General features: G+C 44.8%; 1 long non-coding RNA gene across 1 annotated transcript; it reads left to right on the top strand.

Annotated features, from left to right (window-relative positions):
- Positions 1–632: 632 nt before the first annotated feature.
- LOC138273190 (uncharacterized) lies at positions 633–76,801 on the top strand. The gene is made up of 4 exons (XR_011200277.1): positions 633–650; positions 6,175–6,318; positions 16,003–16,081; positions 75,510–76,801. It is a non-coding gene; the product is annotated as an uncharacterized lncRNA (long non-coding RNA).
- The last annotated feature ends 45,095 nt before the right edge of the window (positions 76,802–121,896 follow it).

The raw sequence follows: 121,896 nt of genomic DNA, 5'->3' as shown, positions 1-121,896 counted from the left end.
TTATGTGCCCAAATATTTCTCCATAATAACCAAGGAACAATGGTCCATTGTTAGGAGCCGACATCAAAATATGTTAGTATAATATGTTTATTAATAAGACATAATTTAGAAAATAACAGAATCAAAAATAAAAGCCACCAGGGAAAGCAAGCATTTTCAGTACTCAGAAAACGTAACACATTATAAAATATAAATGTATCCTAATAAACTGCTGCAAGTTTGGCCCGTGGAGTCATAAATATAGTTATTTAAGGGGTCCATAAAAGAAGTCAACGGCGTTTCGGGCATTAAGGATGTGGCGTGGTCATCATCAGGACTCTGGTTAGGAAACAAACCGGGAGCATGCTAGAAAGAGTAAAAGAAGGAAAATGAAGCTCTGTAAAGATAATTTAATCAAGCCTTAAGTGAATTCCACGCCGTGGTTCACTCACATAATGTCAGGGTTATCACCGAAGATAAAGAAGGTTATCTAACTAGAAATTCTATGACAGGACTGGAGGCGAGGAAACAAAAAAACAGTAAACTACAAATCCCATGGGTCACGCTCCCATGGCAACCACAGTCCAATCAACTCCGTCTTCGACTCCAAGTATAAGAATCCCCTGTCACCTCCGTACTTCCTCTTCCTTCACTGCTCAGGCTTCAGATAAGTCGGTCTTTTGTCGCTTTTCTGTCTCTTGAATTGTACTAATTTTCTGGTAGCTTTGTGTCCGGAGTTTCATTATACTACGTACTGGTGTGTGTTTGTCTCCAGGGAGCCGTTGTCAGGGACGCGCTACACGCAGCTATCTGCTTTTTCAGCGTGAGCAGATTCAGCTGATGGTAGCGCGTCTGCTCCTCTAGAGGGCGCTCTTTCGCGCCGCTCTGTTCTAACAGCGCGTCTATTCCACCACTTTGAGTACTGAGTACTTGAGTGTTGGAAAGGTGCGCGTTAGTTTTTTTTTGGCTGATTTAACCCCTTCAACCCCCACAGTACACCTTTTTTGGCAGGTCAGACTCCGCGCTGCGGTAAGAGATTATTCCACAGTTCAGACTTGTACGCGTGATCCAGGTGAGCCCTATTTTTTGCAACAGACCCGTGGGGAGGCTGCCTATTATATCAGTAGGGCGTTGTCTGTTGCGGAGTCCTCTGTTTTTTTCCACAATGCAGTCCACTCCGGAAAAGGAATTATTTTCCACCATGTCTCCTGGGGATGGCCCTTCCCAACGCACTCTACCCCTTGGGGTGCACATTTTGTTGTCCCAGGTGATTGCCCAGGCCCTTGCCCCCATTGAGGAGAGTGTGGCGCAACTGGAAGAGAAAGTTCCTAAGGGGACTGGTATAGGTGGAGTGACGGGAGATCGGCCTACTTCCAAGTTGGTAGCACCTCCCAAGAAATGGAGCATGCGCGACACGGGGCACCTGGACTGCTTCCAGCATCTCGAGGAGGTTTGCTCCATGAGTGCGTGCGCGCCTAAGCAACTACCCTGCCGGTCAGGATTACTACCCGGTTTGACAGGTGACGTGGTGCACCACTTATTTGACCCTGATAGTGGGTCACATAAGCAAGTGGTGGAGGATTCGGAAGGGGACACTTCCTCTGTGGAGGAGCAAGACTCTGGTCGCCCTTGGCGAAGGGGGGCCAGTGTGCCAGATCTGCTGGAGACTGAGGATTCCGGCTCCGAGATGTTCGAACGCGAGGGCATTTACCACCCTTGGTCCTCCGAATGGAGACCAGAGCAAAAGGTGGCTGATTATGTAGCCAGTAAGATTAGGCAGCCTCTGGACAAAGAGGTCAGAGCCCGTCTTAAGGCGGAATGCCCGCGCCCTACCTTACCGGATAAGGTAGCTGCTACTCCAGACTTGGATCCGAAGCTCTGCACTTTTTTCACTAAATACACTAAGGACCCTAAGAAGGGCATTGACTGGTCCTGGATGCCTTGCCAGGACAAGCTCCTTGATGTGTTAGGACCCCTAACACAAATTGTACAGTTGGCTGAGCACGCCAGGCACACGGACACTCCTCTGCCCACAGATATTTTGGCCGGGTGGGCCCAGAGGGCCATTTGCTTTTTGGGCAATGCCAATTCGGCTGAAAGACGACGATCTTTACTCTTAAAGATTGACCCCAAGTTGGGGGAGTTGCCCGATTCGGAGGCGGGGCGATCACCCAGGGCAACTTATTTGGTGACCCTTTTGTTAAAGAATTGGGCCAATTCGTCACTACCTTTTCGGCGTTAGATAAAGCCCAATCTTCTATCAAAAAGATTTTTCCGGGCAAGGTTTTTGCAAGGGCTGGAAGAGGTAGGGGTTGCTCCTCCGGCCGCCTCTCCCAGCAAGACCCCATCTCAAACTATGGATTCAGGAACAACGGCTGGCGGGATGGTTGCCAAGGTGCTTTCTTCCCCAATCGGGGCAGAGGGTGGTCTAGATCCAACAGGAACGCCCACAGAGGGGCGAACGTCCCAGGAGGCCCTTCAGGTAATGCTTATGCTTTCTTCCCCTCAGGTTATAGGAGGGAGACTTCGGTTTTTCAGGCACAATTGGGCATGAATCACTTCAGACTCTTGGATGTTGCAAACCGTACCAAGGTTCCACATAGAATTCTGGGGAACACCAACCCAGGAAAGTACACGGAGACCCCTGACTTTTTCAGCATCGGAGTCCGCTCCCATTGATGCAGAGGTGCACGACCTTCTTCGGAAGAGGGCCATCTGTCGGTCTGTCCTTCATACCAGGGGTTTCCTAAGCAATCTCTTTCTAGTCCAGAAGAAGGACAAAGTCATCAACCTCAGGGAATTCAACACGTGGGTGGTCTACAGGCACTTCATGATGGAAGGTATTCATATGCTCAGAGACCTTCTTCTTCAGGGCGATTGGATGATCCGTCTGGACCTCAAGGATGCTTACTTGACGGTCCTGATAGTTTTCCCCCATCGCAGATTTCTTCAATTCGCGTGGAGGGGCCAGGCATCCCTCCTGTTCAGTCTCTCCTCAGCACCATAGTGTTTTACCAAACTACTCAAACCAGTGGTGGAATACCTGCGGTCTCGGGGGATTCGTTTAATAATTTACCTGGATGACATCCTGCTCATGGATCAATCTCAGTCACAACTCTTATCCAACGCGAGCATGACTATTGCACTTCTGCAGGATCTGGGGTTTGTGATAAACCGTCAGAAATCAGAACTTCTCCCCGCGCAAGCGATGATCTTTCTGGATTTTCTCATACATTCCCAGTCAACCTCTCTCAGCCTCCCACACTCGAAGATCTCCAAGATCAAGAAGGAACTGCTGAGGGTTCTAAGGTGCAACAAGATCTCTCTCAGGCAGCTAGCCCGAGTAGTGGGTCTTCTCTCTTCCTCGATCCAGGCCATTTTTCCAGGACCTCTTCATTACCGAGCGCTGCAACATTTGAAGGCACATCATCTCCGTCGGGGTCTCACCTACTCCCAACTCATCTCCCTTACTCAGGAGGCAAAAATGGAGCTCCATTGGTGGTTGAAACACATGGAGCCGTGGAATGGCAGGGCTATCTTCGGTGCCTCGCCAGACCTTGTTATAGAGTCGGACACCAGTTGTCAAGGTTGGGGAGCCCATTGCGGAGATGTCTCCTTCGGGGACGTTGGACTCTGCAGGAGCTCAACCTGCACATCAATTGCCTAGAGCTCCTGGTGGGTTCGTTTGCGATTCACTCTTTAACTCAGGACAGGGTTTCTTGCGTCATTCTTCTGAGGATCGACAATGTATTGGCGGTACAGTACATAAATCACCTAGGGAGCACACATTCGAAGGCCCTCACGGAATTGGCGAAAGAGTTTTGGCATTTTTGCCTTCAGCATCAGATCAGGTGATGGCGGAGTATATTCCGGGTTCTCAGAATGTTCTAGCGGACTGGAATTCCAGCTTTCTGGGAGATTCCAGCAACTGGCAAACTGGACGGAGCTGTTTTTCAGGCGCTGATGGAACATTGGGGTCCGTGTTCAGTGGACCTCCTCGCGTCCAGGTGGAACGCCCAGTTACCGACGTACTTCAGTTGGCACCCTGATCCGGGTGCAACAGCAGTGGATGCGTTCCTGCAGGACTGGGGGACCCATTTGGGGTACGCATTTCCCCCGTTTCTTCTAATCCCGAGGGTCTCGGCCCAGGTACGTCGTCGTAGAGCTATGGTGGTTCTGATAACCCCACTTTGAAGATCACAGGTGTGGTTCCCATCTCTACTGGAACTCTCTTACGAGTTACCGATCCCCCTTCCAATTGATCCAGTGATTCTCAGGGATCCTACAGGACCGTTTCACTCATTGGCCCTTCGGGGTCAACTCGCACTGGTAGCTTGGAATATTTCCGGGCTCATTGGGAGGAAGGCTGACTTTCACAGGAGGCTGAAAGATTCATCAGACGGGCCTGGGCTCTGGGAACTTGTAAGCATTACAAGTCCGCATGGCATCGATGGGCTCGTTGGTGTTTGGGAAAACATATTGATCCCATGGAGCCCAGATTACTGATATCATAAATTTCCTCGCCGAGTTAGTGGAAACAGGCTTGTCTTATTGTTCCATAAATTCCTTTAGAGCAGCCATTTCTGCTGGTCATCCCCCTCTTCCCAATCGTCCTGTGGGGGAACATCATTGGGTGTACAAGCTACTTAAGGGCATAAGCAATTCCAGACCTTCAGAACCTAGGTACTCTGAGTTATGGGATGTCAACCAGGTCCTCCACTTATTTTCTTTCTGGCAGGATAACCAGTATCTTTCTAGGAAAGAACTGTCAGCTAAACTAGCTATTCTCTGTGCATCATTTCCTGCAAGAGGGTGTCGGATGACAGAGCACTAGATGTCTCAGCAAGGGTTTTTTCACCGGAGGAGGTTACCTTCACGGTATCCAGAAGAACTAAGGGGGTCCAATGACCGCGGGGACCATTACAACTTTCCCGCTGGGCCGGCGGGCGATCTTCAAAAGATCGCTCGCCGGCCCAGCGGGAAAGCCCCTGCAAAGAGGAAGCCGGCTCCGAATGGAGCCGGCGGATTTGCAGGGGTGCGACGGGTGCAGTGGCACCCGTCGCGATTTTCAGTGTCTGCAAAGCAGACACTGAAAATCATTATGGGGCCCTGTTAGGGGGCCCCTGCACTGCCCATGCCAGTGGCATGGGCAGTGCAGGGGCCCCCAGGGGCCCCACGACACCCGTTCCCGCCAGCCTCTTCCTGGCGGTGTACACCGCCAGGAACAGGCTGGCGGGAAGGGGGTCGGAATCCCCATGGCGGCGCTGCATGCAGCGCCGCCATGGAGGATTCCCCCAGCCGGGGGAAATCCGACGGGAAACCGCCGGACCCGGCTGGGCGACCGCGGCTTCATAGCCACGGTCGGAATACCTGATGTAGCACCGCCAGCCTGTTGGCGGTGCTACATCCGACCTCCACCCTGGCTGTCTATGACCGCCAGGGTCGTAATGAGGCCCTAAGTGTAATACCATGTCGGTAACCTATCCAGTTTTTCCTCAGGCACCAAAGCTTTGTGTGGTAAGATGCCTTAAAACCTATGAGGAGGTAACAGCTGAGTTGCGGCCTCCTGGAGAACGCCAATTGTTGATCTCAATAAAGAAACCATTTAAGGCAGTCTCCTCCCCGTCCATAGCTAGATAGGTCAAATAGATCTTGGCAGAGGCAGGTATCAATGTACGAGTATTTGGGGCGCATTCGACTAGGGGTGCCATGGCTTCAAAGGCTTTTCATCTAGGTGGCCGCTTAGAAGACATCATGAATGCCGTGGATTGGTCATCCGTATCGACTTTTAAAAGGTTCTATTTCAAACCTATTCATGAAGCAGCCTCATTGGTGGTAAGTAAACTTTGAACAACCATAATCCTTGCCTCCAGTCCTGTCATAGAATGAGAAATTTCCTAGCTATTGAGAAGGAAAGTTTCAATTCTATTAAAGACACGGAGGTGAGGATTATCCCTCCCGACACAAGGAATGTGTCTCCCTACAGGGAGCTGTATTGATTTCTCAGTTTCTGGTAATATATTTATGTGCATATAGTGTTATGGGAGTGTTCAATATTTATTCCAATTATGTGTTCATGCCTTGTATGTTTAGAGGATTTGGAAAATTTGTTATACTATCCAGTGTTGATTTATTGCTTGTGTTCAGTTTTTGGTTTTGTTGCTTCATTGGTTGAATATAATATTGTTCTTGTAGGTTCAGAGGTGACAACTACCTGAGAATGATGGTTTCCCTTTGCAGCGAAGTTGAGCAAGTTCAGAGGCTACGGGGGATTCTTATACTCGGAGTCGAAGACGGAGTTGATTGGACTGTGGCTGCCATGGGAGCGTGACCCATGGGGTATGTAGTTTGCTGTTTTTTCCTTTTAAACTTTGAACTTGCTGTAATAATAAAAAGTGAAGAAAGTTGAGCATAATCCTTGCCTCCGTGTCCTTAATAGAATTAAACTTTCCTTCTCAATAGCTAGGAAATTTCTCATTTTTGGACCAAGCAGTGCTGTAGTAACAAGAAAGCACAGTAATTATTGATTTACTGATGATAAGGACTTACGTGGCTGTTTAATTGCTGGGAATAACTGTTCAAGTCTGTGAAGGGCACCCACTGGTTGCAGGGGCGGGCCATGATACGCTGAATGCAGGGCGTCTATGGCGACTGATAAACTACCCATTTAGTGAAGGGTACATGTCGGTAAAAGGAGAGGGAATAGGCCAAGGGTCACGATTACTTGCAAGGTTAATACTTTGCTGGTGAAAAAATGGGTTTTAGAAAAGATTTCACAATTATTGAAGGCATCCTGGATGGATGGAAGATGCTGGGGCACATGGCCGGACAACCTTTGGGCAATCCACAATGGGAAGTGCACCGCATAGGTAACGCCAGATGCTAAATGTCATAAAAAAAGAAGGCAGTAACCTAGAAACAGAACTGCATGCATGCATGTTGGCTGGAAGCAAGGAAGCATCCATCTTGAGTTAGGCAGATGGACTACAACAGGCAACGAGACAGGGACAGCGAAAAAAGCTTATACGGAGAAACAGATATTGGAACGTGCCCATCATCTTGGGGATCTTGGAAGCATTCACTATTCAGACTCGTAATAAATTAGAAAAATGATTGAAGACAGGATAAGGTGATCAGTGTCACGGAATGGGAAGACCAGAATCAAAAATAACACATCTGTGCTGTGTGATCAAACAAAAACCTTTTTTGAACCCCTTCGCTTCCAGGCTGTTTCCCCCTTATTTTGGCTATTTGGGGCAGTTCGCGCTTAGGCCCTCATAACGTTTCGTCCACATAAGCTACCCATGCCAAATTTGCGTCCTTTTTTTCCAGAATCCTAGGGATTCTAGAGGTACCCAGACTTTGTGGGTTTTTGGGAAGGAGACCAAGAAAATAGTCAAAACACAGCGAAATTTAGTTTTTTTTTTTTTAAATCGGAAAAATGGGCTGCAGAAGACCGCTTGTTGTTTTTTCACTGAAAATTGCATCAACAAAGGGTTTGCAGTGCTAAAATCATCTTCCGAGCTTTCATGAACAGGCAGACTTGAATCATATAACCCAATTTTTCAACACATACCCCATTTTTACCATTTTTTGTGCTTTCAGGCACCTTACAGTTAGTTACAGAAATGGCTGTGAAATCAATGCTGGATCCCAGAAAGCAAAAAAAAATTGAAAAGTAGACAAAATTCTGAATTCAGCAAGGGTTAATTTGTATAGATCCTACAAGGTTTTCCTACAGAAAACAGCAGCTGAAATAAAAAAATATTGATATTGAGGTGAAAAAAACAGCAATTTTTCTCCACGTTTTACTCTGTAACTTTTTCCTGAAATTTCAGAATTTTGAAAGCAATATACCGTTACGTCTGCTGGACTCTTCTGGTTGTGGGGATATATAGTGCTTGTAGGTTCATCAAGAACCCTAGGTACCCAGAGCCAATAAATGATCTGCACCTTGCAATGGGTTTTCATTCTGTACCGTGTATACAGCCATTCATTTGCTGAAATATAAAGAGTGAAAAATAGGTATCAAGAAAACCTTTGTATTTCCGAAATGAGCACAAGTTAAGGTGTTGAGAAGTAGTGTTTAATTGCGCATCTGTGAATTCCGGGGTGCCCATACTAGCATGTCAATTACAGTGCATTTCTCAAATAGATGTCTTAATTACACAATGTCTTACATTTGGAAGGAAAAAGTTTAGAGAAAGACAAGGGGCAATAACACATGTGCGGCTCTTATGTGTTCACCCAAGTCTCCCGATAAAAATGGTACCTCACTTGCGTGATTAGGCCTAATGCTCACAACAGGAATCGCAACATGGACACATCACATTTTTACATTGAAATCTGACATGTTTTTTGCAAAGTCCATAGCTGTAGATTCTGGCCTCTAGCTCAGCCGGCACCTAAGAAACCTACCAAACCTTTGCATTTTTGAAAACTAGACACCTAAGGGAATCTAGGATAGGGTGACTTGTGGGGCTCTCACCAGGTTCTGTTACACAGAATCCTTTGCAAACCTCAAAATTGGCCAGAAAAACACTTTTTCCTCACATTTTGGTGACAGAAAGTTCTGGAGTCTGAGAGGAGCCACAAATTTCCTTCCACCCAGTGTTCTCCCAAGTCTCCTGATAAAAATGGTACCTCACTTGTGTGGGTGGCCCAGGTGTCTGCTACAGAAAAAGGCCAAAAACCTGTAGAGATTGAGGGGATAGCACAGCAAGTTGATAAGCACAAATTTTTCTTTTATACATCTTTAGGCTGACTCTGCTTTGGGGACCCACACAAGTGAGATATCATTTTACTTGGGAGACTGAGGGGAATGCTGGGTGGTAGGAAATTTGTGATGGAGCGGTGATCCTACAATGAAAATGAGGAAAATATGCTTTTTTTAAGCAAATTTGGGGACTTACAGAGGAGAATGGGTAAGAAAATGTTGGGGGATCCGCGCAAGCCACACCTCCTTGGACTTCTTGGGGTGTCTAGTTTTCAAAAATGTCTGGGTTTGGTAGGTTTCCCTAGATGAAGGCCACACCTGGGACCAAAACATAGGTGCCCTCCCCCAAACACAGGTAGTTTTGTCATAGATCATTTTGATGTGTCCACGTACTGCTGTGATTTTCCAAACACTAAAATTGTGAAAAGAAACACACTTAGTTTATGTTAAAAAGACCCCTCACCCACCAACCAAGTTGGTGGCATGCTTCATCATTGGGGTCCCACCCGAGACACCTAGCGTGCCACGACTGTGCTGCGACGCCTGATTACAGCGGAGCAGGTTTTGTCATTTTTACCACACATACTGGTTGGATTTGGCATGAGGGTGAGTGATGGTTCAGTAGATCACATTTTATTAACAAGAGATTTCACAAAAGTGAAATGCACTGTTAATAACTGAATGGCCAAAAAACTGAACCAATGAATCAGAGCTCGTGAGCTGTAAAGCTGCGTCAAGGCACCAACTGCTTTACAGTCCATTCACAAACCTTTCATACATGACATGCACAAGACCATTCACGCCGCCAGCCGCGGGCCCAGCACATTACAGCACTTGCATCAACAGACAGCACCATTCAAGGGCCCATCACTTTCATACGCCCACATGCCTGAAACAGCAATCACACCAGCTGATGGGAGTGTGTGCACTGGCGTTTCGCTGCCACTGCCAGCCAAGCACCACCAACGCACACCGCCAGCCAAGCGCCACCCCAAGCGCCACCTCACACACACTGCCAGACAAGCACCAGTCCTTGCACACCACCATCACTTTTTTGTTGTTTTTAAACAACAAAGAAACCACTAATTTTAAATAAGTATGAAACTACAAAAACAAAAGTTCTAACTGAATACATGACAGTGATGCCAACCGTGAAACTGAACATATGAAAATATAAAACAGTAGTTTACGCTCACGGTACTTCCCAATAATTCTTCTGTGTGTGGTAGCTCCTGAAACAGCCTCCCACACACAGCCCAGGCTTTCAAGGACAATCAGGGGAGTACACCTTAGTCTCATTCCTGATACCTCTTCGAGCATAGACTCTACATCTCTTAGCAGGAAAGTATTTTTTGGCTCTGGGAGGAATGTGCTCAGCAAAGTGATGATCTTTCAATCTAGCCACATCCTCCACCACTGCTTCTCTAGGAACTCTGTCATTTTCCAGCACAACAAGGCTCACTATGATAGACTCCTGAAATTTCACAAATGTCATCCTTGACTCTGGAGAACTATCCGTTAACACAACAAAAGCATTAAAAGTTGCCAAGTGGGACAGGTGAACCGCTAATTTCTTATACCAAACATAAGCCTTACAAGCAGCAGTGTAAGGTTCCAACCTCTGATCTACTCTATCAACACCACCCATGTGCTTATTGCAGTCTAAAATGCACACAGGTGTGCGCACCTCAGCAACTTGATCCCAAATAGCCACAGGGTGAAGTACTCTCATCATGTATGGTAGTTAGCATGTACACATCCGTCCTGTCTACAAATGTCAGAGCTAGCAGCTCATCATTCTGCAAGGCACTGCACTGGCCCTTCTCAATTTTTTTACAGACAAGCTCTCTTGGAGAGCCTTTCTGATTAGAGTGGATTGTGCCACAAGCAACAGTGTCTACTCTGAACCATTCCTTGAATAACTGAACTCCAGTGTAGAAGTTATCTACATATAAATGATGACCTTTGTTAAACAGTCGTGTACCAAGTTCCCACACAATTTTCTCACTAACTCCAAAAGTGGGCGGACAACCAGGGGGTTCAATATTGGAATCCCTACCAGTGTAGACCCGGAAATTATAAACATATCCTGTAGAACTTTCAGACAGCATATACAATTTAATTCCATACCGTGCCCTCTTGCTAGGAATGTACTGCCTAAAAACCAAATGACCCTTGAACAGGACCAAAGACTCATCTACAGATATTTCTTTGCTGGAACATAGATCTCTGATAACCGATCTACCAGATGATCAAGGATAGGTCTAATCTTAAAAAGATGGTCAGAATCAGGGTGATCTTGTGGCAAGGCTAAAGCATCATCTACAAAATGCAAGATCCGAAGAAGAAGCTCATACCGGTTACAACTCATGATTGCAGAAATATAGCAGTTGCCATCAAGGGACTAGTAGACCAATATGAAGGCAGTGATGTCTTCCTTATCAGTCCCATCAAAAAAGTTAAACCCAAGAACTTTTTCAACTCTTCTAGATTTGTGGGAATCCACCGGCTAACTCGAGTGTGGCCGAAGTCTGGCAGTGTTGTCCCTCAAATACTGCTCTGCATACAAATTAGTCTGTTCAACAATCTCTTCCAAAAAGACATTGTCCATAAACAACTCAAAGAAGTTGACAGGCAAAAAGTTTTCCGTATTTACTCTACACCCTGGGAAAACAGTAATGGCAGGCAACTGTGGCTGCTCCATGTTCAGTGCAACCCACGTGTCAGGTCTTCCAGTGGGAAGACTTTCAGCCGCTGGCTGCTGCACCATTGGCACATCAGTGTCCTCCTCTGAAACAGGCACTTCATCAGGGGAAACAACCTGAACAACTACGTTGGAACTACTACTTGCCTTAACAACGAATCCTGAAGAACTACTAGGTCTTAACAACGAAGTTCAGAACAACTACTGCCTTAACGACGATTTTGCCTTAACAACTAATGCCAGAACAACGAAATTTAAGGTAAGTGCTTTTTTTAATTATGAATTTTGAGGTAACTTTTGTGTTTTGTTATTTATTTGTTTAGAGTTTAATTATTATGTGTTGAATTTTATATACATGTATTTTTAATATTTGTATTATTGGATATGTTGTGTTTATTTATGTTTGTGTTTGTATATATTAATTTATATATGTGTAAATATAGTCTTTTTATGTATATATGTTTTTAGATATATATTTTTATATATATTTTTATATATTTATATATATGGGTAGTTATACTGAAGTTTTTATTTTAAAATGTTTTGTTTTTGTCTAGTTTTTTGGAGTTATGTAGCGCAATTATGAATTTGAATGTTTGAGTATTTAAAAAAAAAATTGTTAGGTTTTAGGTAATAATGTATATACTTGGGTATTTTTTAAAATGTATTTAAATTATTCTGTGGGTTTAGGGGTGGTATATGTGGAATGGAGGGGTTATGAGTAGGGTTGGGTATTATTACTCAGGTATTAAAATTAGAATTTGTGTATTTTTTTTGTTATGGGGTGGCATGCTGTGGGTTAAGGGATGGCATATGTGGGATGTAGGGGTTATGTGTGGGGAAGTGTATTAGTAATTGGGTATTAATTTATGTACTTGGGTATTTTTGTGTGAAATCTGGGTGGGTCAGTGTATTAATACTTGGGTATTTTATTAGGACTTTGAGTATATTTTTTATATTTTTTAAGGATATGCTTGTGGGTGTCATGGGTGGGGAAGTGTATTAATACTCAGGTATTAATTTATATACTTGTTTTTTAAAAATTTGGGAATTTATGTTGTGAATTTAGAGGTGGAATATATGGGATGTAGGGGTTACGGGTGGGGAAGTGTATTAGTAATAGGGTATTCCTTTATATAATTGGGTATTTGTTTTGTGTGAAATATGGGTGGGGGAGTGTATTAATACTTTGGAGTATTTTTTTACTTATTTTTTTAGGGTATGCTGTGGATTGAGGGATGGAATGCATGGGTTGTGGATGTTATGGGTGGGGAAGTGTATTAATACTCAAGTATTAATTTATATACTTTTTTAAAATTTGGGAATTTATGTTGTGGATTTAGAGGTGGGATATATGGGATGTAGGGTTTATGGGTGGGGAAGTGTATTAGTAATTGGGTATTAATTTATATACTTGGGTATTTTTTTATATTGTGAAATATGGGTGGTGGACTGTATTAATACTTGGGTATTTTATTAGGAATTTGAGTATTTTTTAATGTTTTTTAAGGATATGTTGTGTATTAAGGGATGGAATGTATGGGTTGTGGTTGTTCTGGGTGGGGAAGTGCATTAATACTCAGGTATTAATACATATAATTGTTTTTATAAAGTTTTGGACTTTATGTTGTGGATTTAGGGGTGGGATATATGGGATGTAGGGGTTATGGGTGGGGAATTGTTTTAGTAATTGGGTATTAATTTTTATACTTGGGTATTTTTTTGTTTGTGAAATCTGGGTGGGACAGTGTATTAATATTTGGGTATTTTATTAGGACTTTAAGTATATTTTTTTATATTTTTTTAAGGATATGCTGTGGATTAAGGGATGGAATGTATGGATTGTGTATGTTATGGGTGGGGAAGTGTATTAATACTTAGGTATTAATTTATACACTTATTTTTTTATCATTTTGGAATTTATGTTGTGGATTTAGGGGTGGGATATCTGGCATGTGGGGGTTATGGATGGGGGAGTGTATTAGTACCCAGGTATTAATTTATACTGTGGGATAATTTTTTATTTGTAATTTCTATTATTTATGTTCGTAAGGGGTAGGATATATGGGATGCAGCTTTTACGGGTGGTGAAGTGTATTAGTATTTAGGTATTAATTTATGCTGCTGGTTAATTTTTAATTTGTTTTTTGGAAAATTAATTGTGGGATAAGGGATGGGATAAATGAGATGGCGGGGTTATGGGTGGGATAGCTTATCAATACTTGTTTTTTTAAATAATTTGGTAAATTGTTATTAAATATTTAAAAATATTGTATGCGGTAATGTATGGGATAAAATGCTTGTAAGGGTTCTGGCTTGGAAAGTTTACTAATACTGAGGTATTAATTTGTAGAATTGAGATTTTTTTTGTGTGGAAAACTTGCTGTGGACTTAGGTGTGGGATATATGGGATACAGGGGTTATGGGTGGTTACGTCTATTAATACTGAAGTATTAATTGATATAGTTGAGTAATTTTTTTATATATTTTTAATTATATGCTGTAGGATGAGGGATGGGATATATGGGATGTAGGGGTTATGGGTGGGGAAGTGTATTAGTACTTTGGGTATTAGTTGGTACACTTGGGCAATATTTTTAAAAAAATAAGCTGTGGGATAATAGATGGGGTATATGGGATGTAGGTGTTATGGGTGGAAAGTATATTAATACTCGGGTATTTTTTTATACACTTGGGTAATTTTTAAATTATTTAAAAAAAAAATGTGTGATAAGGGATGGGATAGATTGAATTGGGGGGTTATGGGTGGTGAAGTGTTTTAGTACTTGGGTCATAATTTGTAGAATTGGGTTATTTTGTAATTTTTATACAAAACTGTTGTGGTATAATGGATGGGATATTTGGGATATAGGGGTTATGGGTGGGAAGTATATTAATACTCAGGTATTATTTAATGTATTTGGGTAAATTTTTTTAATTTATTTTTTAAAAGTATGAGTAGAATTCAGGGTGGGATATAGGGGATGTAGGGGTTATGGGTGGGGAAGTGTTTTTATAATCGGGTATTTTTTTATACCTTTGTGTATTTTTTATATTGATGTAAAAAAATGTTTTACGGATGGGATTTTGTTTATTGGTGGATAATGATTTGGTAATTTATTGATACTGATTTTTGTTTTAGTATAGGTGATTTTATTATATTTTTAGTTTTTTTTAGTTTTTTTTAATTGTTTTTTTATTTTATGCTGTTAAAGATATATAGATTTTTTTGTTTGAAAATAGTTATGTTTTAAAATTTATATTTGAATGTTTAATATAATAGTATTTAGTAGAGTAGAATTTTGATTATAAATATGTAAAAGTTTATTATTGAAAATATTTTTTATTTTTGATTTATTGTAATTTGTTTGTGTCATTTTTAAAAATTGATAAAATATTTATTTTAATTTATTTTGAAAATGTGAATATTTTTTTATGGTGTGATAAAATTAATATGATTTAAAAAAATACTATTTTTGGATGTATAATTTTGTATATATATTAAATTGAATTAATATTATTTTATTTAAATTTATTATTTAACTAAAAATGTTTAGAAAATACATACATATTTTTATTTTTTATTTGTTTAGGTGTTAGAATTTTTTCATCCACAATAATATACTTTTTTATGCAAATATAATTTTTAAACAATAAAAACATATATATTTTTTTTAAATAATTTTTTATTCTCAACATAATAAAGTTTAAAAAATGCCAAAAAAACATTGTATTTATTATTTAGTATTTACAGATTTTTTGAAATTTTTTACAAATTTTTTTACATTTATTTTTTGTGGTATTTTCTTCTTTTCCCTATTATAGTCTATGAGTGAAATAGTCCATTTTCTATTTTTAGTGCTCTTCCATGTTTACGTTGTTTGACGTCTTCTGTTTTCAGTCGGAGGAGTGTCGCCGTCAAGTTAGGATGGAAGTGGAGACCTTGTTCGGGTAAGTGGGATTATAATTTTTTTAACAGTATGGTTTAGGGTATTTTTATTACAGAAATAGTTGTCGGAGGTAGTTATAAGGTAGGTAGTAGATTTTCGATGATTGGAATGCTTTTTATGTTAAATTTTTGTTTCCGTACAGTTTTGTCTACGATAGTGGTATCGTAAAAAGAAGAAAAATAATGCTTAGCAGTGTTTTATGTTTACAATGATTGTACTGCTTTTCTAATAATTATGAACAATTCTCTTTTTGCTTGTGATAATTTGGTTTTAGGGATTTATAAGGAAGGACATTGTTCGGTTTATGATAAAAATATTTGGTTAATTGTAACAGCCTTCATAATTATTTTTTTCTTTTTCTATTAGTAGTGTCCTTTATTTCCTTTCCATGTCTTTTTGTTGATTGTTAATATTTTATTTAATGATGTTGCTTTGGTAAGTATCTGATTATTTGTTAACTATTTTTGGGTAAAAAATGTTTATGTTGTGTTTTTAATATATATATTTTTTTTAATTTCTGGGTTGGTAAAATGTTATATTTTAATTTTTTATACTTTTTATCGTATACAGAGTTGTTTTTTTTAATCATCCATTTTGTATCACCAATTTTTTATTTTTTTGGATGATTATGTTTATTTATTTACTTTCTGCAGTATGAGGTGCTTCTTCTATATTAATGAGGAAGATTTCTTCAGCAACATGTGTTTCGATGAAGACATGAAAACTTCAAAGGTAGGAACAATTTTGGTTGGATACATTTAGTGTGAAAATAATTTCAAAAATGTCAATTTAATTGGTGATATTTTTTTAAAAACTGGCAAGTATTTTTTTAGTAGGTTAGTGGTTGTTGGTAATGTAGAATATAGGCTACACTGTCGAGGTAGTCTGATGCTATTATTTTATCAAATTGTTGTATTTATGCTAAAATTCTTTCTGTCATTTCTTTGCTTTTTTGACTTGTGCTTGGGTTCAGGCTACCTGAGAGTGACTGAGCAAGTCTCATTTCTTGGAAACTTTGTTCCTTTTTCAAAATTTCCATGAAATGATACAGCTTTGGGTGGGGTTTACCTATTGCTTTATTGAAGGAGTTTCGCCATCCCTCTATGGCATTATTAGTCTTTGCACCACCTCCTAAGCAGGTCTGGTAGCAGTTCCACCATTCTATTGGAAATCTTGGCTTTCATCTGCGACCAGATCTGTTTAGGTGTCCAATCCAGGTTTCTTCAAAGTAATTTAGTAAGGGTGCCAATTTGTCTTCATTTACTGTATAATAGTTAGAGTCTGTCATTGTTGTGTAATACTCATCTACTTTTACAGGTGGTACAAAGCATAATGCTGTGAGTTTTTTTAATTCAAATTGTAGTATGCAGTCTGAGAAATATTCTCTAGTTAGGGATGATTTTTGTATTCTACGCCAATATGCTTGTGAAAAATGGAAAAAGCATCCTTGAATTTGGGTTTGTGGATATATTTTCAGTATTGTGTTTATCATTGATAATTCAAAATCTAGTATCACGTTCCTAGGTTTTTTATTTAGTGTTTTGTTTTTGATTGTTGATAAAAAGTCAGTGTAAGTAGAGGAATGGATATCAGACAATAATGCAGACACTAGGGGGACTGTAGTGTTATTTCTTGTGGCATGTATAGTGTAAATTTGAGTGAATGGATGGGGTGTAGATTTAAATGTTCCATCCATCATCCAAATTTCACTATTTTGTAGGTTTAGTAAGTTGCGGGTTGTCCTAAATATTAAAATTATTTTTTGAGGGTTCTCGTTGTCGTGCATGAGGAATGTTTCTTTGGAAAAGGTAATTTTTAGTTCTGGGGGATGTTAATGTCTTCATAGGATTGGGGTGTTATATGTTGGGGATTACTTGCCAGTTTTTCTCGTTGAAACATTCGCCTAAGGTTTGGTATAGAAGGCATGCTACCTGCAATCTGTACGGAAATGTTTTGTACTACCTCCCTTACAGCCTGTCCGGTTGAGTCATTGGAGGAGTGTGCAATATGTTTTATTTTTTGTACGTTTTCTCTAATCTCAATTTCCATTGCAGAGTGGTTGTGATCTGTTGTCTTAACAACTGTGTCTTCTAGAGTAAAAGATCTGCCTCAACAATGTGAAGAGTGGAATTGTACACACCTCCAATGACTCCTGAGGTTGACAACCTTCTCTCTGCAATAAAGATAACCTTTATACTTTGATAGCTGGTGTCCGGTTCTTGAGGTCATGTAACTTGCTTCTCCTTGTGATGCTATTTGTGAAATATCTGTAAATAATATTTAAAAAATAGATTATAAGAACTTTTTAGTTTTTAATTTTTAATCTGTGGTGGAATTACTTTATAAAATAGTAAGTTAGTTAATGTATACTGCGTGCTCTTTGTAAGTGTTTGGTGTAGGTGGAATGTTAACTTTTACATTGGGTGATTGTGTGTCATCTGTTGAGGTAAGTAATTTTTGCTTTTAGATTTGTAAACGTGGGTCTACTGTGTGATTAGTGTTTGTTCTGAGGTAAGTACTTGGTGGAGTTGTAATAGTATATTTTTTATAGTCACTGTCCAGCATCTATGTTCATGTAAGTATGCAGTGAAGTTGGTATGGTTATTTTAGAATGTACTGAGTATTTGTCATGTGCTATGAGGTAAGTACTTGATGGAGTTGGAATAGTAATTTTAGTGCTATTTACTGTCCAGCACCTGCTGTGAGGTAAGTATTTGGTGGAGTTGTAATAGTAAATTCTTTTTGTAGTCACTGTCCAGCGCATACCCTAATGTAAGTATGTGGGGAATTTGCAGTGATTAATTTGTAGTGTACTTAATGTGTGTAATCTCTTTTGAGGTAAGTAGTTGGTGGAGTTGAAATAATAATTTTAGTTCTATATAGTGTCCAGCGCCTGCTTTGAGTTTAGAATTTGGTGGAGTTGTAATAGTACATTTTGTTAGAGTAATTATCCTGCATATACCGTCACGTCATGATGTGGGGTATTTGCAATGGTTAATTTGCAATGTGCTGAATGAATATTTCCTATCTGGCCTGAGATAAGTAGTTGGTGTAGTTGCAATAATAATTTTAGTTCTATTTAGTGTGAAGCATGTGCTCTAAGGTAAGTATTTGGTGGATTTGCAATAGTAATTTTAGTTCTGTTTATTGTCCAGCACCTGCTTTGAGGTAAGTGTTTGGTGGAGTTGTAATAGTTAATTTATTAAATAATGAGTATGCTGCATGTACCCTCACATTAGTATGTGGGGAATTTGTAGTGGTCAATTTATAATGTGCAGAATAATTGCTATCTGCTCTGAGGTAAGTAGTTGGTGGAATTGGTATAATTATTATAATTCTATTTAGTTTCCAGCAGTTGCCTTGATGTATGTAGTTGGTGGAGTTATAAAAGTTAATTTGTTTTAAAGTCACTGTCCTGTACGTACCTTCATGTAAGTTTGTGGGGAATTTGCAATGGTTAAATTAGATTTTAATAGTAAGTTTGGTTCTATTTAGAGTGCAACATTTGTGCTTATGTAAGTAGTTTCTGGAGTTGTAACAGTTAAATTATTGTATTCTCAATGTGTATTGGCTGTTATTACATAACTATCTATAGTAGTTGTATTATTAATTTTGAGTGTATGTCTTGCACAGTTTCTGTTTTAAGGTGAGTACTTGGCTAGAAGTTTAATAGTATATCTTAGCTTTTATGTAGAGTCTACATGTAGTTTGTGATATTTAAGGAGAAATAGAGCACCTTTTCTACCACTTTGTTGAATAGTGGCTAGTAAGGATGCTATATGTGAGGAAGTGTTGGAAGAGTTAGTGGTAAAGCTAAGTTTATGAAAAAGTTTTGGGAAAGCAAGTTGGTTTCCTATTTTTAGGTGTCTTGTAGATAGTGCATGTGCTGTCTGTTAGAGATATTTTATTTAGTGTTGGTGGATTTAAAGTGTTACATTAATTACTATTACTGGGCCTCAAAGTCACTCCTTATTGTTTGTTTCCTGCTGCAGTAGTTTGTAGTGAGCACATTTGTTTTCCTGTATGTTATAATGTTGTAGAACATTTGTGAAGTCCTTGTGTGGGATAATTGTTTTTTTTATTGTGGTACCCTATAGACTGCATGTTTTATAGGTTTGCCCTGTGTGTTTGGCTGTTTTCAGTCATACTCTCAGAATTTTGTGCTGTACATTTGTTTATTTAGCTTTCAATTATTTTTTAACTTCATCTTGGCACTCTATGTACTGTGTTTTTTAAGTATTTTTAATTTCATTGACTTTATGTGTGTTTGGCATGAGGTTTAGGGTTTTTTGCACATGAATGTTTGTTTAGTTTTATTAAATTAGAAAAACTGCTTTTATGTTATACCCAAAATGTTATACTTACTTTAATTTTTTTTTTTGCTGAGCTTCTTTTTTTTTTTTATGGATTTTTTTCTATTTTTTATGTCTCCTGGTGTTTTGTTTTGTTCCTTGGAGTCTAAAAGAAATAATAAAGGGTGTATTATTTTTTTTTATTTTTTTTATTATTAATGATTTACTTTACTCAATTTAGAAAGTATTTTTTTTCTGTAGCCTTCAATTTTAGGGTGAGTAATGTTTGGTTTTTGATTAAATTTACTAGGTTAAGTCATTTGTTTTTACTATTTTGTAGTTGAAATATTTTATATATATATTTTATTTTTATTATAATTTACTTTTAGTAGTCTTATGATATTTATTAGTTAACAGGTTTTTTAATACAATTGGTAATGCTTTAGTGAAATGGTTTTTGAATTATGGTATTCGTTTACCTTTGATGCTACAGGTGTTGTGTTTATTTTTTGGTCACTTTCCTGAAATTTATGCCTGTAATAGAAAAGTGAAAAACAAGATTAATTTTTTTTTTTTTTAGCTGTGTTATAGGCTTGTATATTTATTTATATTTATTATAAAGGTATTTTACCTTGTAGTCTCAGTAGATGGCGGTGTTGGATAAATTATAGATTAATTTCTTTCCGTAGTGATATACACGTCCTCTCTGTAAGCTGTTCAGTGTAATAATGAGTACAAAATGGAGGTCGTTGGTATTTATATGTGTTTTTGTAAGTGATGTTATAATTGTAAATGGAATATGTTTTGGACGTGTTTTGTTATTCTGTATTCGTTTGTGATATTAGATCTATATAATTTTCAAGTATTTTTATCGTGTAGTTTATATATTTTTTTTATCTTAGTCATCGTTTGTTTAGTAGCAGAAGTACTTCCTGGGTGATGTAGAAACTGTTGTAGGACTATCGTTTTATATAGTGTTTTTTTTCTTAAGTGTTGTATCCTTTTTACATTTGTTTTAAAATGATTTATTTTAAATTAAAACGGTGTTTATATGTTTTCGATTTTTCTGATGTTTTCTTTGTTTTATGTAGGAAAAATATTGTTGTTGTCGAATTCGCTGTTTTTTTCACGTAGTACTGTAGTGGTTCCCATATTTGATATATAAGTCGTTGTTGTTTAGGTGTAATGCAGATTAAGCGTATTTTTCTTTGTTTAGAGTTCATTGTAAAAAGATTAATTGTTTAGGCGTTTTCGGGGTTGGGTAGTATTTGTTTGGGTATTCGTTGTTTGGGCAGTCGTTTGTTTGGGTAATAGTTATTTGGCGAGTCGTTGTTTGGGTAGTAGTTATTTGGGGAGTCGTTGTTTGGGTAGTTGTTGTTTGGGTAGTAGTGGTTTAGTGGAATATTCGTACTTTAGTGGTTCCTGTATTCGTTAAATAGGAGGTCGTTGTTTAGGAATAATTTAGTTTATGCTTTTTTTTCGTTGTTTATGCTTCGTTGTAAAAAAAATTGTTTTTTAGGATTTTTCGGTGTTGGGCAGTCGTTGTTTAGGTAGTCGTTGTTTAGGTAGTAGTGGTTCAGTGGCATATTCCTTCATCAGCACTGAAAGTGGCTTAATCATCAGATGAGTCCTCTCTGACAGAAAATTCACTTCCAGAATCTTGCACTTCCTCCTCTACCTCAGATGCAGAGCCAGTCTCATAATCATGGTCAGAAGACGACTCAAAAAGCACACCAACAACCTGCACAGCGGTCATCCTACGGCTAGCCATGATCCTTTCTACAAAAAGTAACTGGACAAATGTACCATCAACAACTAGCACTGTGTAAGTATTAAACAAAGTGTAGCTTTATCACTAAGAGTTATAAACTCAAAAACTATACCGCTCACTTGCCTGAAAAAGCTTGGCTCATCAGCAACTACTCTGCATGGCCACAGCAATCACCAATGATATCCCACTAAAAAGAAAAAAGAAAAGCAAATTAGACATAAGACAACACAAATACAATTGTGCATAAATCTAATGACAATTTCCCACACAGTCCTATATTTAGTTCACCACCTACAAACATGTCATTCATGCATGGCAACAATACTCCTTTGGAGTAAATTTATTTACTTACCTAAAACATGCAGCTACGCAAACCTCAAGACAACCACTGCCAAAACTGCAACAAGCCACAGCAAAGGAAGCAAAACCTTTGAACTAGAACATAAAGGAGAAATAAACTGTTATAATCACTCATGCAAATACTTCGCCAGTTGACAAACACCCGCCACCAAACATTTATATATTTTCCCTGGTGTCTAGTGTTCTCTGCCCACCCTGGGGGAAGATGGCCCTAAACAAAATAGGCCAATCTTCCCCCAAGGGGAGCATAAATGGCATAGAATATATTGCCCCCTTCGGGGGGCGACCCTTGCCCAAGGGGCCACCACCACACACAAAGCTCACACACACACACACACACACATGATCCCTGGCGCTAAGTGGATTCTGCCCTCCCTTGGGGGCAGATGGGCCTAAAAAAAAAAGGTTGATCTGCCCCTAACTACCCAACAGTGCTTTGTCCCCTTGAGGGTGCGACCCTTGCCAAAGGGGGTGCCCCCCAACACAAAAAAAAACAAAGAAAGAAAAAAAATCCCTGGCGTCTTTATAGCTTCCTCTGCCCCTGGGGGCACAAGGGCCTAAAATAATAGGCCAATCTGCCCCCATGGGGGGCAGAAATGGCATATAATATATTTCCTCCTTAGGGGGTGACCCTTGCCCAAGGGGCCACCCCCTCACACAAAGCACACACACAGGTGATCCCTGGTTCTAAGTGGGCCTAAAACAAATAGGCCCATCTGCCCCCAAGGAGGCAAAACTGCCCAATAGTGCTTTTTGCCACTTGGGGGCGACCCTTGCCCAAGGGGCCGCCCCAACACAAAAAGAGATACAAAAACAATCCCTGGTTTATATTGGCTTCTGCCCCCAAGGGAGGCAGACACAGCGATAAATATATTGGCCCCCCAAGGGGAGCGACCCTTTCCCAAGGGGTCACTCCCCCACACTGTAAACACACACACATATAAACAAATTCCCTGGTATCTAGTGGGCATTCCTGCTGCCCGATCGCATTGCAATCGGGCAGCAGGAATGCTGAAAGAGACATCGAGGGAAAGGAAAACCCTTTGCCTCTTTTTTAGTAATCCCCCTCACCTGGAGGAAAAACTTACCTCCTTTGTCGAAGACGCGCTGGAAGCAAATGGCGTGTCTCGCACCCTCTGATGATGTCAGCGCGTGATTGCACGCTGATGTCATTGGGGTCGGGGGTGGAAGGGGAAGTGATTCTCCTTTGAACTCTGACCGGGGGGATGGCGGGGTGGCCCTCGGGGGGAGCGCTTCCCCCGAAGGCCGGACCCAGGACGTAATGGTTACGTCCGTGGTGCCTCAGCACAGCAGCCACGGACATAACCATTACGTCCTTGGCGGGGAAGGAGTTAAAGTAAACTGCAGAAATAAATGACCGAAGAAAAATAAGTGCAAAAAGCCATAAAACGTAATTAACGAATCATAAAAAATTGTGCGTTTGCGGAAAATAGCAAAAAAAGGTAGCAACAATGTAGGTGGCCAGAAAGGAGTCTTCGTATACAGGGTGTTCCCATTGCTGCCAAGTTTGCTAGGTCCTTAAGTGTTGCTTTTCTGTGTTTTATTGTGTTTATGTATGACATTGGATTGTCTTATGTGTGACATTTTGAGTGATATTTTATAGTGTGTGTAATCAAGAATTTTGTCTATTTAATGAGTGCAAGTCTCTAGCACCCCACTGTACACACACTGAACATAAGTGTAGCTCAGCTAAGTTGTGTAGGTGTGTCTATCATGGGCTAACATGTATTGACTGTAATGTGGGATGGACCAGCTACTTCACAGAAATGCAATTCACAAGGCTGTTTTAAAACATTTTATATTCCATGACACTAATAAGGCATGTGATCTCAGGCAGTGACGCCATTTTAAACCAGCGTTTAATGTAGCCAACTGAAAGGGCTTTAGCCTTATACAGTTAACAGGCAAACAATCGGACTGCTAAGTCAGAACTGGCAGAAAGTGTAAATAACGTAAGAGAAGGCCAATTGGCAACCACTGTCCCGCCTTCAAATACAAACCCTGCAAAAATATAAACAGTGTTTCTCATTCAAAGGCATTTCCTATCTGCGGGTGGAGGAATTTCAGCAATTTTTTTCATATAATTAAATTGGATCTGAAAACATCATTGTATTGGATTTATTTTGCCACCCATGCACCACAGCACTACAGTCAGCAAGTACTAAGACACTCCTATAACGTGCCCCCAATACTCTTACCAAAGCCACCAAGTTTTAATTTTGCTTATGTGTGACATTCCACTTTTGCAGGGCCCTTAGGTGTGCCATTGCATAGCCTTATGTGTGATACTTTTAAAAAGGAGTACAAAGCAGGTATATCCATGTAATGAGATTTAGGACAGAAAGAACAGCATTAAGGACAATGTAAAGGTTTAGATATAGCTTTAAAAATTTGGAAAGACACACATGGTACTTCTAAAACTCTGATAATCGAAAATTCTTTCACAGTGCTTGCCCAGAAATTTCCACATACAAATGTTACTTTAAAAATACTATACTGCAACCCAGAAAAGGACACGCAAAGGAGTGATTCTGCAATTATGGTTGCATTTACTCTTTTTATTTACTTTGTGGTCACCTTTCTGTTTTCAATGTAAATGCTATTGTGGTATTCCATTGCTCACTGCTTGGTGTCTCACAAAACAGAAAACTGAGTGCTTTCCAGGACTGTCTGATTGCTTGAAGCACTTGTGGGTGCCTTTTTCCTGATCTTTGAGTGACAGTTTATGCATTTTATTAGAACACGGCCAAGTTAATTTTCCTTTGTCTCTCATTCTTCATAGTTTGAAGGTATTTTTCACCCACTGACCAGAAAGTCACTTTTTCCCCCCACTTCATTTTCATCAGAATAGAATTGTGAAAAGTTGTCAGTACTAAGTCGCTGCCCTACAGTATGTGGAAGTGAACACACAATTATCATGGATACATTTGCTTTGAAATACACTGGAGTAAATTAATAATTTAGAGGGTATGCAATAAAAAGGAAACTTGAACATTTCTAGGTAAAATGTCCAGTGCTTAATTTTGAGTGGTCCACCAAGGATTAAATACATTTATCAACCAAATGTTGGGGGCATTTACGCACAGAGGGAGTCTAGAAACTTCTTGGGGGAATGGAGGTGTGTGGCAAAGCTGAGTCTCCCAATAATCCTGCACTCTCCAGTCTTTCTCTCTACATGCTCCCCAGAACCCTCAATTCCCTTTTAAAGATTCCATGCTCTTTTCCACAACCCTTTTCTGCAGAACACCAGGCATTCACAATGGCTGTCATTAGATTTTTTTGGCAAAGTTAAACTTACTGCCGGTGCAACAGGTGCTGCACCATATTCACATGAGAGCTGCACAGTGCAGACAATGAGCCCCATCTGGCTCTTGGTGTTGTCATCAATGATCACGGTGCCCAAAAGAGCCAGTAGGGCAGTGGCCTTATTGTACAAAAACATGAACATGCCAGGATTCACCCCTCTTCCCAACTGACCTGGGCACAATGTAATGCAGAATTTATCTGATAGACTCTGCAGCAGCCTAGAGCCGCTCGCCCAGTAGTCATCAGGTCATCATTACAAGCTAAATGCTTAATGGGTGCTTTCTGAAATTCAGCCAGGCAGCCTTAAGCACCTCGTATTGAGTGGTCACAGGCGTGCTGTAATGCGTGATTCATTTATTTTAGTGTGGTGATGCGGACACTGTCACTAAAATACATTAACCTCACCCCCGATGCGTGGTACTTGGCAGGGATATTGTTACGTTTTAGAGTTTGTACAGGCCAACCCACCACTGTCTTGGCAGTAGGTGTCCCTGAAGCATAGCCCTGCCATCCAACCATGTAATGGTTGAGATGATGACATGGGTGAGGCAAAGTAATAAAACGGTCTAGTTTGTCACACGGAGACCAGGCAGAACCATAGAGTGTGACTCTTGAGTCGTATGTACGCGCTGTGAGAACCTGGCACGCTATGTGTATGTGTGGGCCTCCTGATCTTAGCCAGCCATGGGCACTGCACGCATAAGTCAGTCACCACTCCCGGTGACCACAACAACTGGCGACAAGTGGGTACCTTTCCCACTGCTCCCTCAGTGGTCTGAAATAATCGCACAGAGTTGGGAGCTCCCTGACTCCAATCAGCTCCACTGACTCCTCCTCTGGCCAGACCATGCCAGATCCTCGCTGCAGCCTCACCGCCTGTTTCCCCAGCGGCTGGCCTTGAGGCACATCGACTTGTCTACTTCACCACTACTCTGCCCGGGTGCTCTGTACTCCGACGAGGTGGCCAAGATCCTCTTGCATTCAGTAACGCAGGCCACACCACATTCTCACTGGCAGGACACATGGGGCTTGCACCGTCTGTCTCCAGGCTGCCATGGAGTGGCTGTTTCCCGTTTGGTCTGAAGGACTGACATCGTCGTTCCAGGTCAGTCTGTGGGAAGGCAAGTGGCTTGTTTTTCTTCCTTCCACCTGACACTTGGTGCACTTACGGGCCCAGATCAGCCCTCAGTGGAGCTACTCAGGGTTGTACCACAGACTTTGCTCCACCTGTCAGAGGCCCCATAAACACACACACACACACACACATACACAGAGAAAGTGAAGATTAAAGAAAGAGGGAAAGGGAGAAACAAAATACAAGACAATCAGGTGTCATACCTGTTCTGTCCCAAGTTCAGACTTACCTCGTGGGGATGCATCCACTGTACAAAGGAAAGTACAGATTTTGCCTGCTAAGAGAGTGTGTCCAAAGGTAAAGAAGAGACATTAAAACAGAAAGACAACAGTAGTCTACAAGACAATAAGCACAGATAGAAGACTGACAGGAACAATAGAATGCAAGATATCTCCTTTGTAGCACCCCACCAAAATGACATCAATTCCCGTGCTTGAACCATTTCCCTGTGATGGGCCCTTGTCATCATTCACAGCCAAGTGGAAGGACTGGTTAGCATGACTGGAGATGTACTTTGCAGCCATGGCAATCAAAGATGTCAGGAAACACCCTTTGCTCCTGCACTTGGGGTGTGCCGAAATTCATAAAATAGCTTGGCCTCTGGTTGAAGAGGGACCACCACATACCTACAACACACTAAATTAAGCACTCACAACAAATTTTGAACTGCTGGTGAACCCTAATTATGAGAGGTTTCTACTGCGCCAAGTGAGGCAACATCAAGATGAGTCAGTGGATGCGTTCTACTCCCGTTTGAATGAGCTGACAAACATGTGCACTTTGCCCGATGCTGCAGACGAGATCAGGGTGCAATTTATGCAAGGATTCTCATCCACCAAACTGAGGAAGAACATACTCCAAGTGGCAGGAAAGTTGATGTTCAATATCCTCACATTAGGCCACTCCAAAAACTGTTTAAAGTGCGGGCCGCGCATATGGGGGCAGTTGTCCGATGACTGGTGAAAACTGAACCAGTGCATGCCGTCAAAGCCACCACTTCAGACCAAAGGAAAATCCATCCCAAGCCAACCGCAACCCCAAAACTATGCCATTGTTGTGGAGGCTCCTACCTTCACCAAGGTCCCTGTCCAGCAGAGGGGAAGAGGTGCTCGGTGTTCAACAAAATGAACCACTTCCTCAAAAGTATGCAAGCCAAAAAGTATTAAGCCCACCCAAAAGACTAGGGTCGTGCAGATCAGAGAACTACCAAGCACACCGGACAGTGATGATGACATGGATGATGATGACACGGAGGGAACATTGCACGTCATCCAAACCATGCAACTTGAAAACAAAAGAAGACGTTGTATTCCCAACTGCATGGTCACTATGGAGGGGTATCCCGTTTCAGTGCTCATTGACACCAGAGCCTCTATCAATATAATGTCGAGAGTTAGCAAGTGTTCCTGACTCTCCCAGGGCCACCAATGCTGAGACCAAACAACATGCAGGTGTAAGTCTTTGGATCATCTATGCCACTGCCTATAGCTGGCACTTCCAAGACTCAGATCAAACACGAGGAATAAGCCACAAGGGCAAGGGTATATGTCACCCATGAAGGGTCTGGAACGTTGCTGAGCTGCAAGACCGCCAAATTCCTCCCACTCGTCACACTTGCATACAGTTGTAGGAAAGTACCCTCTTTTTGGCATGGTTAACCCAAATTTTTTGTCTGTTGTCAGTGTGTTTGACTGTGTTCACTGGGATCCTGCTAACCAGGACCCCAGCGACTGTGCCCTCTCCCTTTAAATTTGGTCGCTTGGACCACATAAACCCCACATTTGGCATACTGGTGTCCCCTTGTAAGTCCCTAGTATATGGTACCCAGATACCCAGGAAATTGGGGCACCAGCGGTTCCCCATGGGCTACAGCATGTATTATGCCACACATGCAAAGTGTATTTGCAGGCCTGCCATTGCTGCCTGCGTGAAAGAGTGCATAAACCCTTTTTCACTACAGATCACTGCACCGGGTCACTATAAGTCACCCCTATGATAGGCCCTCCTAGACCAGAGGGCAGGGTGCAAGTACCTGTGTGTGAGGGTACCCCTGTATGAGGAGAGGTGCCCCCACAAACTCCAGCTCCATTTTCATGGACTTTGTGAGTGTGGGGATGCCATTGTACTACCTATGTCTAGCTACATAATAGTAACTCTGAACCTGGGCATGCTTGGTATCAAACATGTCAAAATCATACCCCAATACTTTTGCCAGCATTGGAAGTATGATTCCATGGTCTGTGGGGGCTCATTAGAGGATCCCCAGCATTGCTCCTACCAGCCTTCTGGGGTTTTCCGGGCAGCCCAAGCTGCTGCCACCCGTCAGACAGGTTTTTGCCCTCCTGCTGCTTGTACAGCTCTAACCCAGGAAGGCAGAACAAAGGATTTTCTTTGAGAGAGTGGGGTAACACTCTATCCCTTTGTAAATGGGTGTTGCATGGTTGGGAGTGGTAGCCTCCCCAAGCCACTGGTATACTTTGAGGGCACATTTGGTGCCAACCTTGCATAAACCAGTGTGCACCTGTTCAGGGACCTCCAGCCCCTGCTCTGGTGGGAAACTGGACAATCAAAAGGGGAGTGACCACTCTCCTATCAATCACTACCCCAGGGGTGGGGCCCAGAGCTCCTCCAGAGGGTCCCTTGATTCTGCCATCTTGAATCCAAGGTGGGCAGAGGCCTCTGGGAGCATCTAAGTGGCCAGGTCAGGCAAGTGACGTCAGAGTCCCCTCCTGATAGGTGGTCACTTGGCAAGGTGACCAATCCCCCTTTCAGTGCTATTTCGGGTCTCCCTATTGAGTGGGTCCTCAGATTCGGCTGGCAAGATTCCAGCAGGACTCCTCTGCAACCTCTACTTTGACTTCTGGCCACTGGACGGCGACTGGACCCTTCAGGAACTGACAATCTGCATCCACGATGAAGACTCTGCTTGCAACTTTGTTTCATTGACTCCTTACAGCTTCTGCACCATTTTCCCTGCTGTGCATCCTCTGAGGGTGGCAAGTCTTCAGTCAGCACAGGAAGGAAGAAGGAATCTCCCTTGGAGTGAAGGAGTCACTCTCCTGCTTCCGCAGGCACCAACAGCAACGACGACCGGCTGCATAGATTTCCTCTCATCCTGAGCTGCCTGGATCCTGCATCATTGGTGGTGGTCTGGAGTACCCCCTTGGTCCTCTCTGCCAGCTGTCCAACTTTGGCGGAGGTAAGTCCTTGCCTTACCATGCAGGACAGTACCCCCATGCACTGCATCTCTTGCAGCTACCAAGGCTTGTTGGCATCTCCTCCACTGGATCTTCAGGCTCCATGTAGCCCCAGACCCCAGCATTCTTCTCTGCAACGCACAGCCCTCTTTGTGCATCTCTTACGGCGTGGGACCCTTCTCCAGTTGTGCTGTTTGGGCTCTTCTGCGACTCCTGGTTCCTCATCCAGTGGGTCTCCTGTGGGGGCTGCCTTTTCTTCTGTGGACTCTCTTCCATGCTGAGGGTCCCTCTAGGACTCCCTCGTGGGTTGAGTCCGCCTGGACCTTGCTCGTCCCCGGCAGCTCCTACGTCACAACAACATCTGCCTTTGCCAAGGCTTGTTGGTGGCTTTTCCACACCACTGACCGACTGCAATCTTCCATCCAGCGCGGTGCGTCGACTGCATCCTCCAGGAACTCTACTCCAGCTCCAAGGCTGCATTGCTGACCGTCTTCATCCTACTGTCGACCAACTCCTGCAACCACAGATGGGTAGGTAGTGGCTCCTGCTCCCACCGGACACTCCTGCGACTTATGCACATGGTTACCTTCTTCTACAGGTCTTCCTCTTCAGGAATCCACTGCTCGTTTCTTGCAGTCTTTTCTGGGTGTTGCATTTTCTTCTTTATAGTCCTTTTGGGTGGTTTGGGGAAAATCGAGTAACTTACTCCTTTCTTCCACAGGTCTTCCTCTTCAGCAATCCACTGCTGGTTTCTTGCAGTCTTGTCTGGTTGACGCATTTTCTTCCTTTTAGTCCTTTTGGGTGGTTTGTGGAAATTACAGTAACTTGCTCCTTTCTTCCTGGTCGCGGGCAGCACTGTGGTACTTACCTTTGGGGTTTCCTAGTTCCCCCAGCTCCCATCTAGACATTCCACTTTCCTCGGTGGGGGACCTGAATTTGCATTCCATTTTTTTAGTATATGGGTTTGTCTCCCCCTAGGGTCACCATTGTCTATTGCTATTTGCACTGTTCTCTATTACTATTTATGCCTATTTCTGATTACTAGGATACATACCTAGTGTGTTACTTACCTCCTATTGGAGGGTTGCCTCTCTAGTACTTTTTGGTAATTGTGTCACTAAAATAAAGTACATTTATTTTTGTAACACTGAGATGCATATTTATATTTTTTTACGCAAAACTGTGCTAACGACACGTCTAGCGTCAGAATATTGGAGTTAGCGCCATTTTATGGATGCGCCAACCCATCTTTCATCAATGAGATGCAAGGTAGGCGTTCCCATCCAAAAAATGAAGCTATACCCTTAGCGCCATATTTATCCCCCCTGCTAAAATTATGCACGGGTAGGAGCCGGGCCCAAATAATGGTGCTCATCTTGTTTAGAGCCATTATTTAAATCCTAGGTCAGACCAGGTGTTAGGGGACCTGTGGACCAATTTCCATGGCTACACACTGTGGAATGGGCCCACAGGTGCCATCCCCATGCCCCAGGAACACCCCCACCCACACCAGAGTGACACCAGAGGATGGGGGTCCCCCATCCTAGGGAAGTAGGGTAAGTATGGGTAAGTATTATTAACATTTTTTTTAAGGTGTCATTGGAGCCCCTAACATGGGGCCCCCGGCTTGGCACTGGATGCAAGGCCATGCCCAGGGGACACTGGTCCCCTGTGCTGGCTATTGGGGTGGTGGGCATGAGTCCTGTCTTTGCTAATACAAGAGTCATGTTTTTGTGTGGTTGTGCATCTGGAAATGATGTAATGCTGGTTAGCAGCATTTTTTTTGCCTCTTACCAGCCTAGCGTAATTCTTTGTTGCAAAATACCCTTCACCCCTAATGCCACCCCCACCCGGCTAGTGTCTTTTTTATTCTAGCCAAAGCTTAGCGCTGGCTTGCGGCATTCCAAAAAGTTGGCACCCAGCTGGCGCTTTGGAATGACGCAAGCAGGTAGTAAACTTTTTGACGCAAAACTGCGTTAGCGCAGTTTTTCACCAAAAAGTATATATATGGGCCTTTCAGTCTACTTCTAGGTTGGGAGACACAAACTCTAATCTTCTCAATGGTCTGGTCAATATTGCTTGTACAGACATAGAGTTTCATTCAAAACATACATTATGCGTGTTACTGTTAGAGAAATTTCTCAACAAGAATCTGGTGCTGCTATAGGTAAATATCCTAGGTTTCAGTTGTAAAGTGGCATGTGCTGAACTGCTTACATGTGTAGTTTTCTACTAATGGAAGAATGCCCCAAAAATCAGTAATAGTGTGTGATTGATTGTTGGAAGGGTGTGTAGTCTGAACCAAAGCATTTTTTAGATTTACCCTTTTTAAAGGTAGACTTTGCAGGCTCAAGTGCAAGATCCCCTGTCAATATATGGCAATTTTTCATATATTTTACCAGATTCCCATTGCGCAGGACCACATGGCAGGCAGGGGTTACTAGGCCCGTAGTGGTGGTTGGAGCTTTTTACTTCGGTTGTCCTGGGGCACAGCCATCTATGAGCTCTGTACAACTGGCTCAAGTACTACCCCTTCAGCATTTGACTCTCAGTGGTAGCGTGAGTCAAGCAGTCTAAGGCTTTTGAGGGGGAGGTAGAGTGCCTGTGTAAATGTGAACACAGAACTCAGTGCACCCTCCAGTAACCCCAATAAATCCAGTCCAGTCCAATACTGAGTTTTATGGAAAAAACAAGTATTTAGTGCACACATCAGTTCAAATTTACCACAGTGAAATAACACAGCACCTCTTTTAGCACTTTTAATTGCTCCTTTATTGGCCCACTCCCCTGTTCCGAAGTGTCTAGTTCATATGTAAGGTGACTCTCCTCTAGGTGTAACTCCACTCTGCTCTATACTTCTGTTTGTGCCATTCCTAGCCAGTGCATTCAAGTCTCTTTCATCGTTCTCACATGTGGCACATCGTGCCTTAGTCCCCAAGTTTTAATGAGCCACTACTCAATGTGTCTTACCCAGGTGGCAGCAACAATGTAACAGTCCCCTTCTATGCTCCAATGTGTTCTGGTGAATGTGCTGGGACAGAAGTGCTGTAACCTGGCATGGTGCAGAGCACCTTTGGTACTGTAGAAACCTTCTCTGGAGTTGAAGTGCCCCTTTGGCAGGAGTCAGCGGTCCAGCAGGAAGGCATGTGCCTTCTGCTCATGCAGAGTCCCCCTCTGCAGGCAGGTCTAGCAGTAGACAGCAGGTAGACAGCTCTCCGGTAGCTTGGGCTTGGTGGTGTAGAGATGGGGTTGCAGTCGGCGGCCCTGAAGTCAAGCAGGCTCACTCTCCTGGCAGTCAGGAGGGCTCTCAACAAGTTACCTTGATTCTTTGGGCAATATTTCCTTGATTCTTTGGACAGTGCCCCTGACGAAGCACTTGGGTTTTGATCCTGTCAGCCCTCGGCAACAACTTAGTGTGAGTGGGTTACGAACCCAAAGCTGTCCATTGGCGACAGCCTGCAATTCACAGATAAATGGCCCTTGGTGCACTGTGTTGGGCCCACAGCAAAAGTCAGTCCAGATGGATCTTTGGCTGCACACTTCGCTCACTGGGATCCATGTCTCTGGATCCCCACTGGGCCTCATTCCTTCCAGGCATTGCTCCTCACAGGGTGCACTGGTCTTGGCAGGCAGATAGGTAGGCTGACTCAGGACAAGTGTTATTGGGGTCTTGGGTAGTGCCCACCTCACCACCTGGTAGGACAGAAGACCTCAAAGCCTGGTCCTGTTTGCAGTAGCTGAAGTCATGATGATCTTGTCACAGCTCTAAACAACAATTGGGCTTGCAGCTTCCACATTTATACAGTCACTCCAGAGACAAATGTGATTTTGTGCCTTGCTCTTGTAAATTCATGTTGTGGGTGTCGAGCTCTTTTAAGTGCCAACTCCTTGGTTCTGTTCTTTGACCGAAAGCTGGTTTGTGCCTGAAGGGGTGGCATCAGAACTGAAAGACCGTCAACTCTGGTCATAGATGAAGCAAGGGTTTCACCTGGGTGTCAGTCCAGAGTGAAATATGTCTCTCGAAGTTTCAATAGATCACGCCTCCCATCTTTTATTATTCTGTGTTTCTGCAATGTGTATGTTATCAGTCCCACCGTCTACCGTTAACATTGTTCTTTAGTCTTCTTGCCCAGTACCCTTCCTGAATCACCTGAATATACCTTTGAATATCTTTGATGTATGCAGGAGATGCTCTGCTCCCCTCCCAGTATAGCTCTCCCCTCAGTCCCAGGAATACCAACAATCCACATTTCCTATCTGGCTCTGCAGTACGCTCCTTTCTTAGTGTTTTCAAGGCTCTGGGCTTCCCAAAAGGGAATTCACAGGCCTCCATGTTACGTACTCTCACAAGCACAAAACTATGCATTCTGTAGCACAAACAAACGTGTGCACTTCAAAGCACTACATTCCTCTAATGTAGCCCATTCTAGTTGCAAATACAACCGTGGAACTACAATGGAGTGGGTTGATAGGCTACACTCATGACTTTGGATGCAGCTAGGCCATTCCTCTGTTAACTCAACAAATATGCTGTCGCCACCACTCTTGTATTGCATTCTGGGTGAGGGCAGTAGCCCAACCCATTCTGAGGGAAAAGCTTTAGGTTCCCATTCTGGTATATGGTAGCCCAAATCCTATTAAGGTAGACCTAGGATACAACAGACCATCATAACCTGTGCATGTTGCATGAACAATTTTGTAACCAAGTTTCAGATCTACATGCAGCTGAGGCTCTCTGGGCCTGAGGTGCACGTCTGTTAGCGCATCTGACCTTATTAAGTGAACTTACAAGGTGAGGTGTATAGGCCGATGGACCTTTTGACTGCGCTTCGAGTAGTTCCCACCATGTAACCCCGTACTAATACAAATCAATAGCAGTAACAATCAGTAATATCAATAATCAATAGGAGTCAGTAATTTCCACACACCATGACCTCACGGCCATGAATAACCACACCTTTATGTAAAAGTTAGAATGTTTATTTCCCTATATTAACAATGCTAATGTCACATAACTTAGTCTCAAAAACAAATGATAAGCATACAGAAACAATACTTGCTCCCCAAAGCACCTAAAGAATCGCAGTCTAATCAAGCTTGAGACACTACACGTTCTAAGGTTACCGTACAAATTAATAGCAAGAATAACTGCGCAAACAAAATTACATACATTTAAATTCAGCAAAGAAAAGACATCAACTGGTGTTACATGTAGTGAACATCATCAGTGAGAACCCTAACTAATGTCAGATTATAATAGCATGTTTGGACTTCATGCAAAACAATTTAGTCAGCACAAATTTGGAAAAACATTTAACTATGGCTCTATCAAAATTAGCGGTTGGTACCTAGGGACAAAAGCAAATACACATTACAATCAGAAACATCGTCTTTATATCTTGACTCAGTATGGTTCAGCAAGCTGTGACAGTCTTCGCCAAGACATCAGGATTCAGCATTAAAGTTCAGAAAAGGCAAAGTCTCTTCATGCAGTTTGGCAAAGACTAGCTAAACACTCAAGTCAATTAAGAATAATATCACAGAATGGCCTCTCTCCCCTCAGTGCAGTCCGGCTAAGTTAGATTTCCTAAAACTACTTTGACAAATCCTTATTGGTCAAAGAATCGTATGCCTGTATTTAGTCCAATGAAAATAAACCCCCAAATCTACAAGTTTACTAGTGTACGGTTCACATGTTGATGATTGGCTCCTCTTCTCCTGTTCCCATTGTTTGGCTTGTCAGGTATCAATATTGTTGCAGCTTACACTTCAGTCAATGCATCCATTGTCTTCTCCTCTGAAGGTCATTCTTACACATACTACATTATACATTGTATCCCTAGCTAGTGCAACATATGCTAACAAGCAGGCCTCATGGTCAGCACAGTGGAAAATCACAATTTAATTCTCAAAGCAGCCATTTTATAAGTCGCTTAAGAAATGCAGCTTGACATGAGGCCGTGCAACTAGGCCCAAGATCTTGCTAAGTAAAGACCTATGATTAATAAAGCTAATACATAATGCATAACCCTTAATATGACATCTTACTACATTAATAAAACATAAGACCAACATTTTACATTAATAAGCTATTAATAAGTACACTTCGTGAACATTGACGGCCACTCAGGTAGGCGCGACTTCAAATGTGTGCATTATTTTTCTCTATGTTAATTCATTTTCTATGCAAATTCAACACTCAGAATACACGAATATTAATTAGTAAAATTCAGCGTTAACAATCCCTCCTCTGATGACTAAATGTGTCATCACACTAAATCTTCCCACACAAATTTTCTGCTTCAGCTAAAAATGTTTCATCTCTATTCCCTTTTGTTCCCTCTTCGAATTTTCCCTAAACAAATTTACCCTTTTTCTTTCTTCCCTCCTCTGATCATTTTCCCTTTTGCTTAATTTAATCCTCCTACACAATTTACATATTCCCCACCCTCCAATCATGCAAATCACAATAAGCAAAATCCCTTGTATTATTTTCAACATTATCCCTTTCCCAATGATGCTGAGCCAATTTCCCACTGAAACAAATCCTTTTCCAACTTACTCCCAAACACCTGTTTCTTTCAGCTCTTTCAAATTAACACTTTCATTAGTCAGATTAGTAACTAAACTTCTAATGTCTATGCTATTACCAGGAATATACGAGCAGCAAAGCCTCAAATTAAGCATTTTGCAAACTCTGCCATCTTTTGCTTAAAGAACGTCTAACGCAAGGCGGTTCTGAAGAGTCATAGATCTTACCATAGCAATTTCTATATCCATCAGGATCATGGCTCCTGAAACATTTGTCAACATGTTATCCACAATAGTAGACAACTTTTGAATCTTTTATAGAATTCAGAACAACTCCTACTGAAGGACTTACTGCCACAAATATATCTCCCACTATACCAGGAGACTCTCTTTTCTCTACCGTGATGTAATTCAGTCATTTTCGGTAATATTTTTAAGTCATCAAGCTGGAATATCTTTGGGAAAATTATCCCCAAATAACATGTGCCATACCATCCTCTTGGAAGACGGTAATAAGCACTAGGTCCACAAATGTTATATATACACCAAGAATCGCTGGATCCTGTCCATTCAACATGAATGTCCATTTACTCTGAAACAAAAATATATGGTTACATTCACTCATTCCTACAAATAAAGTGTCAGTGCGAGATTTAGGTCTATATATACAAAGTTTTCCTACTTGTGGCACATCTAAGGCTAATTTCCCTGGTATTTTAATTTCACTAAGAGCATAATCATTTCTAAAAGTTCTTTTCTCTAAGCCCTTTTCTAACTTCTACTTTAATGCCTTTCTCCTGTTATCTGTCTGATCTAAGAAGCTCTTTTGTAATGGTGTAAACAAGCATGTCAGGTTATTCTTGTGCTCACATGCTGTGCCAAAAGTTAATATAGGCTCAAAGAAACCTCACTATAACTATGTCATTGTCCTTAGCTACTGTACTCAAATATCTGATTATGGGGACAAACAAAAACACGTCTTCGTTAGAATAGAAATACTGAATGTACTCCTGGCTATAGAATCTTGTTAGTAACAGACTACAATTCATCCCATAAGTGAGACACAAACTACGATAAGTAACTCCTTCTTCGACTGATGAAAGAATCTGCGTACACACACAACAATTCCTAGCATCCATCGTCTCAAAATACTCAATCAATAAGCAATGGGAGACATTAGAAGAAAGTTCCCCTTGTGCATTGTCTACGTGCAGACACTTCTCATCTAACCTAAACTTCTCTATCTCTGTTAATGCAGTAGTTGGCTCTAAAGCTGAAGTATAGTTGGCTTTACTCCTGTAAAAAACAGTTATTCCCACAATCAATATCAAGAACAACATCACGCATACAATTGCCAAACCAATACTCATGTACAGCACCTGTTCTTCCTACCCTGCTGGCTAACATTACTTATGATCTGTAAAGAATCAGAAAGCAGAAGAGAAAAATTTAGCAACTATGCAGCAAAAATGAAAAACAAAAATCTTCAATTTTCTTTCAGCAGTTATTTACAGCTTTCAGTCTCATTTCTAGGATCCTTTGTCAAAAATTGGTTTAGCAGCTTGTCAAATCAGTTGGCTTGTCAAATCAGTTTTTTCAAAAAGTATTTTCCAGTTACTTTCAACAGTCTCTTTTTCTTCGTACATTTCTCAAATTTGTCTCAACAGTTCAGTTCATTAATTCCCTTCAAGTGCCAAAATATTGACCTGCTATGTCTCGATCAAAACAAAAAGACAAAACTTCTCTTTGCTTTTCAATTGTTGTTGCATCAGGACCTGCGTACCTTCGACTTGCTATTCTCTTTCCTTTCAACTTTCGATCTACATTCAATTCCCCTTCACTCAGATCTTCTTTCCTTGTCGTATCTACTTCTTCCTTGATTGTTGTCATAACAACTGCTTCCTTTCTCTTTGCTTGTGACTCAGCCACTTATCTCCTTTCAGTTGACCCTTGGTCAATGCTCTTTCCAGTGTTGAACTTGAAACTTCTTCTTGGTCTGCAGGATTTTCTTTTGATGGACCTGCAACTGGTTTAGTAGGAGTCAGACCACGTTGGCTTTGATCCTCCTCAACGCCTTCCCCCTCGGGGTCTGGCCTTTGCTCTGTTTGCCTCTCAAAATCATCTACTTCTGGGAGAGCCCTCCCCTGACTGGACTCTCCTGCTGCCTCAATTGAGATTGGCTCACTGTCACTCTCCCGGAGGTCTTCTCCATCATCTCTCACAGGAATGAATGAACCGTTCTCAATGTGCTCAGATCTGGTCTCAGTTCCTCTTTCTTCTCTTTCTGGCTCTGAGGCTTGTCTGGTCGTTGTTGGTACTCTCAAAAACTCCTCTTCATCGTCCAGAGGGCATGCCATTTTTCTCGTATGGCTTGCCTGGATCCAGTTCTGAACTCCAACACACTTCACAGCTGTGGTAGTGACCAGAACTACTTTGAGAGGGCCTTTCCACAGAGGTTCCAAACATGTCTTCCTCACGTGTTTCCGGACCACAACCCAATCACCAGCTCTCTGGTTGTGTTCTTGATCCTGGCATGGTTGCAGTGTGGTGGCTTCCACCTGCTGAGAGAAAGAGTGAACCACATCAGCCAGACCTTTGCAGTAGTACCATATCATCTGTAATGTTCACAAGAGCATTTCCAGGAACCGCTGGCACCCTCACGCTCTGCCCATGAGGATCTGATGTGGTGACAATCCTTTCTTCTCTCGTAGGGGATTTCCATGTATAGTCGTAAGCACTGAATAGTTCCGCGCGCCTGCGGGGACCCCGGAGCACTGTTGTGTAGTATATTCTTAAGTGCAATCATCAGCTCCTTGACAAAAAGGTCTGTGAAAAACACTTAAGAATAACAATGTGCAGCCTATGTGAACAGCTACACAGGCCAAATTGTTAGAAGAAAAAAAAACAGTTGTAGTGTAAATTTCACGTTTAAACCTCTATTTATTCTATAAATACATAAATAAATACATTCTCATATTTTATTTACACCTCTCATGAGAATAAAACAATGTAGGGCAGTGTAGCCCATAGGCTGCCATTATACAGAATGAAAATAGAACTGTGCCTTTAAGAAAGTAAAGTCTTCCTGTTTCCCATCATGCACAGCAAAAGGCAGTTGCCTCAGTTCTTTTTTCCGGCTCCTTTCTGACAGGACCCTGAAGCATTGAGCTCTACCTCACAAAATCCTTTTGTGACAGAAATTCATTTAAAATCTTTTGAATTTCATTTTCACTCGACGTTTTTAACATTGAGTGATAATTTTCTGCTTTTTTCTGTTAGATTCTGACAGAATTTTGAGGTTTTTCTACTTCAGAAATGCCTTCACTGTTTGACAAATGTCCTTCTTGTGGCAGAAAAAAGGCCAAAACAGATCCACATCGGGTCTGCATAATTTGCCTTCCATCCAGCCACAAACCGGAGTCGTGTGACATCTGCAAAACCTTCTCCAGAAGGACCCTTCGTGACAGGGAGAAGATCCGACTCCAGGCGAAAGAGGACAGGAGGAAAAGTGGTCATTCTACCACAGAGCGAGGAGAAGGTCAGTCTTCTACCAGGGCTCACACTGGTTCCTCTATAACTCCGACCAGACCGGCTCAAAAACGGCACAGGTCTCCGACGACGTCGAGGGCGTCGACGTCGAGGCAAGGAACGGCGCCAACATGCTCGCCGTCGAGGAGTGGTTCGCCGGCGAGAAAGAGACATCGCTCGCCGTCGACGACGATTTCGCCGTCGAGACGGCGTGGACTTTCGCCGTCGAGATCTGGGTCACCGTCGACACGGCGAGGACGTTCCACGTCGAGGAGATCTGAATCCGGTTCGCCGTCGAAACGGCGAGATCGATCAACGTCGAGGGGTGCTCGACGTCGTAGACGTTCACCGTCATCACGGCGACGTCGAGGGTCGTCGTCGAGAGATTCTCAACGGCGAGAAGAATCGACGGCGAAGGACACTCGCCGTCACCGTACTTCGACGTCGAGGAGTGTGTCGACGTCGAGACAATCAAAAAGACCTAGGAGGGTTTATACAACCTCAGAATCCTCGGCTTCAATCATCCTCCTTCCAGCGTCTCCACAACTCTCTCCTCGACAATCACCATTGCCACAGACGCCGGTAACACCTACGGCGCCTCTTCCGGCTCCGCCTGCAGAGTCTGTTTTGAGGACTCCAACGCGGTCTGTAAGACGTTCGGGACATTCCTCTAGACGCTCTTCTTCCTCTCGGCACCGTCATGACCCACAGAGATCTCAGCATTCACATCACAGGCGTTCTTCTTCGTCTACACGGGACTACTCTCCAACCCTATCGGACTCACCGTCCCCGAGAGTGTCCCCCATAGATGATGTGAATACGTTCCAGGAGGTCTTAGTACGAGGGGCAACCAAGCTGAACATCCCGCTGGCGGTACCTGCCCCATCGACGTCAGTGATCTTCGAGACCTTGCATCACAGGACATCTTCCAGACCTTTGCTTCCACTGGTTCCAGGTCTCCTTGAACCAGCAATGGATATTTTCCTTGCACCGGCCGCAACAAAGTCTGCTCCTTCCAGACTTATTAAAAAATATCGTCCACCAGAACAAGATCCTCTATTCTTGAGGTCGGACCCAGTTCCTGATTCGGTGGTCATAGTAGCGGCAAAGAAACTGCATTCAACCTCACCATCTTCTTCTTCACCTCCAGATAAAGAGAGCAGAAAGATAGATGCTGCAGGACGAAAAGTATGCTCTACTGCAGCCGTCACGATGAAGGCAGCCAGCGCTACTGCGTTATTAGGGCGGTACGATCGTGCCCTCTGGGACTCTTTAATACAGTTTGCGGAACATCTTCCTAAGGATAAAAGGGAAGATTTCCTGGAGGTCGTGGGTGAGGGAGCCATGGTGTCTAACCAAATTATAAGTGCTGCAGCTGACTCTTCGGTGCTATCCGCACACAATTATGCACACGGGATAGCGCTCAGAAGGCATGCATGGTTGAGACTTACATCACTCAAACCTGAAGCGCAGCAGAGAATACAAAACCTGCCTTTCTCGGGCTCCACCTTGTTCGGTTCTCATGCCGATGACGAGATGGCTAGAATGAAAGCTGAACTAGATACCTTGAAAGCGGTAGGGATGGAAAGACCGAAAGAACAAAGAAAGGTTTTCCGGCCATATCAACGACGACTTTTCACCCACCGGTATCAGTCGCCACACTGGATGTCTTCGCGCCCCCAGCAGCAGCAACAACAGCAGTATCAAAGGGGTTTCTCTACTCAGCGAAGGTCGACAAGGGGTCGTTCAACACCTCAAACTCAGGCAACTCGACAGGCTCCCACGTCTAAGCCCTGAATCTTTGCTTCCCCCTCCTCCGTTATCCACTCCGGTAGGGGGAAGTATCTCAAATCATCTGGACGAGTGGCTACGCATCACAACAGACGCCTGGGTATTGAATATTGTGAGACATGGTTACGCTCTCAGATTCACCAGTCCTCCACCATCTGTTCCACCCAAAACAGCCAACCGCCATCTCGAAGCTCTACAGTTAGAGGTCAATATCCTATTGCAAAAAAGAGCCATAGAACCCGTTCCCATCAGCCAGCAAGGGAAGGGGATTTATTCGAGATATTTCCTTGTACCGAAAAAAGACAAACAAGAGTTTCGTCCCATCTTAGATCTGAGGACAGCAAACAAATGGATTCGCAAAGAAAAATTCAGGATGTTAGCCTTACACCAAATTTATCCACATCTACGTCAGGGCGACTGGCTATGTGCGATAGATCTTTGCGACGCTTACTTTCACATCCCAGTAACCAAGAAACATCGAAAATTCCTAAGGTTCACTGTCGGAAAACGCCATTACCAATTTGCAGTTCTACCTTTCGGCCTAAAATCAGCGCCAAGAACTTTTTCCAAATGCATGGCGGTAGTAGCCGCCCATTTGAGGAAACAGCGAATATTCGTCTACCCCTATCTAGACGATTGGCTCATAAAGGCCTCCAGTTGTCTCGAGACACAGCAACATTTCGAATGGACTCTACAACTGCTGCAAAAACTTGGTCTTCAAGTCAATCTCCTGAAATCTACAGCAACACCTGTTCAGAGGTTGCATTACTTAGGGGCCATTGTAGATACCAGGCTAGGAAAGGTGTTTCCTTCGGAGGAACGACGGTTATCGATTCTCCAGAAGTGCAAACAACTGCAGGAAAGACCTCAAGCCACTGCAAGAATAATAGCTACTCTACTGGGCTCGATGGCGTCTTGTATCCATCTGGTTCCCAATGCTCGCCTCCATATGAGACCATTGCAGGAAAACCTGGAGGATCAGTGGTGTCAACTGAGGGACGATTGGGAGAACAAAGTCCTTCTTTCTCCTCACACCCTACAATCCCTCAAGTGGTGGTGTTTACCCAGCAATCTCTTGGTGGGGATTCCGTTCCAACAACGGCCCCCATCTCAAACCATCGTAACAGATGCGTCACTGATCGGATGGGGGGCGCACATGGAACATCTTCGAGTCCAAGGCGAGTGGTCACAGAGAGAGAGTCTCTATCACATCAACCTGCTGGAACTTCGCGCAGTCCACCTTGCGCTCAAAGCCTTCCTTCCCTCTCTGAGAACGGAAACTCTCCTTCTCCAGACAGACAACGTGGCCACTATGTACTACGTGAACAAACAAGGAGGCACCAGGTCCAGAATTTTATCCAGAGAGGCTCAGACAATCTGGCATTGGCTTCTAGCCAGGAACCTGTCACTAGTGGCAACTCACCTGCCCGGCATCCAGAATGTTCAAGCGGATGCCCTCAGTCGGGTAATGGACGAGAACCACGAATGGGTACTACACGACGACGTCGTTCATTCCATTTTCGCACTCTGGGGTACCCCCTCTACAGACCTATTCGCAACCCCAGAAAACAAAAAATGCCAAAACTTTGCCTCCAGATATTACCATCCAGGGACACTAGGGAATGCCCTGTGGATAAGCTGGTCAGGAGCATTTCTTTACGCCTTTCCACCGCTTCCCCTGATTCCGGCGGTCCTCCAGAAGCTGTCCAATGTTCAGACCAAAATGATCCTAATTGCTCCGGAGTGGCCACGCCAGTGGTGGTTCCCAGACCTTCTTCACCGGTCACTCAAACCACACATCAGGCTACCATATCGTCCGGACCTTCTCACGAAGTTCAGAGGGCAGATATCTCATCCCAACCCCTCATCGTTGAGTTTGGCAGCATGGCTCCTGAGCTAGTGCAATATGGACACTTGAACCTACCTCAGGATTGTATGGAAATTCTGAAGGAAGCAAAGCGCCCTTCCACACGATCAGCCTATGCAAGCAAGTGGAAGAGATTCTGCATTTGGTGTTTACACAACAACATTGACCCGGTTTCCTGTGGAGAACAATCTATCCTGCCATACTTGTTAAGTTTGGCAAAATCGGGCTTACAACTGTCGTCAATAAAAGTTCACTTGGCGGCTGTCACAGCATACAGAAAGAGTCCTTCACAAACTTCCTTTTTTCGGATTCCGATTATTAAGGATTTCCTAGAAGGTTTAAAGAAGGTTTTTCCCCCCATTAGAAAGCCTTCTCCTCCATGGGAACTGAACGTTGTCTTATCACGTCTGATGCTGCCGCCATTCGAGCCAATACATAAGGCATCGCTGCAACATCTCACATGGAAAGCTGCTTTTCTGGTGGCAATCACTTCAGCGCGTAGGGTCAGCGAAATCCAGGCCCTTTGCGCTCAGGAACCCTACACGGTTTTTCATTCTGCAAAAGTGGTAATGAGAACTCATCCAAAATTTTTACCTAAGGTAGTCTCCGACTTCCATGTGAACCAAACAATTTCATTACCGACTTTCTTTCAGAATCCAGCTACTCCTGCTGAGAGAACTCTGCATTCTCTGGATGTAAAGAGAGTCTTGAAATTTTACTTGGACAGGACAAAAAGCTTACGAAAATCACAACAGCTTTTTATTAACTATGGCCCAATCAGAACAGGTTTGGGTACATCTAAACAATCTTTATCCAGGTGGATTGTTTCATGTATAATGTTATGTTATCAGTTAGCAAACAAATCCCTTGGTGGTAGGCCAAAAGCCCACTCTACCAGAGGGAAAGCAGCTACTGTAGCCTTGATGAGAAATGTCCCTTTGGCAGAAATATGCAAGGCTGCCACTTGGAGGTCGGTCCATACCTTTACTAAGCATTACTGCCTTGATACAGACGCTAGGGCAGATGCTCAGGTTGGGCAGGCTTTGCTCAAGAATTTGTTTGCATGATTCATGTTTTTCTCAGTATTCTTATGTCTACTCCACCGCGGTTATGGGGATGGGCTTGCTACTCTATTCAGTGCTTATGACTATACATGGAAATCCCCTACGAGAGAAGAAATGGTTTCTTACCTGTAACTCCAGTTCTCTCGTAGGGGTATTTCCATGATAGTCATAAGCAACCCTCCCTCCTCCCCGGTGGAGTTGACATAGAACATGAATATTATGGAGGTTGGTACTCCAACAAATGTTTTGTTTTTTCTTCATGTCAGGTTAATAGCCTCCAAAAAAGAACTGAGGCAACTGCCTTTTGCTGTGCATGATGGGAAACAGGAAGACTTTACTTTCTTAAAGGCACAGTTCTATTTTCATTCTGTATAATGGCAGCCTATGGGCTACACTGCCCTACATTGTTTTATTCTCATGAGAGGTGTAAATAAAATATGAGAATGTATTTATTTATGTATTTATAGAATAAATAGAGGTTTAAACGTGAAATTTACACTACAACTGTTTTTTTTTCTTCTAACAATTTGGCCTGTGTAGCTGTTCACATAGGCTGCACATTGTTATTCTTAAGTGTTTTTCACAGACCTTTTTGTCAAGGAGCTGATGATTGCACTTAAGAATATACTACACAACAGTGCTCCGGGGTCCCCGCAGGCGCGCGGAACTATTCAGTGCTTATGACTATCATGGAAATACCCCTACGAGAGAACTGGAGTTACAGGTAAGAAACCATTTCTTCCTGTCCGATGTGTTTCTCATTGTCATCAGAACTAACAGCAGTGTGTCAAGGTACCATTGATCTGTTCCACTAGTCCTGATGCTTCAGGGCGGTAACTGCAATGCAACTTCTGCTTAATGTTCAAGGCTGCACATAGTAATTTGACTACTTCATTGTTGAAGTGACTTCCCCTATCTGATTCTAAAGAGATCAGAAACCTAAAACGTGGTATCAGTTCCCAAAGCAGTAGTTTCGGTACTGTGAGGCTGTCATTTCTTTGTGTAGGGTACGCCTCAATCCAATGACTAAAGATGCAGACAATCACCAACACATATCTCAATCCTCCATACACAGGCATCTCAATAAAATCCATTTGCATTCTGCTGAATGGACCTCCTGCTCTTCCAATGTGGCTCAAATTAACCACTGTCTCTTTATCTGCGTTCATTTGTTGATAAAGGACGCAGCGATGGGCAACTGCTTCAGCAACTTGTCTAAACCTCGGATTGAATCAATTTTGTTTAAAGAGGTGAATCATGGCACCCCTCCCAACATGTGCTTGACCATGATAATACCTAGCCATTTGAGACAACAAACTGTTCAGCAAAACCAATTGACCCTCTTCTGAAACCCACAATTCATCCTGTCGCTGTACACATTTAATTTTGACTCATGATCGTTTTTCCTCTCTGTCAACATTATTCTGCAGTGTTCTCAATTCTTCCAGTGTATCTATTACATGCAAGGCATAGCTTGGACATCTTTCATCTTCTTCAGGTAACAAGTCCCACTTATCTTTGAATGATACACAGTTCAATGTTCAAAACCTTGAGACTTGATCTGCATATCCATTTCCCATTGATACAAATTCTTGCGATTACAGATGTGCACTGTTTTTCACCAAGGCAATATTTTCAGACATTTCGATAGCTTGCAACAACTCTTGAATTCTCTCACCATTTCTTACTGGTGAACCAGAAGAGGTCAAGAAACCTCTGTATGACCACAACTGGCCAACGTCATGGACTATTACAAATCCTTACTGGCTACCCGTACAGATGGTAACTTTAAGCTGAGCAAAAACATGGGACACTCTAGTAAGGGCTGCCAGTTCCGCTACTTATGCAGAATATACTCCTCAAATCCAAGACGCTTCCAGTATACCAGAAATTGTACACACAGCTTATCCTGCTCTCAGTACTCCTGTATTGCCTCTTAGACAGGAACCATCAACAACGATAATTTGGTCATTTTCCTCCAATCGGGTGTCTCTTATATCAGGTCTCGGTTTTGTGAACAAATCAGTCAGTTCAGGACAATCATACTCAATGTCTTCCAATTTTTCAATTTCAACATTTTCATTTGGGAGTAAGGTTGCCACGTTACACACTGTACATCTTTTCAGTGACACATTAGGTGACCCTCAAATACTCGTCTCACAGCAAGTCAATCTGGCACCTGTCAGGTACTGGGTTTTGGTTCTTGTAAGTAAAACTTCAATGGAGTGAGGGACCATAATTGTCAGAGGAAGTCCCATCACAATGTCTTCACACCGTGTGAGGCTCTGTCCAACCGCTGGAACTGCATGCAGACAGCCTGGTAAAGCTGCTGCAACTTGATCCAAAGTAGCTGAAAAATATGCTACTGGGCGGTTTACACCTCCATGGACCTGCGACAAGACAAAGTACATGCATCACGTTCATGACAAAACAACGTGAAGGACTTAGTGTAGTCAGGCATACCTAAAGCCACAGGTTTGCACAGAGTTTCTCTCAAATTATAAAACGCTTTCATGCAAGCCTGATCTAACACTAGGCGATCAGTGACTTCTTTGTGAGTCAACTTCTGTAATGGTTTGGAAATGACTGAAAAATTGGGAATCCATTGGCGACAGTAGCCTACCGTCCCTAAAACCATCCTAACATCGCTCTGTATGGCTGGAGGATTCATCTGCAACATGGCTGTGACAATTTCTCTGCATATCTTCCTTGTTACCTTCTCAATCGGGTGACCCAAGTGTTTCACTTCCTTCGGACAGTATTGTAATTTAAGTGGGGACTTTATGACCATCCTTTCCCAAATGGTTCAGTAAGGCAAACGTGTCATACTTGCACACTTCCTTCGTTTTGGATGCAATCTAGAAGCCATCAATGTACTGTACCAATGTCAATTGGAAAGACAATTCCAGTGACTCCAAGGTCTTTTTCACGATCTGATTGAATATGTACTTTTACTCTGAAAACCCTTGAGGAATTCTGCACAAGCAGTAAACTTGATCCAAAAATTTGAAACAAAAGGGAAATTACTATCCTCATGAAGAGGCACAGAAAAGAAGGCTTGCGACAAGTCTATGATGGTGAACCATTCAGCATAAATGGAATCTGAAACAGAATCACGTCTGGATTTGCCACCACGGGGCAACATTTGATCACATTGTCATTTATTTTTCTCAAGTCTTGGACAATTAGAACCTTCCCACAGGGCTTTTTCAATCCCAATATTGGTGAATTACATGGGCTGCTCACAACTTCTTTCAATACCCCTTGGTTTACAAATTCTGCAATTATGTGAGCAACCTTCATAAGGATATCCTGTGGCATGTGATACTGGGGAATCTTGAAACAATTGTGTTCGGTTTCACAAGAACTTTGACTCGCTCAACTCCCTTTATTAGACCAATCTTTTTGCCTGTCAAATCCCACACTCTCTCTTTAACTGCTCCCTGTAAATCACAAGGGAGCTCCTTCACTGTGAACACTGGAAAGAAATGAATCAGGGGGTACTCCTCATTTATAATCTCACACTCTGTCTCTGGAGCTTGGTCATCCTCATCATCACTATACGTCTGTATCTCGATTCCGTCATTTGAAGTAATCGAGAACCTGGTTTCACACAGCAAGGCCCATATTTATACTTTTTTTGGATCACTTTTGCAACACTTTTTGATGCTAAAGCGGCACAAGTTTACAAAATACAATTATATTTTGTAGGTTTGCGCTGCTTTTGTGTAAAAGAAATTACACAAATGCGGCGCAAAAAAAGTATAAATATGGTTCCAAGTCTCTTCCCAATAGGGATACTGGACTTGAATCACAGACTACGAATTTGTGCAATCCTTTAAAGTTGCCAATTTTAACCTGAACAGGTTCTGTAATTGGTTTGGTCAAATACTGATTCGCTACTCCTACAATTTGGACTGTCCTTCCTGAAAGTAGAAAGTTTGGAACTTTTGCAGTTCTCACTGTAGAGTGTGTAGCTCCTGTGTCAACCAAGAATGAAACCTTCTGACCCATTACCTTTCCCTTTACATATGGGCCTTTCTGATCTACTTTTAACGAAACTGCAAGCACACATTCCTCTTCATCCAAATGCTTGCTCACCCAGTCATTGTTTATTCCATTCTCATTATGTAACGGGAATTGGTGTACTGTGTTATTACTTTGGTTAAAATTTTGACCTGCAACCTGTTGAGGAAGCATCACCTGCTGCTGTTCCACTGGGGCTTGAGGTATTTGAATTTGCTGTCTAGGTACCATGCGAACCTGCTGTTGCATTGGCTGCAACTGGGTCATTTGTACACGTGGCATTTGCACCTGGGGCATGGGTTGAACATTTAGCATTTGATTCACATTGTTATGAAAATTTGGATTATGATCTCTTATTCCCGGTCCTCTCATTTTCTGGAGTGAATTGATGTCAGTGAACAACACCTTCCTGTACCATCATCAGACACTCCTGCTTCCATTGTCCAACCCCTCTGCAAGCATGACAAGGCAACAATCTCTTCATTCCCTGCACATCATTCTGGACAAACTACAGCACCCAAGTCGGGACTACGGTTTCCATTACCTCAGCAACCTCTACCTTTTACCTTATTTTGAAATACCACATTTCCCTGCTGCTGCTGTTGCTGCTGCTTTGGAAAATCTCCTGGCATCCCTGTTTGTGCTTCTTTAATCTGCATCACTATTACCTTTTCTTTCAGCTTTCTCTGCTTCAACTCAATCTCGTCACTACAGTACTTTGCATACTGCAATACCTCATCAATCAACTTTGCTTGCCAGCAAATCAAATGACTCTTAATCATCTGGCTAATTTTAGGTCTCAGTCCTTCCACAAATCTGAACACAGAATGAATCATGTCTTTTGGCTCAGTGGTTTTGGTACCACTGTGATGTTTAAACGCCTGCAACAATCTCTCATAATATGCATGTATTGACCCATTTCAGTTTCTGAGCTGTCCTGTCTATTCTCTGCCAGTCAATGTTTTTGGGCGAAATTCTCATTTTCAAAAATTCTATTACTTTCTAATAATATTTCATTACCTCAGGAGATGGCGCACACATAGCCGGATCTCTCTCTGGTTCTTTTGTCGGCCAATCTATACTCCTCTTGCATTACATCCACAAATCAGCTGGAACTACTATTGCTAATAGAGTGTTCAAGTCCTCCCACAGGCATTTTGCAATTTTCACGAACCTGTCTGTCTGCTGGTACCATTCTGGTGGTTTGTCTCTCAACCTGGGATAGTCGTTTGTGAAGGACAGAATGTCACTTCTACTCCAAGAGGCATGGACAACATTCCCTCCAGGAATCTCTCTTACTGCTAAAATGTTCACCGGATCCTTACCCTGCTGTACATCTGCACAATCCCTTTTCGATTTATCTCTCTTCTCTACCTATCTGCCTTCCCACATGTCTAATGCTCCCCATGTCTGGATACTTTGCAATAACTCCCTAAGGGATGCCTTCATTCTTGCAGATCTCATGTGTTCAAAGTCTAATGTATCAAAATCTAGCCTGTAACTCCTTTTCAAATGTTTTGTTTTCTCTATTTCAATGCCGTACTTCTGTGCCAAGTCTGCTAGTCTTTGATGTACATTGCTCACTTCCCTTGTAATCGTCGGGCACAGATATCTCAATTCTGCTTCTGTGTAGGATTCTAGTCTGTTCACTCCCATAGTTCCTTCAATGAGCTCACCGGCTTCCATTCCTAGTCTCATATAGTTCAAGTACTCCTCGCCCCTAGGAGCACTCGGCGGGGTATTCAGCTTGTCTAACTACTCAGTCAATTGTTGGGCAGTCAAACCATGCAGTGAAATGTTGTTGGCCTGAGCATGTGGCATTGGTTGTGCAACTGTATTTAGAGACTGCAGTGTCAGTAATTTCAGGCTCTGACTAACTTTTGACCCTGTTACAGTGTCCGAAGGAACTCCGAATGGACTAAGGTCTAGCAACAATCTCGATCCGGTCTGTTCCATAGGAGACACTATTTGAGTATTCTCATTGAGTCTTCCCCTCATTGAATTCTGACTCAGGACTCCCTGTCCATTTGCACTGTTATTCTCTTGTGCAAACAAAAGTACAATTGGACCGATGGTGACAGGTAGAGATACAGCATCTAGGCTTGGTCTAACAGTCAAGTTCTGTGGGTGCATAATTCCTGTATTCTGGATAATCAGTACAGGACTATCTGACTGTGTCCATATTATCGGAGTTTACTTTGGCATTGCTTGGGACTGCACTTGAGGCAGTAAAATTGGATTTGGATCTGTCTGAACCAATATCTGTATGATGGGAAAACCTGTCCTGTTGGCACTATTAGGTGTGTGGCACTTTCTACAATGAGAACATATGGGTAATTCTCAGGATATTTGACTGTGGCACCTGATCTTGTGCTACCGGAGCAATAGGTGCCTTAAGACTGCTCTGCATTGGGCTTGGTGTCATGCTAGGACTAATCTGCACTGGACTCATTGTCACATTACCAGTGTCAGTGCTGAAGGATTTACACTAGTGTTCGGACCACTCTCTTGTGCTACATATGGAGGGGGACGATTTCTCAATAACTGCAAAATAAACTCATCACCGTCTGATTCTTCCTTAAGTGTGAAAGATCCTCTAGACTCTTTTAATCTCCTCTCCCTACTCTCGGAAGGGCTTCTGTTTGTTTTTCTAGTGGCTTTTCTTCCTTCTCGCTTGCTGTCCTGGGTAATCGCTGGAAACAACTTAATCCCCTGTAAAGTCTTGGTTCTCCAAAACCTTTAATCACTATCCCATCTTGCCTCTGCTAGTGTTTTCACTGTCTTTCTCATTCTCCTCTCAAATTTCTGTTGCTGTTGCTGTCTAGCTAGTAATTCCCAGATTGCTAATGCCTTGAACTGTGCTGGCCTCAGAGGGGGTTTCAGATCATACAGCACCCTCCTCAGATTCTCTAAGCTCCTCAAATTAAATGTTCTGTGGGCAGCAAACTCTAAACTCCCATCTTTCTCTGTCACTTTGCACCATTGCTTCAGCCAAAGACATGACGCAGCACCCTTTTCTTCAATCACAATATAAGCTGGTATATCTTCTGGTGGTGCAATATCCCCTATACGCGTTGTAATGTACGTATCTCCCCTTAAATCAGCCTTTAAAATTTTGAAAAATTTCATTTTTGCGATCTTTATGTTATTCTAAATCAAATCAGGAAGTGACTTTTCACCCCAGAATTCTCTTCACCCACCTTCTCAACCAATTGCGCTCCACGGTTGTCATCCAATCCATGCATGACTCTCTCACTAACCAACCTATCCTAGGGCAGCTCCAATTACATCACACTCAGGCATACTGTCGCTGACAAAATCTTTCGGCTTGTCCTTCTAAACTCAGATTCACACTAAACTAATGCAAAATTATTGCGAGCACTAAACAAAATCATAACCCAATTTGTCCATTTACTACAGGTAACACAACACAATCGCTTCAGGAACCTTACGGATTTCTTACTGACGGCATTTAGCTCTAGCAGCTACTCCTTCTTTTTCAGTTTCTCTGATTCACAAGCAAAATTCAACCTGCAAATTTCACTCTCAACTAATCAGTGGGTCTTTCCTGGTGCACATAGGACTTGCCAGATTTCAGCTGAAAAATTATTTCGCTCACTTTGACTCACACTTTGACGTGTCGACCATGGCTGATTGACCTATTAAACCAGACAAATTACAATAAAAACCAAGTGTCTCATACACTTTTCAATATACTCTGGAGTCTTAGACAACGCAGGGTCTGCATACCAACAACCACGTGGACAATTTTTGAGCACAAAGCGCCACACAGATGTGAAGTTCGATGACTTCCCCACTCTCACACTTCGGAGTACGCACACTCCTTCTACAACTTCATTTGGAGTACACAAACTCCCAGAACCATCACAAACATCGCAATTCACCCCCGATTTGCATAAGCTGTGCAAGCGGAAAACCTACTTCATTCGCACCATTACTAGAACGCGGAAAACATCCTCAAACAATCATTGGCAAGCTCCAAGGTTCTGGGAAAGTCATTTTAAGTACTTAGGGGCACATTTTCACATCAAATCTGAAAAATCCAAACTTTCACCAATTTCACCCAATCAAATTTTGCTCTTTAAAGGAGACTAACTCTTACCCTACTACCATCTCTGGGGACACCTGTTATTTCTTGCTTACAATCTATGGGACCAAATACTCTACTACCTCACTCTGGACTGTATGATGGGCTCCTATGAAGCAAACCATGTACCGGACCTTTATGATGGGCTCTTAAGGAGACAAACCATCAATCTCTGCTACCATCTCTGTTAGCATGTCTGACCTTATTAAGTGAACTCACAAGGTAACACGTATAGCCCATGGACCTTTTGACTGTGCTTCGAGTAGTTCCCACCATGTAACCCATTACCAATACAAATCAATAGCAGTAACAATCAATAATATCAACAATTAAGAGGCGTCAGTAATTTACACACACCATGAACTCACGGCCATAAATACCCACACCTTTATGTAAAAGTGAGAATGTTTATTTCCCTATATTAACAATGCTAATGTCACATAACTTTGTCACCAAATCAAATGGTAAGCATACAGAAACAATACTGGCTGCCCAAAGCGCCTAAAGAATTGCAATCTAATCAAAGCTTGAGCCACTACACCTTCTAAGGTTACCGTACAAATTAATAGCAAGAATAACTGCACAAACGAAATGATATACTTTTAGACTCAGCAAGGAAAAGACATCAACTGTTATTACATGTAGCGAACATCATCAGTGAGAACCTTAACTAATGCCAGATTAGAATAGCATGTTTGGACTTCATGCAACACAATTTAGTCAACACAAATTTGGAAAAACATCTAACTATGGCTCTATCAAAAAAAGCGCTTGGTACCTAGGGACAAAAGCAAATAGACATAATAATTAGTAACATCATCTTTATACCTTGATTCAGTATGGTTCACCAAGCTGTGACAGTCTTTGTCAATTGGACATCAGTTTGGTCAGCAAGGCATCAGGACTCAGCAATAAAGTTCAGAAAAGGGAAAGTCTCTTCATGCAGTTCGGAAAAGAATAGCTAAACACTCAAGTCAGTTAAAAAGAATATCGCAGAATGGCCTCTCTCCTCTCGGTGCAGTCTGGCTAAGTTAGATTTCCTAAAACTACTTCCCATGTCCTTATTGGTCAAAGAATCGCATGTTTATATTTAGTCCAATGAAAATAAACCCCCAAATCTACAAGTTTACTAGTATACGGTTCACATGCCGATTATTGGCTCCTCTTCTCCTGTTCCCATCGTTTGGCTTGTCCGGTATCACTATTGTTGCAGCTTACACTCCAGGCAGTGCATCCATTGTCTTCTCCTGAGAAGGTCATTCTTACACATACTACATTATACATTGTATCTCTAGCTAGTACAACATATGCTAGCAAGCAGTTCTCATGAGAAAGAATTTCAACTACGAGCAGTTGGTCAGCACAGTGGAAAATCACAATTTAATTCTCAAAGCAGACATTTTATAAGTCGCTTCAGAAATGCAGCTTGACATGAGGCCGTGCAACTAGGCCCAAGATCTCGCTAAGTTAAGGCCTATGATTAATAAAGCTAATACATAATGCATAACCCTTAATGTGACATATTACTACATTAATAAAACATAAGCTGAACATTTTACATTAATAAGCTATTAATAACTACACTTTGTGAACATTGACGGACAGTCAGGTAGGCGCAACTTCAAATGTGTGCATAATTTTTCTCTATGTTAATTCATTTTCTATGCAAATTCAACACTCAGAATACACGAATATTCATTAGTAAAATTCAGCGTTAACACGTCCGTTACCATGAAGGTGACTTTGCCATGCCAACACATTTTGTCACAGAATTTGATTCAGGAGAAAAAGGTTGGTGTTTGTTTTTGATTAAGACCAGGAGAACTTGTCTAGGGCAATACCAGGCTCTTTTTATACAGTGCTTCACAAGTCATTTTCGAAATGCTCTTAATCATAATCTAGTAGACAACACTTTGGCTTCAATGAAAAAGTCAACTTTTTTGTTTGCAGTTCTGTCTAATACTAAAGAACTGCCTATAGGGGAGTGAGTCACGGAATGATCTGAAATGATAACTCATGCATGAAAGTAAGGTGTTCCTTGCAGTGTGTTTACGGGAAAGGATAGTGTAGAGATGATCATTTCCACATTTGACAGCAAGATCAAAGAAGGATATCTCAGAATTGTGACAATGCAATGTGAATTTCAGACCCTTACAACAAAGGTTAAGCCATTGCCGGAAATCTTCAAGGAGGGAATGTGCCCTCTGCCTAATTAAAAAGATGTCATCAGTGTTAGGCCTGTCAGCCTTAGGGTGGTCTTCTCCCAAATGTTTTGCCTTCTCCCTTCCTGTTTTGCTGAATTTGTTTCAGTTGGGCCTGGGCACTCTACCACTATTAACCAGTTCTAAAGTGCTCGTGGTCACTCCCTAAAATGCAGTAAAATTTGCATAAACCTGATTGGCATATTTAATTACTTATAAGTCCCTGGCAAAGTGTTATACCACATACCAATGGCTGGTAAAGTAAAAGCTGCTACTTGGCTTTGTGGACTACTGCTTGGGGAAACTTGGTTATTAAAGTCTCCAAAACCAAATTAATAATAATGGAATTAACTTCTGTTCTAAGCAGTGCTTGAAATGGAAAAATAAAACTGCAGGTAAGCTGTATCAGAGTACCTGCTTGTTTCTGAGAAGTGCTGCTACTCTCCAATGAAAAGTATTATGTTTTTCTTGAGAAGTGCAGGTACACTCCCTGTCAAAATAAAAAGTGCTGGCACTCAGTACCTGACAGTACCAGCCCATTTAAAGCACTGGTTCTAAGATGCTCTTTTTCCCGGAATAAATAGATCCTAGAGCTAGTGAATTATTTTGATTACCTTGGCCTATGAGATGACACTAAACTGACTTGAAACCATCACAGGAAAAAGGTAGGAGTGATATTAAAACAGGTGGTGGTGGCAGTCCGTAGGTGTAGGTAAAGGTTAGGGGGCAGTCCGTAAACTCACTTAGTGACACTTTGCTTCGGACTGGGTATTACATCAATTTCTGACATCATTTCCTCGGCTCCAATACTCTACTGAGTTTGCCAACATAAGAACTATTTTGCGGTTATATATTTGGAATCTAATAAGGAGGTAGTTGGCTACTCTGGATCATCTAGAATGCCTTGTTTGGATCATGTTCGAACCACCTTAAAAATCATTAAAGTTGAGGGCATCTATGAGGATCCTACTGTGAATAATGGCAAGGCAGCCAATGGGCTTAAGAAGGCCTACTGGCAGTATAAATCCCAAAATGCCTATATCAGTAGTAGAAGTGAATCCTTGTTAAACAAATACTTAAAATATAAAGCTCATTCGGGGTTTGAAGTCAGTCTAGATGACCTCTACCCTGAGAAACTGAGCTCTGTATATATCAAGTTCTATTTGGGGATTCTTCCAGTGAACGCATGCGCTGCCAGATAAAGTACGGTCATGGACAATGACAATCTTTGTGATTGTTCTAGTGGGGGAAAAGAATGAATCACCCACCTCATGTTAGATTGCGCAAGGGCAATGGGTCCTCATAAGAAGTGGCTTACCTACTTGTTCCGTTCCTGCAGTGTACTGAACAAATTAGATGCCCTAGGTTTGTGCCATAGTGCGGATCACCCAGGGATCCATCATTCATTTCCCATGTACATTTGTAGTGTCTGGATTATGGCTGAGAAGTTGAATATCAAAGAGAAAGGCTGATTTTAGCTTGTCACTGTTTTAGCTGAGTGTGTATTATTATTGTGTTTTAAGTTTTGTGAGTTATTACTTTGCCATGTCAGCTGAGAGTGGGTAGATGTTTGGGCTGGGATTTTATGTTTACATGGTTTTAATGGATTGATGATCGTTATCATTTTATTGAACCTAGTGCAGCTTTTTTGTATTTGTTGCATACCTTTTTGTGATTTTATTGTGATGAGGTATATTGTTAAGACATATGCTGAGAACAATGCAATATACATTTACAGCACTGCAGCACTTATTGTTCAGTTTAAACTGCCAATTCAACTTGACAAAATTAACCCTTTGCTAGGTCTAAAACTCCCTTTTTGATACATTTACGTCACCCCTAAGGTAGGCCCTCTGTAGTCCATAGGACAGGATCCACTGGAAGTAAAGGGTTGGACATGTATGTTTAGGTTTTACATGTCCAAGTAGTGAAAAACACCTAATTTCATCTATCACTGCTGTCAGGCCTACCTCACCCATGGGGCAACATTAGATTACCTCATTACTTTTAATAGGTGATAACCTTTTTTCGGGAGCAGGTCTTGATTGGTGTCTAGGGAATTTTAATTTAAAATCCTCTATAATGGTAAATTTGGATTTTAAGGCACAGTTCTGAAAATTATCTTTTAGAAAGTTTACATTTTCTTGGTCTAACCATTTGGTGCCTGCAGCCTGTTTCCTGGGTCACATGACTAGGCATAGTTGGCAGTTGGACTTGCTGCATTTATTTGAGACAGCCATACAATAGTGGGCCTTGGTGTTGGCAGTATTGGCCATTCAAGCAAGATCACCTCGTCCTGCACCCGGGAACCGGGGGGAGCGCTAGCGCTCCCCATATGTGCCTCCCACCCACCCCCCCCAGTCGTGGATGGAAGTCGTGAATCCCTTCCCCTTCCACCACCGCCCCCCCCACCCCTGTGACATCACAGAGGCATCCTCCTTCGCGCTGGAAGCTCAGCTTCCAGCGTGCTCGGAAGAGAAATGCAAAGCATTTCTCTTCCAATCACGTGGAGGAGGCCGAGAGAGAGGCTTCAAAGGAAAGGAAATGTATTTTCCTTTCCTTTGAAGTCTCTCTCAGCGTTTCAAAAGCCGGATTGTAAAGCAATCTGGCTTTTGAAACGCACACTAGACACCAGGGATTTCTTTTCAAAGTGAAACTGGCATGAGGGGAGCGACCTCTTGGGCAAGGGTCGCTCCCAGGTGGGGCATTTTTTTTGGAAGGCCTTTTCTGCCCCCCCCCCCAGGGGCAGATCGGCCTATTATTAGGCCGATCTGCCCCCGGGGGGGGGGGCAGAAACCTCTAGGCACCAAGGATCATTTTTTTTGTTTGTTTTGTTTTTTGTTTTAGAGGTGGGGTCACTCCCCTAGGGAGCAAATTATATTTAGGCCATTTCTTCCCCCCTTGGGGGCATATTGGCCTATTTTTATGAGGCCAATCTGCCCCCAAAGGGGACAGAAACCACTAGACACCAGGGAGTTTTTTTTTTGTGTGAATTTCATGCAAGGGGAGCGACCCCTTGGGCAAGGGTCGCTCTCAGGTGGGGCATTTTTTTTGGAAGGACTTTTCTGCCCCCAGGGGAGGCAGAAACCTCTAGGCACCAGGGATCGATTTTTTTTGTTTTTGTTTTGTTTTTCGTTTTAGAGGTGGGGAGCGACCCCTTAGGCAAGGGTCGCTCCCCTAGGGGCCAAATTACATTTAGGCCGTTTCTGCCCCCCTTGGGGGCAGATTGACCTATTTTTATTAAGCCAATCTGCCCCCAAGGTGGACAGTAACCACTAGGCGCCAGGGGTAAAAAAAAGTTCGTGTTTTTTTTTTTGTTTGTTTGTTTTTTTAGAGATGGGGAGTTACCCATTAGGCAAAGGTCGCTCCCCTGGGGGTCAAATTTTATTTAGAACATTTCTGCCCCCCAGATCGGCCGGTTGTAGGTTAATCTGCCCGCAAGGGGGTCAGAAACAACTGGGCACCGGGGATTTTTTTTTTTCCGCCAATGTCACGCAGGGGGAGCGACCCCGTAGGCAAGGGTCGTTCCCCGGGGGGGTTTGGGGAGGCATATTTATTTTAGGCCATTTCTGCCCCCCCTGGGGCCGGCTGAGCTAGAGGCCAAAATCCACAGGTAGGCACTTTGTAAAAAACACCTGTTTTCTGTGAAAAAATGTGATGTGTTTTTGGACCATTTCCTTTCGTGGACGCTAGGCCTACCCACACAAGTGAGGTATCATTTTTATCGGGAGACTTGGGGGAACGCTGCGTGGAAGGAAATTTGTGGCTCCTCTCAGATTCCAGAACTTTCTGTCACCGAAATGTGAGGAAAATGTGTTTTTTTTAGCCAAATTTTGAGGTTTGCAAAGGATTCTGGGTAACAGAACCTGGTCAGAGCCCCACAAATCACCCCATCTTGGATTCCCCTAGGTCTCTAGTTTTCATAAATGCACAGGTTTGGTAGGTTTCCCTAGGTGCCGGCTGAGCTAGAGGCCAGAATCTACAGGTAGGCACTTTGCAGAAAACACCTCTGTTTTCTGCCAAAAAATGTGATGTGTCCACGTTGTGTTTTGGGGCATTTCCTGCTGCGGGCGTTAGGCCTACCCACACAAGTGAGGTATCATTTTTATCGAGAGACTTGGGGGAATGCTGGGTAGAAGGAAATTTGTGGCTCCTCTCAGATTCCAGAACTTTCTGTCACCGAAATTTGAGGAAAATGTGTTTTTTTAGCCAAATTTTGAGGTTTGCTAAGGATTCTGGGTAACAAAACCTTTTCAAAGCCCCACAAGTCACCCCATCTTGAATTCCCCTAGGTCTCTAGTTTTCAAAAATGCACAGGTTTGGTACACTTCCCTAGGTGCCGGCTGAGGTAGAGGCCAAAATCTACAGGTAGGCACGTTGCAAAAAACACCTCTGTTTTCTGTCCAAAAATGTGATGTGTCCACGTTGTGTTTTGGGGCACTTCCTGTCGCGGGCGCTCGGCCTACCCACACAAGTGAGGTATCATTTTTATCAGGAGACTTGGGGGAACGCTGGCTGGAAGGAAATTAGTGGCTCCTCTCAGATTACAGAACTTTCTGTCACCGAAATGTGAGGAAAACGTGTTTTTTTAGCCAAATTCTGAGGTTTGCAAAGGATTCTGGGTAACAGAACCTGATCAGAGCCCCACAAGTCACCCCATCTTGGATTCCTCTAGGTCTCTAGTTTTAAAAAATGCACAGGTTTACCTAGGTGCCGGCTGAGCTAGAGGCCAAAATCTACAGGTAGGCACTTTGCAAAAAACACCTCTGTTTTCTGTCAGAAAATGGGATGTGTCCACGTTGTGTTTTGGGGCATTTCCTGTCGCGGGCGCTAGGCCTACCCACACAAGTGAGGTACCATTTTTATCGGGAGACTTGGGGGAACATAGAATAGCAAAACAAGTGTTACTGCCCCTTGTCTTTCTCTACATTTTTTCCTTCCAAATATAAGAGAGTGTGTAAAAAAGACATCTATTTGAGAAATGTCCTGTAATTCACATGCTAGTATGGGCACCCCGGAATTCAGAGATGTGCAAATAACCACTGCTCCTCAACACCTTATCTTGTGCCCATTTTGGAAATACAAAGGTTTTCTTGATAGCTATTTTTAACTCTTTATATTTCAGCAAATGAATTGCTGTATACTCGGTATAGAATTGAAACCCACTTCAGGGTGCAGCTCATTTATTGGCTCTGGGTACCTAGGGTTCTTGATGAACCTACAAGCTCCATATATCCCCGCAACCAGAAGAGTCCAGCAGACGTAACGGTATATTGCTTTCAAAAATCTGACATTGCAGGAAAAGGTACAGAGTAAAACGTGGAGGAAAACTGCTGTTTTTTTCCCTAAATTTCAATTCTTTTTTTTTCAGTTGTTATTTTCTTTAGGAAACTCTTGTAGGATCTACACAAATTACCCCTTGCTGAATTCAGAATTTTGTCTACTTTACAGAAATGTTTAGGTTTCTTGGATCCAGCATTGGTTTCACGCCCATTTCTGTCACTGACTGGAAGGAGGCTGAAAGCACAAAAAAATCATAAAAATGGGGTATGTCCCAGTAAAATGCCAAAATTGTGTTGAAAAATTGGGTTTTCTGATTCAAGTCTGCCTGTTCCTGAAAGCTGGGAAGCTGGTGATTTTAGCACAGCAAACCCTTTGTTGATGTCATTTTCAGGGGGAAAATCACAAGCCTTCTTCTGCAGCCCCTTTTTCCCATTTTTTTTAAAAAAACGAAATTTTCACTGTATTTTGGCTAATTTCTTGGCCTCCTGCAGGGGAACCCACAAAGTCTGGGTACCTCTAGAATCCTTAGGTTGTTGGAAAAAAGGGATGAAAATTTGGCTTGGCTAGCTTATGTGGACCAAAAGTTATGAGGGCCTAAGCACGAACTGCCCCAAATAGCCAACAAAAGGCCTGGCACAGGAGGGAGAAAAGGCCTGGCAGCGAAGGGGTTAAGTAGAACCTGCGATATACATTTTATAAGGTTATTTTGCATGAAGAGTAGGTCGCTGCCAGAACTTCACGTTAGCAGGATGTAAACAATCTGCTTGTGATCGCAAATAGCCCCATAATTCTAGATTTTCACCTGCAACTCAATTTTGAGGCAGGTAAAGTACACTCTGATGCCAAACCAAGGGTCTGGGGCCTTGTAGGACACCTATTGGGGATCAGGATTCACTTCAATAGAGGCCAGCAGTGTGGCTCGGGCAGGCCCAGTTGGTGCGAGCCATCTGGGAAGTTGCAGGGAAGGCCTCTGGAAGCTTGTTGCATCCCTATAGCTCAAACAGGAAGTCAGCAAGTGACCCTTGGTATCTCTTCTAGGAACCCTGGATTCGAGGAAAGTAGGTACCATCTTCCTTCTACAGTCAGCAGGGCAGTCCTTCTGACTCATCCACAGTGTTCTGATGAAAGATTTTGAGGGTGGCAGTGTTGTACTCAGTGTCACCTTTGTGTGGGGATCCCTCTCTTTGAATACCCCTCAACTAGTTCTGGTTAGTTGTGTCCCTTCCCCTGGGATTGGCTCCAAACTGACTAGGGCAACAAAGCACAGGGAGACCTGGTGTCAGCTGCAATTGCCAGTGGCAGAGCGGGTGGCTTCAGATGTTATGAAGCGGGTGGTCACAGCCCTCAGACTACCATTTGAAGCTCAAGAAGTGCCAGCTACAATGCCCCAGGCCATCCTGCTCAGGGCAAGAAAATTCTGCTTCACACCCAAGACCCTTTTTTCACCATGGCTGGAAGTACTACACAGTACACCATAGGAGAGCAGTTTACAGCCATGTAATCTTGGACACTGTACAGAAAGGCACATTTGATTTGGGCAGAAAAATTGCAACTTACAAAAACTGGCATTTTCAGAAAAGCTTCTTAAATTTCACCTTTCCCATTAAAGAGGATTTAAAATTCTAATTGTACCTGCTTCCAAACTGGTCACCTAATAAGTGTAATAAGGTAACCCAATGTTAGTCTATAGGAGAGGTTGTCTCTAAAAAACTACTTAGGAGTTTTTCACTGTCAGGACATTAACAAACTTATGCACACATATCCTATTTTTTAAATACAATGTACCCTGGCCTATGAGCTTTTAGGGCCTACCTTAATGGTGATTTATCAGTATTAAAAAGGAAGGTTTAAGCCTCGCAAAAGTTTAATTGGCCAGGTCAAAATGGCAGTTTATAACTGTGCTACAGGCCACAGTGGCAGACCTGAGACATGTTTAGCGGTGCTCCTTTAATGAGTTGCACAATGAGTGCTGCTGCCCACTAGTACCATTTAATTTACAGGCCCTGGGTACACGTAGTACCTATCAGTAGGCACTTATCAATAAATGAAATATATCGATCAGGGGTATACCAATTTTACCATGTTTTCAAAGGAGAGCACACTTTGCCCCTGTTTCGCAAGAGTAAAATGAGCAGAGTCTTAAAAGCCAACAGAACGGTTTCAGCCATGAAAGACAAAAAACTGGGATGACCCTGCAGAATGGGCCCGATCCAATAGTTATCAATTTGGAGACAAAAAATTGAGGGCGAGTTGAAGGAGGGAAATTATAGAAGATGTATGTATTTGGTGTGGTTGTAATCTGGTGTCAAGCAGGTTTTAAATTATATTTATTCCATCAGAGTGTAAAGCGACTTGATGTCAAAAGGGAATTGGTTGAAAAATTGGTAAAAGGAATTAATGTTTTTATAAAGAAATCCACATATTGACCTTAGGGTATCCACGTATTGACCTATGCGTTCTAGAGTTGAACCACATCCAGGGACTGTAGGTCTGCCCGGTGGGGTATTAATGTCTTTTTGTATTTTGGGGAGTGTGTCAATCACTTGTGTTCTTAGATTTTTTTACATGGAGATATGAAAACACATTGGGATTTAGAAAGCCTGCCTCTTTTGCATCTACTGGTCAATAGTAGAATATTAGTTTGGATTTCTTTGTAGGTTTCCTACTGAGTTTCAGGTTATGTTCTCTTTTAGATAATTGGCAAGGTACTTCTTGTTTGTAATTATCTATGTAATGTAAGACTATAGACTATACAACCCGAAGCCTGATTTTCTAAAAAAATCTTAGTAGTTCTATTTATAGTTGTAGGAAATAAGTATGCACTGTGGTTACAAAAGATAGTCCAGTTCGGAGTAGGGATATTTCTGTAGATGACAGACATTAAATACATTGAAATTAGGGAAGATAGTGGCTTCTGCCACAAATCTCAATTAGGGCACGTGGATGAGGGGAAACAATTAAATAAAAAATAAATTTAAAAAAACTTACCTGGCTGCTGCCTATCGCCTCACTCCTCTTCCCTCCTGATGGTGTTGGTGTCCCAGCAGTTCCTAGGACACCAGCACAGGCTCCCCACATAATTCTGGTGCTGCTCTTATGCTATACCTAGCATGAGAGCAATGCCAGGATTGGTCTGAGCAACTTGGTCTGCCGCTCAGACAGTGCACTGGAGTCTGTGCTGTTTCTCCAACCCCGCTGTGCAACACAGCGGGATTGGAGAAATCTAAGTGCTCATGTCAGTTTTGCCAGCCTAAGACAGCTGGCCAAACTGACGTGCAGAGTTAAGTGTACTCACTACACTCCTCCTCCCCGCTCCCATGACCCTGCCCCGCCCCTTCCTGCACATGCTGGCTGAGCCAGATGCTGAAAAATAAAACAATAGTAAAATATTGTTTTATTTTTCAGCTGCTGGCTCTTATTGTAGAGTAGCCACCCCTGTCTGCTATTCTTGAGTGGACACCATTGGTAATATGAATATTATGTTTGTCTGAACTGCCAAAGCATTGCAGTGCCATTTCTAACCTCTTTCCCCTGCCTTTGTGTTCTCGTTCAGCCCCTTTCTAAAAATTGTGCTTTGCTTTCAAAATCGAGGACATTTTGGTTGCTTCCAAGGGATCTATAATGTCACTAGTCTTCTGAAGCTTCAGAAAAAAAATACAGTTTTTATGCCTATTGGAGAGATGATTGAATCTAGTGCTAAAATTATTCCTATTAGTGTACAAATTGTCAATAAGGAATGGGTATGTTATTTCTACTCTTTACTTTTGTATATTTTTTAAACTTTGCTGGCCTTCATTTCTTGCTCAATTCTCTTATAATTTTCTCAACATTTTCTAATGTTAGTTTTGGATCAGAAATCATGTCAGATTCCTTGATTTGATTTTCGAGGTCAGCTATTTCTTCTAAAAGTTTTTTCCAATGTTCTAAGATAGTAAGGATGCTCAAAACAATTCAATATCTAGAGCAAGTTTTTCCTATGTGGCTAAAACCTTGAATGCAAATTTTGTCTTCAGTAAAAATATCTGAAATATTCTGAACATGTACACCTAAACGAATGATGGCAGCTTTAAGGTATTCAGTCATCATTTTGGCCATGAGCTGCATACAAATATATTTTCTATTACATTTTTCAAGTTGATCAACTAAATGTGTAGTGGGGAATGAAGAGGTAGCAATACTTGTAATAAACTAAGATTGACCTTTGAGAATTTTCTGTATATGTTCCTCCGAGTAGGTTGGAGTTAAATTGTACATAGTAAAAGTGTCTAGCCAAGGGAAATGCAGAAGAAGGTAGGATAGAGAAAAAAATTCACTGGGTGAGTAATACATAAAAGAATAGCCCTTGCGTTTGAAATATTGCACTTTGAATATACTGAATAAGACAAGGGTGACACTAAAACCTATAGTGACCAAGGTATAATGTAATAAACAAGGAACAACGGTCCCTAACTAGATAAGTAAATCAAAGTATGTTATTATAATAAAGTTTAATTACAGAACATAATTGAAAAAATACCATGGGGGTCATTCCAACCCTGGCGGTCGGTATTAAAGCGGCGGCCAACCCGCCAACAGGAAGGCGGTGCAAAAAATGGAATTCTGACCCTGGCGGAAACCGCCAACACAGACCGCCACTTTAACACTCCGACCGCCACGGCGGGACAAACAAACAGCGCAGCGGTCCCCGCCAACAGACAGGCGGGAGACAATGTACCGCCCACCCTATCACAACTCACCAATCCGCCACCTTTTCCGGGGCGGGAGCCCCGCTGATAAAAACACGGCGGAAACAGACTACGAACGGGAAAACGCTCACCTCTACACACTCCATGAGGAATCTGGACAGCATGGAACCAGAACTACACATCCTACCAGCTATTGTCTACCTGCTCCTCTAACAGGAGAACGAACGCCAGAGCAGAAGACAACGGTGAGTACTGCACCTACGACACAGGGGAGGGGGGAGGAGAAAAGATTACGGGCACACACATACGCGACACACCCACCCTCACCTACAACTACCTACACATCAATGCAGAGCAACAACTCAGAGTGACATCCCCAAACCCCCCGGAAGAATGCAAAGACAAAATAAAATGATCATGAAATTCAAATATATTGTAAGGCTACGTAAAAGTTTTTTTTCAAACATTTAGAACTATATACACATATGTAAATTGTCCTGTCCAAATTGGGTTTCAGTCATTGTACGTGGACCGATGGGCCTCAACACATGGGCAAAGCCCACACAGGAGACCCGAAGCCATTGGAGAGAACACTGCAGGGGCATCATATAGAAAAACTACAGGCACCTCAGGGGGAAGGGAAGGGGAGGCACCTCAGCCACATGAGTCCACGACGCCAGATCCACGAGGGGCCTCCATGCCCACTGTGCCATCCTGGGGAGTGCAAAGCCACAGTCTCACAAGTCTCTACAGTGGGCGGCTTGCCCACTGTGCCATCCTGGGGAGTGCAAAGCCACAGTCTCACAAGTCTCTACAGTGGGTGGCTTGCCCACTGTGCCATCCTGGGGAATGCAAAGCCACAGTCTCTCAAGTGGATTACAGACTCCACTGGTACTGGAGGAGGCATGGTGCCCAGAGTGCATCGTACAGCCCTGCCCGACACAGATCCGGGCCTGCCCCTTCTGCCAATGGGCCAGCGGTGCTTGAGACGGTGGTGCCCACCAGAGCTGTGCTTGAGACGGCGGTGCCCAGTGGAGCGGTGCTTGAGATGAAGGGCCCAGCGGAGCGGTGCTTGAGAGGAAGGGCCCAGCGGAGCGGTGCTTGAGAGGAAGGGCCCAGCGGAGCGGTGCTTGAGATGAAGGGCCCAGCGGATCGGTGCTTGAGAGGAAGGGCCCAGGGGAGCGGTGCTTGAGAGGAAGGGCCCAGCGGAGCTGTGCTTGAGATGAAGGGCCCAGCGGAGCGGTGCTTGAGAGGAAGGGCCCAGCGGAGCGGTGCTTGAGAGGAAGGGCCCAGCGGAGCGGTGCTTGAGATGAAGGGCCCAGCGGATCGGTGCTTGAGAGGAAGGGCCCAGCGGAGCGGTGCTTGAGAGGAAGGGCCCAGCGGAGCGGTGCTTGAGATGAAGGGCCCAGCGGAGCGGTGCTTGAGAGGAAGGGTCCAGCGGAGCGGTGCTTGAGAGGAAGGGCCCAGCGGAGCGGTGCTTGAGATGAAGAGCCCAGCGGATCGGTGCTTGAGAGGAAGGGCCCAGCGGAGCGGTGCTTGAGAGGAAGGGCCCAGCGGAGCTGTGCTTGAGATGAAGGGCCCAGCGGAGCGGTGCTTGAGAGGAAGGGCCCAGCGGAGCGGTGCTTGAGAGGAAGGGCCCAGCGGAGCGGTGCTTGAGAGGAAGGGCCCAGCGGAGCGGTGCTTGAGAGGAAGGGCCCAGCGGAGCGGTGCTTGAGAGGAAGGGCCCAGAGGAGCGGTGCTTGAGATGAAGGACCCAGCGGAGCGGTGCTTGAGATGAAGGGCCCAGCGGATCGGTGCTTGAGAGGAAGGGCCCAGCGGAGCGGTGCTTGAGAGGAAGGGCCCAGCGGAGCAGTGCTTGAGAAGAAGGGCCCAGCGGAGCGGTGCTTGAGAAGAAGGGCCCAGCGGAGCGGTGCTTGAGAGGAAGGGCCCAGTGGAGCGGTGCTTGAGATGAAGGGCCCAGCGGAGCGGTGCTTGAGATGAAGGGCCCAGCGGAGCGGCACTTGAGATGAAGGGCCCTGTTCAGCGGTGCCTGTCTTGAAGGGCCCTGTTCAGCGGTTCTTGAGACAGCAGTGCCCTGTTCAGCGGTGCTTGTCTTGAAGGGCCCTGTTCAGCGGTGCTTGTCTTGAAGGGCCCTGTTCAGCGGTGCCTGTCTTGAAGGGCCCTGTTCAGCGGTTCTTGAGACAGCGGTGCCCTGTTCAGCGGTGCTTGTCTTGAAGGGCCCTGTTCAGCGGTGCCTGTCTTGAAGGGCCCTGTTCAGCGGTGCTTGTCTTGAAGGGCCCTGTTCAGCGGTGCTTGTCTTGAAGGGCCCTGTTCAGCGGTGCTTGTCTTGAAGGGCCCTGTTCAGCGCTTCTTGAGACGGTGGTGCCCTGTTCAGCAGTGCCTGTCTTGAAGGGCCCTGTTCAGCGGTGCCTGTCTTGAAGGGCCCTGTTCAGCGGTGCTTGTCTTGAAGGGCCCTGTTCAGCGGTGCTTGTCTTGAAGTGCCCTGTTCAGCGGTTCTTGAGACGGCGGTGCCCTGTTCAGCGGTGCCTGTCTTGAAGGGCCCTGTTCAGCGGTGCCTGTCTTGAAGGGCCCTGTTCAGCGGTGCTTGTCTTGAAGGGCCCTGTTCAGCGGTGCTTGTCTTGAAGGGCCCTGTTCAGCGGTGTTTGTCTTGAAGGGCCCTGTTCAGCGGTGCTTGTCTTGAAGGGCCCTGTTCAGCGGTTCTTGAGACACCGGTGCCCTGTTCAGCGGTGCCTGTCTTGAAGGGCCCTGTTCATCGGTGCCTGTCTTGAAGGGCCCTGTTCAGCGGTGCTTGTCTTGAAGGGCCCTGTTCAGCGGTGCTTGTCTTGAAGGGCCCTGTTCAGCGGTGCTTGTCGTGAAGGGCCCTGTTCAGCGGTTCTTGAGACGGCGGTGCCCTGTTCAGCGGTGCCTGTCTTGAAGGGCCCTGTTCAGCGGTGCCTGTCTTGAAGGGCCCTGTTCAGCGGTGCTTGTCTTGAAGGGCCCTGTTCAGCGGTTCTTGACACGGCGGTGCCCTATTCAGCGGTGCCTGTCTTGAAGGGCCCTGTTCAGCGGTGCTTGTCTTGAAGGGCCCTGTTCAGCGGTTCTTGACATGTGTCTCCAGGGCACCATATCCGGCCAATATATGGAGTTCACTCGCCATCTGACTTCTTGCTTCCGGGGCCCTCCTGTGCTGGAGTCCCGGGCCCGTGGGTGTCCTCCTTTACACCCGGAATGGGGCTGGTGGGGCCCTCCTGGGAAGCTCGCCTGCTGCCGGACGTGTCAGCCGTGCTGCCCTTGCCATCCTTCCGTGGTTCCCTGTGGCCCTTACCTCCCTTTGTAGATGTGCCAGGTGGCACCCCACATCCTGACGGTGCCAGGGTAGTGCCTTTGGAGGCTGCCGTCTCTGGCCTCTCGCGCCAGGCCTTGCCTTTCTTGGTTTTCTTCCCAGGGGGTGGGCTGGCTGTCCCTTTACTGCTGGCCGATGTAGCTGCCCTTGAAGGTGGTGGACTCCAATATCCCTATACTATGGACCTTGTAGGTCCAGGGGTTGTGGTGGCTGAGGTGCTGATTGGACTCTTACGAGATGGAGGGGGTGGGTCAGGTGATGGAAAGAGGTTAATTTTGGACAGGAAAAACTTTTTAGGAGCAGTGGGAAGGGTAGGTGCAGTGGGTATGGGAGTGGAGGAAGAGGATGTGGTTGTAGGAGAGTCAAGTGTGGTGTCTTTGGGTGCAGGTGATTGTGACGGAGGCTGTCGTGAGGTGGATGGCTGTTGGGTGGGTGGCTGCCTGCGTTTGTGTGGTTTGGAAGAGGGGGTGACAGACACACTGGGAGAGGACACAGGGGACGTGTAAATGGCAGTGGGGGTGGTGACTGCACGTGTGCGGAGTGTTCTGGTGGGTGTGCTGGTGATGGATGTAGTGGCTGATGATGTTGTGCATGGAAGTGTGAGTGGAGACGTCACAGGGAGGGAGGAGGGAGACGAGGAGGAGGGGGACACAGAGGAGGCAGTGGCTGTTGGTATGTCTGCATGTGGCTGTTGCTTGTGTGAATGCTTGTGTGATGTGTGGTGCTTATGTCTGGATGAGCTGCCCTTGGGTGTTGAGGTGTGTGCAGGCTGGTCTGTAGGTGTGTCTGGGATAGGCAGAGGAACAGGGGAGTGGGACTGGGTGGAGGAAGTTGGAGGAGGGAGGCAGGAGACAGGGACAATGGCTGCCGTCAGTGCTGAGGCCAGAGCGTTGAACGATCGCTGATGGGCAGCCTGACCCGAATGAATGCCCTCCAGGTATGCATTGCTCCGGTGCACCTCCCTTTCTACCCCCTGGATGGCATTCAAAAGGGTAGACTGCCCAACAATGAGCGTCCTGAGGAGGTCAATGACCTCCTCACTGAGGGCAGCAGGGGTAACTGGGGCAGGGCCTGAGGTGCCTGGGGCGAAGGAGATGCCCGCCTTCGTGTGCGAGTGGGCACGGGGCGATCGCAGAGGGGCTGCTGGGAGGGCGGAGCTGGTGCGCTGGGTGGTGGCTGTACCTGTTGTTGCGGTGGGCACGGATGTTGCCGCCACCACAAGGGAGCTCCCTTCCGAGGACGTGTCTGTGTCGCTGATGTCTCCACGTGTCCCCGTTGTGGAGCTCCCCTCGCCCTCCGTCTCACTGGTGAACTCCGAGTCGGTTGCATAACCCTCCAGGGCCATGTGAGATGCAGCTCCCTTGTGCTCCGATGCCACTTCTCCTCCGCCTGATGATGCTAATGCACACATGAACAGGAAGAGCAGCAAAAAAGTGGGGGGGGGAATGAAGACATGTTGAGTGCATCCATTGGCAACACAGTTGGCGGAGAGGACAGACACAGAAGCCCCCTGCACTACGCCGCGCACTTGGGGTACACTACTCAATCATTGGGACTTGGCCTACAAGCCTATGGACGACTACTGCACACATAGGTGACACAGGGCCATGGATAGCTGTACTTGGCACCCTACAGAGGTGGGGGGCGGGGGCACAGGACCATGCCTTACGGAGGGGCCTAGCCTACAGAAATCGCCCTGGCCTAGGGATACCCACAGCCCTCCTCCCCCACCCAGGTGCCACCAATGCGCGCAAAGTCAGCAGACTGTGTTTGTACTCACCCCCTTGTGTCTGCTGTGATGTCCTCACGCGCCCATCCAAATCGGGGTAGGCCACCGCCAGGATCCGGGACATCAGGGGGGTCAATTGACGACTGGCACCCCTCCTATGTTGGGAGGCCATCCCCAGCAGAGCCTCCGCGGTCTTCCTGCTCCCGCGGCGGATGTCCTCCCACCTCTTGCGGCAGTGGGTGCCCCGTCTGTTGTGGACCCCCAGGGTCCAGACGTCCTTGGCGATGGCACGCCAAATGTCAATTTTCTGGTGGGCTCTGACCTACGTGACATGTACAGAGAGAGAAGAATAATCATCACCTTCTGCATGCTCGATGTGAGTGGCCCCCCATCCCCACCCTTGCCATGTGGCACATGCTCTCATCCGTCGTTTGATGCATGCCTCAATCGCTCCCCTCCCCACCATCTTTCATCCACCGACTCAACACAGGCATTGCCCCCAAAGCATGCTCCCAGTGTACTTACCTGTTGGTCTGGAGGACCGTAGAGTAGCGCATACTGGGGGAGGACCCCATCCACGAGTTTCTCCAATTCTTCAGAAGTGAAGGCAGGGGCCCTTTCCCCAGTCGCAGCAGCCATTGTATCTTCCAGACCGAGGTCACAGCAGCACTTGCAGTATAGGTCCTCTCCTGTGAATGATCAGGTCTCGAGTGATTAAGCAGATAGAAAATGGCGGTCACGTCCGCGGCGGTGCGTACCGCGACCGCCGGCGCACTTCGTCATTGGCTCCTGAAACGCATAGGGTTCAATGTTAACCAATGCGGCTTAGCGCTGCGGTCTTCGACCGCCTACCGCCACGGTGTGCCACGCCAGCGCATTGACCTCACATCCCATTGTCGCACTTCACAGGTCAGGCAGCCGCCATTTCAAGGGCCCACATGGCTTAATTTCTACTGCGTCACACATGCCTAGGCCTTGCATCGACACTCATACAAGCCATTCAATGCATATAGAATCGTGTACTGTGCAAGCTGTGGGAACTTACCTGTGGGTTGATTGACTCTGTGCTCGCTGTTGTCCTTCCTAGGCACCGTCTGCTGGGACTTGCGAGGAGATGGAGGAATGTTCCCGTGTACAGACTGCTGGTGGACCTGTCGACAATGGAGGAACGACATGTCATTCTGACATACAGGCTTGACCGAGCCACTATACATGAATTGTGTGCCCAGCTGGAGGCAGACCTGATGTCACCCATCCGCCAACCCACAGGGATCCCCCCTCTAGTGCAGGTGCTGTCAGTACTCCATTTCTTAGCAAGTGGGTCATTTCAAACAACAGTGGCCATTTCATCAGGGATGTCTCAGCCTATGTTTTCCAAGGTGTTGTCCAGAGTGTTGACTGCCCTGCTCAAACACATGCGGAGATACATCGTTTTCCCTGAGGTGGGGGATTTTCCTACAGTGAAGGGTGATTTCTATGCCCTAGGACATATTCCCAACATCATTGGTGCCATTGATGGGACACATGTGGCTTTGGTACCCCCCAGTGAAAGTGAACAGGTGTACAGGAACAGAAAAAGTTATCATTCCATGAATGTCCAGGTGGTCTGTTTGGCTGACCAGTACATCTCCCATGTAAATGCCAAGTTCCCTGGGTCAGTGCATGACGCGTACATCATGCGAAATAGCAGCATCCCTTATGTGATGGAACAACTACGGAGACACCGTGTGTGGCTAATTGGTGACTCAGGTTACCCCAACCTGTCGTGGTTACTGACCCCAGTGAGGAATCCCAGGACAAGGGCAGAGGAACGCTACAATGAGGCCCATGGGCGAACTAGGAGGATTATAGAAAGAACCTTCGGCCTCCTGAAGGCCAGGTTTAGGTGCCTGCATATGACAGGTGGATCCCTAATGTACTCACCAAAGAAGGTGTGCCAGATCATCGTGGCCTGCTGTATGCTTCACAACCTGGCATTGCGACGCCAGGTGCCTTTTCTGCAGGAGGATGGTCCAGATGGTGGTGTTGTAGCAGCTGTGGAGCCTGCGGAGAGTGACGAGGAGGAAGATGAAGAGGACGACACAGACAACAGGGACACAGTGATACAGCAGTATTTTCAATAACACACAGGTAAGAATCAACACCGGCATTTTACATTTACTTACAGTCTCCTGCCTCTCTACTGTCTGTCCTTTTCACCCAGTGGATGCTAACAGAGTTGTGACTTTCCCTTCCAATTTCAGAGATGTGGGCCCCACTGCATGACCTCTGCTTTGTTTGCCCATGGACTACAGCTGTGTGACAGTGGTATGTTGTCATCACAATGTAACTGGTCATTTTTGCACTTTTATGTCTAATAAATATTTTCAAAAAAACAGGCAGACTCCAGATTATTTGTGTGCAATAAGTGTGTTTATTAAAGTGCTCAATTGTGGGACATGGTTGAAAATCGGTGATGGGTGATGGTGGAGGAATGTCCATGGCAGAGTCCAGATTCTCAGTCTCACAGGTGCATTGCCCATATGCCTGTGGAAGGTGGAGCAGGGGCAGTTTAAGGTTGGACAGGGTGACAATGTGGGACAGTGGGATGACATCAGGGGGTATCCTTTCCTGGCGGGGGTCTTGGCATCCTACTCTGTCTTCTTCCTAGATCTCAGGCCCCGCTTGCGGGGTGGTTCTTCTTCTGCAGGAGGTGGGGTTCTGGTGGCAGGTTGTTGCTGTGTCGGGGCCTCCTGTCCACTAGCGCCGGCGGAGGTGGTAGGCTGTTCCTGGTCCATGCTAGTGACAGGGGCCCTTTGTGGTGACACATGGTCCCGCAATGTGGTGACAATCTGGTTGAGAGCCACAACTATGGTGCCCATTGCGGAACTAATGTTTCTCAGTTCTTCCCTGAACCCCATAAACTGTTCCTCCTGCAGTACCTGGATCTCCTGGAACCTGGCCAGGACCGTCGCCATCGTCTCCTGGGAGTGGTGGTATGCTCCCATGATGGAGGTGAGGGCCTCGTGGAGAGTGGGTTCCCTGGGCCTGTCCCCCCCCTGTCGCACAGCAGCCCTCCCAGTTCGCCTGTTTCCCTGGGCCTCTGTCCCCTGGACCGTGTGCCCACTACCACTGCCCCCAGGTCCCTGTTGTTGTTGGGGTGGTGGGTTCACCTGGGTGCCCTGTAGTGGTGGACACACCGCTGATTGACGTGTCCTGGAGACAGAGGCATGGGCCCACTGGGTGGGTGCTGTGCTGGTGTTCCCAGAGGGGGGTAGGTCTGCTGTAGCCTGTGGATGTCTGAGGGGAACCAACTGTCCTGAGGTCCCCGATGGGCCGGGCTGGTCATCTGGGTCCAGGGAGACAGAGCTGCTGTCATCACTGGGGGCCTCTTCTGGGGATGGGATGGACATTTCTGGACCCTCCTGGGCGGTGTGGTGGCATTCGGGTCCTGCAGGGGTATAAGAGTATGGTTATTGCTTCTGTGTGTGCCATAGCGTGCAATGGGTGGGTGCCCGTGTACCCCAGTGCTGGCATTCCTTTGTGGGGGCTGTTGTGACGGCGGTTTGTGGGGGAGATGGGTATGTGCAGTGGGCATGCTTAGGTGATGGCTGTCGATGGTTTGTGGTGGCATGCAGGGTTTGGTGTTGGGATGGGTGGGTTGTGATGGTGAGACATTAGCAACGAGGATGTGTGATGGTGGTGGGGGGGAGGGTGGGGTATGAGTTGGCATGCTGGTGGGGTGGGGGGGATGAAGTAGTGGAGATGAGACTTACCAGAGTCCATTCCTCCGCCTACTCCTGCGAGGCCCTCAGGATGCAGGATGTTCAAGACCTGTTCCTCCCATGTTGTAAATTCTGGGGGTTGAGGTGGGGGTCCGCCGCCAGTCCGCTGCACCGCGATGTTGTGCCTGGATACCATGGAACGCACCTTCCCCCGTAGGTCGTTCCACCGCTTCCTGATGTCGTCCCGATTTCGTGGATGCTGTCCCACAGCGTTGACCCTGTCCACTATTCTTTGCCATAGCTCCATCTTCCTGGCAATGGTGGTGTGCTGCACCTGTGTCCTGAAAAGCTGGGGCTCTACCCGAACTATTTCCTCCACCATGACCCTGAGTTCTGCGTCTGAGAACCTGGGGTGTCTTTGGGGTGCCATGGGGTGGTGTGGATGAGGTGTGGGGTGGTGTTTGCGGGGATGAGTGTGGTGAGTGTAGTGGTGTGTGGTGTTTTGTGCGTGGTTGTTGTGTGGGTGATGGTGTAGTGTGCCTCTGTGTGATGGTGTTCTCTATTCTGTGCTGTCTCTCTCTGGGCTTCTTCTCTGATTTGTGGTCGTAGGGGTTTGTGGGTGATCTGGGTGTGTGTTTTATAGTTAATTGGGTGTGTGGGAGTGTTGTGTGTATGTGTCTCAGGTGTGTGTATTTCAAATTGTCCAATGTGGCGGTGTTTTGGAGCTGTATGTGTATTTTGAGCGCGGCGGTGTGTACCGCCAATGGAATACCGCGGTTGAAAGACCGCCGCGTGGATTCGTGGGTCGTAATGGCATGGGCGTTTTTCTGTTGGCGTGACGGTGGAGGTTTGGTCTTCGCCAGTTTAACGCTGGCCGTTGGTGTGGCGGACTTTTGTTGATGTCGGGTTTTTGGCGGTTTGCCTCTTGAGGGTCAGAATGACTGTGGCGGTTTACCGCGACCGCGGCGGTGTTGTGGCGGCCTTCTGACCGGCGGTAAGCGCCTTTTACCGCCGAGGTCAGAATGACCCCCCATATGATCGAAAACAAAAGTTTTTAAAAACAATAACATGGTGCCAGGGAGAATGCGAGTAGTTGGTGCTCATAATTTGTAACACACAGATGTTAATAAAGCATTGCATAAGTACATAACAATAAATTGATGCATGTATGGCCCACAGAGTCGAACTGAAAAGGATTTAAGGAGGTCAATAAACTATACCACAAGACTTGTGCAATATGGTAAATGTAGGGGTCGGTGAAAGATTCTGCTCATCTGCAGAGTTTGCTGAGTTTTGTCTAATCTGCGTTCCACTTGGAGCACGGAATTCCAGAAAAATTCTGCCAACCGCCACATGGTGGAGTTTTTTCTCATGCACGGCTCACCAACATTAAGGGCCTGATTTATGAAAAGTTAGCTCTGCCTTTATCTCATTTTTTAGGCAGAAGCAGCACAAACTTACAAAATATAATATACAAAATATAATTATATAATATATTTAAATATAATTACAAAATATAATTATATTTTGTAAGTTTGTGCAGCTTTTAACGCACGGCGGCGCTAACTTTTCATAAATCAGGCCCTAAGTTGGCAAGGGTGAGCAAGAAAATCGAGTGGTAGAACACTCCACAGCGAGATTTCTCAGTGTGGGCAGTCGCAGCAGGTCGCTATCATTCATGCTGATAAAGCTGCTGCTTGCGTAGAAAATCTGCTCAAGCAGCAGAAAGAAGCACTGCCGTGAGGCACACCGCATGGTGACGCTCTTGCTGATTTGACAGCGCACAAAAATTAGAGCAAGCAGCGCGACGTGCCGAATTCCACCACTCGTGTGTTTCTGTGGAATATGGCGGAGTTTTTATGGAACTCCACGGAATTCCATGGAGTGAAACTCTGCGAGTTACGCCCACCCCTAGTTATTATGCAGCAGGGGAGGGCATAATCATGCTTCAGGGTTGAGTAAATTATGCAGCAAGAAAATTTAAATTATGTGGCATATACAGCATATTTATTTATTGTTAGTATTGCCTAATTTTTTGGAATTTTTACATATTAATACTATTCTGGGCAAACCTTTTGCCTCATTAGTACCGATTTGACACCCAATTGCATAAACAAGCAACAGAAATGTGACCATTCATCCTTTGTGAAGGGCCTTCCACTGTGCTGCATCAAGCTGTATTTTTAGTAACTTATGATCCATTTGAGTTAGAAATAATTTATTTTTGTTTTATTTGCAGGGTATGAAGCGGATAACAGAATGTGCGGCAAATGCAGCATAATCGTAACTATAAGAAAAACTATACAGCCACAAAATCACATAATTTCAGGGGCCCTGGCAGTAAGCAGTGTGTGGCACTGCAGTTTTAGGCGCTAGCACATTCCCACTTTTGTATTTTGATGTGTCACACTACAGTCACTCCAACAAATTGCAGATTCGCATAACAATAAACATATCTGGCAACTCATCAGTGAGCAGCCTGTCTGTGATGGTCTGGGATACTTGGCATTTGATAAAGTATTTGTAAAGCATGCTAAGCACTGGCTGACTTTTGGTACAATTTGCTGATCAGGGCACGAGACCAGAAAAAAAAAATCTAAAGCGATGCTTTTTTAGGACCTTTCCAAATACTGAGTGATTGGAATAAGTAGAAAGTGCCAGTGGAAGAGCTTTTAATAAACATTGTCGAAATATCCTGAAGGCGTGATGACGTGCCTGCACTTCTTCAATGTGGCTACAATTAGCTTTATTTGGGGCGTAGATTGTAGAGTTTTGGCTTTGGAGTAGACAAAAATGTCTTGTGTATGCACAGCGGACCTATATCTAATACTGCTCAGTGACTCCTTCACATGTCTGTGTAATAATTTTCATGGTGCAGAACATAACAGCTTCAACTTTGCAAAACATATCAGCTCCATCTGTTGGCACTGCAATTGTAGGACAACTGCACTGTTTGTGTAAGGACACATATGGCTGCTGGTTGAGTATCTCAACACCTCCTCCCACTTATTAAGAAAGTGGAAGAGCTACTTAGAAAATAAATAAACTGGTAAACATGTTTTGGGTATATCATGAGTTGGAGAAAATAGTTTCTTGGTTGATATTAACAGCCCAAAAAATCAAATAATTTTCACCTAACCAGTGCTAGCTACATTTTACTGTGTGCATTTAAAGTTTTCTTTGGAGAATCAAAACCTATTGTATCCTTGATTTCGATTCAAGGATACATGAAAATTACTTTGAAGCGAAATGATGTACAGGCAATCTATATCTGAAAAAAATCAGAGCCAATACATAGACAAGAATATCAGTCATAATTGCTAGCGCAGGTGTTTTAATAAAAAATATTAATGAGTGTTTATGTATTATGAATAAATGATTTCTGTAGAAAATATAATAATGTAGAAAAATAATGCACGCATTTGAAAATGTGATTACGAAGAGTGACCGCCAATGTTCACAAAGTGTACTTACTAGGGAATTAATATTGTGAAATGTTGAATATATGTTTCACTCATGTGGTATGTCATATTAAGGGTTATGCATTATGCTTTAGCTTTATTGATTGTAGGCCTTAACTTAGCGAATGCTTTGGCCTAGTTTGCCTTGCCTCATGTTAAAGCTGTATTTCTTAACGTTTAATAAATGGCTGTCCTAGAGAGTTAAACTGTGATTTAACATTTTGCATTATGTGCTGGCAGCTGAGAATTGTTTCTCATGAGAATCGACTGCTACAAGATGCTGTTCCTATTAATGTAACATTTTGTGTGTAATGCGTGTGAGACTGACTTTCTCATGAGGAGAACAATGAGATACTGACTGGAGTGGAAGCTGCAACAATATTGTTACCTGACAAGCGGGATGATAAGGACATTGCAAGACAAACCAATCAACGACATGTGAACGGAGTGATAGTAGAATTTATAGGTTTGGAGTTTTAGTTTTATTGGACAAAGTGAGAACATGCGATTAACTGACCAATAGTGGATTGGGAAGTATTTTTACTAATTTAATGACGATGCACTGTGAAGAACCCAGCATTCTGCCCTTGCATTTTGCCTTAAGCATTCTGCATTTGCCATACCGGCATTGCTCATTTTCTTGCTGGCCGAAAGGCTTATTCTTGTTCTTCTTGCGTCTTGACAAGAGACGTGCTTAACTTTAATGCTCAAAGACTTTGCCTTTGCTGAACTTTCATGCTGAATCCTGATGCCTTGCTAATCGACTGATGTCTTGTGGATGAACAAGGGCTCTGCTTGCTGATCCACATTGAGGATAGGTATTAGAAATTTAGACTGTTGACTATCATGTGTATTTGCTTTTTCTTTCTAGGTACCAACTGCATTGTTTTGATAGAGACATAGTTAGATGTTTTTCCAAATTTGTGTTACTAAATTGTTTTGTATGAAGCCCAACGTGTTGATGCTAATCTTTTGTTAGGTAAGGATCCTCACTAATGAAATTTTGCTAATAGGGATTAATGTTTGATGAATTTCTCTGCTAAACTTAATGTATGTGATTACTTTGACGCAGTTGACTCTGTTACTGACTTGCACCATAACTTTAGAATTCTATATATGTTTCATTTTTAGATTAGTCTACCTGACCTTAGCATTGTTAATATAGGGAAATACATATTATAACTTTTACTAAAAGGTGTGGTTATTCATGACTGAAAGGTCATGGTGCTTGACTATTACTGACTCCATTGATTATTACTAGTATTGATTGTTGTTGATTATTGATATTGTGTATTGATTATTGATTATGTACTGGAGCTATGGTAAGAACATCTTAGTTGCGCTTCAAAAGGTTCATCGACCTACTCACGTCCCCTTGTAAGTTTACTTATTAAGGTCTGATGCACTAACATAAGCATGCATGCCATTATAAAAACTAAGAAGGGAAACTCCTTCCTCTGTCCTACATAGCGTGCCATCTTGGAAGGTCCACTGAATACAAGATAAATCCTACTGGGAAGAACGAGGCCCAATACCCACCGTTTCCTGGCTCTGTGACAGTGGTATCACGGGTAACACTGTAAAGTAGATACCGGCACTGTTTAAAAAGTATCTCACAGGCTTTCAGTCAGAACATTAATTGTAAAATACAACTCAATAATAACGTAAATCAAACATATATCACCTCGTAATACATTGCAAAATGGCAAAAGAATCAAAATGGGCTGACCCCCAAATCATCTCAAGTGTCAAAAAGGTTCTCATCACCCTGAGATCTATGAAGGGAAAGGAACTGCAGCCGTCATACCCAGAGACCCAAAAGATAAAAAAATTATGGAGGATAAATAAAATAAAGCCCAAGAGGGCTCACTACGTGTGCTTCTTCAAATCAGGTGAATCCATAGTCACAAAGTGGCCTTAACACCCCAAAGTTAAAAAATCTAAAATTCAGAAGATCATAGCAATCAATAAAAGACAATACTTATCTGTCCCATTGGTTCACTGTCACAAAGCTAAGAGACAAAGAGTAGGAAGAAGCACCAGCCCTGAGAGCAATATCCCAACAGTAGAGTTTCCCTTCCTTTCCTCCTGAAATGTAAAAGAGAAAACAAAAGGCAATCAGACAAAAACAGTGACTAACTGAATTAATAGCGCTTTGGGAACAATTATTAATTTGAGTAAAGCGTAGTGCATTACACAGTTGCAAGCCAAACAAGACTGTCAAAACACTAATACCAACAAAGCACCTATAACACAAACTCCTCTCAGCTGTAGAAACAAAAGTTTCAGCTACAAGAGAATTTAAAAAGGCACTGAGTGGTGGAAGAGGTTATGAAATTTGAGCTCCCTCTCACCTAGTGTGACCCACAAGATTGCCTGTACTGAAAGAGCACATCATTCTAAGGCCTGATTTATGAAAAGTTAGTGCCACCTTTATGTCATTTTTTGATGCAAAAGCGGTGCAAACTTAACAAATATAATTATATTTTGTAAGGTCGTGCCATTTTTGCGTCAAAAAAAGACGCAATGGCGGCACTAACTTTTCATAAATCAGGCCCTAAATGTTTTGGGGGTGGTCTCATTGCCCTAGGACCACCACAGCCTGAGTTATGGGCACAAATGTTTGGTAAAACAAATGCTTGCAAAGCATAATGGTTCAAGGTTTCCAGAGTGCAGTAAATATTGTAGTATCGGCTCGCCCACTGTGCCAGGAGAGCCTGAGGATTCATTCCTAGGTCGATTTCATGTTTTATATAGGGTCAAAAAGTACAAAACACAGATACAAAACAACTACTTGTTATTGTTGACTATATAAAGTAAGGACCAAGTGATAGGCAAACACGGAAAACGAACCACGTGCATAAACATGAGTGCTTACTGACAAATACGAGAGGCAGGAAACAAAGAAATATAACCCGTCCAAACAACAGAAAAACATGTGAGGCATAAGTAAACTGTACTTAGTCTGTGCTCCGCGGTCAAGTACAGGAAGTGACGTATCGGCTGCCAAACCACTTAGAAGGCAGCACAACATTATAACACTGCCTTCAACCTAGTGGAAGTGGCAGGCAGTGACAAGCAGGACAAAAATGCCTATATCACTAACAACAGGTCTTCCAGACAGCGCATGCGTGCTGTCGATGCTCGACCTAAAAACTTATTTAATTAGCTCTTCTTCAAATGTCCTACATTTTAATGGCAACAGGTGTAGAAAATACGTTCCTAAGCTTTTCTTTAAATATTTTCATTTTTTCTCTTCCCAAATTTTGACATGCTTGCGGGCGCAGAGGCTGGGTGGTCTGGGAACAGTTAGGCCCTGATTTATACTTTTTGGTGCTAAACTGCACTAACGCAGTTTTCCACCAAAACGTTTAGCACTGGCTTGCACCATTTCTGTGCACCAGCTGGGCACCATATTTATGAAGTGGTGCAAGCAGGTGCAAAGGGTAGGCTAGCATTACAAAAATGACGTTAGTCGGGTGGGGCTGGCGGTATGGAAGAAGGGGGTTTGGCACCAAAAAATGACGGTAGGCAGGTTAGAGTAAAAAAAAATGACTCTAACCTGCCTAGAGTCCTTTTCTGATGCAATCCATCCATACCACATGGCTCCTGCCTTTGAAAAGGCAGGAGCATGCCCGCCCCCACAATGGCCAGCACAGGGGACAAGGGTCCCCTGGGCATGGCCATTGGACCCTATGCCATGTATGGGGGCCCAAAATTAAATACCTACCTGTACTTAACTGTACTTACCTGGGATGGGGTCCCCCATCCTCCGCTGTCCCTCTGTTGTGGGTGGGGGAGTCCCTGGATCCTGGGGAGGGCACGTCTAGGCTTATTCCATGGTGTCCCACCAGGGAAATAGGCCCACAGGTCCCCTAACTCTTGCTCTGACCCAGGCGTTAAAAAATGGTGTAAAGCAAGCTTTGCACCATTTTTTAACCCCTCCTCCCTCCCATGCACCATTTTTGCATGGGAGTATAAATATGGCGTTAAGGCCATAGAGTCATTTTTTGCACGGTAACGCCTACCTTGCGTCTCACTAAGGCAAGGTAGCTTTCCAAGTCCAAGAAATTACTTTAAATCCATAAATTTACTGCTAGACGGGTCTAGTGCCAAAGTATAAATATGGAGTTAGTTTTGCACCTAATTAGAGTAAAAGAAAATGACACTAATTCGGTGCAAACAGAATATAAATATGCCCCTTAGTTCGGGCTGCTCTGGGTTATCTGGGCCATACCCGTACTTACGAAGAACGAGAGGTATCAGGACTGTCAGAGTCCTTGCTCAGCTGCAGCACGGGCGTCACAAAGCAAGTGATAGCTTAAGGAGAGACAGGGTGTGGGCAGGCAGAGAAAATGTGCTCACCGGCTGTTGCGGCTGATTTGGTACTGGTGGCAAAAATCATCCTTAATTCCGGGAGACCCAAGCCAGTGAATCCAACCTTCTTTCAGAGGTGTTTGGAAGGCTGGGTGTTCTGCCACCAGGACTGATTTCTAAACAAATAATGAGACCAAATGACGCACCTCAGACTACTATTTTCTTATACGTTGGGTGAAAATCCAGAGGTCCTCAAGGGGTTTTAATATCATATTCCAGTGTTGTTTTGGTGTGCAAGACAAGATTTAGCATCCCCAGGGGCTGCGCAACTCGCTGTCCGCAAGGATACTATCAAAAATGAAAATGAAGCAGACGATTTTTTTTAAATATCACATTCCAGATTGACACCTTGATCTGGGTGGGCAAGAGCAAGCACAGATTTCATATAGCAGAAGAGGTCTCACGGATATTCAGGTGCTCTTGAGGTTGAAATGCATCGTCTGGAGCATCATATGTCATACTTTCTTAGCCGTTTTGTTGTTTTGCATCACAACAAGGTCTGACTAGATGTTAGGGTTTCAGACCTGACACCAGATGGGTTGGTGTTCTGCAACTCACATCTCAATTTTAAGGGAGACAAAAAGTGGAACATCACCAAAATTAAATTGAGATAAAAATCTGGATCTAAAATGAAAACCTCATTACTGGAGCTATGTAGTTAAAATTTGAAAGCATCCATGCATCTACACTTATCCAGACGTTTTTGACTGTGTCTTGGGCAGTGGAGCTCTCTAGTGAATTGCCAGTTGAGTTGCACTCCTAGCGGTTTAGAAATTAGATGGTTTCAAAGTTGTTTGACGTGGCATTGTGTCAAAAACATGCACGTTTAGATTGGTGCATCCATGCAGACTTGAAGATTGGAGCAAGTAATGCTATATCTTTCGGGACCATCAGCAACTCAGATTTCTCTCTGACTACCTTCTGGAGGTGCTTTGTTAACAAGTTGTGGGGTGAATGCGGATGTGCCGCTTGCCGTGTTTCTTCCACAGTCCTTGTTTTTCAACGTCCTGTGTTTCCTGATAAAATATTCTTGCTAGCAAAAATTAAAATGTTGCGTAAACCTGGCTGAACGATAGAGGAGTTTTTGCAATTGGATCGAAAGAAAGCCTGAGTCACATGAGAGCTTGAATCCAAAAATCTGAGAGAAAAATGTCATGTTTGGAGACAGAACAAGATGTTAATGAGAAGCATTTAGCACAATCCCTTCCTAAAACCATTATCCCCATGCAATTATCTTTTTTGGTAAGCACCACTATGCTAAACTTAATTTCTGGCAATGTCCACGAGGGACACAAAAAAGCTAAAGGTGTTTATGTGGCAGGGGAGAGGAAACTCCCATAACAAAAAAGCCAATAGAAACATAGCTTCCAATTACTGCTCATTTTGTTGTAGTTATCTTGAGAGATGAGACCTTGCTGTGTTCTTTTCACGTTTTGTAGTGTTACACCTGTGGTGACTGAAAACCAGTGTAGAGCCAGATTACTTACTGATTTCTGGTAATGCTAGTAATCTCTGCTCCTGCAGCTCTCTTCTAAGCCCCACGTCGTTATGCTTTACTATTGACTTGCTGAGCTGTCCTGCGCCAAATCGCCATACATTTGGGCCTTAGTTCCTGGTCGAAGCATCTCCTTTCTGATGGGTGAATACTCTGGCTTGTTTGTAATGAGATAAAGTGGAATAAAGGCCCACCAGTTGTTTTGGACAGTGGCTGTGGAGGGTTAAATTATAGTAATAAGGACTACCATGAATCAGAGGCTATGTATTTTGACTGAATATGTATTTTGTTCATCTGAATGTGTTATCACAAATCAGAAAGGAAAATCTTCCTGGAGTCATTTTTAAGACATCCGATGACTTCAGATTGGCTGTTTCTGTAATGATGTGGTGAAGTCACCCCAAACCATCCAGAAATATGTGTATAGGCTGAAATATTTCAAAGAAATTACTCTAACGCCATCTCAAAAACTAATTTAGGATGACTTGTTGATTAATACAGTAGTCATTTTGAGGTCATCCGATGACTTCAGCTGGGCTAATACTTTAATGATGTGGTGAAGACATCCCGTTCCGAAATACGTGTATAGTGTGAAATATTTAAATTAAATGAGTTTAACGCTATTTCAAACGTTACTCTAGGATACCTTGTTGGTTAAATCAATTTAAAATGTTTGATGATCATTACTGCTCTAGGGATGCCAATTGACAACTTCAGGGTGAGCATAGATTACAAAGGAAGATTCTAGCACATGCCACTGTTATGTGTTGATTATTTTTAGATTACTTCTAACACCTTCAGGATACGTGTAAATTGCTTCAAGGTGCTTAAATGACAGCTACAGGATACGTGGATAAGATTCAGATTGATTATATGGCTACTTTATGATGAATGTGAGTTACTTAGGAAAGATTTTATGACATTTTCAATATGAGTACAGATTACTCTGGGATAATACTGTGACCTGTGTGGATTACTCTGGGATGATTTTGTTAAAACGTCTGCATCAATAAAGACAATTCCATGGTGATTCAAGTACAATTCAACACAGAGCTGAATGACTCCAAAATGATTTCACATCTTTTTCCAGGGGAATGTCAGTGACTGAAAGTCTCTTCATCTCCTTCATACCAGGGCTTTCAAGTTAGCTTACTCAAGTGAAACCTCACTCTTGCATCCTATCTTGCAGTGTCAATTTTTGGGCATCATCTGGTCACCATCCAGTTGAAGAATAGCGTTGAGAGTATAGACAGTGGTGGAAACGTCTGGTGGCAATAAGATCAAATGATGAAAAGTGAATAAATTGTTAATATTGGTAGGTGTTGCTTTGGGAGGAGCATGGTGTTCCAATCATTAACAGATGAATGATTGAGATTGATCAAAACGGTAAGTGAGTGCCAATATATGAATGTTTGCGGTCAATAGGATCTGTGACTAGCTAGGTGTCTGTAGAACTTCGAATAATCAAAGCTGTAAATTGTGGAGTGTTTGTAAGTGATTGGCAGAAGGTGAAAGAAGCTGAGTGGCTGTGAATCAGTAAGTGAGTGATGGGGGTTGGAGAATCTACAAATGTTTGAGAAACTAGGGGCCAGATGTAGCAAAATAACATTTTGCGACTTGCAAATTGCGAGTACTAGCGACTCGCAATTTGCAACTCGCAAAATGTTATGCAGAAAGGTGTCTCAGACACCTTCTGCGAGTCGGTATGGGGTCGCAAAGACTCACCTCCTTAATATTAATGAGGTGGGTCGCAAATTGCGGCCCCATACCGAGTCTAGGCACTCACAAACATGGAGGCCTGCTGTCGTCAGCAGACCTCCATGTTCGTGACTGCTTTCAATAAAGCAGTTTTTTTTTTTTTAAGTGTAGCCCGTATTCTTTAAAGGAAAACGAGCTGCACTTAAAAAAAAACCGAAACCTTTAGTTTCGGTTTTTTTTCAGGGCAGGTAGTGGTCCCTTGGACCACTACCTACCCTGAAAAAATATTTGTGGGTCTATTCACAAAGTGGAAAGGGTCCCATGGGGACCCCTTCCAATTTGCGAGTGGGTTACCATCCACTTGAAGTGGATGGTAACTGCGACACCATTTGCGACTGCATATGCGGTCGCAAATGGTATTGCATACCACTCGGAATCACAAATAGGAAGGGAACACCCCTTCCTATTTGCGATTCTGAAATGCAGATTGCGAGTCGGTCCCGACTCGCAATATGCATTTCTGCATAGCAAAGAGGCATTTTCGCCGTTTGCGACGCGCAAATCCTTTGCTACATCTGGCCCTTGGTGAAATATTTAGGATGACAGAAGTTGGGAAAATGGATGTCAGTGGGTGAGCAAAGGAGTGCAAAGTTTTTGAGTGAGTGATTCAATATCAAATAGTGGATAATAGCAGGAAAATATGTGAGAGACTGCTTCCGTGAACAAGTGAGGTAAGGTGTGAGTAACTGTGTTTTTAAGTAAGCAAGCTTGAGGAAGGAAAGCAGTGAGTGACTGTCTCTAGGGTGGGGAAAGCTGCAAGTGTCTAGGCAATTTAAGCTAGCAAAGATGCAAACAAGGGACATGACTTTGTGAGTGCAGACATTTTGTCTTAAATAATTTGTCTTTACATAATCATACTAATGCACTAATGTACTAATGTGTGTAATTTGACTAGTTAGTGGCTACAATCAAGTGAAAGGCCTACATATGTTTTCTAATGTTGAACTAATATTGTGATGAGAAAAATATTCTGTCTCTTTAAGAGCATGTCTTCTGTTAAAATAAGTGCTGAAATAATATGAGTATTTCTTGGCCTCTGCTGGGTCTGAAGTAGAGCAAGGCCACTGTGCAATGTTATCTTTATTTGTCAGGATATTACCCATTAAATCAAACTTCCACAGGAGCAGATGCCTTTTACCCAACTCCCTCCAACAGATGTGTGCTCAGACCTTACTGATTATCTGAACCCTGCATCTGCTAGGGGAAAGGGGAATGGGAATAGAAAAAGAGAGACTGCCTCCAGATACAGTTCCAGACTGTGTTTCCCACTTGAAGATAGGACATTCAGCGTGTGCTTCTGTAACCTGTACCTTTCTTCTTATTGGGATTTTTTTAAAGGAGGGACCTGCAGTCGGGTGATAAGAACATAGATAAGTACTTTCCTACTGCGCATCCAACTGTTCAGCCATTCACATTCACTCAATTCTATTGTTCTCTTAACCTGTATCTTTTGAGAGACTAGCCTCTCTCTAAGAGAACAATGTTAACTTATTATCATCTTTTCTCCAGTAGTCAGAGGTATCCAAGGTTCTCTGGAGAACAGTTCAAAGGTTCACAAATATACAATCTACTAACGTCTTTTACAGGAAACGAAAACTCCATCTAAGGTTCAGTTTTCTCAATCACATTCTCTAGGAATTAGTCTGAGCATTGAGGTTTGTCTCTAAGACTGGCAAGTCTGCAAGGTGAAGAGTTTTTGAATATATCTGTACATATATATATTGGAAAGTCTGGAAATCATACAAAAGGAATCCTTCCTGCAGTTGCTTGAAGTTCTGTTAAGCCAAAACAAATTCTCCTCAGAAAGCCGATAGCCAATTGTAGGAAGAAGGAAGAGATTCAGCTTCTCCAGAAGGGAAAAAGTAGCTGGTGTATACACTGCAACAAGAAAAATAATTAATTACTAAAAACTGGAAAAACTCTCTATGAAACAAAGCGCCGCAGGAACACTGCTCATTCTCCTCAGGATGACAGCTGAAGTGCACAGCTCCCAGAGAGAAACAGCTGGAGGGAAGCTTCAGCATGAGACTAAGGGAGAAACACTAGAGCGCTGACCTCACAAAGATTTGCGGCCACCATCTTGAGTGGCAGTTAAACCTGAAGAAGCTAGTTCTAAGGACAGCCTCTGCAAGAGCCACTGGGAGTGAGGACGCCGCTGCAACCAACGTGGGTACAAGAAAAAGGGGAATCGTTTTTGCTAAGGGAATAACTTAACAACACTGGCAATAGTTTTCCTGACAGTATTAAATGTTTCTAGTCTACTCCGTTCTTATGACTTCATGTCTGTTTAACAGACTTCATTCATTGAGTTGGCATATTTGTCTGTAGTTATGTTTCTAACTCATGTATTTCTCTCAAGGACATGGTGTGGAGGAAATGTTTCTTTGTAGCTCAGTCCAGCAACAGCGCATTCAGAAGGTGCCAAACAAAAGGGTCCATAGATGCAACCAGAGAAGAAAATGTGCAAGATACATTCAGTACCTGAACCTGAACTACGCATGAAGAACAGCAGGCAATGAATGTTCTTAAACATTTTATATAATTGTAATATCTAATAACTGTCTCACTGAATATATTTTTCTCGCCATATGTTTTAGTCAATCACAAGAGTTTAGCAAGTTTAATTTAATGTTGAGATTCAGACTTTAGGTATTCATTTTATTTTTAAAACATCTTTTTTATTGTTTTCAGCACAGATACTTAATAATAAATTCAGCTAATGAAGTTTCAGGATAACAGCTGATCTGTAATAACATGATGAATTAACAACAGGCTAGGTCTAGTTCCGTTTAGCAGGATTTACATTCTTTAGTAAACAACTGTATCAAGAGTTATTGGTGGTACTGTAGACAGTAACTTTCTAATGGAGTCTACTACCCTCCTCTCCAACCATCGTGTATTGGTGGAGTGCATTGTAGTATCGCGTGTTATAGCGTGTACTCCAGATGTTTGTTAGTTTGTCGTGGAGCGTGCGAGCCTTGACTTGTCCCCTATCATGTCCGTTGTTATGGACACGTGATCCTGTAGTGTTTTTGGGGTGTGTCGACATTCCTATCTCAGCATTCCCGTTAACCCCTTAATTTGCACTGGACCAGTATCAGTTTCCTTGTGCATTCTCGCTGGGTGTGTTTTGTGTGGTTGCTTTTCCATTCGTGCGGTGCGGTGACCGGAAGACCCCCCACCCCAGACTCTTATGTAATTATCAAGCTGTGAGGGGAAAGACCAGATATTATAGGGGGTATGTGCATGTCGTGTGATCGAGATGCTCTCCCCAATCTGTGTATCCCAAGTTATCAGATTCATGGTGGGCGCTTGTCGTTCTTAACCTCTAGTCTAGTGAGGAATGTTTCCCAAGCGTCACTTCCCGTGTGTGTCTGGCCTCTGTCTCGCAGCCTGCGTAGTACTTGATGCTCCGTGCACGCCCAGCACAATGTCAAGGCACGCCACGTCTTTAGTTCTGGTGCTTTAGGGGCTTTCCAGTTCATTGCAATCAATCTTTTGTACATTATGAGTGCTAGGTCTGCAAATCTATGGATATATATGTGCTTTTTTCCCCTTATTCTAACATCCAGTAAACAGGATCTAGGGTCTAGCGGAAATAAATGGTCCGTTATCAGCTACTACTTCCCGCCACACTTCTGCTAAAGGGCCACACTCCCATACCATATGATAGAAGTGGGCTGACGGGGAGCCGCAGCGGGGGCATTGAGGGCTGGACGTAGGGAACATGTGCCTCAGCCGGGATGGTGATAGGTACATCTGATGTATATAATTGAATTGGGTGTAACGAAACCTTGGGTTCCTCGACACCTGTCAAGTGTGACAGAGGGCCTGCGACCAACCCTCAGGAGATAACTGGTTCAGAAGAACAGCATTCCATCGCCCTCTTACATTTTCCAAACCTGTTTCGGGAAATCTGTTTAAGACTTTATAGAGATTTGTTATGACTATGTTTTACTGTCATAAAGCAACATGTGGTGTAGTGCAGGGGAGATAGCTGGTTTCCGGTTGCCCGACGTCCACGCCTTCCTAATTAGATGGCATATAGAGTAGTATGCCATGAATTGACCTGGTCCCACCGACGTGAGGTCTTTCATGGCCACAAACGACATCAAGACACCTTCCTCAAAGCAGTCTCCTGTTGTTAATATTCCTGCCTCTGCCGAAGCGGCAGCGGAGTACGCTCTGGACGTGTTGGCACTTCCCGGAAGTTGTCCCAAGGGGATGAGGGGAGAGTATGGGGACTTCATGCAGCCTTTTTGTATATACCGTTTCCAGCATTCATGTGCAGCTATCATTAAGGGGTTACCGGTGGCAACTTTCACCAAGTTATTCGACAGCCATGTAAGCAGCGGCACTCCGTGTAGCTGTGTGTTAGCCCATGCAGATTCTGCTGATTCGGGTCTGTGTATCCAATTTAATACCCATTGCAATTGTGCGGAAGCAAAATAAAGTTTGCAGTTGGGGGCGCCGAGCCCGCCATCACTTAGCGGTCGGTGCAGGGTGGTAAGTGTCACTCGAGTCCTACCCTTTCCCCATATGAGTCCCAGTAGTAGTGTATTCAGTTCGCGGAAGAAGCTTTTGGGCACTGCGACCGGTAGTGCCGCAAAATAATAAAGAAGACGGGGAGTAATAACATGTTCGCCACCGCCACTCTGCCCAATGGTGGCAAAAGCGCAAAGATCCCTTCATGGAGTTCAGCGTTCGACCCAGGTTGCCATCTCTCAGATCCCCGGGTTTATGATAAATATGAACTCCTAGGTATTTGAATGTATCAAAACACCACCTCAGACGTCCCGCTGGAGCATCTTCCCTCGCGCCCATAGGCCAATCAATCAAGGGAAACACACAAGATTTGTCCTAGTTCACCACTAATCCCAATATACTCCCATAATCGTCTAGCAGGGATATCACAGAGGCCATCGTCTCGCTCCCTCTTTCCAGATATATCAATACATCGCCGCATATAGCGAAATAATGTGATGCATTCCAGATCTGCACACCCCCCATTGCTCCTCCACCACTCGCAACCTAGTCGCCAGTGGTTCCATCGCAATGGCGAACAACAAGGGAGATAGTGGGAATCCCTGCCTAGTTCCTCTGTTAATGGGGAAGCTATTGGATATGATGCCTCCCGTTTTCACCCTAGCCCTGGGTTCAGCATATAATGTCTGCACCCAGCCTATGAAGCTGGGGCCAAACCCCATATCATGCATGGTGGCAAACAGGAAGTCCCAACCTAGCGTATCAAATGCCTTCTCGATGTCTAATGACATCGCCACATTATCGTATGCCCCCGGCAGAGCATCCCCAATGACGCTGAGCAATCTGCGGATATTTAGGAATGTATTGCGATTTGGAATAAAGCCATTCTGGTCTTCATGTATTAAGGTGTGTATTATGGGGGCAAGCCTATTTGCCAAAACTTTACTGTCAAAGCCCAGCTCACCTGAGTTCTTGTTCAGTTCTGATGGAGATTGAAGACAATCCAACCCCACCCTGAAACTGCTTGTTCCAGCACACTAGTTTTTAAAACAGTGCACTAAGAACAGAAGCTCAAGGGAAGGGGGGAAGTGGATAAAATAAAAAAAAGAGAGACAACACCGTTCTTGCGTTTCCACTGTTGAAGTGCTGCACAAATCTGCGGCCCTTTCTGACTTCTGTAGAAACTGGTGCCTAATGAAACATAAACAAAGAACAGATAAGTGTAACCTATTCCTAAATGGGTTCCTGACTATCCCTTTATTTATTAGAAATTCTCTTCTAAAAGTACCTCTTGGATCCTGGTCTCTAGTTTCCAGGTTTGGAATGTGTTACTGCTCTGGGATGTGTTTTCTATTACTGTAAAACTTTTTTTCCATATTTCCAGAATCTTTTATAAAACAAATACTGTACTTTTACATCAAAATACAGCATGTAATTTGTGCAAGTCCTTGATTTACTGTTTGCCTTGCTGTTAATGGTTTCCACTGTTCGATTCTTAAAAGTTCCATGAGAAAAAACAATGTTTGCTTCACAAAGTTCTGCAAAATATTCTTGTAACAAAGAGTTTGAATCACAATGTTCGTGGAAGGTATTTCGTTTCAAATTGTCTATACACGAATCCAGAAATTGTTGTCAAAGTTCTTTCAGGTAATAAAAGGTTTTGCACTTACTTGTTGCTGGCAAGAGATACTGATCAGTCTAACCTTGTCTTCTTTCTCTTTTGCAGGTTACTCATAGGAGAGAGGCTGAAGCAAGGAGGAACCGGAAACCGGAAGAAGGAAGAGCCAGAAGCTGCGCCCATTGAAGTCAATGAAAGTCTGTAAAGAGCAGGAGTGCCAGCGCCGAGGGATCTGTTCTCAGGTAAGCGGGAGGTAGACGAGCACAAGCACTGGGTGAGGCTCGGGGGATGCCTTTTATAGACAGGGCTGGGTGTGGTTTGAAGGGCTGGGTGTGGTCCTCACATGCTGCACATGTTCTTGGAAGGTGTGCAGAGCTGGGTGTGGTTTGAAGAGCTGGGTGTGGTCCTCACATGCTGCACATGTTCTTGAAAGGTGTGCAGAGTTTCAGTTATTATGCAAATGAGTTGGATTAACACATGGCCTAGGGAGGAGTGTTTTAAAGAAGCCTTGGTAAAGGCAAGGCCCAATGTGTAAACAAAACAGCACATTAAACAACATACACAGAAGCCTAGGGGGGGGGGAGGTGAGATAACAAGAAAGGCTTTCAATAGTAAGTTTAAAAGGGAGCTATTACAGAACCCACTAGTGCAGTGAGAGGGGACATGCTCTTCGCTGTGTACAAACCCTAACAGTTGCCCCCCTCAAAGGCCCTCCTACAGGACGGGGTTTTCCTGGATTTTTTAAATAAAACCATCTAATCAGCTGTGGGGCATGTACATATGATGCTGGTTCCCATGAATTCTCAGATTCATCATATCCTTTCCATTCTACTAAATAAAACAGACGTCCACTAATTCTTTTTGAGTCTTTTATGCTTTTCACTTCATATTCCAGATTTCCCTTAATTGGTATGGGTGGAGGTGGTGGTTCAGGTCGGGTTTTTGAGTTGTACGGCTTAAGCAAGGACACATGGAATGTAGTATGTACTGGATATTCTTTTGGTAAATCTAATTTTACTGTTACCGTGTTTACTATGGCAGTTATACTAAAGGGTCCAATGAAACGTGGTTGCAGCTTTCGGGATCCCTCTATGTTTAGGTTCTTTGTGGAGAGCCATACCTTGTCACCAATTTTATACATTGGGACCTCAGACCTGTGTTTGTCTGCTTGTCTTTTCATGCTTTCCTTGTACTTTAATAAATGTTTCCTGGCTTTGTCTTGTATGTCACCTAACCTCGTTAGTCTATCCGTTACTGTAGGCAACAGGGAATCTTCTAACAAAATGGGTATAGCTCTTGGATGATACCCCTGCAAGAAATAGAATGGTGAGCAAAGTAGAGCTGAATGCTCAGTATTATTATAAACAAACTCTGCTACAGGGAGAGCTTCCAACCATTCACTAGAATAATCAGCCAATAAACAACGTAGCGTTTGAAGTAAGGTTTGGTTCAGTCGTTCAGTCTGTCCATCTGTCTCTGGGTGGAAAGCAGTGGATAAGGCCACATCTATTTTCAGTTTTTCACATACTTTTTTCCAAAATCTGGAGTTGATCTGGCTCCCTCGGTCTGAAACCACTTTGCTTGGCAAACCATGTAAACGCACAATTTCCCTTATAAAAATATCGGCAAATTCTGCCGCCGTGGGTAATTTCCGTAATGGTACAAAATGTGCCATTTTAGATAAAAAATCCACTATAACCAACACTGTTGTGAAGGATTTTACAGGTGGTAAACCTACAATAAAGTCTACGCTCACAGTGTGCCAAGGTTGTTTGGGTGTTGGCATTGGTATTAACAAGCCGTCAGGAGCCTTATGAGAAGATTTATGTCTTGCACAAATTGGACAGGTAGTGACAAATTGCTTAATGTCCTTTCTTATAGTGTCCCACCAAAAGTGTTTTTGCACATTTTCCAGGGTTTTTACCCAACCAGGATGACCTGCCAAGGGTGAGGCGTGATGCCAAATTATCACCTGTGTTTGTAATTCAGAGGTGGGCACTAACAGCATGTTGTCGTGATACAATAAACCTCGTTGTATTGTGTTATGGGAATCCTTTAACCAATCCTGAGGTGCTATTTGCATGTGTGCATTATATAGATCTGTGATGAAATCCTTCTGTTGTACTGGTGCCAACAACTTTTGGGGAGGAATAATGGGTTCTCCTATTTTATCTTGTTTCATGTCTGAGGTATGTCCGTATCTAGATAACACATCAGATTGAATTTGTTGTGCACCTGGTCTATAGGTTATAACAAAGTCAAATGTGCTAAAAAAATTTAACCAGCGCATCTGACGTGGTGTTAGTGCTTTAAGTGATCCAAAAAACTGTAGGTTCTTATGGTCAGAAAAGATTGTAACTGGGTACTTGGCTCCCATTAAATGGTGCCTCCATTCTGAAAAGGCTACTTTGATAGCTAGTAGTTCCCTTTCAGCCACAGTGTAATTTTGTTCAGCTGGCAATAACTTTTTGGAATAGAAGGCTATAGGATGTAACTGGCCATCTACTTCATCTCGTTGAGAGAGAACTCCTCCTAAAGCTACTTGTGAAGCATCCGCTTCAACAAAAAAAGGCAAGTCAGGATCAGGATGTTTCAGAATTGGGGCTGAAGTGAACTTTTGTTTTAGGAGTTGAAAGGCGTGTGCCGCCTCATCAGTCCAAAGAAATCGTTGCCCTTTCCGCAACAAGGTAGTTATTGGGGCCGCAATGTCTGCAAAATGTGCAATAAACCTCCTATAAAAATTGGCGAAACCCAGAAATTTCTGAATATCTTTTACAGAGGATGGTTCTGGCCAATCAGCAATAGCACTGATTTTCTTTACATCCATAGTTATTCCTTGAGGTGACAGGCAGTATCCTAAAAAGTCCACCTTGTTGACATTAAAAGTACACTTTTCTAACTTAGCAAAAAGATGATTTTCTTTTAACTTTGATAATACTGCACGAACATGTTGGGTATGTTCTTCTGAGTTCTTAGAGTAAATGAGGATGTCGTCTATGTATACTATGACACAAACGTCCAGGAATTTGTGTAGGACCTCATTTATAAAGAACTGAAAGGCTGCAGGGGCATTACATAACCCAAAGGGCATTACTGTGTACTCAAATAAACAAACTTTGTCTAGAAAGCTGTCTTCCACTCATCCCCCTCTTTTTCTCGGACCAGGTGGTAAGCTCCCCGCAGATCTAGTTTAGTGTATACAGTAGAATGTCTTAATTGATCCAACAACACAGGTATTAGAGGAAGAGGATTGTAGCCTTATTTAGTCCTCTATAATCGATACACGCGCGCAGGGATTTATCCGGCTTCGGGATAAAAAAGAGTGGAGATGACACCGGAGATGTGGAATGACGGATGAACCCAGACTGTAGTAGGTCATCTAGGTAGGTTCTTAAGTATTTGGTTTCTTCGTCAGTCAAAGCATATACTCTGTTATTAGGTAAAGGGGCCCCTGGGATAAGATCTATACGGCAGTCATAAGACCGATGTGGGGGCAGCACACTAGCCTTTACTGGATCAAAGACGTCTTTAAAGTCAGAATATTCAGGAGGGAGACTTGGTTCATCTTGTGTAACACTAGCACAGTGTAATACTGTGCTCTGTTCTGTACCTGCTTCTTGATAGCAATTGGTTCTACAGAAAGAGGAATCCAAAGTAACAGTTCTATTTACCCAATCAATTTTTGGGTTATGAGTTGTTAACCAGGGTACCCCGAGAATCAAACCAAAATTAGGAGTATCTATCAGATCAAAGCTAATCACCTCTGTGTGACCGTTCTGACAGACCATAACAAGTGGACTTGTTTGTTTTGTGATTAATCCAGAGGTCAATTCTGACCCATCCACTGCACATACTACTTCTGGACAAGGCTTTAGGCACATAGGAAGTCCTAAGATTTCAGCTAACTTATTATCCACAAAATTTCCTGTCGCGCCTGAGTCCAGTAGGACAGGGAGAGAATGCCTCACTTGGGTAGTAACAATTAAAACGACCTGAATTATGAAATGTCTAGGTATGTGCGGTACCCTGAAGGCTGCAGCATTAGAGGTTTGATTAAGATGTTTTCTCAAACAAGTAACCTCTCCCCTTGTCGAGCTTAATCGTTTCCCGATTCAGCTGAGGAGGTGGAGGAAACAGCACCCTTTCGTGGAGTTTTAGGCTTTACTGGACATTCTCTGGCAAAGTGACCTGCCCTGCCACAATATAAACATAATTGAAATTTTCTCCTTCTTTCTTTTTCCTCTGATGTGAGTGGACCTCTGAGTGTCCCTATTTGCATAGGCTCTGGTTCAGGGGGTTTATTATCTGTGTCTTTCTTCTCGTGTCTAATAAAAGTTAACCGTGATTCCAGTTTGTATTTATCTCCCTTTCTTTCTCCTAGTCTATGTTCTAATTTCACAACTAAATCTACAAAGTCTGAATAGTCTTTTGGCAAATCAACGATATGAGCCAGCGGGTCTTTTAACTCGTCTCTCAAACCTTTATAAAAAAGGGAGACACGCTTTTCTTCTGGCCACTGTGTCTCGGTGAGTAAACGATTAAAACTAGTGAGATAGGTCAATAAATCCTTGTTACCTTGTTTAAGATTTAAAAGCTCATTATCACTTGCCTGCATGAAAGTGTGTTTTGCAAAAAGGCTGGTCATGGTACGTTTAAATTGATTCCAATTATGGAGGATGGGATCATCTCTATCCACGAAAGGAATTGACCAATTGGCTGCTGTGCCACCCAAATAAGACAAGACGAATGCCACTTTCGTATCATCAGTAGGGAACTGTTGTGGCTTACAAATGAAGTGTAATTGACATTGATTGATAAAAACATGGAATTTGTTACTATCTCCATGAAAACGTTCAGGTGCTGCTAAGGGCACAACATTAGGAACATTAACAGTAACCTCAACTGGGGAAGGCAAAGTTGTATGTTTTGATGGCACCCCTGTCTCTGAGGAGGTTTTAAACAAAGGCGTAGAAGCTGTGTTCCACTGAGATCCCCTAAATTTATACCTGCTTGAATCCTGTTTTAAAGAGGTATTCTCCATCTTTAATCTCTCTATTTCCTCTTGCATATGTTGCAAGATGCCAGACACTGATTCATTATGAGCCAAGTCCTTATTTAGGGCCTGCGCCATATCCGTGACGACAATGCCCTCTATTTCTTCCCCGGTATTCATCCCAGCTCACCTGAGTTCTTATTCAGTTCTGATGGAGGTTGAAGACAATCCGACCCCACCCTGAAACTGCTTGTTTCAGCACACTAGTTTTTAAAACAGTGCACTAAGAACAGGAGCTCAAGGGAAGGGGGGAAGTGGATAAAATAAAAAAAAGAGAGACAACACCGTTCTTGCGTTTCCACTGTTGAAGTGCTGCACAAATCTGCGGCCCTTTCTGACTTCTGTAGAAACTGGTGCCTAATGAAACATAAACAAAGAACAGATAAGTGCAACCTATTCCTAAATGGGTTCCTGACTATCCCTTTATTTATTAGAAATTCTCTTCTAAAAGTACCTCTTGGATCCTGGTCTCTAGTTTCCAGGTTTGGAATGTGTTACTGCTCTGGGATGTGTTTTCTATTACTGTAAAACATTTTTTCCCATATTTCCAGAATCTTTTATAAAACAAATACTGTACTTTTACATCAAAATACAACATGTAATTTGTGCAAGTCCTTGATTTACTGTTTGCCTTGCTGTTAATGGTTTCCACTGTTCGATTCTTAAAAGTTCCATGAGAAAAAACAATGTTTGCTTCACAAAGTTCTGCAAAATATTCTTGTAACAAAGAGTTTGAATCACAATGTTCGTGGAAGGTATTTCGTTTCAAATTGTCTATACACGAATCCAGAAATTGTTGTCAAAGTTCTTTCAGGTAATAAAAGGTTTTGCACTTACTTGTTGCTGGCAAGAGATACTGATCAGTCTAACCTTGTCTTCTTTCTCTTTTGCAGGTTACTCATAGGAGAGAGGCTGAAGCAAGGAGGAACCGGAAACCGGAAGAAGGAAGAGCCAGAAGCTGCGCCCATTGAAGTCAATGAAAGTCTGTAAAGAGCAGGAGTGCCAGCGCCGAGGGATCTGTTCTCAGGTAAGCGGGAGGTAGACGAGCACAAGCACTGGGTGAGGCTCGGGGGAGGCCTTTTATAGACCGGGCTGGGTGTGGTTTGAAGGGCTGGGTGTGGTCCTCACATGCTGCACATGTTCTTGGAACGTGTGCAGAGCTGGGTGTGGTTTGAAGAGCTGGGTGTGGTCCTCACATGCTGCACATGTTCTTGAAAGGTGTGCAGAGTTTCAGTTATTATGCAAATGAGTTGGATTAACACATGGCCTAGGGAGGAGTGTTTTAAAGAATCCTTGGTAAAAGCAAGGCCCAATGTGTAAACAAAACAGCACATTAAACAACATACACAGAAGCCTGGGGGGGGGGAGGTGAGATAACAAGAAAGGCTTTCAATAGTAAGTTTAGAAGGGAGCTATTACAGAACCCACTAGTGCAGTGAGAGGGGACATGCTCTTTGCTGTGTACAAACCCTAACATTTACCCAGGATTTTGCAATCTAAGTTTAGGAGAGAAAGCAGTCTATACGACCTAACGTCTGTGGGGTCCCGGCCTTGTTTAGGAAGGACCACTATCAGCGCTTCTCTTTGCGAGGGTGGGTGCAGAATGCGGGAGCACATCTCCTCAAATACCGCTAATAGGTGGCGTTTCAGATGTTTCGAATAAGTGATGTAATACTGTATTGGCAAGCAATCCATCCCTGGCGCTTTTTTACGGGACATCTGTGCTATGGCCACCTCCAGCTCCTCCGTTTTTAGAGGAGCCTCTAATGTCTCCTTGTCTAGCTGTGACAATTGTGCTAGGGGCACCCCCCCAAGAAAGGACCCCAATTGTTGAGTGTTGCATGTGGTTTGTCCCTTATACAAGCCCGTGTAGTAGTCCTTGAACGCTTTGTTAATCGCTTCCTGGCTGGTGGCCATACTTCCATCAGCCAGGCGTATAGCCCCTATAGGAGCTTGCTGACGGTCCCCACGAAGGAGCCATGCCAGCAGTCTCCCCGATCTGTCACCTTCTGTTTGTGTGCGCACCAGGTGGTAATTATAATCATGCCGGCTGAGCCGTAAATCCGCCTCATCGTATTTCGTATGCTGAGCTCTGAGTTCTGTGTATGGTGCCTCATTTTGAGCCACCGCAACTTCCAAAGCTCTCATTTCTTTCTCCAGCTTGGCGACCGCCACATGAAGGGTGCGCCGCACTCCCCAAGTGGGCAATAGACAATGACCCCGGACGATAACTTTATGTGCATCCCACTCCATTGCTCTTGTTTCTGTAGAACCACTGTTTGTTTCCCAGTATTGTCTTATTGTTGTGTTCAATTCTTCCCTAAATGCCTGATCCTGGAGGGCTTCCACCTGCAGGTGCCAAGTGGGGACCACGGGACGTCTCCTACCCCATCGTATTGTCATCATTAGCGGGAAATGATCAGAGACTGTTTTGGCCAAGCATCCAGAGTCCTTAATTAGAGAGCATATATCTGGGGTCCCCCATAAAATATCTATCCTGGTGTGTACCTTGTGGGGTGCAGAGTAGAATGAGTATTCTCTGTGCGTCGGGTGTCCAATGCGTCAAATGTCGTGCAGTCTCATGTCTCCCGCCCATGTCAACAGTGGGCTAGTGACGCTCCTATGTGTCAACCTCCCTGGGGATGGTGTTGATCAATCCATCAATATATCTGGTGTGCTATTAAAATTGCCCTCCCACACGGCCGGTGCTGCGGGATTCACCAGAAATGCTGGAGTCAGTGTGTGTAAAAATTCAGTCAATGCGCTGTTAGGGGCATAGATCCCTATTATTGTGAGTTGTTTGGCGTCTAATTGTTCCTCTGTCACCACATATCTGCCCCCCTGGTCTATCCTGTTGGTGTGTTGGACATACGGCACCCCTTGTGCTATCCACACCAATACCCCCCTCGCATAGGCCAAAAATGATGTGCTTAAAATCTGTCCTACCCAGCGTCCCCTTAGTGCGCCCAAATCAGCCTCCAATAGGTGTGTCTCCTGTAGGATTGCATAAATTCGGTGTCTCGCCCTGCGCTGCCATACCCCGCACGTTCCACGTAATTATGTTGTATTCATGCATAACGCGGAATGCACCCTAAACCGCGTCCTGTTGTAAAATATTTGTGTGTGTGTTATGTTCCGGATTTCAGCTCCACCACAAATTGTACTACTCCATTTCTGAGATTTACTGTAAACTAACAGCTGTAAGGATATACTTTGCAGTCTAGGTAGACCTAGTAAACATAAATAAAACTATTCCCAACCTCTACCCACCCCTTCAAACCCCCTTCAAACTGCAGAATAATTGCACTTTTCTAACTGCCATCCTTGATAACAAAAAACACAACACACTGCTAACAACGAAAAACTGTATCCATATGGATATCTTCTGGGGAGTCATGGTAGTATTTGGAGGTGGCCGTTGTAAGTGGCCCCCAACATTGAAGCAGAAAGTGAGCGTACCGGCGCTCCCAGAGTACCTAGCCGCCCTATCTCCCTGGGTCAAGGCAATGTGTTACGAGTGTACGAGAAAAAAGGTTAACCAGCTGATACTTATATTTGAAGCCAGTGTCATTCCTATGTTACTTAACCCTGCGGTCTCAAGGTTCCACTGTAGTGCCGTGGAGCACAAGAAAGAATGAGGCAGTTCCACTCTTCCCTCCTCTGAACAATCACAGTGCATCTGCAGATCAGGGCGTGAGCGTCGGACCACTCAGCGCCTCCAAAACCGTCGAGTCAGAGCTACCAGAGTCCGAGTCTGTATGGTTGCTTAGATTAGCCTGTAGCACTCCAAAGGAGTTTTGCGTGTGCATAGTTGTTTTCTTCAACACTTTTGCTCTCTCGGCCGCAGCTTGTGTTTCCGTGGGTTGCGCCTTTGAGTGCTTCCTGGGTCTCCTCCATGCCGGCGATGTGGGCCATGCATCACCATCTCCTGCCCCCTCCTGGGTTTGTGCCATGCCTTTGGCATGGATCCATGTCCAAGCATCTTCTGGGGTGGTGAACACATGGGTTCGATCATCCGAGATCACTCTCAGTTTAGCAGGAAACATCAATCAACCAATCAATCTATTTATAAAGCGCACTACATACCTGTGAGGGTTTTGTGGCACTGAAGGGGGAGGGGGTGCTGCTACTGCTCGAAGAGCCAGGTCTTGAGGTGTCTTCTGAAGGAAAGCAGGTCCTGGATCTGTCTCAGGTCAGACGGGAGGGTGTTCCAGGTCTTGGCGGCGAGGTAAGAGAAAGATCTGATGCCGGAGGATCTGCGCTGGATGCGGAAGATGGAGGCGAGGGCGAGGTTGGCGGAGCGGAGTTGCCGGGTAGGGGTGTAAAAGCTGAGTCTGCTGTTCAGGTAGGTCAGTCTGGTGTTGTGAAGTGCCATGTGTGCGTGGGTGAGGAGCTTGAAGGTGATCCTCTTGTTGACGGGGAGCCAGTGAAGGTCTCTTAGGTGGGGGGTGATGTGGCTGTGGCGAGGGATGTTGAGGATGAGTCCGGAGGAGGCGTTTTGGATGCGTTGGAGGCGTTGCAGGTGTTTGGATGGGATGCCAGCATAGAGAACATTGCCGTAGTCGAGTCTGCTGCTGACGAGGGTCTGAGTTACTGTTTTTCTTGTTTCGGTTGGGATATATTTGTAGATTCTGCGAAGCATGCAGAGGGTGTTGTAGCAGGAAGAGGAGACGGCGTTGACTTGCTTTGACATGGAGAGAGAAGAGTCGAGGATGAAGCCGAGGTTTTGTGCGTTGTCGGTAGGTGTCGGTGGGGAACCCAGCAAGGCTGGCCACCACGAGTCATCCCAAGTTGAGGGGGTGGGCCCAAGGATGAGAACCTCTGTTTTGTCCGAGTTCAGTTTCAGCCGGCAGCCTCTCATCCAGTCGGCGATGGCTTTCAGTCCCTTGTGGAGGTTGGTTTTGGTGGTGTGTGGGTCCTTGGTGAGGGAGAGGATGAGTTGAGTGCCGTCGGCGTAGGAGATGATGTTGAGGTTGTGTTGACGGCCCACTTGTGCGAGGGGGGCCATGTAGAAGTTGAAAAACGTCGGGATAAGGGATGAGCCCTGGGGTACGCCGCAGATGATGTTGTAGGCTTTGGATTGGAACGGGGGGAGGCGGACTCTCTGGGTTCTGTCGGAGGGAAGGATGTGGTCCAGTCGAGGGCCTGGTCTTGGATTCCAGCTTCATCGGGGCATATTTAATATTGTGCTAGCGAATGCACTGTTTAATTTTCATCTAAGAGTGGTGTTGCCGCTCAACTTCCTAGGAAAAATCCGGGTAGGTAGTGATAGAGGTCCCCTCGTATTGGATAGGTCCTTGACTGCGAAAATGTTGAAGTATCGCATCTCGATCTCTGTAATTTAGGAATCGTGCAATCATCGGTCTAGGCGGTAGTCCTGGAGCTGGTTGTCTCCCCTGGACTCTGTGTGCCCTTTCCACGGAGAAGAACTTTGATGGGGCACCATGCAGTACCACTTTGATCAGCCATTGCTCCAGGAATAGTTCCGAGTTTTGCCCTTCCGATCTTTCGGAAAATCCCAGAAAGTGGACATTATTGCGGCGTGACCTGCCCTCAGCTTCCTCTGCACCGCTCCAAAGGACTTTCACCTCAGAGTCCAAGCGTTGAATTTGTTTCTGGTTCTCTGCGACCAGTGGGTCCATCCCACCCAGCGTGTCCTCCACTGTTCTGACTCTCTCCGCCAGATTACGGTGACCCACCCATAGTAGACTGAGGTCTTGAGATACTGTGTTGATTCTGTTTTCTAGCGAAGATTTAGTATCCATGATCGCTTACAAGATTTTCTCAAATTGGGCAGAGTGGGCTTGTAACGTGGTTTCCAGGGATTGTAGACCAGGCATTATTTGCTGCCCCCCCGGGATCGCCTCGGGTACAGGATGCTCTTGGGCCTTAGCTGACTTGGAATTCCCCGCCATGGCCTCCAAGCAAGATCTCCCCACTGTGGTCTGGGTCGGTGCTCCAGTGCGCGGTCTGCACGCCAAGTTTCTCAAGGGGATCTACACCCACGACCCAATTTAAGACCACTCAGTACGGGCCAGGCCACTCCGCATCAGCAGTAGTCACCACACGTAGGGAGGCACCTTCTTATGTCTCGAGTCTTCGATCCTCACGATCGCGGTGCTCCTCAGGGCTCCGTCCCACTGCGTCTCTCAAGCACGCGAGCCCCAGGCTCCGACGGCCGGCAAGGCCTCTTCCGTGTTGGAGATCCTCAGGGACGCGGTAGTCTCTCCGGGTCGTCTCCCCGCGTGTCAGTCGGCTCCTGAGGGATTTTGCTGGTTAGCGCTGCTGATTTTTGCCTCCCCGGGAGCGCCGATCAGGATATTTTGTTGGGCCCGGGACAGAGCCTACGTTTTAGGCATCCGTCGCGGCCGCCATCTTGGCCACGCCCCCAGACTTTAGGTATTCATTGTCCTTTCTCTTCTGGACGAGAGTGATTTTTTCTAGAAACTTTACTTCGTGCTCTTGGTGTGATCTGTGACTTGACACTTCATGCTTTGCCAGTTAGTTTACTGACATTCTGGTGTTTTAAAAATTTCTGAGTTTACTATGTCTGTTCAAATACTGAACCAATGCTCTGATGGTTTAGTAATCTTGTAGTCCAAACTCTAAACCATCCCCCCTACCTTGTTCCTGGTCTGATGCTGAATTTGCTGTCCCTCTGATGAAGTTATAATCTGATTGCTGATTTCCTTAGGATAGGTAACTATGAGTATTCTGTGTAATGTTCTTTGTCTTTTTTTTCAGGTACCAGCTGCTACTGATTTAACACCGCTGCTTGTTTTTGATAGCGCCATAGCTAGATGTTTTCTAAATTCGTGTTACTAAATATTTTACATGAACCCCAACATGTTAATACTTATTAGGGGTTAGTGAGGTGCTACTCTCATACTCAGGAATGGTTATTGACTCTTTCCGTTTGTTGAGTCAATGTATTCAATTACTCTTGCTCAGAGTTTATTGCTATGGTTTTATGTATTCTCTTTTGAGATAATAATTCTTACTGCTTTGATTAAGCTTAAGTTAATTTGTCAACTCATTCAGCCTTTATTGTTTCTTTACATGTATCAATTGAACTTGAGAATAATATTTGTGACTTTTGCATTGCTAATATAGATAAATACATATTTTAACTTCTTAATAAACTAGTGTGGTTATTAATGGTTGCATTGGTTTTATAATGATGTATAGTGCATTGTTTGATATTTAACTTGCTGCTTCTGACGTTTTCTTTAAAGCAGATTCGGTTCGGTTTATCGACCTATAGTATGAAATCCGCTATCTAGCCTTTTGTGACTAAAATATAGCTGAGGTTTCTGCTTTAACAACTTGGAGCATCAAGATGGCGGTCGCACTTTGACAGTGCTCCCAATCCCTCTGTCATCCTCCACAATGTACTTCAATGCCAGATGTCAATTGGACACATGGACCCCCCTGTCCTGTACCAGGCTGCTCGTTGACCCAGCCTTGCAGATCTTATACACGGATCCTCCTCCCGGTTGGTTAAAGGGGAATTGACAGGGCCAACAGATGAACTGCGGTGGCCCGCTGCCGAGGAAATGTGCTCCTTGAGGGGTGGGTGGCTGGGACCCGCCCAGGAGTGTACGCTGTGGTCGGATGCCTGGGGCTGCCTGCAGACCCATAGCGGGGGCTTGGCTTGCCTGTCGCTGTGGGAGGCAGCACTGGGGGACCAGGGTCTTGTGAGTGACATCTGGGCACCGCACACTGTTTCACACTTGGATGACCGGTGAGTTACCTCCCTACATACCTGGGGATCCTGGGGTGCAGATCGAGGTTGGATCTTGGCTCCCTGCCTACTACTGACTTGGTTGTGGGCAGAGAGAGGAGGGCTGTCCTGGCGGGCTGGGGCCTTGTGCATGGTGCTTAGGCCCCATACATGATTTGGACTCTTGTTCTTGGCCTATAATCCGTCAAGTGTGGTCACCTCTGGGGCAGGAGCTCGGTCTCTGGGGCACAAGGTAACGTGCTTCTCTTACAATCCTTGTGAGTTGTCGCTGCCTGGGATCGCCCCCTGCATACCTACTGAGACCAAGGAGTGGATTGGCACTGGGTCCTGAGGGAGAGGAAAATTGCCTTGGCGGTCTGCGGCCTGGCGTGTGACACTTTGGCCTCGTGCCTTCCCCTGTATTTGAGTCACCGGCAGCTGCCGTTCAGGGTGCTGGAGGTGCAGAGTAACGGATGGGCCTTTGGGTCGTGGTTGGGGCCCCCACCTGCTACAGATACATATAGACTGGGGCCGCGGCCACTGAAGCCCACCGGGGCCTGCTGGACCGAGCTGATTCACTGGGGCTGCCAGTGGGAGTGGCCTGCCTGCTGGCCTGCGCACAGTGGTGTCCGTCACTCAGGACACCGCGGGGCTGGACCTATATGGCCCCTTTCAGGGATAATTCCACTGCTTCCATGGCTAAGCTGAAGATGTAGTGATTCCTCCTGAGTGATATAAGGAGGGGCTGAAGTTGATTTCTGATCCTTGCCCAGCGGGCAATTTAATACCACAGGCCTCTGGCTTCAAGGGCACTCCACGAGGCCTGGATTGCCATGGGACGGCAGAGACTAACAATGAGTATGGATTGCAGGGTTATTGGCTCACTGCTCTGGATCTGAGCATGCTGAAACCCTCGCCCCAGACTCCTCCAGAAGCTGCCAACTTGCTCCTCCGCAATGGACCTGACATAAAGAGCCTCATCATACATGCCGGGGTCGCCCAGGGACATATAGAGGATTGCAAATGCACAGACACCTGCTACTTTCACTGCTGAGGAGTGCGGTGGTAGGGCCATTCTATGTAACCACATACTTTACCACACACCCATGGGGAAAGACAAGACTATGAAGGACGCGCTTTCCTGGAGGGGGAAGGAGGCGGCAACATTCTTTGAAGGGCAGGAGCCCTTTAAACTAACTGCAGCGCTCCCGCCTCGAGGGACGCGCTTTCCTGGAGGGGGAAGGAGGCGGCAACATTCTTTGAAGGGCAGGAGCCCTTTAAACTAACTTCAGCGCTCCCGCCTTGCGGGACGCACGCTGGCGGCACCCGGGAGAAGCCCGGGCCAAGGGCGGGCCCATCCTGCACCCGTCAGCGACCGGAGGAGGCCAGGCTGGGCCACACCATTTTCATCTTGATTTTGAGGTCGGTGACCAGCGGACGAATATACTCCAGTCACCCGAACACCTTACCAACATAGGTGAGCAGTACTTTAGGCCCTCCTGTTGTTTTAGCCTTTTCAACAAAGCCTCAGTGGAGCGAAATTAGGGTGGGAACAGGGGAGGAAAAGCACCTACAGGAAAAGACTGTCAAACTTTGGGCTGGACTAAAGTGTCTTATCAAGTCAAGATGGGTAGACGGAAGGGGGGGATGCTTCTGGAAAAGGCCGGCAACAATAAGACTCTAGACGGTTTCCTCCAAAAAGCGGTAGGGGCATTAGAAAAAGAAATTGAACTGGTGGAGCGCCGTCTAACTGCCCCCCCCATTGATGGAGGCTCCACCGAAAACTCTTCCACAACTTCTTCACCCACCCGCTTCTCAGCCTGCCTTGGCAATTCCACCTCCAACCACCCAAGTGTCTGCTGCAGAGTCCCTGGAAAATGCTATACAGCCCCCAGAATCTACACAGCCTCTTCCAGATAGGCCTGTATCCACCCCAGAGCACAGCTCAAAGGGCAAAAGAAAACGAGGGGAGGCAAACCTAAAGAATAAACGGGCCCGTGTTTTGAACTCCTCCAATCATGCCGTGCCTACTCGGACCAAGGACTGTATACCAGCCCAAGTTATTAACAATGACAGTTCAGACATAGCCTTTATAATATATTTCATAAAAGACGAGCTCTCTAAAAAGCTATACCCTATAACAACTCGCCTATTAGCCATCGAGGAGAAACTTGATGGTCTTATCAAGCTCAACCAGATGACCATCTCTTCCTCACCAAATTTACAGTATTCCCGCCAAAATTTTCCCCCGAGCCCTCCAGTCAACAGTGCCAGTAGCCTTCCCTTATCACTGAGCACGGTCCATAACCCTCGAACGATCTGCCCTGATTCTTCATATCAACCAGTGAAGGCTCCAACTGTCAGACTGGTCAATGCCTCAAAAACTAAGTGCTCCAAGACTGCTCCCCTCTTCTCAAGGGGGATTGACGAAATTGCTTCTTCCAATAATATGGGTACAAAACTCCACAAAGATACCCCTGATCAGATCCACCCTCCAGCAGATCGGATGCACAGGGATCAAGGAACTAATATGAGAACTTTACACCTACCACCAGAAGCTTGCCCTTATGTGCTTGTTATCACGAGTGTTCCTAAGCTTAAATCCAACATCTCCGAAACATTTACAGAACTGAAAAATAAGGTCATTCACTGGCTACATAGATACGCTAGATTTGCTTTTCATATGGTACCCTCAATATTAATGGTGAGGACGGTGGGTTGGGTGGGTCCACTTAAGAATCCCGGCACGGGAGATTGTATTGTTATCAACTTCCATGCACCTTCCCTTGTCCAACAGCTTTCCTTGAATGTGTGCCAATCTAACCCTCTAGGGGGAGAAATTTCTCTATGTAGACTTCAGGCTTTCTACCCTCACAAAGTTGTACCAGCTACAAAGGGGGCGATAATGTCACTCAGAGGTGCCACTAGTTAGCAGATGCAGCCTGACCCCCAGTTGAGATGCAGCCCCCTCTCACTTTCTGAAAATGATTGACTAAAAACTAGCACTGTATACAGCTCACTCCAGCCTCAAGGGTCCAAAAACTGGGATAAGAAGTACCCTACAGTCGGAAATATTGAAACATATGAAATAGGGTTAGGTAATCCTGAGGCCGACCAGACCCCTATTGCAGACACCAGAGATTCCACGTCAACCTCCGCACCTGCCCAGCTAGATCCTTCTAAGATGGAAACCAGTATCTGGCTTTCCTTCTGTGACCAGAGTCTGGATATTTGTATCGGGGGAGCAAGTAAGGAGGGCAAGGCGAATGAGATCAATTTAGCCCCGGATTTAATAGGCCTCAGTAATCATGGGTATTCACCACCATTTCAGGTACTCGAATTGACCACGCCATGCCCTGATTCAGACGGGGCAAGTAATATTTTGGGTGACACTGTAGTGGGAAACCCAAATGAGGCCGGTATAGATATGATTGAAAAGGGTACAAAATCTCCTCACGGCACTCCATTTGCAAGAGGGAACTTTGTGGCTGAAGTTCTCCAAGACAAAATAGATGGTCTAGACACCGTTCTTAGCTGGAATATTGCAGGGCTGGAGAATAAAATGAGTATTCCTGAATGGGGCAAATTCATAGATGAACATAAAATATGTCTTTTCCAAGAAACGTGGGCACTGGAGCCCAAATATAGAATCGGTTATAAAAGTTACTGGGTCCCAGCAACTAAGGTAAACTCAGGGAGACCCTCAGGTGGGCTGCTTATATGGCTTAGTTGTTCCCTTAAATGTCGGATTGAAACAATTGACTTGGGCTGTCCCGATTTGATGGGTTTATCAATACCATCCCTTAGTGAGAAACCGCTCCTAATAATTAATATTCATAACAGGAGCTTGGGTAGCAAATATGAGTCGGACACATTGACTATTTTGGATAGCCTCCTCTCTTGTAAATCACCTTCCCATTTTATTCTTATCGCAGGAGATTTTAATATCACTTTTGAACCCTACTTGCTGGCTCAGGAACTATATAAAGATGAGGATGCCTATTGGGGTATTCCTCAACTGGTGTCAAGCAAAAGACCAAAAATGAATAGACTAACACATCAGGTTGTGGATATTACACTGGCACATGGCCTGCGGGCCTGCAACGGTCGTTCCCGCTCGGACCCTGATCTTCACCCTACATTTAGGCGTGGAACACAGAAGAGCCAGATAGACTATATTTTGCTTGATATCCGGCTGTGGGGTCATATGGTTGACATGAACATTTTAGAACATGAGGAAAGTGATCATGAGCCATTGATTTTATCTCTTAGGAGTTTATTACCCCTACTTGAAGTCCCTTGCCCCAAGACTCATGAGCAACAGCTCACACTGACCAACAACAGATGAAATGTTAAATGGGAATCCATGAGTACTGACACAGTCACAATGGCATCTGTGTACAGACAGTTGGCTGATTACATGGAACGCATACTGTAATAAAGTGAATCCACACCAGATGAAGATATGTGGTAGGAGGTATTTATTACAGCCTCAACCAACAGCCAGCATATCAACTGTCATGCAGAGAACCCTGCATGACAGAACCTCAGAACAAGCTGGGTGCATGCCCAGTGTTCTGGCATGGAGCCATGTTACATCATTACACATACCTCAGCTTTTAGAAGATAGTGGAGGGCTTATAGTAGCCCACACACAACTATTTAATTCTCTAAAACATCTTTTTACTAAAGAGTCTGCCAAAAAAGTCAAAAAGAAGTGCAACGCAAGGCGGTTCAATGCTGTATGCAGGGAAGCACAGCACAAACTATTGAGAGCTTTAAGAGGGGGTCAGTCAGACCATATAAGGAAAGCTAGGAAAGACTACAAACAGGAACTAAATAGAGCCCGTAGGAGATGGGATGAATTCAGATGGGTTTCCCTCCTGGAGTCTGCTAAAATAAATGACACCTCAAAATTTTGGAAACTGGTGGCTGATGCCAGTGAAGAACCTAACCGCTCGCCTGGTGCTTCAATACTCCCCGTAGAGTGGACAGATCACTTTTCCCGATTATATTCTGGGATCGCTGGTGCTACTACCAGGGAACTGAATCATATTATGACCTTTGAGACCCCCAAAATTGAATTTACCCTGGCAGAAACCAAGGCTGCGATTGCTTCACTGAAATGGGGAAAGGCCCCTGGCCTTCATAAAATTCCAGGCGATTTGTACAAGACAAGCCCAGATATATGGGCCCCATACCTGAACCTGATTTCCAATACAGTAGCTGCAGGAGCACCTGTCCCGAGCTCCTGGAGGGGAGCGGAGATAGTCCCCATCTTTAAGAAAGGCAGCCCCTCTGATCCTGCCAACTACCGTCCAATCTCCTTACTTGATAACTTCCAAAAACGTTTTGCAAAGCAAATTTTGTCCCGTCTAGAAGAATGGATTCTGGAAACTAATGTCATTTCTGACCTGCAAGCAGGGCTTAGGCCAGCAGTCATTACCATAGATCAGGTGTTAAGATTTCTAACAATCAAATGGAAGACTGTGGAAATAGGAGGGGGCAACCTCTTTGTAGTTTTTATTGATCTTAGAGCCGCGTTTGATCTGGTCCCCAGAAACCAGTTATGGCTGACATTAGCCAACATGGGCATCCCACATGGTCTCTTGAAACTTATCGCCCGATTACACGAGAACACCTACGCACAAATTAGGAGCGGTAAGGATGGTGATTTAACAGATCCAGTGGCTATTGAGAGAGGAGTCAGACAGGGCTGTGTCCTGGCCCCTACCCTTTTTCTTTTATACATAAATAATTGTATTGCGGGCCATATTTATACTTTTTGACGCAAAACTGCGCTAACGCAGTTTTGCGCCAAAAAAATTAGCGACGGCTAACGCCATTCTGAAGCGCCATGCGGGCGCCGTATTTATTGAATGGCGTTAGCCGGCGTTAGTCGACCGGCGCTGCCTGGTGTGTGTGAAAAAAAACCACGTACACCAGGCAGCGCCGGCGTAGGGAAAAATGGCGTTTGGGCGTCCAAAAATGGGGCAAGTCAGGCTGAGGCAAAAAAAATCGTCTTAACCCGATTTGCGCCATTTTTTTTTGGCGCCCAGACGCCATTAACATGACTCCTGTCTTAGCAAAGACAGGAGTCATGCCCCCTTGCCCAATGGCCATGCCCAGGGGACTTCTGTCCCCTGGGCATGGTCATTGGGCATAGTGGCATGTAGGGGGGCACAAATCAGGCCCCCCTATGCCACAAACATTTTTTTTTTTTTAAACTTACCACAACTTACCTTTTCTTCCCTGGGATGGGTCCCTCCATCCTTGGGTGTCCTCCTGGGGTGGGCAAGGGTGGCAGGGGGTGTCCCTGGGGGCTTGGGAGGGCACCTCTGGGCTCATTCTGAGCCCACAGGTCCCTTAACGCCTGCCCTGACCCAGGCGCTAAAATCCGGCGCAAATGCGGGTTTTTTAGTCCCGCCCACTCCCGGGCGTCATTTTTGCCCGGGAGTATAAATCCGACGCAATAGCATCGGAGTAATTTTTTAATACGGGAACGCCTACCTTGCATATCATTAACGCAAGGAAGGTGTTCACGCAAAAAAATGACGCTAACTCAATGAACTTTGGCGCTATACGCGTCTAACGCCAAAGTATAAATATGGAGTTAGTTTTGCGTCGAATTTGCGTAGAAAAAAACGACGCAAATTCGGCGCAAACGGAGTATAAATATGCCCCTAAGTATTTAGCAAATTGCACTAATGACTCCCCAAAGTTGGCTGGGATTAAAGTGCCATGTTTACTCTATGCGGATGACACTATCCTGTTGGCCAAAACATCTATGGGAATCCAGAATCTAGTCAACCAGTTCTGTGCATTTTGCAGAGATTACGGGTTAGATATTAATGTTAAGAAAACCAAACTCATGATATATAGCGCCCCGAACAAGAAGCTTAGAGCAAATATAAAGATGGATTCAGTTCACCTGGAAAGGGTAATGGAATACGATTACCTGGGCATTAGATTATCTGATAAGGGCAGCTGGGATGCAGCTATAAGGAAAGGGGCACTTACCATCAGCCAAAGATGTGGAGTGATAGAACGGAAGGCTAGCACTGCAGCAAGCCCCCCTCTGACTCTTATTTCTGAAATTTACAAAATCCAAAACCGTGCCGCTGCCCTATATGGAGCGGAATTCTGGGGATCACATAGACAACTGGACACCCTTCCAACCAAAGAAAATAATTTCCTTAGACACATATCTAGACTAGGGAAGGGCACGCCGATGCTCCCCCTAAGACTAGACTTGGGTTTAAACAGCATCAAAGATACAGCATACTTAAGGCCACTTCTATACTGGGTTCGACTATGGAAAACGGAAGAACTCGAACCCTTTAGGACAGCAGTTAAAGATCTATTATCACCTTGCTATGGATGGGAAAAAGTTCGCTGGTTAAGGGAGATGAAAGCAGCTTGGGTCAAATTGGGTTTATCCCATTATTGGGAGAATCCTGAGATGATTCCTGCTAACGCTAGACTGCTGATTAAAGACCGATATTGGGGGAAAATCTATGAGGAATTTCTCGGCTCAAATGGGTCTGGTCGGCTGACAGCAGAGTTCCTGCTGGTCAAGCACAAACCTTTGCCTGAAAGCTTCCTGGATCTCCCTATACCAGCCCGTGCCCGTTCTTTACTACTTCAGTTCAGATACGGAACATTGGCGGTCAACAGCTTCACGGCTCGTTGGTCGTCCAATAGTCCTTTGTATGACAAATGTATAAATTGTCATCTATGCAAGGAAACTTCTGAGCATGTTCTATTTTTCTGTCCCTTGTACAAATGCCCTCGAGGAAAGTGGATTATTCCTCTGTGCAAAACACTGCTAGCACAAAACCGAACCAGTGTCTATAGAATATATAAATATGACACTTCCATGCTGATAGTGAGCTCTGTTTCTAAATATTTGTCAGCAGCATGGACAATCCGTAGCAGGATTATTACAGATCTCAATCCACTGGTTGAAGAACGGTCTAGAAGTTAGCGGATTAGTGGCCTGTTACAATAGACTGGGATTTTAAATATAACTACTAGTGCTGATCTATTGAGGATATCAGATTGTATCTCCGTGCATGTTGTCCAGTGGGCTACCCCAATTAAAGTGATTTATAGTTCCCTAGCATATACCATTTTGTAAACGTCAAGACGCAATTCATTTGACCAATTTACTTAAGAGAACAGGCCAACCTAGGGTACCCTTTTCCACTGTTTGACTTCTAACGTTTGTAAATAGGAGCTATTCCATGAAGTTTTTATGATCTATTTTATGTATAAATCTGTTTTAGAATAGTTTTATATGTTTTATCAGAAACAAATTGATTTGTATTATCTTAGCACATAGCACTTTGCATAGGGTAAGATTTAGGTACCATTTTAAAAGTCTTGTTTTAATTATTTATGAAACTTTTTATGTAGCACTATGAACCATTTTTTTTTTAAAGTATAATTTGCACTAGAACAGTTTTCTTTAAGCATACTTTGAAAGGATTTGGCATATCATTTGTTTCTCCTTGTAACTGTTCTGGTAAATGGCATTCTTTTTTTTTTTTATCTGGGAAGCAAAAACTATGGAACTTTCATTTAACCTCTGGCCTGTTTCGATAAGCAGTGTGCTAACTGTTAATGCTTCCTTTCTATGTGATGGTTTACGATTTCTATCTTTTTGTATGTATGACTATTTCACATTTTTAAATGGCCTAAACTTAGGCCGAATAAACTATTGATTGATTGACTATGAAGCCTCACTCCACTCAGTCTTGCATTGACAAATTTATGGCTCCGAAGGGCCCATCCGAGGGTAACGCTATGGAACTCTCCACCAATTCTACTGGAAACACTGACAAAATCCTGGAAGCTATTTATCTTTCACAGTTGGCAGTGGAAACCATGATCAGTGAAGTGCGAGTGGACATGGCGATCCTTCGCCAAGACCTTAAGAATTCCACAGGGGGAATTGCTAAGGCATAAGGGCGTATCTCTATATTGGAAGAGACCATAATTGATCTCCAGACCAAAATGAATCACCTGCTTACACACATGTACGATCTGCAGCAACTAGCTGAAGATGCGGAGAACTGATCTTGACGTAATAACTTGAGACTCACTGGATTCCCAGAGGATGCCCAAGATGATCATGCTCAGAGAGACTTCCTAGAATTGTGGATCAAATCATGGATTTCTTTCGACAAATTATCTCCATGGTTCGCAGTGGAGAATGCCCATTGGGTGCTCACACTGAGTCCAACCCAGGTCCTCACCCAGGCCTATAACAGCATGCATATTTAACTTCAAAGATTGGGACTATATAATGAAAGAAGCACATGCGCATGGGGACCTCTGGTCCCAGAACTCAAGGATCATTATCTTTCTGGACTACACAAGACAGACATGCCATCAATCATATGAAACCGTCAAACAAAAGTGTGCAATTAAGCTATCCTACATGCTTCTTTTTCCAGCCCGCCTCAAGGTGATCCACATGAATAAGACTCATTTTTTGACACCCCCAAATTGGCCTGGACATTGCTGACTGAAGAAAGGCAGCTCTTGGGGGTGGGATGGATCACGTTCCCTACACCCCGCCTTGGTGCGTACCCCTTCTGCTGTGCCAGAGGCGGCAGGCCTCCCATGATAGCCACACACCAGATCCTGCCAAAGGCGAGGTATAGGGAGAGCAACTTTGTGTTCGTCAGATGGCTGGTCCCCGCCTCCTTCGACCTCCCCGCCTTTTAGAGATCCGCCGGCCCGAGGGGTGGTGTACTGGGAGATCCCTCCAGGGAAGACAGACACAGTCAGACATCCGACATTTAATACTATTGCTAAAAGCATGGAAGGTCATGTCTTTGACTCATGTATCTATCGGGAGAGAGACTGTACCGTTACATACATATGATCTGGCATTGAAGATGTACTAATTATCCTGCTTTAGGGAGAGATCTAACACTCCACACCACACAATTCATATTGGCTAATTGTTGGGAAAATGATTATGGGGCTACCAAATAATCCTGGGAGGGAAGTATGGGGAAGGGTTGATTGGTATGAGTTACTTTGGTTAATACTGATTGCTTAACCTTGTTCTATTCTAAGTTGTCACATAGACAACATTTTACAATGTACACAACACTTTATGTCACTTTGCTTACGGCCCGGCCACAGAAACGATTACTATGCTGTGACACCATTGCAACTAATCCGTCCCGATTACCTTTTATACTACCGCACCCCTCATGGCGCCATACACTGTGATGTCCTGGAATGTTAATGGTATACTTGACCAAATTAAACGTGCAGCAGTTTTGCTCTATGCCCAATAATTCCTTCCTGCCATTCTAATGCTGCAAGCGACTCATCTCTTAGGCACATCGTGCCCCTTCTTCGCCAGGTGTGGCTTCAACAGAGTGTACCATGCTGGTTTTGCCCGAGTGTTAGACCTGAAAGCCTTAGGATGGTCATCCCCCAACTTTTTGCCTGCCTGCCTCCACTTTTCTGACACTGTTTTTGCTCGTTTTAGGTCTCTGCACACTTTACTACTGTTAAGCAAAGTGCATATGCTCGCTCCCTTAAACATGGTAAAATGGGTTTATTCCCAATTGGCATATTTGATTTACTATTAAGTCCCTAGTAAAGTGCTCTACATGTGCCCAGGGCCTGTAAATTAAATGAAACTAGTGGGCCTGCAGCACTGATTGTGCCACCCACATAAGTAGCCCCTTAACCTTGTCTCAGGCCTGCCATTGCAAGGCCTGTGGGTGCAGTTTAACTGTCACTTTGACTTGGCATTTAAAAGTACTTGCCAAGACTTAATCTCCCCTTTTTCCACAAATAAGTCACCCCTAAGGTAGGCTATGGTAACCCACAGGGCAGGATGCTATGTAGGTAAAAGGCAGGACTTGTACCTATGTGTTTTATATGTCCTGTTAGTGAAAACCTCCTACATTCATTTTCCACTACTGTGAGGATTGCTCCTTTCATCGACTAGCATTAAGAATGCCCTCATATACTTTTTGAGTGGTAGGTTCTGAACAGAAAGGGGTAACCGGGTCATATTTAGTACCGCAAGAATGGTAATAGAAAATCCTGCTTATTGGTGAGGTTGGATTTTATATTTCTATTTTAGAAATGCCACTTTTAGAAAGTGAGCATTTCTTTGCACTTAAAATCCCTCCTGTCTCCGATCAATGTCTGGGCTGGGGTGGTTGTCAGCTCCCTTGTACATTTCACCCAGACAACCACAAACACAGGACACTCAGGTGGTCATCATGACATTGGCGGTGACTGTTGAAGTGGTGGTAATACCGCCAACAGGCTGGCGGTAATTACTGCCAAATTAAGACCATGGCGGTGATAACTCCCATAGACAGCCAATGTACCACACCATCCGCCAGAGCGTTAACACTACTCACCAAGGCGGTGGCCATCAACAGCCAGGCGGAAGACACGTTACCGCCCACCATATTATGACACAGCACACCACCACGATTTCTGGGGTGGTACCAATGCCCTCAAAGTCCTGGTGGAAACACAACAAAGAAGACCAAAGACTCACCATGAGAGACACAGAGAAGATCAACGCCACCATGGAACTGGAACTGCACGTCTTCCTGATGCTTTTCTACGCCCTGCTCCACCTGGAATACCAATGCCGATGAAGACGACGACACTGAGTACAGCCGCCCAGCACACAAGGGAGGGAGGGAGGAAAAGGAGAGTGACACACACACACGCACAACACACACCATTTACACACACACCACACACAACCAGCTGCAGACGAAAAACAGTGTCATAGGACACACCTCATAATAATGTAAGGACAACAATAAGGCAGAATTGAAAATGTATTTGCATGCCAACAACCATCATAAGTACCGAAGTGATAAATAATATACATGAACAATTGTCCGGAAATGGCCAATGCCCTGTCTAAAGTACAAAAGGCCGACATGGCCACAGGGCACCGCCCAAGCCCCAAGTTAATCCTGACATGCTCTGCACCAAATTGTGCAGGGGCAACATGTTTGAGGTGGGCAGGCACCACAGGGGGAAAGGGGTGGGGGGCACCTCAGCTGAAGTGGCTAACATGCCCACTGGTTCTGGAGGGAGCTCCATGCCCATTTCCCAATGCTGGGGAGTGCAAGGTCACAGTCTCTGAGGTGGGGAACTCACTGCTTCTGGAGGGGGCTCCATGCCCATTTCCCAATGATGGGAGTGCAAGGTCACAGTCTCTGAGATGGGGAATTAGCCCACTGCTTCTGGAGAGGGCTCCTTGAACAACAGTCCCTCCAGGGTGCCTACATGCCCTCTGCTGGAGGTGAGGGCTGCATTGTCTCTGCTGGGGGAGGTGTCCCCTGGCAGCCTCTGCTGGAGGTGAGGGCTGCATTGTCTCTGCTGGGGGAGGTGTCCCCTGGGCAGCCTCTGCTGGAGGGCAGGGTCACTGTTTCTCAGCTGGAGGTGAGGGCTGGTGTGTCTCAGCTGGAGGTGAGGGCTTCTTGCCTTTCTTTGGTGGTTGAGTGGGAACCATTCCTGTCATTGGTGATTGAGTGGAAACCTCTCCTGTCACTGGTGGTTGAGTGGATTGGTGGTTGAGTGGAAACCTCTCCTGTCATTGGTGGTTGAGTGGGAACCGCTGCTGTTATTGGTGGTTGGGTGGGAACTGCTCCTGTCATTGGTGGTTGAGTGGGAACCTTTCCCTTCCTGGCTGGTGGAGTGGGATCCTTCACTTTCATGCCTCCACAATTAGGAGGTGCCTCGATTGTCCCCATGGACTGTTAGGCTGAGGTACTGGGCTGGGTCCTGGCAGGACGGGGGTGGAGGGAGAGGAAGAGGTCAAGTTGGGCAAGGAAAATCTTCTTAGGGATGGTGGGGTGGGATGAGGGAGGAGGGATGGGAGAGGAGGTTGAGAGAGTGGTTGTTGGAGGACTTTGGTGCAGGTGCCTGGGCAGTGTGCTGATGTGAGGTGGACGGCTGTTGGGTGTCTGAGTGCCTGCATTTGTGTCCATTGGGGGGGTGGATAGGGTGGGAGAGGACATAGAGGACACGTGAACAGATGCTGTGGAGGTGTCTGCTAGTGAGGTGTGTGTGCTGCTTGGTGTGGTGATGCTGGTGCTGGCTGTTGAAGCAGTGCCTGCAGGTGTGAGTGCGGATGTGACTGTGAGGGAGGAGGAGGAGGAGGGGGAGATAGTGGCGGCAGTGGGTGCTGTTGTGTGTGCAACTGTCTGTTGTTTGTGTGAGTGCTTGTGGCCTGAAGTGTGCTGCCTGTGTTTGACTGTGCTACTCTTGTCTGATGTTTTGTGGGCATGCTTGTCTGTATGTGTGCATGGGATGGGTTGGGGTTGAGGAGACTGGGACTGGGAAGTGGTAGTTGGAGGGGGGACTGTAGGAACAGAGACAATGGCTGCCATCAGAGAAGAGGCCAGAGCCTGGAACGATCTCTGTTGAGCCGTCAATCCACAGTGGATGCCCTCCAGGAATGCATTGCGTTGCTGCTTCTGGGATGCCAGCCCCTGGATGGCATTCACTATGGTTGACTGCCCAACAGAGATGGTTCTCAGAAAGTCAATAGCCTCCTCACTCAGGGCAGCAGGGCTGACTGAGGCATTGTGTGAGGTGCCTGGGGTGAAGGAGATGCCCATCCTCCTGGGTGAGCGGGCATGGCCAACTGAGGGGCAACTGGGAGGGCGGTGCTGGTACGAGGTGTTGTGTCTGTACATGGAGCTGGGGTGGTCCCAGAGGTGTCTGCCACCACCAGGGAGCTCCCATCGAAGGAGGAATCAGAGTCAATGTTGTCACCTCCTGTCTCCGCCCTGGTGCTCCCCTCGCCCTCTGTCCCACTGGTTCCCTCAACGTCAGTGGACTCTGCCTCCTCGAGCCTGTGGGATGAAGCTCACTCAGTAGCCGGTGCCCCTGCTCCTCTGCCAGATGATGCTAATACACACATGGACAGGATGACAGAATAAAAAAAAGGGGGAGAGAGAGAGAGAGGGAACACTGGGTCAATTACAGCACCAACACCATAGTTGGCATACACATTACCATCACACATAGGGTTCAGGATTTAGCACTATGCACCACACTGGCAATCAATTGGCTGGGTGCCACAGCAAGATGAGGGCCAAATACTGCCAACTACAGCCCTCCTGGGACCCACTAAGCCCTGTCTTACATGGAATACAACCTAGCTAGGTTACCTGAATTTGCTATACACCCATTACCCTTGAGCTGGGTGACGCTGCAATGTCTGACCTGACATTAAGGGGCACCCACTGACTCACACCCACCACCCGGATCTCATGCCACCTACCAATGATTATAGTTACGCCCATTGTACTCACCTCCCTTGTGGCTGTTGTGATGCCCTCAAGCGCCATTCCAGCTCTGGGTAGGCCACCGCCAGTATGCAGGCCATCAGGGCGTCAGGTTCCGACAGGCACCCCTTCCTCGTTGGGAGGCCATCCCCAGCTGGGCCTCCACGGTCTTCCGTGCCCAGAGTCTCAGGTCCTCCCACCTTTTGCTACAGTGAGTCCTCTGCCTGCTGTAGACCCCCAGGGTCCACACGTCCTTGGCGATGGCACGCCACAATCCCTTCTTCTCATGGGCGCTGGCCTGCAGGGGAAATACAGACGGGAGGACACCATTACACAAACAATCCAGCCTGTCACACATATGGCCCACAAATCCCATTTCCATCTCTAGTGGCACATACCTCACCCGGTGCCCACCATGTACACTACCAACAGACAAACCCCCTGCAAATGACACAATGCTTGCACACACATCTCCATGCAACCTTGCTACATGCATCATGCCCAAGGTGTACCCACCTGTTGATCTGGAGGCCCATACAGCGGTCAATACTGGGGTAGGACCCCTTCACCCAAACTCTCCAACTCCTCCGAAGTGAAGGCAGGGGCCCTTTCCCTGGTGACACTGGCCATGATAGGTTACAGACACAGATCACAGCAGCACACGCAGTGTATGTGTTGTCCTGTGATAAGACAGGTATCGACTGAGGATTTAGATAGAAAATGGCAGTCACGTCCGCGGAGGTGTACACCATCACTGCCACCGCTGATCCCCATTGGCCACTGTACTCCCATATATTCCCATATTACCCAATGAGGAGTTGCACAGCGGTGCGAGACCGCCTTCCGCCATTACACCCCACGTCGGCGGCGTTACCTCACTTCCACCTGTCCCTAGATACAGGACAGGCGGTCGCCATTTAATGGTGGTGGACAACATGCAGATAATCCATAATTGCATCATTGCTGATGATTGCATGTACATTGCTATTCAACTGTCCCATCACATTAATGCTCTATGTACACTGAGGTGGTGGTCCCACTGTTCAAATTGTGACAGCCTACTCACTCTTTTGTCCCTTAGATACCTACCACTGTGGATGAACAGGAGGAGGAGACAAGCCCCCGTGTACAGACCCCTTGTGGACTTGGCTAAACTGAAGGACAGGCACATAATACTCACCTATAGACTGGACAGGGCCACAATCAGAGAGCTGTGTGCCTAATCTGATATCAGCTATCTGTCATCCCACTGGGATCCCCCCTCTTGTGCCACTCCTATCAGTGCTCTATTTTCAGGCAACTGGTTCTTATAAAGTGACAGTGGGCTTGGCAGCAGGAGTGTCACAGCCAATGTTCTCAATCGTGCTGGCAAGAGTTTTGCCTGCCTTGGTCAAACACATGTGCAGCTACATTGCTTTCCCTCAGGTGGATGATTTGGCCGTTGTGAAGGCAGGATTCTATGAAATGGGACATATACCCAATATTATTGGGGCGATTGATGGAACACATATTGCGTTTGTCCCCCCTGCCAGAATGAACAGGTTTTCAAGAATCAGAAGAGTTTCCACTCACTCAATGTGCAAATGGTGTGTCTGGCGGACCAGTACATCTCCCACATCACTGCCAAGTATCCTGGGTCGGTGCATGATGCCTTTATTCTGAGGAATAGCAGCATCCCAAATGTGATGGCACAACTACAGAGGCACAGAGTGTGGCTAATAGGTGAGCCTGAGCGCCCACCCAGTGTATGTCAGTGCATGTCTTCAGGAGTTATCCCCATACCATTGTGTAAGGCTAATGTTTGTCCCTGAACACTTGCAGGTGACTCAGGCTACCCAAACCTATTGTGGCTCCTGACCCTTGTGAGGAATGCCACGGCAGGGTCTGAGAATCGTTACAATGATGCACATGGGCGAACCAGGAGAATTATCGAAAGGACCTTCGGCCTCCTGAAGGCCAGGTTCAGATGCCTGCATCTGACAGGTGGATCCCTGTGCTACTGACCCGAGAAGGTCTGCCAGATCGTAGTGGCATGCTGCATGTTTCACAACCTGGCCCTCAGTCGACATGTGCCTTATCTTCAGAAGGAGGAGACTGGAAATGCCCCTGTGGCAGCAATGGACCCTGAGGACAGTGAGGATGAGGAGGCAGAGGATGAGGATGTGGACAACATGTCAATACCTCCAATGACACATAGGTGAGACAGTGTAACTGACCATTCCTCTGACTATTGTTTTATCTGTGTGGCTGTTGCAGGATGGCATTCACTTCCTTTGCATCTCAACTTACTGTCACCTATGGCTTCTCATTTTGCAGGTGTTGGCGATATTACAACAGTGTTCTGATGTGATGACTACAGACTGCTACAGGTCATTAATTGTATGCTATCACAGTTTTCAGATCATTTGCACATGATGTGACTGTTTCCATAAATGCACATTTTTATCACATAAAACACTATTAGTCAAGTTGTGTTCAAGGGTGTTTTTTGTAGGTAGTGCAAATAATTGACGGGAAAGTGCAATGGAATGGGGTGATGGTAGAGGAAAGTCCAGGGTATAGTTCCATTCTGTTTGTGGCACAGGTCCAGTGTCCAAGGGGCCATAGGAAGGGGAGCAAAGGCAGTTCAAAGTGAACAAGGTGACAGGGTGGGACACAAGAGGAACATTCAGGATGTTCTTATTTCCTGGCAGTGGTCTTAGTGTTGGCAAGTGACTCTGGCTTCTGTCTGAGTTGGAGGGAAAGTTTGTGGGGTGGTTCACCTTTTCTGAAGGGGGAGGGGTGCTGGTGGCCTGTGGGTCCTGTGGCAGGGCCTCCTGCCTACTAGCTGCAGTGGAAGTGGAGGGCTGGTCAGTAGGCTGGCCAGTGGTAGGGGCCCTTGTGTGTTGTCCATTCGCACATGATGTTGGCCATGTCTGCCAGCACCCCTGCTATGGAGATCATGGTGGTGTTGAGGGCCTGCAAATCCTCCCTGATATCCTGATGGTGTTCCTCCTGCAGCCACTATTAGTCCTGCATGTTGGTAAGGATGTGGCCCATCTTGGCCTGGGATTGTTGGCAGGCCCCCAGGACATTAGTGAGTGCCTTCTGAAGAGTCGGTTCCCTGGGCCTGTCCTCCCCCTGGCGCACAGCAGTCCTCCCAGTGTGCCTGTTCTCCTGTGCCTCTGTCCCCTGAACGGTGTGCCCACTGGCACTGACCCTAGGACCCTGATTGTCTTGGGTGTGAGGTATGGACTGGGGTCCCTGTACAGGCGGGCACACTGCTGATTGACGTGTCCTGGGGACGGGTGGGTGCTGTGGTGTTGGATACTGATAGGGAGGCTCTGTGGTGGACTGGGAGTGGGCTGGGGTGGCCGACTGACCAGTGGTCCTTGATGGGCCAGGTAGTTCATCCAGATCCAGTAGTCCAGAGCTACTGTCATCACTGGGGCCATCTTCTGTTGGGGGACTGGTTAGACATGGCACCACCTTTCCGCTGACATTGGCTGGGGCACTTGTGGGGATGTAAGTGATGTATTATGCCTCATGTCTGAGACAAGTTGTACATCCCTGGCTTCCCATCTATCGTTGCTGTTGCCAGCCACTTTTGTTGTGTATGGTAATGTATTGTGGGATTATTAGTTCTCCATGCTGTTCATGCTTTTGTGATGGGTGTCCATGCCGGGCTGGAAGAGCTGTCCATGCATTGGTATGGCATGCAGGGCTAGGCATTGGGGTTAGTCATATGTGTAGGTGCAGTGTGTTGGCTGGAGTGGAGTGATGGAAGTGAGGGTGACAGGTTGTAATGGCATGCAGATATGTGGGGTGATAAGTAATAAATCTTGACTCACCAGTGTCCAGTCCTCTGGCAACTCCAGTGAGTCCCTCAGGATGGCCAAGACTTGCCCATTCCATGCTGTGAGCTGTGGAGGTCCATCGCCAGTCCTCTGTATGACGAGCTGGTGCCTTGCTGCCACAGAATGTACCTTCCCCCGTAGGTCGTTCCACCTCTTCCTGATGTCGTCCCTTGTTCTTGGATGCTGTCCCACGGCGTTCACTCTGTCCACAATTCTCCACCATAGCTCCATCTTCCTGGCAATGGATATTTGCAGTGGCTTTACCATGACTATTTCCTCCACCATGACGTGCAACTCCTCATCAGTGAAATAGGGGTGCCTTAGTGGGGACATGGGTGTTGTGCAGTGTGTGTTGGTGAGATGGTGTTAAGTAATGTGGCGGGGTGTGGGATGTGGGGTACGTGACGAATGTGTGGGTGTTTGTTGTATGTGTGTCTAGTTGTCTCAGTGGTCTTGGTTTCATTCTGGCGGCAATAATTAGGGTTCGTAAAGGATTGTGGGTAATGTGGGT

This window comes from Pleurodeles waltl, chromosome 2_2, assembly GCF_031143425.1.
Source record: "Pleurodeles waltl isolate 20211129_DDA chromosome 2_2, aPleWal1.hap1.20221129, whole genome shotgun sequence".
NCBI lineage: Eukaryota > Metazoa > Chordata > Amphibia > Caudata > Salamandridae > Pleurodeles > Pleurodeles waltl.
The sequence above is the reverse complement of the archived record's forward strand: the minus strand, read 5'-3'. Positions and strand labels throughout refer to the sequence as shown.